We start from the raw sequence: 144,179 nt of genomic DNA, 5'->3' as shown, positions 1-144,179 counted from the left end.
GAAATGGGTCTGAAAGCAATAATGGATCCCGGAAAGCGATACATTTTTGCAAAGCAGACAAAATTCTGAATTCAGCAAGGGGTCATTTGTGTAGATCCATCAAGGTTTCTTTATAGAAACTAACAGTTAAATATAGGAAAAAATTAAAATTAGTTGAAAAAAACAGCCTTTTGTGTCAACGTTTTTACCTGTAACTTCTTCTAATTATGACAGCTCTTTGAAAGCAATATACCGTTACATCCGCTGGACCTTTCTGGTTGTGGGGATATATAGGACTTGTAGGTTCACCAAGAACCCGATGAACCCAGAGTCAAAAACTGAGCAGCAATTTGCAATGTTTTTTAATTATGTTCTGGGTATATAGCAATTATTGTGGGAAAATGTATATATGGAAAAATCGGTATGAAAGACACCTATGTATTTCTGAAATGGGAACAAATTATAGAGTTTAGAAACAGTACATATTTGCACATTTTCGAAATTGGGAATACTCATACTAGCATGAGAATTATCGGTCATTTTTCAAAATGACTTCTTTTTTACACAAAGTCTTTCATTTGGAAGGCAAAAATGCATCAACAATCAATAGGTAATAACAGTTACTTTACAAATCTGAATTACCCCAAGTCTCCCAATAAAAATGGTACCTCACTTGTGTGGGTAGGCATAGTGACCACAACAGGAAATGGCTCAAAACCCAACGTGAACACACCACATTTTCACCTTGGGAAACCTAGCAAACCTATACATTTTCGAACACTAGACACCCAGGGGAATTCAGGATGGGGTGACTTGACTGCCTCCCACCAGGGTCTGTTACCCAGAATCCCTTGCAAACCTAAAAAAGTGTCCAAAAAAACACATTTTCCCCACATTTCTGTGGTGGAAAGTTCTGGAATCTGCGTGGATCCACACATTTCCGCCTACGTCGCGTTCCCCAAAGTCTTACGAGAAAAATGGTACCTCACTTGTGCGGGTCGGCCTTGTGCCCGCGACAGGAAATGGCACAAAAGTGAGGCACCATTTTTACCAGGAGACCTGGGGGAACGCTGGGTAGTGGGAAATTTGTGTGAGCCCAGTGTGGTAAATATTTCATTACCGGTACTATTTTTTATGCGGTAAAGTCTAGTAAGAATAACTCAGTAAATATAAGAGGCAGAATCCGTGGTATTAGAGGTTCTAAAAGGCTTTATTCCTATACAAAGGAATACAATTCGAATTGCAGGCTTCTATTCCATCACCACGAAAGTTCAGGAAGAAAGGGCATACATTATTGACAGATAATCAGTTTTATAGAGAATGCATTACAGTGAAACAGATGCAAGAGGCGTAACAGCTGAAAATACAGATAAAATGTGCATACGTAACTAATAGAGGCGGACATATGGGCGTAACTTTGTAAACGTCATTATACATGATGTCACAAGTGGGTGGATCCATAAAAGAATCCTGCAATGTCAGCAGAAATATTTGGCAGAGATGCGCGCGCAGCCGCATGACGTGTGATTGACGTGCAACTAGAGGGTGAAGGGGACTTGACATTTAGCTCTACATGTGGAGACAGAAGTCTGGGGGGTCATGTCAACCTAATCCCAAATCATATCTAATATCCTATGTTTAAAGAACTGTGTTATCCAAAAGGAAAGGTCTCTAGGATAGAATCTATTCTATACTGACTGTTAGTGCGTGTACAAGCGTCTAAGTGTCTACATGAGATGCGAGGGGGTAGGAATATTCCATGGTAACGGGGGCTATGAATTACTTGCATGTGGACAGCGAGGCCTGGCCCTTTGCACGGTAGCTGGAGGAATGTTTACCTAAACTACTAGACAGGAATGTATCGGATGAGGAGCGGAGCAGATAATCTTGAAGGTGAAATACAGTTTTTGGCAGGCAACAGGCTGGATCAGGCACCGTTAGCCGCGCAGGGAGTAGGACAAAGTTCATGGATACAGATGCAGGCTCAGACTGGAGCTTTCAGAGGCAGAAGGCAGGAAAAGGCTTGCTGACAGAATTCTGGGCCTACTCGCCTGAATCTGTGAAATGTGGAAAGTGAACCACATAAAGTCGGTGGCCTTTCATACTTAGGAATGGAATATCTGACCCATTCATGGCGGATCTGAAAGAGGACATGTTGACGGTGGACGCACATATATTTGCGTCTTCAAAACTGGAACTGGAGGGAACATACATGTACTTATAGCATGCGCATGGAGCCGTTGGGGTCTACGATAGGGGACATAACTGATCACAAAATTCATATTTCCTCACCAGTGATGCCACAACTTTCCCACACAAAAATGTGTGAAAAAAGTGATGTTTCCAGCTAAAATTGAGGTTTGCAGGGGATTCTGAGTAAGGAAACGTTGGGAGATCCACGCAAGCCATACCTCCCTGGAAGCCCCCGGGTATCTAGTTTTCAGAAATGTATGGGTTTGGTAGGTTTCCCTAGATGGCTGCCGAGCACCGGGCCAAAAACCCAGGTGACCCTCCCTGCAAAACCAGGTTGTTTCGCTATAGGCAATTTTGATGTCGCCTCACTACGTTTTGGGCCCTTGCCTGTCGCGGGTACTTGGGCCTCCCACACAAGTGAGGCCCCATTTTTACTGGGAGACTTGGGGGAACGCTGGGTAGTGGTAAATTTGTGTGAGCCCAGTGATGTCACAAATTTCCCACACGAAAACATGTGAAAAAAGTGATTTTTTCAGCTAAAATTGAGGTTTGCAGGGGATTCTGGGTAAGGAAACATTGGGGGATCCACGCAGGCCATACACCCCTAGGGTTTGGTAGGTTTCCCTAGGTGCCGGCAGAGCTGGGTATCAAAAACTACAGCTAGGCACTTTGCCAGCGTAATCGTTGGCTTCTAATGGGCTTTTTGCCCCCCGGGGGGGCAGATTGGGAGCTACTGCCCCATCTTTCCCCCGGGGGGCAGAAAGGCTGTAATTGTTGCGGGTGGGGGTGGAGGCATTGGCATGCCCGTTTTGGGCAGCCCCCACCCTAATTAAAATTTGCCCAAAAAAATCCCTGGTGTCTAGTGGGCTTTTAGCCCCCCCGGGGGGGGAAGATTGCGGGCTAATGCCCCCATCTGCCCCCCAGGGGGGGCTGACAGTCTACTAGACGCCAGGAAGTTTTTTGGGCAAATTTTAATTATGGCGTGGGCTTCCCAAAACGGGCAAGCCAATGACCCCACCCCATTTAAAATTTGCCCAAAAAATCCCTGGCGTCTACTGGGCTTTTTGCCCCCCGGGGGACAGATTGGGGGCTAATGCCCCCAGGCCGGTCAGGAAGGCTGTAATTTTTGCAGGGGAGGGGGTGGGGGCATGGGCATGCCTGTTTTGGGCAGCCCCCACCCTAATTCAAATTTGCCCCCAAAACATCCCTGGCGACTAGTGGGATTTTTGCCCCCCGGGGGCGCAGATTGGGGGCTAATGCCCCCATCTGCCCCACCCAGGGGGGACAGAAAGCCTACTAGATGCCAGGGATTGTTTGGAGCAAATTTTAATTAGGGTGGCGGTTGCCAAAAACGGGCATGCCAATGCCCCTACCCCAATAAAAATTTTCCCCAATAAATCCCTGGCGTCTAGTCGGCTTTTTGCCCCCCTGGGGGGGGGCAGATGGGGGCTATTGCCCCATCTGCCCCCTGGGGGGGCAGGAAGGCTGTACTTTTTGTGGGGAGGGCGTGGGGGCATGGGCATGGCCTTTTTGGGCTGCCCCACTCTAATTCAAATTTTCCCCAAAAAGAACCCTGGCGTCTAGAGTGCTTTTTGCCCCCCCCCCGGTGGGGCAGATGGGGGCTAATGCCCCCATCTGCACCCCAGGTGGGCTGAAAGTCCACTAGACGCCAGGGAGTTTTTTGGGCAAATTTTAATTAGGGTGGGGGCTGCCCAAAATGGGCATGCCAATGCCCCCTCCCTAATTAAAATTTTCCCCAAAAACTCCCTGGCGTCTAGTGGGCTTTTTGCCCCCCCGGGGGGGCAGATGGGGGCTACTGCCCCATCTTCCCCCTGGGGGGGCAGGAAGGCTGTACTTTTTGCAGGGGAGGGGGTGGGGGCATGGGCATGCCCGTTTTGGGCTGCCCCACTCTAATTCAAATTTGCCCCAAAAAGAACCCTGGCGTCTTGAGGGCTTTTTGCCCCCCCCCGGTGGGGCAGATGGGGGCTAATGCCCCCATCTGCCCCCCAGGTGGGCTGAAAGTCCACTAGACGCCAGGGAGTTTTTTGGGCAAATTTTAATTAGGGTGGGGGCTGCCCAAAACGGGCATGCCAATGCCCCCCATGGGCATGCCTGTTTTGGGCAGCCCCCACCCTAATTCAAATTTGCCTAAAAAAATCCCTGGCGACTAGTGGGCTATTTGCCCCCCCGGGGATGCAGATTGGGGGCTAATGCCCCCATCTGCCCCCCCTGGGGGGCAAAAAGCCCAGTAGACGCCGGGGATATTTTTGGGCAAATTTAATTAGGTTGGGGGCAGCCCAAAATGGGCATGCCAATGCCTTCACCCTAATTAAAATTAGCCCCAAAAAATCCCTGGCGTCTACTGTGCTTTTTGCCCCCCGGGGGGCGGATTGGGGGCTAATGCCCCCATCTGCCCCAGGGGGGCAAAAAGGCTGTAATTTTTGTGGGGCAGGGGTGGGAGCCTTGGCATGCCCATTTTGGGCAGCCCTCACCCTAATTCCAATTTGCCCCAAAAAATCCCTGGCATCTAGTGGGCTTTTTGAACGCCGGGGGGGCATATTGGGGGCTACTGCCCCCATCTGCCCCCCGGGGGGGGGCAAAAAGGCTGTCATTTTTGCAGGTGGTGGAGGCATGGGCATGCCCATATTGGGCAGCCCCCACCACTAATTATAAAACAAATTTAAATCATCTGGCAGAAAGTCTATATTGGCCCAAATTTATATGGGGGGAGCAAAGACCCTTGCCCAAGGGGCCGCTCCCCCCTCTCTGGTGTCTCGTGGGTGGATCCCTCCTTTCCAATGATACCTCTCCCGTCTTTCTATGTGCTCAGGGGGCAGAGCTAGCCCCCTGAGCAGGTAGAAAGTGAAACTGAAATGAACCTAAAGGTTCATTTTAGTTTCGGTTTCTGTGAAATGACGACAGCACAAGGTGCACGTTGATCGTTCTTTCACAGAAACCAGGGAGGGGGCCTCGGAGCTGGTGAAGCTCTTCTCCAGCTCCTGAGGCTCTAGGGGAGTAAAGGAAATCCCTCTGCTGTCTGCAGCAGAGGGATTTCGTGCCCCTGTCCTCATGACGGAATGGTTCCGTCATGAGCACAGGAGCACCAATGCTCATGACGGAACCATTCCGTCATGAGCATCGAAGGGGTTATACTACCTGTTTATTTACCTGAATAAACCTTCTTGAAGCTCATCATACAAGCGTGGACTACATTACTACAAGTTTGTACGGCAGTAGTGTGGCATATTGGTGGTAAACATATATAATTATATATATGTGTGTGTGTATACATAAACACACACACACAAATATAGATAGATAGACGGATAGACGGATAGACGGATAGACAGATAGACAGATAGACAGATAGATAGATAGATAGATAGATAGATAGATAGATAGATAGATAGATAGATAGATAGATAGATAGATAGATAGATAGATAGATAGATAGATAGATAGATAGATAGATAGATAGATAGATAGATAGATAGATAGATAGATAGATAGATAGATAGATAGATAGATAGATAGATGTTTTAATTACCTTAAATATACTTACAGAGTGTGGTAAAAGCATGCGTGGTAAAGGTTAGTCAGTCAAATACTTTTATTCGATCAATAAAAGATCATAAAAAGAGACAAAAACACACATAAAATCACAGTACGAGAAATACAGAGCAAAAGTACATCAATTACAAATCTGGTATTTAAGAAACATAATCAAAATTTAAAAATTTAAAAATACGAAGAGAACCTATTACATCGATTCAGTTCTTAAGTTAAAATGAATAAATAGAATTTGAGGATACAGTTTCTGTCTAAAAGACTAGCAGGGATGAAATAGTCCATAATTATGGGCCGCCGCCCATCACAGCCACAACCGTTGTGTTGATAGTGTGCCGCTCTCTGGCACGCTTCTTACTAATGCGCACAGCAGCGACTAAAAAGTTTGCTACGTAAAAGGCAATGGTGATATTAGGCAGGAGTTGCAGGGACAAGAGCGCTGGCCGAACCTGAACATGGCCAGCCTCTTTAAGTAAGGGTAACAGGTATTTTCTCCTGATATGTACAAAATGCTCACAAAACATGATGAAATGTAATGTGTCTTGGCTAGAAAAATTATCGCAGTCACATGGGGGCGCATTATCCGGGGTTGCCCACGTGGGATAAAAACCTAGCACATACGGTATCAAGTTTAAACGAAATTTAATCAAGAGAGACCTGTGAAGTGGGCTTGTGACAAAAGCCAGGTAGGGTTCAAGGCCCGGAACAGTAATTAGCCCATAGTTCCTTCTCACTACCGGCTTATTTAATTCAGTGTCCTCCCTCTCGACCGTTAATCTTGTCATTAATGCGGTCTTAATCCCCTTAATGTCCTGCTTGTTGATGCCTTCAGGGGAATTGAAGAGCACTGAACGTCCCACTGAACTCAACATCTTTTTGACGTATACTAGCCATGGAATTGTATGGGCTCTTTCCAAGGCTAGACAATCCTTTAGTATTAAATGTGTTAAAGGAATATCTTGATTAAGCCAGGTTTTAAGCCAACATATGACAGGTGCCATTTTAATTAGGTCGACAACATACCCCAAGCCCAATTCTGAATGCATTGTAAAAGTAGGTGTGGACTGAGGAACGGACAACAAGGATCTTAAAAACTTGTTTTCCACCCTCTGGATGGTGTCATTTCTGGAATAGCCCCATATGGCGGAGCCATAGGTGGCCAATGCCAGGGTTTTAGCTTTATAGACTTTCAAGATGGCCTCCAGGGGGCGACTACCCAGCCGTTTGGCAAAGCCAAGTATAGCTGCCACAGATCTTGCCATTGCGTTGCCTTTTAGGTTGTGTTGAGGACCCCACGTTCCCTTCTCGTCAAAAATGACCCCTAAATAGGTGAAAATTGGGACCCTTTTGACCTCGTGGCTTAGACAAAAGAAGGATTTAGATTTCTTTTTCCTACTTGACTGGCCCGTGATCATGACCTGTGATTTTTGGGTATTAACTTTCAGGTCTAACGATGTCATAAAGTCTCCGAAAGAGGCCAATAGTCTGTCAAGGGCCACTCCTGTACGCGCCAAAAGAACGGCGTCGTCCGCGTAAAGGAGAACTGGGATCTTGGTGTCTCCTACCCGTGGTACATCCACCGCAGCATTTGCCAGGGCGGGGTCCAGGGCATTGATGTAAAGCGTGAAAAGGAGGGGTGCCAAAATGCATCCCTGCCTTACACCTCGCTCTGACTTGAAGCGGCTGGTACACCTTCCCCCCTGGGTGACTCTCACCGAGGCTGATAAATCACGATGGAGATCCGCCAAAAAACCAACCAGAGGGGGATCAACTCCATTGTCCAAAAGAATACTCCACAGTTTCGACCTATTGACTAGGTCGAAGGCTGAGGAGAGGTCCATAAAGGCCATGTACAACGACCCCTCCTTTGCGATAGTGTATTTGCAAATAAGTAAGTGGAGATTCAAGCATTGATCCTGCGTGCTCCTGTTAGCCCTAAAACCATATTGGGCGTCACATAATATACTGTTACCTGCCAACCATGTGTTCAGTCTGCCCAAGATGACTCTGCCTAAAATTTTGACAGCAGAGTCAATTAGGGAGATCGGCCTATAACATGCCGGATCATCCCTCTGGCCTTTTTTAAAAATTGGTATAATAATGGATGTCGCCCAGGACTCAGGGATATACTTGTGTCTTGCAACATTAAAAACATTAGTTAATAATTTGGCCCATAGTTTAGGTGCGGACCTATATAGGTCAGCCGGGACGCCGTCAGGGCCTGGTGCCTTACTCTTCGATGTCTCTTGGATGGCTTTTTCCACCTCCTCCACCCTGAAGGCCGAGACAGGACCAACCCGATTTAAGGCTGACAGCTCCTCTGAATTCCCATGCGAGGCAGAACTATAAATTTTTCCGAAGTGGGCTAACCACTGTTCATCAGGTATGCTACATTCTAAGGTCTGATTCCCACTATCGGAAAAAAAGGGGTGATTTATCAGTCCCCAGAATTTGGAACTATCCCGCAAGGTGTCCGGTAACAGCAAATTGTTCCAGGCTTCTTCCTGGATCTCATTTTTACGTGCTTTGATGGCTAATTTATACTGTTTCCGCAAAGAAGTAATTAGAGGTCTGTTTCTTGGTTTGCCTTTTATTGCCTTCAAAAGAGCAGAATGGGCCTTAATACAATTGGTGTTGAACCATTTTTTCCCTATGGCACATCCTGACTTGGGTTTGGTCAGGAGGGCCGCATTTATGTGTTGACAAATGATGGCAAAAGCCTCAACAATGCTAGAGTTGGAGTTGGCATAGTCTAGGCATATGTCCATCTCCGGTTCAACTTTAGCCAGGACATCTTGACAAAAAGAGATCGGGGACACCTGAGCCCATTTTACCCTCCTGCCCTGGTCTTTTACTATCAGGGCTCTAGGTCCCAGGCTACTAGGCTCTTTAAATGCCAATGACCCATCCGAAGCGGCCTCTACTATCACTGGATTGTGGTCACTGAATGCGGAGTCCTCCACCCTGTAGTTTAAAATCAAAACAAGAAGCAAAGAGGAAACAAAAATGTAATCGATGACTGACCCTGAATCCGGGCCTTTAAAGGTAAACGGTCTCTGCCCCACCGTGCAGTAACAAGGTTCAGAGAGATCTGAGGTAGCCAATAGGCTCTCCAAAGCCTCACCTGATTTAGTATGTTCGAAATGTGTGGGTGAAGCGTAGGGAGAACCCTCCTCATCATCCAAAATGCAACCTAGACTGCAAGGATGGATATTAAAATCGCCCATTAAAATTACCTCGAAACTATTGTGTAGAGCTCTATATTTATCCAGAACCTCCCCCACAGATTCTAGATGGTAATTTGGACTGACACTGTCTTTAGAATTATAGAAATTTATCAAGAGTAGAGAAGGAGAGTTTGCCACCACTAATTCTACTACTAAACAATGTTGGGAGCCAGAATCAACCTGTTTGGCGGATCCTTTCAGGTTCAAAGAAACGAGCAAGGCAAGGCCCCCCTTAGCCCTCCCCGCCAAGCTAGGTGTTGCTGGGATATAGAAATGAACAAACCCGTCCAAAAAAAGATTGTTTGATGTGTCCCAAGTTTCCTGTAGGGCGATAATATCGTGGGACACAACATAACCAATCCATAAATCATCCTGGCTTTTAAGTCTGGTGCCGGCAACATTCCAACTTAAAATTTTACAGGTGTTTTTTCTGTCGGATAAATCGTGCGACACACAGACATCTACACCCTTTCCCTCAGATCTAGTTGGTGGGTTATCAACAGAGGGTGACAGATTAAGGAAAGGCCCCTCCAGGCCCGGTCAGGCTGATGCTTCCAGGTGGTATGTGTTATCGATACTCTGAGTGGGAAGCATTACAAAGTTTGGGTTGGATCCGGTCCTATCCTGGGATTGGACAAGGCTTTCGGGGGTGTTAAAGTAAGGATTATAGAAGTGCCTTAAATCATGGACCCTTATTTCTGACCTGTCCCAACTAAGTGGATGGTCACAGATGATGCGCACCACTCGGGTATCCCTAAAATTAATGATAATACAATCCCCTTGGACATTTTTTGGTCTGGGACCAACCCAACTAACTCTTCTGGCAAAGAGAATTTTCCCGTCCACAAAGTTCGGGATAGGTCTCTTTTGATTAAGCCAGAAGATGACTTTATTTTTAAGTTGTTGATAAGATTCCTCTGTGTCGCTCTTCAATTCCGGAACGCCGGATAAGACAGCAACATAGGGAATAGATTCAGGAGGTAAATGAATGCAGACATTCGAGGATTTAGAGGGTTTAGTTATCCTGTCTCCATAGACTATGTTTGAACCTTTGTGTGAAGACCTGCTATCCAATTTGGTTCCGGGTAAGTCCTTTGAGCGATCCCTATCCTGAGAACTACCCTGGGTGCTAGTGTTGTCTGCTATCGAGGTTCTGGGTGGAACTGTCCCAGAGTCGACTATAGGGGGTATGACAGTATTGGGGGAAGAAAGTGGCAGGGCAGGAAGGGTATGGGTCACCTTAATGGGATTAACACAGTCCTTGGTGGCTAATTTAATAACATTTTTTAATGAGCAAAAATTATCTAAAATAGTTTGCTCAAGACGATCTACTTTGTCAGAAACCACCTTTACCCTATCCAAAAGTGGTGATAGCAGGGAACGGACTATTTGTTCGATCTGGGGGATCAGGTCATTATGTTGGGGCTGGTCCTGCTGTCTATTGTCAGTTTCATCACCAATAGTGATATCGACAGACTGAACCAAACCAGACTTCGCTGGTGGGCCAGTCGTGATATTAGTGTGCTTTGCCAATCTCCCGCCCTGTGATAGCCCTACTCTCTTCCTCTTACATGCTGCACTGTTACTACCCTTTTTTTGGGCTCTTGTCTGTGGATGACTAGAAGCAGATTGGGAGTGAATCAGAGCACTAGTGACTGTAAGGGGAGCCTCTCTCGGGGGATCATTTGTGTCATTTGTATCATTCTGATCGGCTATTGTGATGGAGCTAACTGCTAGGTCCCGCTGTTGCCCAATAACTTCCGCACCCTGCAGTACAGGGTTCTTAGGGGATTTTGCTAGGGCAAGTAAGCCTAAAGAGGAACGTCTAGCTTGACTTAGCTCGGCAGATAACCGGCGCTCGGTAATAGCTAGTTCCTGTTCTAGAACCGAGACCGCTCTCGTGATGAAATGATTCATAGTGCCAGACACAGACCCGCCCCCTCCCAAACGCTTCCCCTTGCCTGCCATCAGGCACTGTATACACCCCTATGACAGGATACAGTCCCAGGGCAGTGTTGGTGATATGGTGTGATGATAGTCCAAGTGTTACGTCTCAATACAGCTTTTCACGTTATCAGCCTAAGGGATCGGCAACCTCAAATCATACGTATGCAATACAAACTACTACTCATATCACAAATGACGAAATACAGTGCAAATCTACCTTCCTGGTGGTGAGCGCTTAGAAGTGTCAGAGGGATGGCCCAGTCCAGTCAGGTCCAGGCAGTGACGGGCAAGGACGGGCCCGCCCTTGGCCCGGGCTTCGCCCGGGCGCTGCCCGCGCGCGTCCCGCGCTGCGTGAGGTCCCTGTTGGTTTTAAAGACCTCCGGCGCCCCTAGATGATGCAAATGGATGGCGCCTCACTGGGAACTCTGGGGGATGTAGTCCCTTCAGTGCCCGGTGCCGTTTCCCGCACGGCTGGAGCGAGAGACCCTGTTGCTGGAATCCGTTCCCCTCACGGTAGTGTCATCTGGTGAGGTAAGGTAGTGGTAGCGAAAGAAATTACAATTGCAGCGTTCATGCGTCCCGCGCTGCGTGAGGTCCCTGTTGGTTTTAAAGACCTCCGGCGCCCCTAGATGATGCAAATGGATGGCGCCTCACTGGGAACTCTGGGGGATGTAGTCCCTTCAGTGCCCGGTGCCGTTTCCCGCACGGCTGGAGCGAGAGACCCTGTTGCTGGAATCCGTTCCCCTCACGGTAGTGTCATCTGGTGAGGTAAGGTAGTGGTAGCGAAAGAAATTACAATTGCAGCGTTCATGCGTCCCGCGCTGCGTGAGGTCCCTGTTGGTTTTAAAGACCTCCGGCGCCCCTAGATGATGCAAATGGATGGCGCCTCACTGGGAACTCTGGGGGATGTAGTCCCTTCAGTGCCCGGTGCCGTTTCCCGCACGGCTGGAGCGAGAGACCCTGTTGCTGGAATCCGTTCCCCTCACGGTAGTGTCATCTGGTGAGGTAAGGTAGTGGTAGCGAAAGAAATTACAATTGCAGCGTTCATGCGTCCCGCGCTGCGTGAGGTCCCTGTTGGTTTTAAAGACCTCCGGCGCCCCTAGATGATGCAAATGGATGGCGCCTCACTGGGAACTCTGGGGGATGTAGTCCCTTCAGTGCCCGGTGCCGTTTCCCGCACGGCTGGAGCGAGAGACCCTGTTGCTGGAATCCGTTCCCCTCACGGTAGTGTCATCTGGTGAGGTAAGGTAGTGGTAGCGAAAGAAATTACAATTGCAGCGTTCATGCGTCCCGCGCTGCGTGAGGTCCCTGTTGGTTTTAAAGACCTCCGGCGCCCCTAGATGATGCAAATGGATGGCGCCTCACTGGGAACTCTGGGGGATGTAGTCCCTTCAGTGCCCGGTGCCGTTTCCCGCACGGCTGGAGCGAGAGACCCTGTTGCTGGAATCCGTTCCCCTCACGGTAGTGTCATCTGGTGAGGTAAGGTAGTGGTAGCGAAAGAAATTACAATTGCAGCGTTCATGCGTCCCGCGCTGCGTGAGGTCCCTGTTGGTTTTAAAGACCTCCGGCGCCCCTAGATGATGCAAATGGATGGCGCCTCACTGGGAACTCTGGGGGATGTAGTCCCTTCAGTGCCCGGTGCCGTTTCCCGCACGGCTGGAGCGAGAGACCCTGTTGCTGGAATCCGTTCCCCTCACGGTAGTGTCATCTGGTGAGGTAAGGTAGTGGTAGCGAAAGAAATTACAATTGCAGCGTTCATGCGGTTGATGAATGGTAAAGGCACGCATGATAAAAGGCTGCGTGGAAACGGCATGTGTTGTAATTTCATGCATACAGTGCTGTTGTGAGCTGTCTTATATATATGATTGTGGAGGTGTAACATGCTGGTGTTTTTCTCGAAATAGTCGTCCCAACCCTTGGTGTTTGTCTTCGACTCACAGTTTCCTGATCGTTTCTATTTTTAGGTCGCGGCTAGTGAAGGCTGCGCTTGCGCAGTCTCGCTCGCGAGATTTAATGACTTGGAGTAGTGGGGCTTTAACCCGCTCCTCTTCTCTCCTCTTCTCCATTGGCTGGCCTCTGAAATGCTGGTCAGCCATTGGAGAAGAGGTTTGTCTCTCCAAACAAGCAGGGTCCTTTTGCGATTGGGGGGGCGTGTTTTTTCAAATCTTTCGCTTTTTTAAAACACGCCCATAAGACAGCGAGTCTACGGCATGTCTTGCTCACGCTGCCTACACGCGCCAGTCGGCTCTCTGATTGGTTGGCAACTACCAAATAAGCACTGTGATTGGTGGACCTTGTCAACCAATCAGAGAGCCTACTGGCGCGTGCAGGCAGCGTGAGCAAGACACGCTGTAGACTTGCATGGTGCAAATGGGCCATATCCAGGGATGCGGCAGTGCAATAATGGTGCAGACTATCTTGCAGCAGTATCAGTGGGTCAGCAGTGTGTGGTTTTATTGTAGGTATGCCTGCCAGCTGCTCTCCCGCCGCTGCCACGTATATCCCCAATTGCACTCTCGCACTTGCCTGGTGAGCGAAATCTCCTGACCACGCTTCGATAATTTCTGCCTGCACAGCCTTGGCGTCAAACTACAGTGGCGCTCTAATCTGACTCTCGGTGGGTATAGGTGACGCCAAGGGAGGAGGACCAGCACTCAACCCGCAGTCCCGCTATGTATGGCCCCGTTTGCGCCGCCCGCCTCACCTTTCACACAGTTCGCACTGTGGTAGAGTGCAGACGCTGGTCCCGGGGGCCCGACTCTGCTCTCAAGCGTGCCGCTCACCTTCCGCTGTCCACGGGGCGCAGCATTCCATTCCCTCTCACACTGCTTTCGCTTCTCACGGGCCTCTGTCAGTAACGACTGCAGCTGTCTGGGACCTAGGTTTGCCGATTACTTGCCCCGCCTGCTTTCACTTTAGCCAGCGGCTGCGCTGCACCCTCCTGTGTTCAGGCCTCTCCAGCGCCGTACAGCGTTCAACTCCTTTTCGGTCTTACCCATGCAGTGTTTTTTACTAAACTTAGGTCGATCGTTAGGTATGTCGGACCGATTTCGTTTTCCGGGGTTTCGAGCTTTCTCGGCCATCTTCAGGCTTGGCTAGCTCCGCCCCCCCGATCCCCAGCTTATGGGTAATAAGGTGGTAGGATGACTGAGTCGCTGCCTACTACCTTTCTATGGTCACAAGCATACTTCTGTGACTTCGCAGATTCCCTCCAACAATTCTTACCGCCAGTCCAACAAACTCTGAAAGAGGGGGAGGACATGCAATGTCTCTAAGGATGCAACCAGGTATATAACAAACCAAATGTGTTACGGGCAGAGGACCCCTCATGTGCCATCTGTAGCTCGTCCAGCGAGCCCTCCTATTGTACTGCATTTGGCATCCTACGCAACCTGCATGCCTCCTCCCGACGCAATGCCACTGCCTCTGCCTTACCCCATGTAAGTGTTGGCGCCTGCCAGTGATCCAAGATAGGCAGCACGGCTGCCCTCTAGTTCATGGCAATTAACCTGTGCAGCACTAACATCACTAAGTCCAAGAAGTGATTTGTAGTGCTCCCCGCTTTCCTACCCCTAAACAGCCCCAAAAAATTGCTTGCCATGGTGTTAAGGTCAGCTCTTCCCATTCAGCCAGCTAATGTTTTGTGCTACATCACGCCACTAGTCCATAACTACAGGACAGAGCCAGTACATAGGTGCCATATCAGCATCCAGGGCGTGACACCGCGGGCAGCTGGAAGGAGAGCCGAAAATTCTGTGGATTCTGGATGCGTTGTAATAAACCCAGTGTAATATATTGAGCTGGACATACTGAAATTTAGCATTGCGAGAAACTTTCCACTGGTGAAGAAGCACCCTGTCCCACTCCTTCTGTGTCAGATCCCAGCCTATATCTCTCTCCCGGGTCCTGCAAAGTGTCACCAAGTGGTCTAGTGGTGTGTGTGGCAGTGCTGGCGTGAGCTAATCAAGCAGCGGCCATCACCTATTGTCTCTTACAGACTAGTTATTACTAATATTGACATCTTATTTCCAAAAGCTGCCTTTGGAAAAAATAATAATGTGGACTAGCTTATCCTAGTGACGCCAGCACAAGCACATGGGACGTTACACTCACAAGCCGGCTGAGGGAGCGCAGATGGCTGTGTGTGTGTGTGTGTGTGGGTGGCTTTGTGTGTGTGTGGGTGGCTCTGTGTGCGTGTGGGAGGCTCTGTGTGTGTGGCTCTGTGTGGGTGGCTTTTTTGTAGGTGGCTCTATGCGTGGTGGCTTTGTCTGTGTGTGGGTAACTGTGTGTGTGTGTAGGTGGCTATGTGAGTGGCTCTGTGTGTGTGGGTGGCTTTGTGTGTGTGGCTCTGTGTGTGGGTGCAAATGCAATATGTCTCGCATTTGAGAGTGATTAAGCTATTGACATTGTAAATAACAATGCCGTTTCTTTAAATGTTTTAAAAACAAAAATAATGTCACGAGCAATGCCAATAGTTCTAACTTTAACAATGCCGAGACCATTGCATTGTAAATGCTTGTTATGTCTGTCTCTGATTCCTTGGTTTTCTTTTTTCTCTGTTACGTTGTCTAGGTATTCTTGTCCCAGAGCCTGTGTTCTCTCTTCTCTGTTGTCTGTATCCTCAATGTCAGTGTTCTTCCCGTCTTTGTTTGTGGCCAGCTCTCCTCATGTATGAGCATGCCTGCCCCATTGCCTGCCAAGACCTGTTCATGGTGTTTATATGACCTTGTGCCTCCTTTCTCTCTCACACGCTGTGTTACATTTTAACTTGTCTGTTTCCTTTTCTCATGTATCTCCCCCATCACATGGCCTTCTTGTCCTTGTCTCCCTGAGCCTTCGTTCTTCTACTCCACTTCTTATGTGAGCCCTCCGTCCCCAGGTTTGTATCCTGTAGTGGCTGTGTCCGCTGCCTTCGATGTTTGTCCCCGCCTGATCCTGTTCATAAATCATCTCGATCGCCCAGCCTCTGCTCAGTGACTTTGCGCCCTGGTCTTTGAGTTCCCATGTTTGCATCCCTCCCTCCTCACAGATTCCGTCTTGTTGTGAAGCCGGCTCCGCCTGTCAGGAATTGTCTGGTGTGTGTTCATTATTGGAGCAATCGTGTTCATGTTCTGGCTCCGCATGTGTCTGCTCTTATCTCTGTTAGGCACCGGCTAGTGTAGGCGGTCAGTAATTGGTCATGCTCCGATGCACCCTATGTTAAGATGTGGGTTTGATTCTGTTTGATGGGTGAAGGATCATGGGAACTGTGTGTGGGGGTTTCTGTCAGTTCGCTCTAGTGAAAGTAAGATGGAGGGGAGTTTTCACTTTAGTTAACGGTTTGGAGAAAGGGTGAAGGAGGGTGCAGGTTTGCGGCTGGCTGGGTGTGCTATTGGTGAACGACGTTGGATAGGATTGGCTGTTTCTGGAGATAAAAAATGTCTAGACATCTGATAGGAAATAAAGTGGGACTATCCTGGGGATGTCTAAGAGGTGGCGCTGGGTTTAATTTTTGCATTCATTAAGGAGGGCATTTTGGTACCTAATACTAAAGAAATTCTATGACTTTCCGGGTATGCCCTTTGTATGAGCCAGAGGGCCTTGAATCTTACTTGTTTATCAGTGAGCAATTAATAATTGACATGGTTGGTAATACGTTGGGCATGTGCTAAGTAGCACTCATTTTACTCACTGCATTTTTCACACTTAAGTCACCAGACAGTTTACGGTCTTCAACCTTTGTGGATGTGCGGGGAATTGTAATATGAAGTGCGGAGTATAAGGGGGAGAAGAGCCCACTTGTCACTACATTGCTGTGAAATGACACGTTGAAGGCCACTGCCACTCATAGGGTTACCACCGGCTTTGAGTATTTGAGGTAGGCGCTCATACAACATGGCCAGGGCGATGGGATAGGTGATCCTGTTAAATTGATACATATGGATTTCTGGGGCAGATTTACAAGGCACTGACGCATCTGCATAGATGCGTCAGTTTCCTTGCGCCAGGGCTAAATGTCCTTGCGCCACCATGGATGCGTTGTATTTACAATACAGTGCTCCATGGCGCAAGGATTAACAGATGCATCAGAAATACTGACACACCTGTTGGCACAAAAGTGACGCATTGCTGGAGTTGCTCATGAAAGTGAGGCAACTCTAGCAATGTGCCACAACAGATAGGTGAATCCCATACAAAAAGCCCTGCGTCATTCCTTACGCCTGGTCTGAGCAGGCGTAGGGATTTTGACGTAGTGAAGGCGTAGAGTGACACAGTGAAATGTAAATTTCACTGCGTCAGTTCTACATGGCTTTTTGCGTGGGACCGCCAAGCCTGCATACATTATACCTGGCGCAGGTATAATGTGATGCAGGGCTTCACAACGGGACACATCTCCCTAGATGGGTCACGTTGTAAATTGGCTGCATTGTTTGCACCGCCATTGCGTCAAAAAAAGTGAAGCAATGGGCTTGTAAATCTGCCCCTTTGTTTCATGTTGATTCAGTTTGAGGGGATTTCTTACTAATTATTGCTTTGCCTTATGTATGCATTCACATAAATTATGTGAGTCCTTACAGTGACGTCAGTTTTGGACATTATTTTTGTATCACCAGTGTAGTTATAGCAGGCTAAGATGAATGAATGGGTGAGTGGAATAGATAGGCACCCTGGGAGTGACACTGGATTTGGCCTTTTGAGACTTCATTGGTGGGCTGGTGTGTGTCTGAGCACTGGGGTGTCTGATGTATATTTGGGACCTGTCAGATAGGGGATTCGGCCTTTTGGGATCCCACTGGTGGGCTGGAGTGTGTTTGAGTACTGGAGTTTCTGATGTATATTTTGTGACTTGTCAGATAGGAAGGAGACTGGCCAGAAAAGGGCAACACTGTGGATTCCTGGGTTCTCAAATTGGGCTATTAGGGCAGTGTGATTTCCAGTGTCAAATGTTGCAGACAGTTTTGTAAGAAACAAGATACAAATAAAATGATACCAGGAGATTTTCCGGTAATAAGACTGATGCTGTAACCTTCATGATTTGAAGGTCATTCCAGCGGCATCGAGCGGTAATTGAAATTCTATATACAGGGTGAGTTTTAAAAAGGCATCTGTGAAGCAGGACTCTCTTCCAAGGACCCTTGCCTTTACTGGAAGCCAAGCATACAGTGAAGGTATATAATAACCATATACATTTGCAGGTTGTAAAGTCGGCCAGGGTGCTGACACCTTGACAGTTGAAATGGATATTGTTCTTTTCTGATTAAGACTTTGTGAATAACTATAAACCTGGTCCTCGCAATGGAAAGGAGGAGGCTTTATCTAGACAGAATCAACAAGAAAATGAGGCTAACAATGTTATTATCCATTGGTCTTGCCAATGGAAATCCATAATAATAATTCAATAGTTTTCGTTTTAGATCTTTATTTCTCATTTTTGATATGATATAAAATACGGTTTGCTTACTCAATGCTCAAATTACAAAAATATAAAGTTGTTGTTTAATATGATTCAATAGCTTTAATTAATGTAGAAGCCTTTCATATCAAAGTACATAGTGTTGCGTGTCGATTTAGATACCGTATATAGGTTTCCCGATTTATGTCCTTATATAGGCACAATACACATTGCCCATATTTAGGCATAGAAATCCTACCCTTATTTAGGCATTATCCATGCTAACCAAATACAAGCATGGCCATCTACGTCACAACGAGTTCTTGGAAAACCAGACTCTTAAGTCTTTATGTCTTCCCCTTGCTTGGATATTGATTTCTCCAATAACTTATTTATTATGCATGAACATCTATTTTTTAGGGGTTCATTCATGACGTTCTTCTGCCCGACTTTTACGTCAATAATGTCATTCCTAAACACCTTCAAGGTATAAATATACCTTCACTTACCATGGCAAACAACGGTTCGGCTGCCTACTTGCACGACGCGGCTCGCCACTGCAAGTTCGGAAGGAAGTCAAGTCCCCGCCTGACCAGACGCTGTCATCTTCCTCGCAGAGAATCCAACTCCAGTGTTTCTGACTCCCCTTGCGGGTGTTCGAGATCGAGACTCGGAAAGAGATTCCAACCTCACTCATTCTAAGGTATGGAGAGGACTAGACCCTAGAGGGACTTTTGGCAATTCTTGGCAACTATAGCTAAATTAGACTATAGACAAACAGCACCTACTTCTTACCTCGTACTACACTTAGGTTAGATACACTGGGGTAAAACTAGCTAGAAGCATAAGATTAGTATTAACATTTTAGCCTGTGCTATTTATGTATGTATTTTTATGAATATCTGTCATAGCTATAAACCATGCTATAGCAGTGTTATTTTATCTTATTGCTAACGCTGCACGTATTATACTTCGCATTCTGTCTTACGATTGTAGCAGTTCATATCTCTTGCACGAGAAATAAGACTGTTCAATAAACCCTCTTTATTGAAACGCCCGTCTATCTATTTCTGTGTAACTCTGTAGAAACGAAGCATGCACGATTGACTGAGTGAAACTGTTATCTATTGTTTCCACGATTCTGAGATTGTTCCGCTTCTAAGGGAAACAAAGTTGTCATGTTTATGCGGTTGTCAGAAATTAATCCCTTCTTGTTTATTCGAGAAGTTTCTAGTGACCTCTGAGTTAGCTGGCACACACAAGTAATTAAGTTTAATGTAATCGATAGAGACTTACTGACCTCAGTCCTATGTCAAAACTATAGTGTATATTATTCCAATGCGCAGGGCCTATCAGGGATATAGGAACTACACTACAGTAGAGTCACAGAAGCGAGAAGGATGGGTTGTCATACTTGGGAAAAGGTTTGTATCTACCTTCAGTACAACAAGCTATGAGCAGGCTCTATGCCTCCAAGACTGCTGGGCATCCTGGAATGACACGAACAATAGCAGCAGGTAGAAGGTACTTTTGGAGATCAGTGTATGCATATCTGAAGTAATATATACAGATGTGCTGTTTGTACCCAAATTAATATGTCATAAACCAAACCCATAGGTCCATTAAGAACGATACCTGTTCCTTGCAGACCATGGCCACAGAGTCCATGGACTTTACTGTAAAGTTGCTCAAGAGTCAGAAATATATTCTCATTCTTCTAATTGTGGATAATTTGGCTAAGATGGGAGATTTTACTGCATTACATGGGTTGCTTTCTTTGTGACAGTTAGCACAATGTTTTGCATACAATATCATTTAATTACATGGTGTCCCATACGTTTTGGTCCTCAGTTTAACTGACAAAAGGGGAGTGGATGAAAGAAGAGACAAGGACAGGCTTCAAAATATTACAGGGTCGTCCTCAGTATATTAAGAGCTGTGGTCCTTTCTCTCTTGGACTTGGTAGAGTCCAGGAGACTCTAATTGTTCTCTTTGGTTTTGATATTACACTCCCTGGAACTGAGAAAGTAATAGAATGTAATGCTACACGTAATTCTCTATTCTTTTTCAGCCTATTACTTAATATACTTTTTCAATGTATATTTATTCCCACCTGATGCTGCCCTGTTGCCTGCTATCTTTCTTATCACTCTATGTTGTTTTTCTTTAAGGAAATGTAGTCTAGAAAAAAGAACAAGGGTGTGCATGCTTTACCAGAAATCTTTACAGCCTCCCTTATTGCCTAGAAAATTATCAACCTTAATGTGTGTAAATAGAGCCCTGAAGTCTCTGTGCCTGATTCCCAAACTCTGAGTGTAAGTTAATACTCATTGAAAAAACAGTAGAAAGTCCAGCACTACACATGACCAACAAGTCCTGCAACACCCTCCCATAGAAAATAATGGAGGTAGGGACTTAAAATAAAACCTCTTACAAAATAATGCTAGACTAAATTACTTTATTTTAGGTAGTTATAAATAAATATTTTTAAAACCTATTTGAATTTATAAATAATATAACAAAACACTTCATGAATAAATAATTAAATTAGGGGCGCAAGTCCAAGATGATGGTGGAGTAGCATCTTCCTCTCTCCACTCCGTGCAGAGCAGAAGGAAATTTGCCCCACTTCTTCCCCCAGGTTCTGAAGACTCCCCCCCCCTTATCACAGACACCCAGTGGGACTGTGGAGCAGAGGTGGGACTCACAATAATGACACATTTACGGCCTGCGACATCGAAGCCACACTCCTGCTGCGGAGACAAGAGCGGCATCCAGCGACTGGCATACCAGATAGGCCTGGTCAAAGATCGTGGCTGGAGATAGAGGGGTGCAGTGATGAAGGCTGGCTTTCCAGTGCTGGGGACCTGTTGAAGCTCGGTGTGAGACCCACGGGGGCGCTGCGTTGCCATGCTGGACCCAGGCTGATGCCGGTGAAGTCCAGGCTAAAGAGGAACAGGGCATGGGGACCTGCACTTCCCAGCAGTATGGGGACTGCCCATGGGACAGAGGTGACATCCATCAGCCTTTGGTCCCCACAGGGGTGTCAGAGAATGAAGGGGACCAATCTTCCCTGAGTTTGGGCCAACCTGGGCAGATGCCTCACCAATTACATAGGGAGTTGTTGCACTGTGGTTGAGGCGCAGTGGGTCCTGGATCTGCCAGATACACTGAAGTGCTCTCTGCCTGATGGCCCAGCCCGATGTTTGGGGACTACAGAGCAACGGAAAAGAGGACTATGGGTCATGGTACAGACTAGGCTGTCTGCGCCACGCCCTCCCAGGACAAAATGCACAAGGAGAGGCAGGCTGTCTTAAGTAAGTAACATTGCAACGGAGGTGGAATGACAGATGCTATCCCTCACCACTTGTTGCACTGGCACCGTAACATTCCTGACAAGTCGCAGTCACAACCAAAGGTGCCTGGAGATGGGCAAGGGGCAGGCAATGGTAAAAAGACTGAAGAGAGTAGCGGGCGGAAGCGTGGGGTGCATTGGGGTAAGTGTCCAAGAATGGACTTGGACATAAACTTCTTGAGCTCATCAATTGGGCCATATTGAGGGACTGGAGACTCCATGGAGGGAGGAGTGAATGTAGTTTATTGCTGTTGTAAAGTTGTTCGGGGAGGGAACGTTGATCCACGAACATCATCATGAAGCGTACATGCAATATCGCATCTACAATTGTATACATGCACATATTGCACCTTAGGTCAGTCAGAAGACAACACAATACCTCTCCAACTTTGCAATGGTGAAGATCTTAGGTTTTAATGAGAAAAGGCTAAATGCTATGACCAGGTCCCTGACCTTGCTCTCTTTTCTGCGAGACACAGACTGAAACATCTGTTTCCTGCAGGAAACCCACCTTACCATATGAGATTGCCCGAGACTTCAATCTCGCTGGTTCTCCAGGCAATTTTTTCCTTGGGGCCCAAAAAATCAGCGGATATGCTATCCTAGTGGCTAACAAATTCAAGGGTAAACTTCCAGACAGATCAATCAACATAACAGGAATGCTTCTAGCGGTACGCATCCTGATTAGACCCACAAACTTGTCGCTAGGCACCATATATACTCCAAACAAGAATCAGGAGGCATTCCTTAAATCTGTCCTTACACAAGTCCTGGCATCCCTAGATAGGGACGTATTCAAAATAGTTGTGGACACAGACCTTGAAAGATTTTATGCATAGAGTTGGGGAAACTGTGGTACTTTCAAAGGGGATCCTCAAATGGAGGGAATAGCCGGTAACCATCCAGGCCGTCAAACACACCCAGAATCAAGCGCAACGGATCATGAGGGATTGTCTACCCAAGGGTCAATATGAGTTCCAGCTCCACTCCTGCCCAGAATGCCGCCAGGACAGGACGCTGCCAAACCATGTGGTAGAAGTCTGCAGGGGTGTGGTTGCATCACGTGCAGGTCAGGGAGGGTCGCAATTGGGAGCTATAAAGACGCGCGGGGATGAGGTATGCTGTATGTAAATAGTAGAGCTGGACTAACCTCAACTTGAAGGAGGTTGTCAGTGTTTTGGGGGCCATGAGGGCCTCCCTCCAGTCTGCATCCTCTAGAGGACCCAGCCACCCCTCCCAGAGGGCGCGCTGCGAGTTTAAGGATGCGGGCCGTTATTGACTAAGGAGCGATAGATCTGGGACACCCCCCCTCTACCCAAGTTCCCCATCATCACCTGGGCCTCTAGAGGACTAAATTCAGGGAGAGAGGTGTAAGACGGAATGTGTAAGTAGTTATAAAATTGAAAGGAGTGGAGGGAGAAACGCTTCTGCAAATCTGCAAAGGTTCTGATGTGGTCCCCAACCCAAACATCTCAAAGGAGCGAGATCCCTATATTGTCCTACCGATGAAAGTCCCGAAGGGACGAGGTCTCCCGCAGCCACACACCACACCACAAGGGCGTCTGTCTGGTGAGTCTCCGGTCCCATTTCGTGTGTCGCAACGCCGTGCGCCAAGCCAGGAGAGTCGCCCTGGTGACGGGGGGGAGGCCGTGCAGTATGGGGGCCCCATACAAGTAGGCCTGTAGTTGTGGAAAGTCCATTGATTGACCAGCCGCCCGCGAACCAATCATGAACCACGATGAGTCTCGTGGCCAAATAATAAAGGTGGGGGTTTGTGACTCCCATGCCTCCATCATAGGGAGGTATGCGGCAGTGTGCCAAGGACATTCGCGGTCTCCCGCCTCCCCACAGAAACCGGGTGAGGATACCATCAATCTCGCAAAACCAGCTCCCCGGAAGGTGGAAGACATTTTGTATAATGTACAAAAAGCGGGGAAGAACCATCATTTTAAAGAGGGCCCTCCTGCCAAGGGGGTTAAGAGGGAGGGACTGCCACCTCCTAAGGACCACCTTAGTCTTGGTGACCAGGGGCGTAATATTCAGTGCCCACTCGAGTTCTGGAGGCAGGGCGATCCAGACTCCAAGGTATTTGAAGGACATCCTGCGCAGGGGAATATTCGTCTGCCAGTCAAAGCATGAACGGGACAGATGAAGCAGCATCAGACTGGACTTCGCCGGATTGAGCCGCAGGCCCGAAACCCTTTCAAAGGCAGAGAGGGCATCCAGGAATCGCGGGCCGGAACACTCGGGGTCTGCCAGAAACAGGAGGACGTCATCAACGTAAAGGGCGAGCTTGTCGACCTGAAAGGGGTCCCCTAGCCCACCCGCGGATACCAGAGTCCTGGCGTATAAGAGAGGCCAATGGCTCTATTGCTAGCGCGAATAAGAGTGGCTCGAGTGGGCAGCCCTGGCGCGAGCCCCTCTGGATGGGGAATTTCTCCGAAAGCACCCCGTTAATTAGAACCCTCGCTGTAGGGCTAGAATAAAGTACACGGATGAGGCGCCGGAACGGCATGCCAAACCCCATCACCTCCAACACATCCTCCAAGTAACCCCAGTCCACCGTGTCGAACACTTTCTTGAAATCAATGAGAAGCAAGGCCAGGTATGGGGTGAGATGGTGGCGATGTGCGAGGGCGAGGTGGAGGCGGCGTATACAATGTCGAATGCCCCGGGCGGGCATGAAACCATTCTGGTCCGGGTGGACTAAGACGTGTAGGTGGGGGCGGATACGCTGAGCTAAGACAGTGGCAATGATTTTCACCTCGGTATTGATGAGGGAAATGGGGCGGTAGTCTGCACAGGCAAGGGAGGGGGGCTGTGTCTTTGGGAGGACCACAATGGTAGCCACGTCCGCTTCAGGGGGAAAGGACCCCATGTCCACCATGTGCTGGAACAGTGCCACTAGGTGCGGGACCAACAGATCCCGATAGGTAGCATAATACTCCTGGGGATAGCCATCCGGCCCAGGTGTCCTGCCCAAATACAGGAGCGAAATGGCCCTGTGTATTTCTTCCGGGGAGAGGGGGAGATCCAGGGTCTCGGAGACTTCCTGGGAAAGGCGGGCGGCTGGGTCCCGGTCTCTAACAACATTGCAGCCAAGGAGGCCACAGGAGGCCTGGCCGCGTATAGGTTGGCGTAGTAACCCGCAAAGGCTTGGGCGATGGCCCTTGAGGTGTATTGGTGACAGCCCGCTGCATCCCGAACCTCCGGGATGACGCAGTCAGCTTTGGGGTATGAGACTAGGCTGTGGATGAGTTTGCCATTTTTATCACCCCAGCCATACACGCGCGCCACTGAGGAACGCCATAGCATTTTAGCGGAGTCCAAGGAGATTTGACAAATTTCCTCACAGAGCAGCACTGTCATTATCGGCCTGGGCCGCCTCCAACTGTGCAGCGTGGGCCTCCAGCTGCGCATGACGGGCGTCCTGGGCCGCGCGTTTTTGTGAACCAAGCCCCTAGCCGCTCCTCATATAGTAGCCTTGCCCGCTTCCCACAACGTACCCGGCGAGGAGACCGATCCCGTGTTGATCAAAAAGTATTGCCTCAGTTCCTGCTCCAGGTAGTCAATGAACTCCTTGTCCTGCAGAAACCAAGCGTTCATAAGCCAGGTCGTATGAACTCCATCCGATGAGTCCCGAGATGGAGAGAGATGGGGGGAGTGATCCAAGATGCCCCTGGGTAAAATAGTGGCCCCGGGCACCAACTGACAGTCGGAGGCCGGCACCAGGAACTGATCGATAAGGGAGTAAGTGTGATGGGCCGCCGCGGTGTGAGTGTACTGGTCCCGACGGGGATTCCACACCCTCCAAGCATCGCAGAGACCCAAGGCGGAGGACCAATCAGAAAGATGCTTAGCAGAGTTTAGACAGGACGCAGTGGAAGCGCCTGATGTGTCACACGGCGGGTGCAGAACGTCATTGAAGTCGCCCCCGATGACCGTCAGACCCGGGGGAAAGGTGGAAAAAACGCTTGTGAGATGCCGAAGGGTAGAGGGCAGTGTGGCCGGGGGAACATTAACACTCCCCCTAGATTAATAAGGTGCCTTTCGATCCTGCCAGTCAGGGCCACGTAGTGGCCTTGTGTGTCTGTTTCGGCCCGTGTCAAGAAAAAGGCGAGACCCTTACGAATCAGTATGGTCACCCCTCGGGAGCCCCGGGAGAAGCCAGAATGCCAGATCCTTTCGAACCCATAGCGGGCGAGGAAGGTGCAGCAAGTACCCAGAAGATGCGTCTCTTGTAGGAAAAGAATGTCAGGTGCGTGGCGTTGGGCGCTGCGAAGAACAGCAGTTTACTTATTGCGATCTAGTAGACCATTGACGTTCCAAGACAGGATATGAAGGGGTCTACTCAGGTTAGTCAGTATTGGGGCGGGTAATGTGTGTAGGGGACAGTACGGGGGGTACCTGGGTCCCAGGGGAGATACCGACCCGTTATCGGGGCCCGGGGGTGTACCCCATGAAGTGTGTCAAGGCTCATGTCTTCAGTGGTGTCGTGTGTGCTCTGGAAGCTGCCAAGAGGAACAATAACCAGCGGCCTGTAGGCGGCCAAAGACAATAAACACTCGGGAGACAACAGTCTCCCCCCTTCCCATTACCCCCAACTCCCCCCACCCTACACTTCTGGAAATGAAGCATCTGTAACCCTGAAAAGGAAACAACAACGAAAACACCAACACAAAGGAATCTGAGTGCTAAACTAAAACGGTTAGCGAACCATGAACTTGGGAGGGATGAACCCATCCCCCCCCCCCCCCCCCCCCCCCGGATAGGCGGATGTGAAAGTCGTCATCAGATGTAAAAGGAACAAAGAGCCAACAAAAGAAGGTTGAGAAGTCTAGATAATAAGGTCGAAAGTCATCGAAACACGGTCTCTGGACCCCTCTGCGCTCGCAGAATAGCTAGCGGCCTCCATTGGAAGAGCATTGGGAAGAGCAATGTACGTTTCTCGTGTTTGAAGGCCCGGAAATCAAACCCCATCATCGTCCCCAGTGGCATGAAGCGCGGGGCTCCTGGACAGGTCGGAATCGGACAGGGTAGGACGCACTGTCTCCGAGGGGTCCGGGATGCGGCTGTGTAAATAGAGTTTAAATTCAAAATTAATGTGGTAGTACAGTAGCTTTTATTATTTTATTCTACGTGTAAAGTTTATATATTAAATGAATTAACATTAATATTTAACATAAAAATATTGTAATATTTATTTCTGAGTCAGGGTCAGGCATCCAGACAGTCCTCTGTGTATTTGGAGTTCTGGATAATAACTCATCATGGCCTTATTAATGCTGATCTGGTCTTGGACCATCCGTCCTAGGTCATTCCACATCTGCATAATGGAGGAAATCCCAAGATTTGGTTTGATTGTCCCCACCAGGAGGCATCTTGATGTTATGCCTTCCACATGTATAATGGCTCAGGAACCTTTATAGTCAAGGCACCTTCGTCTCACTACCACTGTGGTATATTTCTCATAGAGGGACATTATTTTCTGCTTTTTAAGGAGGTCCTGTACTGCTTTTTTTCCAGTTCACACAGTGATACATCCTTGTTACTATCTGTCTCAATTCAGTGACCCCTAACCACCTTCTAATGCTTCCCACTCCACTATAGGATCGAGTGCCATCCCTGATTTCCGAGTTATATCAACTTTTAAAAAGAATTATAGTTAACAATGCGGAGATCTCTAGCCTAACTGTGGAGCCTCCCTATGATAAAGAATAGTTTTTTTTTATTTAAATAAATTTGAAAAATATTATTATGTTAAATATTAATGTAAATTCATTTTATACCCTTTACATTTAGATCATAGTAAAAATATGCTACAACACAATTAGATACATTTTGAAAAACTTTAATAAACAAAATTAATTAAATTAGGATTATTTTTCTGAAGTTTTAATAGAAACAAAATTCGTACACGAAGAAAAATAATAATTTTTAATTACATGTATTGCTTCATTATTTTTACATTCAAACTAGGTTCTTAGAATAATCTATAATTCAATAATGCATATGTACTATATTTTCAACATTAAATTATATTTATTTATATTTTTAATTATTTTAAATAATTTAATTTAATTTAACATTGTTTTCTTTGAGGTTTTATTTTAAGTCACTACCTCCATTATTTTCAATGGGAGAGTGTTGCAGTACCAGTGATTGGCCATGTGTAGTGCTGAACTTACTACTTTGGGGCCCGATTCACAGAACTAACTTAAGACAAAATCCTAAACTTACTACCATATTGGTATTCACAGAAGGCACTTACTCATTTTGGTATTCACAGAAGTTAGGAGTCCTAACTTTAAGACTCCTAAATGCCTTCTGTGAATACCGAAAGTCTTAAAATTAGGATTTTTCTCAGTTTAGGAGTAGTAAAGTTAGGACTCCTAACTTTAGGACTCCTAAATGCCTTCTGTGAATACCTAAAGTCTTAAAACTAGGATTTTTCTCAATTTAGTAGTAGTAAAGTTAGGACTCCTAACTTTAGGACTCCTAAATGCCTTCTGTGAATACTGAAAGTCTTAAAATTAGGATTTTTCTCAGTTTATGAGTAGTAAAGTTAGGACTCCTAACTTTAGGACTCCTAAACTGAGAAAAATCCTAATTTTAAGACTTTTGGTATTCACAGAATGCATTTAGGAGTCCTAACTTTAGGACTCCTAACTTCTGTGAATACCGAAATGAGTAAGTGCCTTCTGTGAATACCAAAATGAGTAAGTGCCTTCTGTGAATACCAAAATGGTAGTAAGTTTAGGATTTTGTCTTAAGTTAGTTCTGTGAATCGGGCCCACTGTTTTTTAGTACTAACTTACACGCAGAGTTTGTGAATACCAAAAAACAATAAACATACTTAAAAGCGTAAGTTTACTTATAAGTGTGAGTTACCTTTGTGAATCACGCTTTCTGATTCACCTTCCTGTACAAAACGTAATAACTTAATTAACTCTACGAGCGATGTTCAAGTCTCTGCTTCTATGGAAGTGTTCAATTTTAACAATTACAAAATTACTTCTGGCTTCTCAATTCCATGAAAAGAGTGTAAATAACTGCTCCTTTCGAAACCTGCAGTCATAGTTCTTCAAATAATGTTTCTCCTAAAATGTCTTTTAAATGTTTACTTTTCAAGCTCATCCAGTGAAACAGAAATCCTATTTCTTTTTTGCGTTTTGCATGTTGCAACAGTTATCCCGTCATAAATGCTTTTTTTCACAGTCACAAAATATTAAATCCATAAAGTTCCATAGAAATTCCTAGTTGACTTTCAAGACTCGAAAAGCATTCCGGAAAACCACTGAAACTCTTCAGTCAAGTTAAACAAACCCGTACCTCCCAGGCTGACTTAACAACAAACCGTATCAGACTGAAATTAACTTTTCATTGCTTTTGTTTCTACAGACCTGAAGCTCCAATCTGCAAACGCGCAGGTATGTAATTATTTAAACAAAGAAGAGAAAACAAATGGAGCTGAAGCAAAGTGCCTACGCGCACTAATCCTCTTGATTCCAAGCGAGAACCCCGCCGCAGCACATACCTTATGTAAACAAGTCACGACTAGTCGAGCATGACGATAACATCTCGCTGCTTGAGAAGCTGGACAAGGAAAAATACTCGGCCATCTTGTGCGTCTAGTGTGAGTCTGTCTGTTGCTTTGTCCAGACACTCACTGCACAGCCACACAACCCTTGGCTAAATGGCAAGTTACCTGCACACTGTGAGATACCCCTGTCTCTGCCTGTCGCTCTCAACATCTCAGCAGAGGGTTTGATGCTCAAAGTGCAAAGCATATGTGAGAGTGAACAGCCCTGCCTAGCTGCCCTGTCTATTGCCTTGGATGCAGAAATCACTTAGGGGCACATGCATCAACGAAAATACCGAATCTGGCCACTTGCGACCGGTATTTTTTCATTTGGGATGCATCAATCCACATGCAAAATCGCAATTTAAGTAATCACTAAATTTGTGATTACTTAACTTGCGTAAGCATTTGGGGAATCGCAAATTGCGATTCCCTAAATGCAATGTATGATGCAATGTGAAATTGTGAATTCGCAATTAGGGATCGCAAATTACCAACAATTTGAACTTGATGGTAATTTGCAAAAACTTTGAAAAATGTTTCATGTTACACGCACACATGCCCTTGGGGCATGTATATGCGCAACATGTGGTAACATGGCAATTTCAGGGGTGCAACAGGGTGTCCTTTTGGCACCCTTGCACCCTTGAAATTGCATGCGCATTTTGCGAGTACCAATTTGCTACTCGCATATTGCGCATGCAATGCCCATTCATTCCTATAGGTCCCTAATTGCGATTCGCAATTTGCGAGTTGCAATTAAGGAATATGTAGGAATCGCAATTTTTTATGCAATTCCTACATGCATAGGCATTTGTGAGTCCTAAATAGCAATTTCTTAAAATTCGCTATTTAGGATTCGCAAATCCTGACTTTGATGCATGTGGCCCTTAGTCCATATTGACCCTTGCTGCGGGCCTATTGTAGAGGGCCTTGATCTACTTAACCAAGTTGCTCCCCCGTGCCCATTCATTGAAGTACTTTGAAGAAAAAAGTCCAACTCAGCGTGTTGAATGCCTCTTCCTGCTGGACAACTAAGACCATTGTGCTATGTCTCATATCGATTGGGGTAAGACACAAAGAGAGAGACCCCTCAACACCAAGGGCACAGAGTCGCGTAGGCAAGCTACTACATTTTGCCCCCTGTAAACCATGTGCGAGCTGTGCAGAAAAAAATATATATATCAAACAGCCAAATATACATTATTTATTGCAACATGTACTCGTGAATTATGGTGACAAATAATGAGACAAACATGAGCAAATTATTTTATTGTACTTCTCTTAATGAATTGATCTTGATTATTGTTTCTCATTATATCACACCATAAATCATGAGTACGTTTAAATCAATAATTTATATTTGTATGTTTATTATACATATGCATTTTTTACACATTTCGCCCATGCTTTACAAGGGTATGTTTTTCTACCCCAGGGTGAGTTTTTAGTTGTTCATAATATCGATCGGTGCCTCATCTATTATCCTGATGAGTCATCTGATGTTGTTTGAGGTGTTTCCAGTGGGTGTGAAACTACTTTGATTGTGATGTATAAGTGTCCTCATGCGTGGGGCTAGTCTCAATGTCAAAATCTTACTTAGAATCTTATAGTCTAACTGTAACATCGAAGAGGTCTATATAATGCTCGATCAGACAGGTCTGTGCACTGTTTAGGAATGGGGATAATCAATGTCTAACCAGCAGAGTCCGGGAGTTTACTCCTCTACCAGACTTTGGCATATTGTCTGGAGAGTTGCGCGTTCATTATGGCACATGTGAGAAAGAACTCAAAGGGAAGGGCATCTGTGCCCGGTGTCTTTCCATTGGCCAATAGTGTTAGAGCCTCCTTAATGTCCCCTTTTATTATTGGGCTACTTAGCTGCTCCATCATGGTCTCCGGTACCTTCTGAAGGGTCGGGCATCCAGACAGCCCTCTGTGTATTTGGAGTTCTGGATGGCCTTATTAATGCCGATCTGGTCTTGGACCATCCGTCCTAGGTCATTCCACATCTGCATAAGGGGGAAATCACACGATTTGGCTTGATTGTCCCCACCAGGAGGCATCCTGATGTTATGCCTTCCACAACCATAACAGCTAAGGAACCTTTATAGTCAAGGCACCTCCGTTTCTCTACCACTGTGGTAGATTTCTCATAGAGGACCAGTAATTCCTGCTTTTTTCAGGGGGTCCTGGTAGTACTGCTTCTTTTTCTAGTTCACTCAGGGACACATCCATCTGTCGCACATGAACTATGGTCTCAATTCAGTAGCCCCTGACCACCATCAAATGCTTCCTACTCCGCTCTAGGATTGAGTGCCATCCCTGATTCTCTACAAAGTAATTCCGAATCCCTTCACCTAGAAAGTCTTCTAGCACAGTGCTTTACAGCTGCCAACTTGGTATAGGTGTGCAAGGTTTGCCCCATCTTAATTTTATAGTAAGGCCCTTTGGTCCAACAGGGTTCTCCCCAAATATACCACAGGGGTAACAGACACAGATATGGGGGTAGACTCTACATATCTATCTAGCTGGACATTCAGATTGTGTACTGGTGAATAGATGAAGAATTCTACTTTCTACTGTTCTGCAGTTGTCTCCGCTTGTCCGCCATGTCAAAATCATCTACCCATTTTTCGAAGCCCTACGCTACTTTAATGGTTGTTTATTTATCAATGAGGGTAGTAAACTATTAAGATCCTGTTCTGCTTGGGTTTTCGGATCGGGTGGAACCCGCTCTACAGAGCCCTTCTGACCCAAAACAGAACGTTACCCCCTCCCTAGGGTCTTTTTACACCCAAATAACCACATATATACGAACCACCTAAGGACAGGGAATTCCTATTATATATATATATATATATCAAGACCTCACAGCCTCACAATCTCAGCAACCACAGTCTCGCGGCCTTAGGCAGACCCAGAATCTCCTACCCATTCGGCAGCGACACACACACACGATCTCGCGACCTCAGTCAGGTCCAGAATCTCCTACCCATTCGGCAGCGACACACACGATCTTGCGACCTCAGTCAGGTCCAGAATCTCCTACCCATTCGGCAGCGACACACAAAGTCTCGCGACCTGGGTCAGGTCCAGAATCTCCTACCCATCCGGTAGCAACACACAAAGTCTCGCGACCTGGGTCAGGTCCAGAATCTCCTACCCATTCGGTAGCAACACACAAAGTCTCGCGACCTGGGTCAGGTCCAGAATCTCCTACCCATTCGGCAGCGACACACTCACGATCTCGCGGCCTCAGTCAGACCCAGAATCTCCTACCCATCCGGTAGCAACACACAAAGTCTCGCGACCTGGGTCAGGTCCAGAATCTCCTACCCATTCGGCAGCGACACACTCACGATCTCGCGGCCTCAGTCAGACCCAGAATCTCCTACCTACACGGCAGCCTTAGCACGAGCTCATCCTATTAGTACACGACAGGGGAATTGGGACTATATATCAGATCACACAAAGACTATTAGTTGAGCACAACCTGTTCTCTAGTTCGAGGGGCTTGTTTTCCCCCTCATCCAGTTACCACTTACCTGACCAGGATTAACCTCTGTTCATTTTAAGGCAACTCTGACTAAAGAATAGGCTATCCTCCTATACAAAAGTACACAACACATGCTAACGTACAATAAGCTAAATACTTTATTTAAATGCCACATGCACATTTGCAGAATACATTATATATATAGACAACCTGCAAGGAAGGTGAAAGGTTAAGTTGTATACTCTAAAGAAAAAGGGGTCGACTTCACCTTTATGGTACGTAGCCCGTGCTCAATGGTCATCTAGGTTCCCTTCTCGTCTATGCCTCGGCTTAGCCTGGAAGTCACCCCTCTGCAGTTGTGGGTCTGCTCCCTTCTCCCTCTCCGAGTCACTGGAACCTCGTCCTTATCGGCTACTCTCTCCTCTTTGGATTCAAGTTCATCATCAGTCTTCCCTGGAATAAGTAATAGCTCTTCTGCTAACGGCCAGATGCCGCCTATGGTCTAGAAGCAAGTGCCCTTATCTCACTCAGACTTTCACTAATATAGAAGTGCATTCCCTCATGGAAATTTCCAGCTCGAAACCTGCCGCCCACCAAATTCCTGTACCTCCCCGTACCAAGGACACTTTCCCAGCCGGCCGGCCTGATGTAGTGTCTTCGGCATGAAGAAAAATACAATCCTTCGATAAGGGCCGGCCTGAACCGGTTCTCTCCAAGCGAATAACACCTCATAACTAAAACATCCCCCTCCCTCTGGAAAGGTCCCGGGCTGCCGGAGCAGAAAGAAAGATGGAGTCTCTCCCGTTTGAGGCCTACCAGGCCTGAATTCAACACAGCTCCATGAAACAACCTCACTATAGGGCAAATTATCCTCAAGGCTAACGAATCTATTCCCTAGGCTATGTATATAGGCCCTGAGCTAAGGGTAGGAGCACGGGATGGTGTCACAAGTGTCTAATAGATAGGCCCTACTCACTACTCCAGTCCTTAGACTCGGATGGAAAGAGACTGAAGTCATATGGATTGCTCTGCAACACCGGAAGGCCGGGAAAATCGAGCAGTACATTCCACCCTTGACTTCAGTCTATTATATATATATACTAAGTGGAACTAACATCTGTGGAAGAATAATATGAAACAAAACTAACTGATCTATGTCTAGTACCAGATGTGCAGAATTGAAGCAGTGAAGGGATACACTGAATAAAACAACAGATAGAAATTAAAACAACAAGAGCAATCAAAATGCCACCTAACGTGTGGCGTAGCATATTCATGTCTGGCAACCAGTTAAAGAGCCAGTCAAACCAGCTCTGATCAATGTGTTTCCTAACTTCATTAGTTAGGTCATGCAATTTATCTATGTGTGCACGAATGGATTGTGTATGATCAGATAAGTTAAAACAGCAAAGGCCTTCGAAGTCCGAGCATCCATGTCCATGTTTAAGCAGAAGATAATCAATGGCTGCTCTATTTTGCAAGATGGCTCTACGTTCACCCTGGGCGTCTAATAGTAAGTCAGATAAGACTGTGGAAGTATGATTAATAGATTTGACCATCCAGCAAGCCATTTTCCCAATGGATTTAGCATTATAAACCGCCAAAGCAGGGACACCAATAATTGAAACAGCTAGACTAAGGTATTCAGACTTGGAATATAAATGCAAAGATGAGTCACAATCCTCCTGTAACGTAGTTGTATCTCGGAGCACACGAGAGTTGGCATTTGGATGTGATGAGAACATAAGTAAACTGAGTCTAGTAATGGCACACGGGCCTCCGGAAATGTTCGCAGGGACATAGGGCCAGGAAGTATTACCACATGAGAAAAGCCATCCGGCAGGTAGCAATATTGCACGATAGTGACTGGGAGTAACTACCAAACTATTGCAAGTCATATTGTTCTGGACTGAAACACATGTGGTCGGTGTCCTCTGGAAACACAGAGTTCGTTCATGAGATGTGAGAACAGTGGCGCCTCTTAACTTGAGACGTAGACATTCAGAAATTGCATTAGGATTACATGTGAGGAAAAAGCATAGATCACCTTGTGTAATGTTATACGTAGTTATTTGGGATTGGATGGGAAGTTGCTCATTCGGCAGTTCAGTACATAAAGGACAATATGCATGGGTAGCAAAATCACCCAGAATAATATTCGGACGAGCCTTTGAAACATTAAAGATGCTTATTAACGTCTCCAGCGAGGCGGGGACAGCAACTAGGCACGTCGCTAAGATATCGTGCACAGATCTCATCGGTGTCAAACAGAAGTGAGGGGCATCAGTTACTCTTTTCGCCAGCAGTGTCCAAAAGTTCGATGACGAGTCCCACGCATTGAAGGAACGCAACACTCTGGTTCCCAATTCATCCCGGGTTAATGGGATCCCTTCTCTCTCTCCGAAGTAGACCGAACGGTGTCCAGTACCGACACATCCTGCAGCAACAATCCAAAGAATGATCTGAAACAGAACCAAACACAGGCATTAATCATTCTCGTAAATAACATTTATTAGCTGGGACAGCTTCCCAGCTATCTTTCCCTGGCCTCATAACCAAAATGGTATTATCCTGACCGGTGGCAATAACCTCTGCTTGTTCAGGGGGATTCTTAGGCGATTGCACCCAAATCTTGGCTCCAGGGTTATCCGTAGAGCCAAAGCCTTTCTGGCCTCGTACAGTTAGCAAGGTTGGGGCAGTGCCTTTCATTATTTCACCACTGAAAACAGGCATAATGAGTAATTGAGCCACTCGGTCGGTACGGTGTATCAGCAAGTCATTCTCACTGCTATTTAGCAGAAGTACCTTAATCTCTCCCTGATAGTCGCTGTCAATTACCCCTCCAAGTACCTGGATGCCTTTTACAGCCAGCCCCGATCTAGGGGCGATCAATCCAAAATTCCCCGGTGGTATATGAATACCAACACCGGTAGCAATGATGACCCGATTTTTGCTTTTTAGAACGGTGTCATCCATGGCATGCAAATCTAAGCCTGCCGACCCTGGGGTCGCTCTGCATGGAGCCAGAGCTCCGGAAGTAATTTCCCAGTACATCACAGTTTCATTAATTACATTAGGCATAGTCTCAACCTTTGGGGGGAACAAACGCATAAGTGGAGATTCAGCATTTAAAAAAGGACGATTATTCAGGATTAATAGTGCTTGGGGTAAAAAGTCTCGCCAATTTTTATACTTGTCATCTGTTAATTTACGTAGCTGATCCTTTAACAGGCCATTCAATCTCTCCACCAGGCCCGAGGCCTGCGGGTAGTAAGGTATATGAAAGATCCATTCGATATTATTTTCTACACAGAATTCCTGTACCAATCTTCCACGAAAATGGGATGCATTATCAGATTGAATTTGGAATGGCACACCATAATACATCATAATCAATTCTAATGTTTTAATGGTATTCAATTGGGTGGCTTGCTTACATGGAAAAGCTACTAGCAAACCACTATATGTATCGACAATTGTGCAAACATATTGGCAGTTTCTGCTCATGGGAAGGGGTCCGATGTAATCAATCTGCCAGATTTGAGCGGGCAATTTCCCGCGATGTAAATGACCTCTAACAATTTGGGGTACTTTACGCTGTCTGATATGCTGACAGACGGGACAATGTAAAATAACATTTTTGATTAGGTCCAGGGGAATATAAATTCCTCTATCAGCAGCCCACCTGCTAGTGGCCTTCTCTCCAAAGTGTCCTGCCTTCTGGTGTGCCCATTTCGCCAATCCCGCAATATCAGGATCTTGTCTGTCCACCACTGCCTCGGCAATTTTAGATTGCTCATCTGCAATGTTATGAAAAAATTTGTCAAGAGAATCTATTGGGGTGTGAGCATCCACGTGGAAGATGGTAACAGTACTCTGTGGGAGCATTTCCCAAATCTCTTGCCATAACTCTTTTCCCCATAACTCTTTGGAGTGTAACCTCCAATTATGGGAATGCCAGGTCGGTAACCAAACGGCCAGTCCATTGGCAGTGGACCAGGAGTCGGTGAAAATATGGCATACACCAGGTAACTCCTGTTTCAAAACTTGATAAACGGCATAGAGCTCTGCGAACTGACTACTCTTCCCTTCACCAGTTGTGCTCAACAGTTTCTGTGTGATCGGATTATAAGACACCGCCTTCCAGTGCCGTGTAGTTCCAATAAATTTTGCTGACCCATCTGTGAACCACACATGGTTCCTGTCCTCGACGGACAAATCATCAAAAGGTTTACCCCACTTGACAGGAGACTCCTGTTCTAAAGGTACAGAACACTCACTCTCAGTCTCAGTCGATGGTGCTTGCGCCACTTGCTCATGTAAAGACGCAACTCCTTTCGGACCCACACGTGCCCTGTCTTGTATGTACCATTTCCATTTAATCACACTCGCCTCCTGAGCATGCCCAATTCGATGAGTTTTTGGTGAACTCAAAACCCACTGCATAATAGGAATTTCAGGACGCAAGAATATGTCATGTCCCAATGTTAATTGCTCGGTATCCACCAAAGCCCAATAACAAGCAAGTAGCTGTTTCTCAAAGGGTGTATAACGCTCACCAGCATCAGGTAGCTTTTTGGTCCAAAACCCTAATGGTACTTTGCACCTGCCTTGTTTCTGCCACAGACTCCAGTTTGCATAAGGGCCTTGCACAGACACATTCAAATCCACATCACCATCACGTACAGGCCAGAGATCCATAGCATGTTGAATTGCCTCTTTCGCCAGACTAAATGCATCTTGCTGTTGCTTACCCCATTCAAATGCATTCTTTTTACGTGTAACACGGTACAAAGGGGCCAATATTTGACTCAAATGAGGAATATGCTGGCGCCAAAAACCAAATAAACCAATGAAGCTCTGGGCTTCCTTTCTATTCCTCGGAACTGAAAAATCAAGAATCTTCTGTTTAACTTGAGGGATCACCTCGCGGTGTCCCTCATGCCAATTAATACCTAAAAATTTTACAGCTTGAGACGGACCTTGTAATTTGTCCGGATTGATCTCCCAACCTTTCCCACGCAGACACTCAATGACTCTATCTAATTGTGTCTGAACATCCTCTTGTGTTTCGCCTTGGATCAAAACATCATCAATATAATGACATATCTGAATTTTGGGATGAACTGGTACCTCAGTCAAGTGTTCTGCCACCAGCCGGTGACAGATCGTAGGGCTATGCACATAGCCCTGAGGAAGACTTCTGAACGTCATCTGACGCCCGTTCCACGTAAAACTGAACTGTTCCTGACACTCAGGGGCAATTGGAATAGAAAAGAAAGCATTAGCAATATCGATGGACGCATACCATGTACCTGGATGTGTTTGGATTCTTTCAATCAGGGTGATAACATCCGGTACTGCAGCAGTCAAAGAGGGCGTGTGTTTGTTCAATTCTCGATAATCAACAGTCATGCGCCAAGAATTATCACTTTTACGCACCGGCCAAACAGGATTATTCCAAGCAGAAGTAACTGGAGTTATAACGCCTGCATCAACCAACTCCTGAATGGTGGTACTAATCTCTTCATGACCACCCGGAATACGATACTGCTTCTGACAAACCACTTTGGTCGCCTGGGGAACTTGTATGGGGGGCATCCTTAAACGACCAACCCGTATAGGTCTGGACGAGATATAATGCGTCGTTCCAAATTGGTAACACCCATCATCAAGATGCAATGTCATTCCCTTCAAAATATCAATTCCAATTATGAATTCTAGAAGTGGCACCACTAATACAGAATATTCCTTTCTAGGGATTCTACCTATTCTCATTTCAAGCAAAGTTTGAACTGCAGGGGTTTCCTTTCCTCCTAATCCGGTAATAGTGAAAGGCTGCCCTGTAAATTTCTTTGATTTTCCATGAATAAGAGTGGCCTCCGCTCCTGTATCAACTAATGCTCGGGCCCTTTGGATATTACGATGTCTCCAAAAAATATCAATATCTACATAGGGTCTATTATCTCTGTGAGCCCATCTGTGTACCGGAGCTTGACCTATTTCCTAGTCATTCTTACTGCATTCTGTGTACCAGGACAAATCAGGATAAAGACTCTCACGTTTCTTAGGTATCGGTACCTCCTGTTCATATCCATCTCTATTACGAAATGGATTCCTGTCCTCTACATTGCACTGCGAATTTCGATCGGCCAAACTGTATCGATCCTCCCTCCTTCTCAATTCAGGGGATAGATCCCTATCATCTCTACGTCTGCTGTAAGCATGATCATTTCTCCCCCTTTCCTTTTCCCCCTCTCTCTCCCTGTCCCGCTCTCGACGAGGGGACAGATCATGTACAGGACGCCGATCATCACGACGATCAAAGCGCCCACGGCGATCATCATCACCGCTACCATCAGAACAACCACGATCACACTCAGTCGTCCGAACACGCCGGGCACCCTCCTTCCGGTCCAAGCCCCGTTTGCGAAACATTTCCCACAAACGAGCAGTAGTCTCACCATCAATGTCCTCCCGACGCACACCATCAGCCAAAAGACCAGTAAAGATATCACGTCTAGTAAATTTATATTCACCAGGAGTACGAGTGTCAGACCGGGACTGACGTTCAGGTTTAAACCACTCACCCAACTCACCGAGTTGGCGTACCGACTCCAACACCGTAGATAGTACATTACCAGTCTGGTTAATCAACAAAGTCATCATGACCTGTTTGTAGGCAACAGGAGAAGAGCGAATGATACGATTCCGCACTGAAGAAGTCAACAACCCATCAAGCAACCTGTCAGCAGTGCCCAGAAAAATAGCCGTTTTCATTACTTCCTCCTTAAGACGTTGCGCAGCATCACGCAAGGTATACCACGGCTTGTCATTGACAGGCCAGTCAGATTCAGTAGGATACTTCAAATTGCAACCTTCAGTCGCCAATTGGAGCAAAGAAATTTGACCACCACCATTATAGTTACGAAAATGATCTTGCACAGTAGAATCCAAACTCAAAGAACAAAACTTCAAACAATCGCCAGTATCCAACATAATACCAGCAGCGCCTAGTTCATAAAGGCGCACCATCCACGTGAGCAAAGCCTCACCAGTCCGCTGCCGAAAGCGTTGCAAAATATCACTAATTTCTTGCTGGGTAAAATCTTCCAAACAGTCCAAAGAAACACCCTGCGGAGCATTGGGAGACTGCTGCAACTTCCGACGAAAAACCGGGTGCGCAGAAACAACGGGACGAGCATCACAAGGAGCCCGAGCAGTACGAGTAGAGGGACAGTCAGTGTGAAAAGTATCAATCCCGCCCGAAGAACGAGCGCAATCACGGGGTGCACCATCAGAGGTGCGAGAAGTAGACTTACTGTCAGGATGGGAACGAGAAAGCTCATGCATAGCACATTCCTCACCCGAGGAACAAGACGTAGTCGAGTCCCAGATATTACCATCCCATTCATCAGGATTCCAATCCAGTCCAGCTTTCGCCACGACCAGACGCACTTTACGCGACGAAACACGACCACGCCTGTTCTTGTACTTATAACGAGCAATCCGCACAGCCGCCCTTTCGGCAACCGTTTGGTAAGTGTCAAGTTTGTCGGAAAGCAACTTATTTTGACACCGCAATAAAGTGTTAGAATTCTGAATCTCAACAAGGTGTGATTCCGCATCCTTAAAAGAGACCTGCAATTTCAGCAACCTCTCATGCAGAATCCGATACGCAGACAGAATAACCCAACCTCTGCGCCCCAAAGCGGGAACCTCCTCACCCTTCAAGACAGGTGCCGTCTGCAAACAAGTAATCACGTCAGCCGGTTCCGCCGACTCCAAAGAAGAATTCCAATTTTCACTCAGACCAGTAGAATCAGCCCACTCTCGGGCCAAGGCACCATAAGGCGTTGAATCCCATCCGGGAATATCAACGGACAATTTAAGAGTAGATTTCGATTTCCTAGAAAACATCGCGAAAAAGAAAGAAAAAGAAACGCAGAGAAAAGAAAGGAAGAGAGAAAGAAAGAGAAAGAAAAAGTATACACGCAAATATACAAAAAAGAAAATCACGCACACGCCGAAAGCAAACACAAGACAACCACAACGCACACAGGTTACGTAAACAGTTCGTGACGCCAAATGTTCTGCTTGGGTTTTCGGATCGGGTGGAACCCGCTCTACAGAGCCCTTCTGACCCAAAACAGAACGTTACCCCCTCCCTAGGGTCTTTTTACACCCAAATAACCACATATATACGTACCACCTAAGGACAGGGAATTCCTATTATATATATATATATATATCAAGACCTCACAGCCTCACAATCTCAGCAACCACAGTCTCGCGGCCTTAGGCAGACCCAGAATCTCCTACCCATTCGGCAGCGACACACACACACGATCTCGCGACCTCAGTCAGGTCCAGAATCTCCTACCCATTCGGCAGCGACACACACGATCTCGCGACCTCAGTCAGGTCCAGAATCTCCTACCCATTCGGCAGCGACACACAAAGTCTCGCGACCTGGGTCAGGTCCAGAATCTCCTACCCATCCGGTAGCAACACACAAAGTCTCGCGACCTGGGTCAGGTCCAGAATCTCCTACCCATTCGGTAGCAACACACAAAGTCTCGCGACCTGGGTCAGGTCCAGAATCTCCTACCCATTCGGCAGCGACACACTCACGATCTCGCGGCCTCAGTCAGACCCAGAATCTCCTACCCATCCGGTAGCAACACACAAAGTCTCGCGACCTGGGTCAGGTCCAGAATCTCCTACCCATTCGGCAGCGACACACTCACGATCTCGCGGCCTCAGTCAGACCCAGAATCTCCTACCTACACGGCAGCCTTAGCACGAGCTCATCCTATTAGTACACGACAGGGGAATTGGGACTATATATCAGATCACACAAAGACTATTAGTTGAGCACAACCTGTTCTCTAGTTCGAGGGGCTTGTTTTCCCCCTCATCCAGTTACCACTTACCTGACCAGGATTAACCTCTGTTCATTTTAAGGCAACTCTGACTAAAGAATAGGCTATCCTCCTATACAAAAGTACACAACACATGCTAACGTACAATAAGCTAAATACTTTATTTAAATGCCACATGCACATTTGCAGAATACATTATATATATAGACAACCTGCAAGGAAGGTGAAAGGTTAAGTTGTATACTCTAAAGAAAAAGGGGTCGACTTCACCTTTATGGTACGTAGCCCGTGCTCAATGGTCATCTAGGTTCCCTTCTCGTCTATGCCTCGGCTTAGCCTGGAAGTCACCCCTCTGCAGTTGTGGGTCTGCTCCCTTCTCCCTCTCCGAGTCACTGGAACCTCGTCCTTATCGGCTACTCTCTCCTCTTTGGATTCAAGTTCATCATCAGTCTTCCCTGGAATAAGTAATAGCTCTTCTGCTAACGGCCAGATGCCGCCTATGGTCTAGAAGCAAGTGCCCTTATCTCACTCAGACTTTCACTAATATAGAAGTGCATTCCCTCATGGAAATTTCCAGCTCGAAACCTGCCGCCCACCAAATTCCTGTACCTCCCCGTACCAAGGACACTTTCCCAGCCGGCCGGCCTGATGTAGTGTCTTCGGCATGAAGAAAAATACAATCCTTCGATAAGGGCCGGCCTGAACCGGTTCTCTCCAAGCGAATAACACCTCATAACTAAAACATCCCCCTCCCTCTGGAAAGGTCCCGGGCTGCCGGAGCAGAAAGAAAGATGGAGTCTCTCCCGTTTGAGGCCTACCAGGCCTGAATTCAACACAGCTCCATGAAACAACCTCACTATAGGGCAAATTATCCTCAAGGCTAACGAATCTATTCCCTAGGCTATGTATATAGGCCCTGAGCTAAGGGTAGGAGCACGGGATGGTGTCACAAGTGTCTAATAGATAGGCCCTACTCACTACTCCAGTCCTTAGACTCGGATGGAAAGAGACTGAAGTCATATGGATTGCTCTGCAACACCGGAAGGCCGGGAAAATCGAGCAGTACAGATCCACATCTAAGACCCAGTTAGTGTCTCCTCCTAGTATGATGGAAATTTGGGGCCAGCTCACTAATCTAGGTGAAAGAGTGTCAAACACATGCCACCGATCAGAATTCGGAACATAGAGGGTCCCAAGTGCTATATCTAAACCATTCGGCTTACCCTAGACACAAACATATCACCCTTCCTTCTCTGTTTGTACCCTTGTGGCTATAAAAATATCTGATCCAAATCAAATTTCCCTTGGCGTGTAACATAAACTTGTTCTCTCCATCAACATTTTGAATGTTACTTCAGTTTTAGTTAAATATGCATCCCTTCGTTTCGGAAGGCTTTGAATCTTGTATCTCTTAGCAACCTATACCTCTAACATTTCATGGAAGGAATATGTTGTCATTAAGCAGGGACATTCTAACTCCAGACTAATGAGGCTATCGCCGTTCTCAAGCCTGCCACCCCCCTGCCTTACAGTGGCCTCTTTCTTGGTCATGCAAACAGTCCCATTGTTAGCTCACCCCACAATGTCATTCAAGGCCATATCTAAATACAGCATTACTTAGTATTTTGTCCAGCCAATTAAAGTTTCAGCCATTCTGTTTAGCTCAAAGGAGAGGGCAGATCAGTCCTCATGTCTCAAGCAGTTGCAGTGTTACAGTGGGCATTTCAGTCTCTTCACTTCTTGAAGCTCTATCTCTTGAGATGGAAGTGACTGATGACTTCGTACCATTCCCAAACTATCCTCACCAGTGGTTCTCCATCAGCCTCGACATGATGTTTCATGGGGTATTGAGAAGTCCATATTCCGGCCTTCACATGCTTCACGTCCTGCGTTGTTGCTTTGGACGCTGTTATTCTTCTCCATCTTTAGAGGATAGTGAAGTGAAGACTTACAATTTGGATAGAAATAGCAAAATGTATGGAAGCCCTGCTTCACGCAAGGCTTTTTTAACGTCTGTGAAGGAGGCCCTTTTATATTGAACAGCAGCACTGTAGTCCAGAAAGAGTAAGCCCGTTTGATTTTTGAGACTGAACGGGCCTGCCAATGTGGCTTTCTGAAGGATCGTGATCCTGTCTCCAAAATGAAAGAGTCTGACCACCACCACCGCGGAGAAACACCCGGCAGTAGTCTTCTGGATGCACTCTGTGACCGATATTCTGAGTGAAGGATCTCTAGCCCAATGTGGGCTACCTCTTCAATATATATTTTTCCAGAAATGACAGCACATCCGTCCAGTAGCCCCACCAATCTGATGCTGCCTCTGCTTCAGCTCTATATTTACGGACCTGCAGTCTCTCCATGTATTCATCAATCTGTTTCATCACTGTCTCTGATGTGTGCGTAGTTCCCCAATGGCGTCCTCTGCAGGCTTGACCCTTTCAGTTGAATTGTGCAGATCTTCCCATAGTAGACCCATGCCCGCGGCCACCGTGTCGATCTTAGCCTCTAGCACCTCTCTGGTGAGCTCAATGGGGGACTGTATTTTGTCTGGTTTACCTAGTGGGGTGCTCGCCAGCCAGTTCATTTCAACACCTTGACTCTGGGCTGTCGACAGGATGTCTGGTGCCTCTGTGCCACGAGAGCCTGTCCTAATTTTGGTGGCTCTCTGGTCTCCTTTGTACACCCCATCTTCTCCTTAGTTGAGCCATAGGAGTCTCACCACTCTGTTTCACTCTTTAAGCAGGGTAGCCATAGTTGGCTGTTTACGGGCTTCAAGTATGCTATTGTAGCGTCTTGCTCAGCCCAAGTGCATGCAGATTAATTACACCAGACAGGAGCTGCTGTCAGGCATTACTTTATTCCTCAGCATACAATCAAACACTGTGCATTTCATCGTATGTTCCATTAAGCACCCCTAACACCTACCCGAATATTACTTACTTCCTGTACAGAGTCTGCCCAGAACCACAAGTGTCCTAGAGTGCATAATATCAATATGCTACAGCGTCCCCTTTGTTAAATAAAAAGGTGTCAGACATCAGTAAAAATCACGGGGCTTATTTACAAGCCCCTTGCGCCACACGTTCGTCACTTTTCCCCATGTTAAAAATGATGCAAAAGTGGCGCAAGGGGTTTGTAAATAAGCAGAATTACCGGAGGGAGCGAGTGATGCAGTGACTACTGTGTTTAGGAGGAGAGGACTTCCCTGCCGAGTGTGATGTTGTTACGACCCAGTGCTGGCTGTGGAGAGGAGCGGTCATCTCTCCCTGCAGACGCTGCATGGGCAGACGAGGAATCAGGAGCCGCTCAACCCGAAGTCGGCCTGGGTGAGCGGAATAGGCCACTAAGAGGCGAGTGAGACACGAGAAGAAATCAGCCCAGGGCGCCTTTTCTCTTTTGAAAATTGACAGTACCCGCCCTGCTGAAAGACCGAGAATGAGCAACAGCGAGGGTCTGAAGCCACTCCCTTCGCTACGCTGCGGGTGCACTGTCGCAAGGCCTGCGGCCAATGCAACACGTCAAACCTGTGCCGTGAGTGAGCGGGGGGTGGGAGGTCAAAGAGACTTGCCCCACAATTAATGGAGAATATTGCGTCCGCCCATGGCCCACAGTGAAAGCCTCCATTGTGACACTGCTCCTTTTACATCTTTACATGTACTGGGTTCCTAGAGACGGTAGTCTCTCCTTCTTTGCTACTGCCTGACCCAAGAGAGACTAACTGAACTGCAGCATATACTGTTTTGCACGTTGACTGGTGAGACCCTTGGTGTGTAAAAGATTGGGATTGGGGGGAGCGGCGCTTGCTTCTTGAGAAAATCAACAGGCCGCATGGAGTCACCCACTGGCAGGTGGTGGCGAGTATCTCCGTGGCCCCTGAGTTTTCCCATTCGCCCCTCTTTTTGTCCACCACGCCTATCTCAGCACCATGATGGGCAGAAAAGGAATACGAGGCTCCCACCAGACAAAATTAGATAAATAGGTGCTTCCGAAGGGCCCTGACACATTAGACAGGTCTCAAGAACAGCCCCAACTCACAGGGCCATCAACAAATGAAGAAACACCCTTAACACTTCACGATCTAATGGCAACGATTCAGGGAGTGCGTACTGCTCTTGAACTTCTAATTGACTCAAGCATGACTGAGGTGTCTATGCTGAGAATACCTCAGTGACATGAACACAAGAGTCAAGGAGGAAGAGGTCTCAACAGTTGCTTTACACCGAGACACTGAAGCCCTCAAGGCCCAAGTTAGTGAGTTGCAAGCTACAAGTAAAAAGAAAATTGAGGCCCGTCTGGAGGATTATGAAGGTAGATCTTGACGCAATAATGTCAGTTTATTAGGGGTCTCAAAATGGGCAGAGGGCTAGCAGTAGACCTATTTGTTGAAGACTTTATCCTTAGGGAACTACAACCTTGTGACCTCTCTAAATATTTTTCAGTGGAGCGACCCCACCGTGTTCCAGGCAGACACCCCAAACCGGGGTCCCCCCCTCGTACCATTATTGCTCATGTATTGAATTTCTGAGACCGAAATGTTATACTCCAGGAGGCTCACAGTGCTCCCCCAGCAATCTATGAGAACGCGATAATTACTTTCTTCCCCAATTTCAAGAGCCTTGAGGGACAAACCAGTCAAAAACTCAATGATTTTTCCAGCAAAATTGCGAGTAGAGTCTGAGGGACAGACTAGGTTCTTCTCAACTCCTGAGGAAACATGGGAATGGGTTGAGGGGTGACGAACGGTGGAAGGCAACAGCTCCATACCCGGCAGAGGTTGGTGTGGACAGCATCCCAAGAGTACAGCTGGACAGACAGAGAAGGAATCAAATAGTGATGGGAAAGAATCGCCACACCAACAAGTTCCTTGACCGACTATACCTCTCCTCTGGATGACAGTTTTTGCTCTTGAATGCTGTGAACTCAGTTGAAGTCCTCAAGACCCTGTTCATTGTTATTTACCTATATATATCCTTTGGAACTACGTTATCTATTCAGCAATGTAATACTCGCATACTGAGGGATGCTACTGCAAAGCAGGGCTTGTATGAATCACTGTCCCCTAGCTTACACTTGCCATGTACAGTGGGCCACTGGTAACATCATGCTCCTCAGATGGGGAGCAGTGGGTGAAATCTTGGGCGGACCATGCTTTCCTTAATGTTAATGTTTTTTTAGGTGGGTTGGGACGACAGGCACTCTGCAGAGTTGGGGGGGATGGGCAGTTCTGGGACCATCCCCCCAGGGCGGCAGGGGGTCAGAATCATTTTGGGGCTGGGAGGAGGTGGGTGGGTGGTTAGTTCAGATTGTTCTATTCTTTTCCTTCATTTGTCTATTTGGCACCAGTTTTTCGCTTTCACCACATTAATTGACCATGGGGCAGTATATGAGTGTAATTCGCTCTTATTTGAGTCACCTTGTGAGGCTATCATAGTAAACATTGAATAGGATTGGATGTTTCGGCCACACTTCAGCACGGAAACAGCGCTTCTGGAAGTAGTGGAATATGTTCGAGGCACATTTGACAAGGGGACAAGACCATCCTATTATGCTGGATTTATCCGCAGCCTTTGATACTGTTCCTCATCAAAGGATGCTTGAACCTCTTCAGGCAATGGGGATTAGGAACACTGCTCTGAACTGGCTTTCCTCTTTTTTGGACAACAGAAGCCAAGAAGTTTGGCTGCCTTCTTTCTCATGCAAAGCTCGCACACTGACGGTGGGTGTTCCTCAGGGCTCATCGCTGAGCTCTTCTTTGTCTAATGTCTGTCTTGCTCCCCTAGCGGCACTGTGTCGGAGGAATGGTCGGAAATGAAAGCTAGGAGGCCGTATAGGTTGAGCAATAGTGATAAAGGTTTTATTGTTACCCTCAGTATAGGATGGCGGTTAGTATGAAACGGTTAATACACCGTGGGAGTCTTAAGTTCAATGTACAGTCCGTCAATAATATAGGAAAGTTGATTTGCTGTTTGAGAGCAAAGATCGTCCGCCTTTGGCGTCTTGGATTCTTCCTCGCTGGTGGTGGTTCCCCAGGATACTCAAAAGGGAAGACAAGAAACAAAGTGGCGGTAAGTTCCAAGGTCTCGAGCACTCTTATCTCTATGGTACCCTTCACCAAACCTGGTGCATACAGTGCTTTACAGCCGAAAATGACGGTATGATACGTGAGGGAGGGGGCGTGCAGGGTTTTGAAGGGGGTCGTAAGAAAGAAGAGGTAAAGAAGACCAGCTTTCTTTAATCAGACATGGGAGGGTAGGAGTAGGGTTGGTTCTATTTACCGCTATCAGGGTAAGTAAGTTTACGACCTTAGTCGCTCCACGGCACAAAGGAAACTCAAGGCCCAATAAACAAAAGTGAAAAGAAAACCCATAGACGAGAAACACGCAAAAGTACGTACAGATCACAAAGCAAAGTCAAAACTTGACTGTTCTGCAGCTAGCAAACGTCCGCCCTGGCCCAAACGTCAGTTCCCTTCCTCCCACCTGGGTTTCCCTGTTTCCTTCTACTCACCGCCAATGCCGTAACTCTCCTGAGTGACGGCGGCAAACTCATGTCTCCCGGGGGTATCCACCAGTCCTCGCTCCACGTCTCTGGCTCCTCTTCGGCGGCGGCGTGGTCTGTCCTTGGGCTTCCCGTTTCCTGTTCTCCTGGGTCTCTCGGCATCCAGGGTTCTTCCCGCTTTTCCTCCTTCGCGTCTTCGGATGCACCGTCTCCGTCCTCGACTGCTTCCGCTTTCACCCCGTTCTCTCGCGAGAGGTTCCTTTTCCACGCCTCTCCCAGCTCTGATTGGTCTTCCCCGTAGATGATCTCCGTGTTGTCCTGTAGAGGAGAGGGTTTGAGGAAATCATTAACCCTGTGGATGCCAGACCCTTTTTCCTCCATAGGCAAGGGTCGAGCACCAGGGTATGCAATACTCTGTTCCCATCCGGGCTTTTCCTAACACACTAGCAGAGTCAATGGGTGCAAAAGTAATTTCATATGCAGATGACACCCAACTCCTCTTCTCCAATGGGAAGGGAGAGGAGCTAGATAAGGAGACCATCACAAACTGCCTCTCCAAGGTGTTTCAGTGGTTGGCCTTGCACCAACTAAAATGCAACCCGGATAAGAACGAGATCATGTTCTTTGGTGCATCTTCCCCTAACCTTTGGAGATCTTGCTGGCAGAAGGAGGCCCCGCAGCCGGGCCCTCAACAGAGTTCTGTAAGGAATATAGGCATAATAGTGCCCTCGCCTTTCAACCTCAGATTCAAGCTGGGAAGCTCCTGCTTTGGGATACTTCAGATGCTGACAAATTTCTTCCACTTCTGTCAGAGTCTGCTAGGAAAACGGTAATCCAAGCACTAATAACCTTGAGATTGGGCTGTGGTAATCCCCTTTATCTTGATTTCCCAGAGTAACTTCTGCACAGACTTCAGGTGGTACAAAATTCAGCAGCTCATCCCCCTAGATCTCACATGACTGCTCATTTGGAGGCTCCTCACTGGCTCCTAATGAGAAAGAGGATACAATTTAAGGCCATGGTTTTAATGCATAAAGCCCCGTATGGTTCAGGAGCCAGCTATCTGAGAGAGAGGATCCATGACTACATTTCTGCCTGCACCTTGCGTTTCTCATCGGAACACCTGCCTTAAGTCTATTAAATCTGCCGGCTTAGAACAGGCGGCAGATCATTCTCTTATTTAGGGCCGTTCAACTGGAACAAGCTCCTGAGGGAATTGCGCCCAAAACGGGACCTTCCTGTTTTTAAACAGAAACTGAAAACCTGGCTTTTCACACAATCTGTATAAGTTTCATAAGTTGATGCCATCCGTCTCGAGCGCCGGGACACTCCTTGGAGTAGCTGTGCACTGTATACATTTTCATAACTTAATATAACATGTTGAGTACAGATGACACTTACAGTGACTACTTTAGAGATGATAGATGCTTGTCCTGGAATGTAAATGGGATAGAATCAAGCGTGGAGTTGTACTTCAATATATCAAAAGACACTCCCCGATGTACTTTTTCTACAAGAAACGCATTTCATGGGTAATGCTTGTAGGGCGATGAACCATTGGGGATACAAGATGGTGGTTCATGCTGGGTTCATTTCTGGCACCAGGGGTACAGGAATACTCCTTAAGAAGCAATTTTCCCTTACTATTAACCAAACTTAGTTTGATCAATAAGGTAGATATGCAGCCCTTTCCAGGACATGAGAAGACAAAACGATCAATCTTTTGTCAATGTACGTCCGACCAAGAATGCATAGCGTTACCTTTGCAGACCTGGGTAAACTTCTACTTGAATTGCCTATGGGAGAACTTCTCATGGTGGGAGATTTCAATATGACTCTTTGTGATAATAAAGATCACCACCATATAACTAGAGTGGTGTTCATTGTCTGGAGAGCTGCACTCCAACATGTACAATGCAAAGACCAGACTTACACACCAAAAACCTCTTTGGAATGGCACCTGGCTGGGGAGGTGGCAATGTTTGTGGTTTTCGACCTTGGGATCTTATTGATATTACACCCCTTTGCATAGCTTTCTCTAGCCCGGCTGTGTCAAGCAACATCTGCATGTCCTCATTGTGGAATTAATGCTGCAGACTTTTATCATATAGTGTGTCTTCTCCAGTGGTTTATCAGTAGTGGACTAAGGTGATCCAGGATTTGTCGGATGTCCTTGGGTGGGAAGTCTCTCTCTCTCAGCCTTACTGATTCGCCTTGGGGTGTTTGAGGGCTCTGAAGGCACGAGGGCTAAAAGAGCGTTCCTGGGCACGGCCCTTCTAGTCACGAAACGAGATATTGCTACACGATGGTTGTCCCCTACTCCCCCAACTCTATTGAGATGGAGATGGGGTGTGGGTTGGTGTGCACAACAGGAACGCATAGTCTTTGAGGCCAGGGGTTGCCCCCAGAAACATGGGCTGGTTTGGGGAAAATGGTTGGGCCAATTTATTTGAGCCTGTTAGTGCTATGTATTCCTGGTCATTACTTTTGCTTTATGTGATGTTCTGCTTGAGTGCTACTGCCTTGTTCGGTCATGACACTGTATCCTGTACTGTGTGGTATGTGTGCCATGTGTTCATATCTGCCACTTTTGATGGCTTTAACTTAAATAAAACCTGTTTAGCAAAAGAAAAGATTTCCACACCCACAGACAAGAGATACCTTCCCGCTCCCATTTGGTGGACTTCCTCAGATTCAAGCTGGCAAGCTCCTGCTTTGGGATACTTCAGATGCTGAAAAATTTCTTCCACTTCTGTCAGAGTCTGCTAGGAAAACGGCAATCCAAGCACTAATAACCTTGAGATTGGACTGTGGTAATCCCCTTTATCTTGATTTCCCAGAGCAACTTCTGCACAGACTTCAGGTGGTACAAAATTCAGCAGCTCAGCCCCCTAGATCTCACATGACTGCTCATTTGGAGGCTCCTCGCTGGCTCCTAATGAGAAAGAGGATACAATTTAAGGCCATGGTTTTAATGCATAAAGCCCCGTATGGTTCAGGAGCCAGCTATCTGAGAGAGAGGATCCATGACTACATTCCTGCCTGCACCTTGCGTTTCTCATCGGAACACCTCCCTTAAGTCTATTAAATCTGCCGGCTTAGAACAGGCGGCAGATCATTCTCTTATTTAGGGCCGTTCAACTGGAACAAGCTCCTGAGGGAATTGCGCCCAAAACGGGACCTTCCTGTTTTAAAAAAGAAACTGAAAACCTGGCTTTTCACACAATCTGTATAAGTTTCATAAGTTGATGCCATCCGTCTCGAGCGCAGGGACACTCCTTGGAGTCGCTGTGCACTGTATACATTTTCATAACATAATATAACATGTTGAGTACAGATGACACTTACAGTGACTACTTCAGAGATGATAGATGCTTGTCCTGGAATGTAAATGGGATAGAATCAAGCGTGGAGTTGTACTTCAATATATCAAAAGACACTCCCCGATGTACTTTTTCTACAAGAAACGCATTTCATGGGTAATGCTTGTAGGGCGATGAACCATTGGGGATACAAGATGGTGGTTCATGCTGGGTTCACTTCTGGCACCCGGGGTACAGGAATACTCCTTAAGAAGCAATTTTCCCTTACTATTAACCAAACTTAGTTTGATCAATAAGGTAGATATGCAGCCCTTTCCAGGACATGGGAAGACAAAACGATCAATCTTTTGTCAATGTACGTCCGACCAAGAATGCATAGCGTTACCTTTGCAGACCTGGGTAAACTTCTACTTGAATTGCCTATGGGAGAACTTCTCATGGGGGGAGATTTCAATATGACTCTTGTGATAATAAAGATCACCACCATATAACTAGAGTGGTGTTCATTGTCTGGAGAGCTGCACTCTAACATGTACAATGCAAAGACCAGACTTACACACCAAAAACCTCTTTGGAACGGCACCTGGCTGGGGAGGTGGCAATGTTTGTGGTTTTTGACCTTGGGATCTTATTGATATTACACCCCTTTGCATAGCTTTCTCTAGCCCGGCTGTGTCAAGCAACCTCTGCATGTCCTCATTGTGGAATTAATGCTGCAGACTTTTATCATATGGTGTGTCTTCTCCAGTGGTTTATCAGTAGTGGACTAAGGTGACCCAGGATTTGTCGGATGTCCTTTGGTGGGAAGTCTCTCTCTCTCAGCCTTACTGATTCGCCTTGGGGTGTTTGAGGGCTCTGAAGGCACGAGGGCTAAAAGAGCGTTCCTTGGCACGGCCCTTCTAGTCACGAAACGAGATATTGCTACACGATGGTTGTCCCCTACTACCCCAACTCTATCGAGATGGAGATGGGGTGTGGGTTGGTGTGCACAACAGGAACGCATAGTCTTTGAGGCCAGGGGTTGCCCCCAGAAACATGGGCTGGTTTGGGGAAAATGGTTGGGCCAATTTATTTGAGCCTGTTAGTGCTATGTATTCCTGGTCATTACTTTTGCTTTATGTGATGTTCTGCTTGAGTGCTACTGCCTTGTTCGCTCATGACACTGTATCCTGTACTGTGTGGTATGTGTGCCATGTGTTCATATCTGCCATTTTTGATGGCTTTAACTTAAATAAAACCTGTTTAGCAAAAAAAAAGATTGCCACACCCACAGACAAGAGATGCCTTCCTGCTCCCATTTGGTGGACTTCCTCTTTACCCTTGGGTTAGCTGATGTTTGGAGGACACATAACCCCATGGCACAAATGTATACCTTCCTTTCAGGTGCCCATGGTAGCCTTTCTTGAATTGACTTTCTCTTTCCATTGGCCAGCAGCGTGCCTTCACTTTCTAAATGTACGCTACATGGTGAAAGGGATATTGTGTGCGGGTCGTATTCGTACTTGTAACGTTTTCTCCAGAGACCCGCCAGCGCCGTCCGAGGCTCGGGTTTGGCTGGTCCAGCTCGCAGTGGGCAGTGGTGGTCATGGACGCAAAATCTTTAATTTTCTAATCGCCGTGAGGGGAACGGCTGTTTACCTCTATTTGCCCACCTGCATTTGCATCTTCATCTGCCTGCCGTGAGGGGAACGGCATTGAAACTGCCGCAATTCCGCTAGCCCGGACTCCAAATCCCAGGGGCACAGCGCTTCCAGCGCGACGGACGCCATCAGAGGGCGCAGGAAGCCCTCATAAGCTGCGAGCGCCTCCCACAGCGCGGGACGCGAAATCTTTAATTTCCTAATCGCCGTGAGGGGAACGGCTGTTTACCTCCATTTGCCCACCTGCATTTGCATCTTCATCTGCCTGCCGTGAGGGGAACGGCATTGAAACTGCCGCAATTCCGCTAGCCCGGACTCCAAATCCCAGGGGGCACAGTGCTTCCAGCGCGACGGACGGCATCAGAGGGCGCAGGAAGCCCTCATAAGCTGCGAGCGCCTCCCGCATCGCGGGACGCGAAATCTTTAATTTCCTAATCGCTGTGAGGGGAACGACTGTTTACCTCCATTCGCCCACCTGCATTTGCATCTTCATCTGCCTGCCGTGAGGGCAACGGATTTGAAACTGCCGCAATTCCGCTAGCCCGGACTCCAAATCCCAGGGGGCACAGCGCTTCCAGCGCGACGGACGCCATCAGAGGGCGCAGGAAGCCCTCATAAGCTGCGAGCGCCTCCCGCAGTGCGGGACGCGAAATCTTTAATTTCCTAATCGCCGTGAGGGGAACGGCTGTTTACCTCCATTTGCCCACCTGCATTTGCATCTTCATATGCCTGCCGTGAGGGGAACGGCATTGAAACTGCCGCAATTCCGCTAGCCCGGACTCCAAATCCCAGGGGGCACAGCGCTTCCAGCGCGATGGACGCCATCAGAGGGCGCAGGAAGCCCTCATAAGATGCGAGCGCCTCCCGCAGCGCGGGACGCGCGCGGGCTCGTCCGGGCAAAGCCCGGGCCAAGGACGGGCCCGTCCTTGCCCGTCACTGACAGGAACAGGCAGAGCTGGGCCACCCCCTCAACATTGACACTCAGCTTGTGCTTATAAGGTACTGTTGTGCTCTGTAGCTCCTAGGGCAAATGTAATAGTGTACTGCCTGTGTCGTATTAATACTGGGTCTTCCCTCCTGCCGATATAGCAGGTTATTGTGTAGCTCGCTTTGTTTCCCTGTCTCTCTGTATTTTTGCTATCGCCTGGAGGCGGCTAAAATTTCGTTGCTGGACCTTGGTGTGCTTTCTTTGAGATGACAGGGAAAGGGAAGCGCACAGGAGGGGGAGGGACAGTATCTGGTACCTTGGACCAGTTCATAACCAGAGCCGTTTCGGTTTTGGAGCACGTAATTGCTATTACTGAGCAGCGCCTTTCTACCGAGCCTATGTATGCTAGACGCTCATCTATTGGGTCACTAGCATTAGCAAAATCCCCTATTAGGTTAGTAGGGCAGGGTACTAGTGATTTGGCTCAGCAGGGGGACGTTGTGGGTAGCCCTATTGCTATACAGGACAGTGGTAAGATCATGGAGGCCCCCGGTGAAGTTGTCTCTATAATTGACGGTTCTCCAAAGCCTGATGTAGCCTACCCCCAGACAAGGGCCAGTAAAAAAGCTACAAGATCTTCCAACTTGAAGAGGAAAAGAGATGGTGTTGCTCAAGGGGGAAGGCAGTCGAAAATTCCCAATGTTTCGAAAAATGTATCCAGCATGTTGGGTGATATACCGGCTGATGATCGTTTGTTTCTGGGCGAGGCAAATAAATGCCCCTCTGACCAGTCTCAAATAGGAGAAATTATCCCCCAGATAGAGCAAATGGTGCGATCATTAATACTCCCCCTTTTAGAAAGGGTAAAACTGGTTAATGAAAGGGTCGAACGCCTTGAACAAACGATCCTTGATAATTTCTGCTCATTAAAAAATGTGATCAAATTAGCCACTAAAGACAGAGCAAAGCCTAACCCCATGCCCTCTGGTGCACCCACCATTCCTATATCTATCCCTTCTGTTGATCCTGTTGTGGTAACCAAGGTTATTCCAGGAACTGTCCCTCACAAGGCTCCGATCAATGATAATTAAAACAACCTAGGGGCAGGTCAGAAAAGCAATGATTCTGGGGACAACATTAACATTAACAACGTAAGTAAGGGTGTGAGTGAAGGCGAAAACCGAGAGACTAGTGATAAATCTATTAAATCTCCTATGGTTCACATCCATCTCCCACCGGACTCCATTCCTTATGTGCCGTACTGACTGGTGTCCCCGAACTAAAAGGTGGTAAACCCGAATCTTACCAAGAACTAAAAAACAAAGTAACATTCTGGTTAAATAAGAACAGACCCATCCCCAATTATATGAATGGGAAGATCCTCTTTGTCAGAAGGGTTAGCTGGGTGGGACCTAAATTAAAAGACGTCCCGGGTGACTCCATCATTGTTAATTTTGAAGACAGGCGCATAGTGCGCTTCATCTGTGACCATCCATCCTTTGGGGATTGGTCGGGGATTGGGGTGCACGACCTAAGGTATTTCTATAACCCAGCCCCTAATCCAGCTGGAAGTACTAGACAGGATTGGGTAAGAAGTGGAACAAAACCTGGGTTCATTATTCCCCCCTTTGAATACTACAATGGTATGTGTAATTTAGTAGATCTGGCCTGACCGGTGACAGAGGGGTTGATCCTAACAGTGTCTAGTAATGGAAATACCACTGGAGATGCGCCCATGGGTGGAGTAGATGTAGTCCATTCTGTATCTCCCAGGACGCCTAACTTAAAAGGGGCACAAAACTCAAGTCCGGACAGGGAGTACCTGAGGGAATATGAAACAAGTCCTGATATTTCCCACCAGGCTAAAAGGCTCGAATCGGGGGCGGGTTCAATGATCTCTTGGAATGTTGCTGGTCTGAAGGCAAAAATGGATTCTCCTGAATGGGTCGAATTCATTGGTAGTTTTGATGTATGCCTTTTTCAAGAGACTTGGTCCTGCGAGCCCCAGTTTATGCAGGGATATCTGAATTGCTATGTTCCATTAATTAAGGGACCTAAAGGGTGCCCTATGGGTGGCCTGATAATTTGGGTTCGTCAAGATTGATTTTTGACGGTTATCGAAGTACCAACTGGGTCCCCTGATATCCAACTAGTTAGGGTATCATTGGGCCCCCTGGGTGATTTGGACATTTATAACCTGTATATGAGAGGGACCAAGGGGTCTGGATCACGGGTCCTGGTCAGTTTGGATTCCCTTATAGACCAGCACTCGAGTGAGAGGGGAGTGCTTGTCGCTGGGGACTTGAATGTTACTTTTGAACCTCTCCTGGATCCAGACCTTGGGTGGGGTGTTGATCCTGAGGAAGACCAATTTTGGGGAATACCTGGGCTTGACCTCGAACCAATTAAAAGGTGGACTGAGGCCGTAGTCCAGGTCAATGCTCTTTGTTACGAGCAAGGACTGAGGGCGTTGAATGGTAGGACGCCGGGTGATAAATCAGGGGCCAATACATTTGACAATGGTCGTCATTTAAGTAGGATTGATTATGTCCTTTGTAGTTTGAAGCTATGGCGATCTATAAAGGACATGGTGGTCGAATTAAGAGTTGAGAGCGACCACAATCCTATTTGCGTAACTCACTGGTGGTGGAAGAGTAGCCAATCAGCAGTAGAGGTGATGGAACCTGAGCCACCTGAAGTTGTCCCCTCAAATGACATGCGCAGACTTAAGTGGCACGAGGTCAAGATCAACGACAAGGCCATTGCTGATATTGATAATAAATTAGCTAGAGCTACATTGGATCTAGAGGGTGCCTTGGTCATCAAGACAGGTAGTGCTCTAGCTACTGGATTCCATGAAACATTGTTTGAGGGAATAAGTTTATACTTTATGAAACCAGTAAGAAAATCCAACAAGGCCCCACCCAAGCGGCTACGATGGTATGATGGTGATTGTAGGAGAGCCAGGGCTGATCTGGCTGCAGCCCTTTTTAGTGGACATAATGATCGTGTCGGAAAGGCCAGACAAATATATAAAAAATCTGTAAGACAGGCCAAAAAGAATTGGGACGAGCTCCACTGGCTTGATTTGAAGGGAGCGTGCAATGCTAGGGACACCCAACTATTTTGGAATATTATTAAGTGGGATAGAGGAGGGCTGCCTGATAGACCCTCAAACCATGTCTCTCAAGAGGAATGGTTAAAATATTTCAAACCACAATATGCTTGTAATCTTAAATTTAATTTCATTTGGGCTACAACCTATGTTTTTTACTCCCAAGGCCCTTTTAGCAGGAAAGATGCTCTAATGGCCCTGGGATCTGTTGCAAGTGGGCGCGCTCCGGGACTAGATGGGGTTCCACCTGACGTCTTTCTCCACAATAAAGTTTGTTGGAGCAATACATTACTTTATTGGCAAATGCTGTGGCTGAAGGTGCGCCAGTCCCTAAATCATGGGGGGGGGGGGGAGCAGTTATAATCCCCGTGTTCAAGAAGGGAGACAAGGCACTCCCAGGTAACTATATAGGCCAATTAGCCTGATAGACTCCATCCAGAAGGTTATAGGGAGGATGGTTTTGAACCAGATATTAGAGTGGATTGAAGACAAGATCCTGTCCCCCTTTCAAGCGGGTTTCCGTAAGCTAACCAGTACAGTGGACCAGGTTTTTCGTTTTGTCCAGCTCCACTGGAAGGTAGTTACTTTGGGAAAAGGCAGCCTCTATGCCGCTTTCGTGGATTTGAGAGCTGCCTTCGATCTTGTGCCTCGCCTACGGTTGTGGGCAGTGCTAGAAAAACTAGGTCTCCCCATAGAAATTTTGACCCTGGTAATGAGGTTACACGGGTTTAATTTTGCCAGGATTCAGTGGGGTGGGCCTGGTGATGTCACTCCTGAGTTTCCGGTAGAGCGTGGTGTGCGCCAAGGTTGCACCATGGCACCCACGCTCTTTTCACTGTACATTAACAAGATAGTTGACCATATGCTCTGTGCTAGCACTGACGCCCCAAGGTTGGCTGGAGTCACCATCCCAATACTGATGTTTGCGGATGATATGCTTATTGTATCCAAAACCCCGAGCGGCTTGCAAAGAGCTTTGCTCGTGTTTGACGATTTTTGTCTTGGCCATGGTCTGGAGGTAAATGTGGCTAAAACGAAATTTATGGTTTCTAATCCACACTCAAGTTATAGAGGGAAAAGGCTATTTATGAATGGACAACCATTAGAGATGGTTAACAACTTTATGTACCTAGGCATGCACGTAGCAAATGATAATAAATGGAGTAAGCACATAGAGATGGCCGCCCTGAAATTTAGACAACTATCGGGAGCCCTAAGCAGGGAGCACAAAAAATCTTTTACGAAACCAATAAATCCTGTGCTCCAAGTTTATGAGGCTAAGGCCTTAAGCTCTGTGCTTTACGGGGCAGAGCTATGGGGGTTTGACCAGCTGGCTTCTTTAACCAGAGTTGAAAATAAATTTTTTCGAAGTATAACTGGCCTTCCCCAGAGTACTCCTTTGGTACCTTTAAGATATGAACTAGGTAGGAAGGCCATTTCGGATATAGCAAAACTTCGGCCGGTTTTATACTGGCGGAGACTTTGGACCACTCCTGAGCTTTCCCACTATGCTAAAGGTCTCATGGACATCATTAAATTAGATGTGTTCCATAAGATCGGATGGCTGAAGAACCTCCATGAGACCCTGAATGATATGGGTATGGAGGGGTTATGGAGTGACCCGGTGGCTGCTCTGTTCCCCTCAAAGAGATCCCTTAAAATGTCATACTGGGAAAGAGTTGAATATCAGGTATGGAGTAGAGCAAACCCTTCGGGGATGTCTGGCCGTTATCTGGAGGCAAAAATTACATCTGCTCTAGAACCGTATTGGGACCTGGTTGCCAAACCTGGAGACAGGAAACTTTATTTTCAGTTTAGAGCTGGTTCTTTACCACTCAGGTCTCTGACAGGAAGGTGGTCCAGTGCATGTGAGGAAATATGTCCTGCCTGTGGGTTGCAAGTAGAAACAATTGCCCACTTCCTGTTTGTCTGCCCTGCATTTGCTACTCCAAGACAAGTTTTTTTTGTCCCCAATGTGCAAGACTTTAGGTACTAGGAGTAGTGTTGTGGCATTAAGAATTTTGCGTACAAGTACCTTACCAATCATTTCTATAGCATTAGCCAAATTTTTGGGATGAGCGTGGATTTTACGGAATAAAGCCATTAAGTAAACCCTTGAAGTCCTCTAACAAAAAACTGGGGCTCGGGTTTCTCCTCTTGCATTATGATATGTTTTTTTAAATAACACAGTAATTTATACATTGCAGTAGACTCTTTTGTCATTTTTAACTGTGTATTTCTACTTACCAGTCTTCTGACTTGTTTAATGCTTTTTTAAACTTTTCTAAGTATTTATTGATGGTTTGTCTTATCACTTTTTTGGGCACAAGATGTTAAGTTCCGTTTTATGTTTGTGTCTTTTATGATCTTTTTAAAATCGAATAAAGACTGATGATGATGATGAAAGGGATTTCTGATCACTTCCCAGTATGCGCGCTTTATAAATCAGACAAGTTCCGACCTTGGCGTACTATTACACTGAGTCTCTGGTATCTCAAAATCCTGAGCGTGAGAGAGGGATTGGTAAATGCCATGGAGCAATACTTCACAGACAATGAGACATCGGTGAATTCTCCCCAAATACTCTGGGAGGCCTACAAAACCACCATTAAAGGACAGACCCTATGATAATAAAAACAGATTTAAAAAAAGATTTAAACCATCAAGGATAGGCCCTCTCCCTGAATATCGGCTACAAAATGGAAAAAAGGCCACAGTAGAGAAGCTTGAACATGACCTTTCAGACCCTGTAGCTAAACTGATAGTGAACGAGACTGGGGACGCTAGACGCATTTTGCACCTCAAAAAATGGGAGTATAGAGATTTAGTGACAGAGGCAGCTAAGGACAGACATCGTGCAGACCACATTGTATGTAGGAAATAGGTGACAAAACAGGGAAACTACTAGCTTGGTTAAACAGACATGAGAGAGCGAATCGCTTGGTAGCTGACATTTGTACAACAGATGTGGAACACCGAGGGATCCTCAAGATATTGAAACTTCTTTATTCTGGTTGTAAATGGTCGGCTTCTGAGGTGTTCCCCTGCAAGATGGAACTGGGCAGAAATACCCTCGCATGCCCCTTATTTTATTTTTGCACTAATCCTTGAACTATTGGCTGCCAGGGTGTGTATTGATCTGTGGCCTGCACTGGACAGCAGAATGGGAAGCTAGGATATCTATCTATGCAGATGATATCCTATTATATATTGCCACTCAACAATCCTCCATCGGCAGAATATTAGACATTTTCACCAATTTTAGTAAATACTCTGGCTACACCATTAATTGGTCTGTAATTAATCAATGGGTTCACCAACCTCCAAGAAAATCCAGAGTATCGTATGGACCAACACATCTTACACCTGGGAGAGTATTTACGTGCACTATACACTCACCCACAATATCAACCCCTTGCGGGACCAACTGCACTTACACTTCAGATTTTGCATACAATACTCAGGACATTGGATTGGGGAGGCAGGATTACCCAGGCCCCACCACTGTGGGATTATGAACAGCTAGGCATGCTGAGTAAAAGGCCAGGCTTTGATAAATGGGACCTTATCAGTATCTCTAAAGTAGGAGATCTCTGGTCCAAGGGAAGGGTAATTCCAGTTACTGTATTACAAACAGAATGTGAACTGGCGAAGGGCAGAGACCTTTCGATACCTGCGAGTGCGCCATTCCCTGATGGCAATGATCCCCCGAGTAGAGTTCCTTCAAGAGGCATCGCCATTAGAGGTGAGATTACTAGACGATCATATGAGCAGAGCGTCAATTTTCCTGACTCATAAAAAGTTAATTAACAACTATTCTGATACGCTCCTCCCCTCGTTCCACCACTGGCAAGCAGATCTAGATGACCAGGCTGACGAAAACTGGCCTAAGGCTTTAGCCTCCCCAAAGAAGTGGTGATCAGAGCACGGTTTCGATTAGTGCAGCTTAAAATACTCCACAGGTCCTATCTATCTTGTAATGCCATGGTCAAGATGGGTAGAGTAACTGAGTCAACTTGTCGAAGGAAGTGTGGACAGGAGGGGCCCTTTTTCTATGTCATTTGGGAGTGCCCAGTAATCCAGAACTTCTGGGGTTCTGTTGTGACTTGTATCAATAGTGTATATGGAGGCGATTTTATGCCTTCGGCCAAGTGGTGTCTCTTGACATTTGGGATGCCACAGGCTTGAATTGTATGGCGCAGACCTAAGTGACCCTTGTATGGTGATCGCTAAATGAAATATAGCTTGTCTTTGGGGGCCAGAATCAGCACTATGTCTGAGAGAGTGGAAAAGAGACATGGAATGGTGTATGGTGGCAGAAAAAGTTGTGTATGAAAGCAGGGGCTGCCCTAATAAGTGGGGGAAGATCTGGGGCAGATGGAACATCTATAAGGGTAGCCTGTGTGACGGCCCCATTTATACTGTCCTCGAGGGCTGGAAATATTGATAATGCTACATCTGAACTACACCAAACTTCAACTGAGATATACCACAGTCTGGGATACTGTTTGGGATGTGATAGCTCTGTATACAATTGTAATCCTCATGCGTAATTCTTGTGGTGCTCATGTCTGCTTTTGTTTCACTAAGTGCCATATAAAAAGATGTTACAAAAAACAAGTGAATTTTCATCTATGACTACAATGAGATAGTGTCCATTTTCTAAAGGCGCAAAAAGTCAACTGCAACCCTCTCCCAAGCATGGGCAGGAAGGTCAGACATTGTCACTGGGTGCTGCACGCTTTGGGGGACAAACAATTGCAAATGTGGCAATTCAACATCAACAAGGGGCGGGTACGTTTCCTCCAGGAGTGTGTGGTAATGAGTTATTTGATTATGGTCATGTCCTTATCTGCATTGCTGGCATCAATGATTTGTTCCTCAGACAGGGCCGCTGATGTTCTGGATCTCACAATAACATTGGCCACACTCTCCGCACTTGCAGTTTACTGTATACATATCACCTTTTATAAACAGGATTAAGGGATGACTAAAACGAATCACTCCGGAGGGCACAGCCAGACTAATGGGGCTTCAAAAAAGATCCAGGGAACCAATTGTTTTTTATCACCTCTGGTCGAATCGCCCCTACAACGAAACTCACAACGGCCATTTCAGAATCTCCAATCTCACATTATTATGTGAAGGCCCTATCAACCTCGCCTGACTCACTACATTAGTACTCATACCCCGAGCTCTGAAACTGTTACCTCACTGAAATGGTCGATGAGGGTGCTCCAGCAGACAGAGCCTCAGTAACGTGCCACATAAGACAAATAAGCAATGCCACCGCAGCCCTCGATGCTAGTCACTCACAGATCCACCTGCACAGTGAAACGCTAAGGCATCCACTAATCGTTCATTGAAATCCTAATGAACTGGTACCTGTAGTCCTATTGACTTTGAAGAGTTTTAAATTTGCAATGTGGCATTTTAAGTACGTGATATAATATTAAGTTTCATCTGGTTTAAGGAACAAAATGTACCGTGTGTAATATTGTTGTTTTATTGCACTGGTTTTAAGTAACTATGCAATTAACTAATAAACTATATAAACTATATTTACAATAAAATAGAGATATGCTTCAGCTGTCCTTGAGGTCAAACTGTGACAGGATAGCGGCACTCGTGAAAAGTAATCTGCTGGGTTCTGATCCGTCCCCGGTTTGTGCATGATTTCATTGACGTACTCTTGCAGCCTTAACCCCACCTCTCTATGCGAGGGAGCATCTTGGTCTTTGGGTTTGCATAAAAAGTAAACAATGCCTGGTGATCCGTGATGACAGTGAATCGTTTTCCATAGAGGAATAGATGAAAATGTTTGCAAACTCACACAAAGCCAGACTCTCTTTGTCCGGCTGAGAGTAAGCGCGTTCTGTATCAGACAGGCTTCAACTGGCATAGGTCACAATGTGCCTAGGAGCATTTAGATGCCCATTGTGTTAAGCAAGAATTGCCTCTAGCCCTACTGGGCTCACTACAACCGGTATCTCAAAATGTAGCTTGAGGTCGGAGTAAGTCATTTCAGTTGCATTCTCAATCTCATGCTTAATGTCTTTGAAACTCTGGTCGTATTCTGGAGACCACTGAAACAGTACATTTTGCTTTGTCAAGTCTCTTAGCAAAATTGCGAATGTATCTTGAGCAATAACTGGACATGCCTAAAATGGATCGTAGCATGGTATTATCTTGGAGGGCCAAGTGACTGAGAGTGCTGGCACCTTATCTGGGTCTGGAGTGATTCCCCATCACAAATGCCCCAAAAACTTGAGCTTGGTTTTAGGAAACTCTGGGGTATATTCACAAGAACGTGTGCTAAACATCACCAAAAAATGTTAACGCAACTTTAAACATCGCAGCCTATCGCGGGAAAATAACCCTGTGTCAACGTGGAATTCACAACAAGGTGGTACCATGCGATAGTCTGCTGAAACCGCAGACAGTGTCCGCGATACAGCCACCTCGATGGAGATAAAAACACAAACCACAACACCAAAAAACCTGCGAAGGGCCAAAACGCGATGAGGAAATCAGCGATAAGCAGCGCCAGGCCTGCAACACACACCTGGCCTGTGGGAAAAATCACCATAAAAGTAAAAAAAAAAACAAACACAAACTGACCAACACCCAAGCACCATGGAGGCAGCCGGAGCAGGCACAGAGGACGAGCGCAACCCCGCAAGCACCCCGGACGACCAGCCCGGGACCTCGGGGATAGGGAACGGCAAGGACAAGAAGAAGAGGAAGACGAAGTTCAGTCCGCAGGCGAACAGGATCATAGTCACGGAGGTGATGGAACACCATCAACAACTGTTTGTCACCTCCAAAGTGTAATTGGGCACCAAAACTGGAATATGGCAGGACATCGTGGACAAGGTGAATGCTGTCAGAGAACACAAGAGGACAATGGACGAGGTCAAGAGGCGATGGAATGACATCAAGCGGAAGACCAAGGAGAAACTCGCAGCCACCCAGAAGGCAGCAATGCAGGCTGGAGGTGGGGGCCCAGCGCCGCAGCTCGAGCTGGATGACATGGAGGAGCTGGTGCCGACAGTCATCAGTGTGGATACTGTGGCCGGAGTCCGGGGACCGGACACTGCTCGACAGGACACAACCACAACAGGGTGAGTGACCACCAGGTACTAGGGGGATGGGTGGAGATGGCCACGATGGCACACATGCAAAATCAAGCAGAGCACAGTGCACACCCTCTATGACTCTGGGTCATCGCCCAGATCCATAGACTGTCATAATGTACAATGTCATGCTGTCTGAATGTCAACATGTCCCATGCGGCTACATACATGTGGACAAATTGCAATACACCATCTCCCCTTCACATTGCAGGGCTAGGGTAAACACCCCCTGCAGAGCAGTCCAAGCCACTCTTCACTGATGACGAGGAGGACAACCCCAGCATGACACCCAAGCCCTCCTAGACATCATTGACATCATCCGCGACTCACCTCCAGGATCCGGGGTGACCAGCTTCATCGAGGAGACCCCACCCACCACCCAAACCACCCAGCAGGAGGCACCCACGGCCCTGCCAGTCTCCCAAGACACCCAGGAACAACACATGGCCTTCCAACGCCGTGTGCTGGAGGCCCAGAGGGAGACGGCTGAGCAGGTGCGGGTGGAGTTCGACCTCATGGCTACCAAACTGGACGCCATCAATGGGTGTCTAGACCCGCTCCATGGCCTCCAACATGCCCTGACTGACATCGCTGGAGTCCTGACGCTGAGAGAAGAACACCTGTCCGCTCAGAGTGGCTCCAGCGATAGCAGCCGTGAGCTGGCACACATGCGGAGGCTCATGAAGGACATGGAAGGGATGGCAGCCACCACTGTACATCAGCAAAATGTAGCTGGGATCTACCAGCTACATGCCCTGCAGATCATCTAAATGCCCTGCAGATCATCATCATGGCATTGCTGCCACAAGGCGTGGCGCAGATGAATGCTGCTGACCTCACACCATCCACATCTCCGCCCCCTGGTGTGTCAGTGCCCCACAGTGCGGCAGGCATATCCACTCCGGCCCCTGATGTGTCACTGTCACACAGTGCGACCGACAACCTTCCTCCGGCCCCTGATGTGTCAGTGGCACACAGTGCCCCAGCCGGTACTGCAACACCCACAGGTGGGGCAGAGCACACATCCGGGGACGAGGACGTGGATGGGTTTGTGATCAGGAGGAACTAGCTTTCATTTCCGCCACCTGGCCTGTTCCTGCTTGGTGCCGCACATGGCCCCATGACCTTCCACTGACCCCCGATACACTCTGATACACTCACCTTGAACAGCGACATGGACTGCCATACCCGGTTTGATGACCAATGACACGGCGACCAGACTGCGGACTGTACCCTTCCTCTTCCGCAGTACTTGTCATTCCCGGATGGACTCTGGCTGGCCCTCCAAGGGCCCATATTGTGTAGTGGGCTCGGCCTTGCCCTGTACCGCTCCAGCTGCAGGACTGTACTGGATGTGCAATAAGCATCCAGTGACGCTCTGCTGTGCTATGTCTTTCATCATTCATGTATGAATGTGGGTGAATGTAGAGACATTGATGTCCCTTGCGACAATGATGCTCATCGTGTGGGAAGCCAGTCATAGGGTGCTACATTGCATATTGTGTACCGGGTCACATTAACACTACAACAGGGACGCACGCATCAGTCACTTCCATGTCCGGACATGGACGTTACCACGCCCAGATCCCACGAGTCATTGTTGCAAGCCCTGCGCTGGTCCAGCGTATGGCAGGCCAGACCACTCATCTTACGCTCTGAGGGGGGCCCACATTGCTACCTGTCGCAGGCATACTCGCTGGTGGTGTGCAGGTCAATGGTCTAGTTCTCAGCATGTCACAGCCACTCCCTGAGGGCAGGTTTGCACGCACACCACACCCATCCGGCACAGGCGTCACAGGTCATGTGACTCCGCCAACATAAGGGGCCGACGACGTCACATTCCCCTCTGCCGGTTGTGACTGGATGACGGACGCTCCACGGTTCTCAATCACAAAGGGCCCATGAGATGTTGCGCACAGGGTTAGTGCCACACGAGGCCTTGAGGCCGTCACGGCTCACTGGGGTTGCAACAGGGTTAGTGGCACCTGGAGCATTGCGGCCGGCACAGGCACCCCGCCACGGGACGGTGAATTTGGGTGCACTGAGTTAGGGGCACCTTGAGCTGCTGAGTGGGTGTGCAGCCTGCGATGATGCCCCATCCCAGCGGTCCGGACAGCTCAGGTTGTGTGTGCCCTGCTGGACCGCAGTGCAAGCCAGAGCCAGCGGGCAGCGCGGGCCTACCACCATGTGGCATCACTTCTGGGATCACAGAGTTGGTGGCACCTATTGGGTTGAGTGGGTGGGCAGCCTGTGATGAGGCCGGGTGCACTAGTATGTCCTCTACCATGGAGTAATCAAGACCCAGCACCAAACGTGGGACCTGATGGCCTGCGGAGCAGGGCAGCATGGTGTGGAGTGTGCAATGTCCATGGGCCCCGGGCTTGTGGGTTGCAGCGGCACATGGTGGGACCTCCTGTCTGCATGCCGTTGGCGGAAGGTGACCAGTGCGGCCTGGGTGTGCATGGGCGGGCATGCTCCGATGGGCGGCGGGAGGGACTGGGGTGCCTCTGTCTGGGTGTGCATGGGCGGGCAGGCAATGTTGTCTTGTGCAATTGTTTGTACTGTGCCAATCATGTATCTGGACTCTGTTTCAGATGACGGGTCTGTCTCAGATGTGTGACTTAATGAACTGCACTACATGCCGGCAAGTGGTTGGTGACACCCCGGTGGCAGCAGGTGAGCAGTGTGGCCTGGGTGCCCAGGGGCAGTGCTCTCTCTCTCTCTCTCTCTCCCCCTCTCTTCTTCTTTCTTGCTCTCTCTCTCTCTCTCCCCTCTCTACTTCGCTCTCTCTCTCTCCCCCTCTCTTCTTCTCTCTCTCTCTCTCCCCCTCTCTTCTTCTCTCTCTCTCCCCCTCTCTTCTTCTCTCTCTCTCTCTCTCTCTCCCTCTCTCTACTTCTCTCTTCTTCTTCTCTCTCTCTCTCTCTCCCTCTCTTCTTCTATCTCCCTCTCTTCCTCTCTCTCCCCTATGCACTCTCTTTGTCCTTTGATGTGCGAAGGACACACTTTCTCATCATGATTTTTGTCTTGCAGGCTGTGACCTACGGATTGACCCAAGGGGAGCAGCAATGTGTCTTCATTTCATTTCAGTGTTCATTTTAATGAAGTTTGATTTGTTGCTTCGGAAATGAATGTGTGATGCTCATTTTTGTGACGACACATGCATGTCACAAGTTGTGATTCTGCGACATCATGCGGATAATTTTGTATGTGATTGGGTGTAGCTGATGTGGCATGTCTTTGGTCGGGGGGTGTGCCGGGGAGGGGCGTCCTGGGGGTGGTTGCGGTGGGTGTTGTTTCCCTTTTGGCCCTCCAGGCTGCATGTTCAGTTGCCCGGGTGCATTTGTTGTTCTTCAGGTGTGGCTCTGGACTGGTCTCCCTTTTGTGGTCCAGGCTGTGGTCCGACTTAGCACTAGGTCGGAGCAGGTGTTATGTTCCTGGTGCTAACGCGCCTTATCGCCTGTTTCGTGTTCTTATCGCAGTTCTGGCTGTTCGTTGTGAATGTTGTGGAGGGGTGTTGTCGCGGCTTTTGGCACGGGAACGCCCACTCTGCATCTCATTAGCGATAGTTGCGGGGGTCATCCGCGGCGATGTTTTTTGCGGCTGCTATCACGGGTAAACTGGTGCTGTGGGCTGTTAACACCAGCTTGTGATTGGGGCGATAAGTTTATCACAACTTTGGCTGCGATAAAGTGCCGTTGACTCGGCGATAGATCCTTGTGAATAAGGCCCTCTCACTTTGCGGTGTTCAGAGTGGGACCTGCATCAGTGAGTAACTGGCACACTTGGTTAAGGGTTTTGGCATGTTCTTCTTGTGTCCTCCCGAAAACCAGTATGTCATCAATGTAATTGAAAAGCATGAGTAACAGGTTGAATTAATCACCGAATAACATCCTGGCATATCTCCTCAGCCAAAGATACTCCAAAACGGAGTCTTTAATATCTGAACAAACCAACACGAGTCAAAAAGGTAGTAATGTACCTGCTTTTCTCCTCCAGCTTGAGTTTATGGTATCCTTTGTTCAAGTCAAGACTGGAAAACACTTTGGACCAGTTAAATTGCATGATCATGTCCGCGATATATGGACCAGGGTGTTTCTCCCTCTCAATGGCTTTATTTGCCTGCTGCATATCAACACAAATGCGCACTGCTCCACTGCTGTCCTTTTCTGGTACTACTACTATGGGCAAAACACATGGTGTGGAGCCTGTGGAGCGTTCAGTGATGTTTTGTTTTAATAGTGTTGATGGTGAGTAAGTTCCCTGTTTTTTGTACCTTGCTGACGTTGTCATTATCTTTTGTTCCATCTCAATAATCGTTCTGTATTTGGTGCATGGGGCAGCATCTCTTTCGACCACCTCGTCTGCGGTTTTACCGGGTGTTTTCAATATGCAGCTGTGCATGGACTGGAGCAGGGCTTTGTCAGTTTGAGCAGTTTTCCTTATCATCGCAAACTCGCAGGGGGAGCAGTCTTGACTTCTCTGGCACATTACCCATCCTCCTCACCAGTTGTAGTGTCTTCCCCAGCCAAGGAGCATGCAGATGAATTACGCCACACTGGAGCTGTTACCAGGCATTACTTTATTCCTCAGCCTACACTCACACACTGTGCATTGCATTATACTTTCTGTTAACCACACCCTACCACCTCCCTGCATATTATGTACTTTCTGTACAGAGTCCACCCAGAACCACAAGGGTCCTAGGGCACATAATATCAATATACTACAGCTGTTAGAGTCTAATTAATGCAGGGCAACTCACATAAGTCTACAGGACTCCCAGGATACAGGAGCAGGGAGCTGGCACTATCCCAGAACATTAGTGGCTTCCCTACATGAGGCAAAGGGTTCCTCTCCTCACTCCCTCGAGGAAGCAACATTTTTAATGTGGGGCCAGCTCAGGAATAACCCATATCTGCGCTCCTCTTGGCATCCAGGCATAGAGACTGTTTCTTTATGACAGCCAACAAGGTATATTGGCGCACATGGCACCCCAACATCTATGTCACCTGTTGTTGCTGGGCCTTGGTTGTTAATACTTAGATGGGGCCACCATGAGGACCTTTTCACTCCAGCTGTCCCCCCTCCTCCAGACAACTCATGGTCTGGTTTAACCTTCGCTGGTGTCAGACATTTCCAGTCTTTTCAGGCATATGCACCATATTTCAATTCAGGCCCAAAGGTCATGATAACTCCGCAGGCCAGGTAAGGCTGATGCAGGTCTTTGCGCCCATCCCTTGTTCAGGTTTCTGAATGGCACCAACACGTTCTTCTCACTCACAGTGTCCAATAATGAACTGTAGAGGGTTGGGCCTGCCGTTGGATCCTCACTCAGGACCTCATTTCATCAGTCCCCTTATGGAGCTGCTGAGATCGGCATGATCGCCATCTTGGATTAGAGAGAGTATGGAGCAATCCAGCTCCTCCCATGATCCGCAGCAGCCATCGGTCCCTGTTAGCACCATGCCCCCTCAGCCTCTCTCTCCATCTGCAGTCCTACTTGGACTGGGGGGTTAATGGGTCTCTGAGGCAACAAATGAGTGGGAAATTTTGGCTGGCTGGATGGGAGACTGTTTATATCCATCCAGCCTGCCTTGAGTCAAATGTTAGCTCGATCTCCTTAGGATCCTCCTGTTATCTTTAGCTGCTTGCAGTGACCAGACAATATCAACAGTGTCCAAGGTGTGTCACATGCACAGACAATGTAGTGCCTTTCGCTCCCTTGCTTTTAGTTAACCCCTCAGCTGTGCCTGCTTCTTACGCCTAGCCAATCCTCCACAAGTCTTCAATCTTTGCATGGAGCATATTGATCTATACTTATTGATCTTCACAATATGTATACTCCAGGATTTCGCCTAATTCAGATGGGTGCGGATCCATCAGGGCCTGAAGGAGTTCCTTTACCTCCTCTATAGTTTATTTTCTCCTTATGATTTTAGCAGTAAGATCTGCTTCAGGGGACCTTTTATGGCTTTGTCTTTATTCCCCCATAGCTGCAACATCACCCAATGCAGCTTGTGCTAGTACAGTAATCCTTCTCGTTTCTAATGCACAAGGGTTATTCTCTATGTAGCCACTAGCAGCTAGATCCCATTCTTTGGAGTTCCTGGGACACCAAGTACTCCTTTTATAATAAAAATGTTGTGCTAGTGAATTTAAAGTTTCTGCCTCTGGTTGAATTGCTTTTGGGGCTCCTACGCCAGCTGGCAACTCCTGCTGGTCGCATTTTGGGTCCCCCGCAAGGGTATTTCTATAGTCCCACTACCCACACAAAGGCTGGGTACAGGCCTGATAGTAGACAAGGCATCAGTGGTAATACATCTGTTACAATTTCCAAAAACACTTTTTTCAACCATTGTCTTTCCTGTATAGTTGAGATGAACAGTATTCTAGACTGGTATGCGATGCTCCTGATCCCGTTCCAACTGAGGGATATCATCAGGGAGTCTCTGTTACAGTTCCAACTACGGGTGCCAGTTTAGCTTTCTCAAAAGTCAATTCCAGCCACACCTCAATCCTGGTTGCCCCTAACAGTTTGGAATCTGCTGCCTCTGGACCCTCTTCAACAAAAGGAAACTCACAGGATGTACTAGTCTTCACGGCAACAGCCCCACCGTCTCCAGCTCCCATTAAGCAGTTGCACACTTTCTCCTCAGACCTGCCTGTACCTGTGGCACAATCGCCCCTATCCTCTTTGTATAGCTCTTCTTCTAAAGCCTTGAACATACTTTCTTGGAATGTTGCTGGCCTCAACTCAAAGTTGGCAGACCCTGACTGGGGGACATGTATTGACTCTTATGACATTTGTATTCTGCAAGAAACCTGGTGTGTTGAGCCAGTATACAGGGCCAGGTTTACTACCTTTTTTTGTCTAGCTACTTCTGGTGGTAGGAGTCAGCCAGCAGGTAGTTAAATTATGTGGATCAAAAATCATTAGCCCTCATTATTATGAGGTTTGATATCAACTCATGAGATGTGCTGGGGATGAGTCCTGCTGGGGGTGGGTCCTTGTGTTATGTCTTCAATGTTTACAATAGGCGGGGGGCAATATGTCATCAATCACTCTGCACACCTTAGAAAATGCTTTAGATGCCCTCGCACAGCTTGATAACGTAATCACTTCCAGCAATTTTAATGTCACCTTCAAACCCTTTGGCTTGTCGCTTTTTAATCTAACAGAAGAAGAAGACGCAGCTTGGGGTGTCCCAGCTTAGAGCTGGCCCCTGTAAAGAGATGCTCCTTGGTTGCTTACCATCTGTTGAGTTTATCCCTTCACTTTGGCCTCAGGGCCTGTAATAGAAAATCTACATCGGATCATAGGGGTGCCCACAGTTTTTAAGCACACGTTGCAAAAAAGTCGCATTGATTATATTTTTCTGTCATTGCTGCTGTGGGCCTCTCTCACAGACATGGCGGTCATAGAGCTCTTTGATAGTGATCACAATGTCCTCCATTTGATGCTTAGTTGGCCTGGGTCTGGAAACCATCAGGGCCGCAGCACCAAATCTAGGGTTGAATCACTTCTCACCATTAATAAGCGGCCCTCAAATGGTAGGTGGTTTTCAGTGACCCTGATAAGTTGGCCCACATCTACGTCCTGGTGGCTGATATTATGGAGGTAATGAGTGGCAGTGGATCAAGAACTGCTGGCTTTGTGTCTATCACCAAGCACCATGAAAAGTTGTTTCGATCACTTGAAGGCTCGCTATGCAAGGCTGGTCGCAGGGCTTCTAGGGTATACATGCGTTGCGTATGGTTTAACAGTCACTGCAGGAGACATACCCTTGTCCAAAGTCTGAAAGCTGGAAACAGGCAAGTCATTCCTTTTTTTTTTAATTTAATTTTTTTATTTATTTAATCCATAGCACATAACAGACAAAGTTGATTACCTCATCATTTGAGCAACAATAACACAAATTATACAAAGCATAGCAACGTAGAAAATAACGCAAGAAAAGAGAAAAAAAGAGCACTATGTCAAACATCAGTTCAAAAGGCGACACTGAATATAAACATGACAATAAAGAAAATATACCAAAGACATTGAAAAAAATGATACAATTAATTCATATGTTCAATCATTGGGCCCCATATCTGAGTGCCCAATTTTTTCCGTTTCATTGATTTGAGGCAATTCCAAATGAAAGATATTATAAAATTTGACCCTCCACATCTCGAAGGAAGGGGCATCCTGCTGCAGCCAAGTTGGCGCTACATATAACCGTGCCACCGATGCTGCTATAAATATAATATATCTAAACGGATATGCCGGCTGGCTGGGCTGCAGGGAATCGCCCACCCCTGTTAACATCACATCCTTGGTTATATGTATTTCTACTCCTGTAATTCCGATCAAAAATAAATCAATGTATTGTCGTAATTGTATAAGAGAGATACAATCATAAAAAACATGCACGATGTCAGCCCTCTCCACATAACATCTAAAACATTATAAGGATGCACTCTCCCAGGTTAAACTTGATTGGGAACGTGAGCTGTGGGAGGACCTGGTTGCAGCCGCTAGCACAGGGGATACCAAGTCATTCTGGGAGATAGTGGCTCACGGTAACCGCAACACTTTCACCCCTGTTGATGACAACCTCCAACCCCAGACCTGGTTGGACCATTTCTCAAACATCTATGCAGCCAAGTCCATCTGTGGGAATAGAGAAATCGAGATTGCTACTCCCTGTCCTTGTGGCAGAAGTACCCCTCTGACATTTGAGTATAAGGATGTTGTGAAGGCAATTATGGGTCTTCCCGTACACATAGCCCCTGGTCCCGATTCGGTCCACGGGGACTTATGCAGGGCCGAACCTCTGATTTAGGCCTCATATTTCCAACTGCTTTTCTGCTCCTAGTTGGAAGGTAGCCCTATCCCAGGGTTTTGGCACACCGTCAAAATATTATCTATTTACAAAAAAGGCAGTAAAGATGATCCAGGGAACTACAGGCCCATCAGTCTTATTGACTCCTCTCAGAAATCCTTCTCCCATCTCATTCTGGGGCAGCTATCGGACTGGGTCAAGTACAACTTCATTCTTTTTGAGTTCCAGATAGGCTTTAGATACAGGGTCAGCATGATGGACCAAATTCTCCGCTTTTGCTGCCTCTACTGGAAAACCGTTATGCTCGACAAAGACCACTTATATGTGGTTTTTATCGATCTAAGATTTGCAATTGATTCCATCCCCAAAGGTAAGCTGTGGGAGGTTCTGAAGGGGATGGGAATCCCCCACAACCTTTTGTCTGTTCTAATGAGGTGACACACTCATAATACGGTTAGATATGGCAATAATAGCAAGCTCACTGACCTTTTTAACATTGAATCTGGTATCCACAAGGGTTGTGTGGTGGCCCCCACATTGGTCAAGCTTTACATTAATGACCTAGCTCAAGATCTTGACTTCCCAGGCAATGACACACCTAAGTTGGGCCCCCACAAAATCACTATGCTGCATTTTGCAGTTGACACACTACTAATATCTAAAACTCCTCGTGGTCTGCAGGCAATTGTAAATCGTTTATTTTTTTTCCCACACAAGAGCTTGAGCTCAACATCAGTAAAACCAAGTACATGGTGGTTAACCCATATGAATTAGCCAGGGCCAAGAACTTGGGGCAGGGTGTTTCCCTTTAACAAGTGCAGGAGTAAGTGTACTTGGGGTGTGTTTAACTCATAAAATGCGCTGGTCCACACACATAAGGAAAAGCGCTCTGAAACTTCAACAAGAAGCTGGTGTTGAGTGTAAGCTGAGCAAGAAGGCCCATGCATGTTCTCTTGCCCCAGTGGTAGACATTTAGAAAGATGTAGAATCTCAATGTGAAAAGCTCCGCCATGTATGGTGCACAACTCTGGGGACACAATGGGTCTGACGAACTCTGTAAAATAGAAAACAGGTTTGTGTGGGAGTGTCCTTAAACCTCCACAGAGTACCCCTCATCTTCCCCAGCTCCTAGACATCGGTGTTTTACCCTATTAATCATGCTATCATGGCCAGACCCATCATGTGCTGGCATAGACTTTGGTCTACAGAGAAACTGGAATGTTACAGAGCTTTGATGAAGGCACTCTTAAATTACCTGAGGTTTGAGAAGATCACCTGGCTTGCTTATATCAAGTCCATGCTTTATGAACTAGGTATGACCTCTCTGCGGGATTCACCAGGCACATCTAAGCCTGTTTTTCTACTCCTTGATTAAAAAATCATATAAAGGAGCATTTGTGGATGAGGGACCTGAAAAGCATCAAAGCAGGGAGTATGACTGATTAGTTTTAGGATATAAAGATAACATTTGCTTATGAATCGTTTTTCGACACTCTCTGGCTCCACCCCATTACAACTCTATTTAAAATGGAGGTTAGGGATTCCCCGCTGAAACGTTTTGTGTGAAGTGGGGAAAGAAGTACTAAAGCTCAAGTATGTGCCCCTCCTGTAACCTTGCAGAAGAAACCCTTCCACCACTTTGCTTTTTTTTGCCCTGCTCATGCCAAACCACTTAAGCAATGCCTAAAACCTTTGTGAAAAGTCTTGGGGCTTCTGGCAGTATGTGCCTGCACTTTGTATCCTGCGTTCCGATACCAGTGAGGTGATTGTGCTTTCAATAATCAAGTTTCTGCACGCTGCCTGGCACTCAGTAATGAAATATTGATTCTTGTCTGTCTATTACCAGTGCATTTTAAATTGTGCTTCAGATCTAGGTTCATATTCTTTTTTATTTGTATTTAACCGAATGCCGTGTTGGTTTGTATTCGCAAATGTACTTTTGTGGCATTGACACCTTGTATGTACCGACTGCTATTTACTGCTTTTAATCTTATTAATGTTTTATCCTGTTGTTATTCTCATACTGTGCAATTTTATGTATTCTGTTTTATGGATTTTTTATATCCGAAATAAACAATTGTGAAGATGAGGAATAACATTTTTAGATACCATATTCAGCAGAGCGGGGTCAGTCATAAAGAGCCTGCAACTAGGTCTTACCAGTGCTGGTGGATCAATAGTCTCCTCCGGTTCCGGTCGCTCGCACCCCATGGTGTCTAGTCAATCTGTCATGCATTCTTCTCAGCTGCAAGATGGAGTACTCATTTCTGCTCTTACCTGAGGCCACTCACAGACTTCCTTCTCCTGCAGCTGGCTGTTGCTGTCACTTTGAGCTGTGGAGCTGCTTCAGCACAATGCCCGACTCAGCAGGATTGGCACAGGCAATATATTAGGCTCAGGCCCGTCAGCAGTTATTGTCATTGCTGGGCCTCTGAGGTGCCACACTGCTAGCTGCGTTGGCTACCCTCACCGTTTTCTCCCTTACAACGCAAGCACGTACCCAGAAAGCGTGTGGCCCTCAGCTATGACTAAACATTAAAGCTGTGCTCGTAGATACATTCTTTACCAAATACTGGTTGTACTATTAAATATCGACCCCCAGAAAATTATGGTAGAAGAATATCAACAACAGAATATCGAAAGGTAAGTGCATATAGGAAATTATAGATTTACTATTCCTATCTGTACATCCACATACCTTGAAGATATATATATATCGTGTAGGTACATATATGTGGAGTAAGGAATAGAGTGTATACTTACTTAACTAATGATATTTTAGATTCGGTATTCTGTCCTCAGTATTCTGGGACATCGATATTTGAGTTTCGATATTTGAGTTTCGATATTCAGGGTGAAAACCATATGATTCTGTGAAAAGGCATACATGGATTTTTTCAAGTTACATATTAAAGTAGTGAAGTTTTGTACAAACGGCATTGTTAGAGGGCAACGTTTTTAGGCCCTTACCTGCAGAACTCCAAAGAGTGGATTGAGCCTGTCTGTCTCCTAGAAGATTCTGAATTGAGGAGCAGCTTCCAACTCCCTGGCCAGTAAATATTGCCTGTGGTCGAAGGGACCTTTTATAGGCTGCTATTGGATACTACATGTGTGCACTGATTGGAGGTAGCATCTGGTGTTTCTATTGGATTAGGTTTAGTGTTCTCATTGGTTGGGTATTTGAGGATTCTGATTGGTTCCTGGGTCAGTGATTCTATTGATGTAGGGCTTAGGGCTAGTGATCTGTTTGGTGGATGGGTTTAGGGTTTTGGTTCCTGGGGCTGGTCTTTCAATTGGACGTAGGGTTTAGGGTTTCCTGTATGATTGGCTGCTGGGAATAGGGTTGGGAGTAGGGCTGGGGTAAGGTTTTCTATTGGCCGTAGGGTTTAGGTTTTTGTGCCTGATTGGATAGTGGGACTAGGGCTGTGATTGGCTGTAAGAGGCTTGTCTCCTATTGGTCTTAGGGCTAGTAGTGTGATTGATTAGGAATGGGGCTAGGGTTCCCATTGGCCAAAGGGGTCACCTGAAAGGAACATTTCATTAGCTTAGCATCTAACTTATTTGCTCTTAGCCTCTTAAATACTGCCCTGATGTGTTGGGCAGTGTTAACGAAGTAAATCTAATATTTCTTGCATTTTCTCCACATATCTAAATCCGGTGGATTTACCAAAGCCTGGGGTTTTTTAGGCTAAAGGGCTAAGTGTTAACATTTAATAATGCTTTGAGATAAAGTAATAAAATAATGCTGTTCCTTAAAACAAAACGTTTTTATTTTAGAAAATTTACTACAACGTTTCAAACATCTATTCTTTATTTGGTGTGCATATGATGCACTTGGAGGTACCACTTACCCCACTTCACCAAATCTTTTTTCTTTTTTCTAAATGTATTTATTAATATTGTGGTATACAGAAATAACAACTGTACACGTTCATACAATGACTACCTTTAACGTTGTCAATAGCAGATATAGCAGTCATCAACTACAATTGTCCCCACAACCAAAAGTAGAAGGAAACAGAGGGGAAAGCATAGCAGTGTAATCAGTGTCTGAAACATATTAATGATTCTCTTAAAGGGAGTCTATCGACCAAGGGCCCCACATTTCCAGATGCTTTTCAGTGCAGCCCTTTCATTTATATATTTCTTTCTTTGCAGCACAAGTCCATTTCTCTGTGCCACATGGATATCGAGGGAGGCTCCAAGGACCTCCAGTTCTTGGCAATGTCTTACTTTGCTATTAAATAGCCAATTTCAGCAAGCGTCCTTTGGTACCTAGTATTGGCCCATCCCTCTGTGATTACTAAAAGCGCGACCTTGGGTTTCAGTTAAGCCTAGGTTTGAAATAGCTGTGTAAAGAGGTCGCTATGACAGTGCAGGACCATATAACGTGGAAGAGATCCTGCTGGGTCTCCTCATCATGTGCAGCATTATGTTTTTAACCCATCCCATTCTCCACAGCCTAACAGGTTATAGTACACTCTGTAGCAATAATGGAACTGTATAAGTCTGAGATTAAAAGGAATGACTAAGACCCACAAGGCCTTGTACCCGAACAAGCTTTTTATATCCTTTGAGGATGCTCAGCAGGAGTTTGGTGTGGGACCTGGCCACTTATTACACTATGCAGGCCTGGCAAAGTTTGCTAGAGAGACTTGGAGGACCTTCCTGGAGCTGGCATGCTGGGAGTGATACTGACATGTGAGACAGGAAGGCACTTAGGGCTCTATTGCGAGTCTGGAGGCAGTGGCAGATCCAGCTGCTGCCGCACTGGCAGTCAGACAGCTCGTTTACGAATCGGACTGTTGGACCGCCTTGGTACCGCTGGCTCCGCCAGGGAACCGCCGTTCCCTGGCATAGGAGCGGCGGTCAGAGGCCGCAATATGCTTGGCGGGACCGCCACGGTCCTGCCGAGCATATTGCAAGTTTCCTCTCTGTCAGGCTTTTCATGGCAGTTCCACTGCCATGAAAAACCTGGTGGATGGGAAACAAAGGGGGCCCCACAGGACCCCCTGTGCCTCAAACATATGTGGATGCACACAGGGGGGCATAACATGTGCCCCCCATGTGCATGCACATAGTTTCCTGCACAGCATGGATTTTCAAGTCCATGCCGTGCAGGAACCTTGTGATGTGTTCCTTTTGCGATACCTTTTTAAAAGGCAATGCCGCCTTTGAAAGGGCATCGCAGGGAGAACCGCCAGGCCGCCCACCCACCAGCCAATCAAAAGTAGTAATCTGGCGGGCGGGGGCGACTTTCAGCAGAGCTGTGGAGAGGCGGTGTACTGCTCTGCTGAAAGGTTGTAACGGGGCCCTTAGTGTCACTCATATAAATCCATGTGGGCAGATGTAATACATAGGACACTACGGGCACTGAGAGCCTGGGACAAGGGCCTGGGGGACTCACTGACAGATGAGGACTAGACCAGGGTGTGCACCTTGACCCTCAAGGTTCCCAGAAATGCACGGTTTAAGCAGGTTCATTTCAATTTCGCACATATGACCCTCATGAGGCTGAGCCAAGTATATCCTGACCGCACCTCATCCTGTTCTCGATGCAACATGGAAGAAGTAGATTTTTACATTTGGCCTGGGGTTCTGATGGTGCAAGACTTTTGGACTCAGGTTGTTAATAGACTCATGCATACTACGACACTACCAGGAACCCAAAGACTGCAGTTTCTTCTGCTGGGCAATATAGCGAGACCCAAGGGGAGAAAAATGTCCTACAAATTCCTGCAATTGTTGATGGTTTTGTCTAGAAGGAAGGTAGCTATTACTTGGATGTGACAGAGGGTGCCCTTGCTGACTCGTTGGGTGAGGGATGTCACTGAGTGGTCACTAGCAGAGGAAATGTATATGAAGACCAATAGGACCTATGAGAAGTTACAGGAAGACAGGAAGACACAGAAGTGTGGGAGAGGCTGTGTGTTTGTTTCATAGCTCCTGAGAGTGTATTAGGTGACGATGAGAGGCACACAGATGTTTGACAATGTATAGGATTTAGTTGTCAGTTGCAAGTCATTATCCATTTGTGAAATGACTAACCCTGTTATTCTAATGTCAAGTAATGCAATACTACAACTGTTGATGTTTCTTCCCTGTGTTCGGAATGCCCTGTGTGATGTGTTCTGATATATCTGTTTGACAACCATGTAAACCTCTAGTCGCTGACTACTTTGTACACCTAAGTTTGAGTGTGTTACTCAATAAACAAAGGGCCTTATTTACAAGTAATAAACACAGCACGGTGCTGCAAGCCATTTGGCTGCACCACGCTGTGTTAATTTAGAAGCAAAGCGATGCATCATATCTCCAACAATATGACGGATCCCTTTGCTCTCCCCAGCGCTGGGGCACAATTAGCTGCCATGCGCTGATGCAGGAACCCTTGCACCATGGTGCAAGGGTGCCTGCGTCACTGGGATGATTATTTTTGTGCAGGAAACAATACCTTCCTGCACAAAAACAATCATAAGAGGTGATTTCATCTTCTTATGTGCGCTGCAGATTGCAGCACACATAGGAAGAGGAAAAAGCAAGGACAAATTAAAACATTTCTCTTTGTTGCGCGCCCTACGCCTCACCTGGGGAGGTGTAGCATTCAGACGCATTCCCAGGTTTATGATGTCTTGTAAATCTGGTAATAAGTCAGGTTCCATGGGTGTTGCGTGGTAACACTCACAGCAACACCCATGGAATGACCCGTTCATGCAAAGTGCTGCGTGGAAAGGGGCTGTATTTAGAAGGATGGGAATAGCCACACAGGGTGGCTTTTCGTGTCCTTGTAAATATGGGGCAGCAAAATGCGCTGCCGGTGCGTCACAGGAAGTGACGCATAGGTGGCAGTAGGGGCTTGTAAATCAGCCCCAGAGAGTTTAAATAAAAAACCTGCGAGGCCGTGCGCCAGTCATCATTTTCAAGCTGACCTGTATTCATCTTCCAGCTCTTACAGAGTTTTGCTAATGGGTCAAAGGCGTTAAGTAACAGGTACAGATCCCCTGACGACCCAGCAGGCCATTCGTCAGTTTCCCCTCTAGTGGGTTGAAAATCACTTCCCCAAATCTTATTTTACAGACGTTTGAAAGTGACACTATTTCTTGACAACCCTTTAATGCACTGAGCACTTACTGAACTAGGTCTACCCAAGGAGACTATTGTGTGATTTTCGCTGGTAGTCTTTTGATTTTGTTTACTTAATCCAGATAGTTCGGCATTACCAAAGCCTCTCGATTTAGGCCTACTGTTCTCAACTGTCTGATCTTCTGTTTTGTTATTTCAGGAGGAAATGCACATCCATTGTAACACTGGGGTTCTGTAAGTTTCCTCTATCTTTTGTAATAATTATTTCTCTAATACCCAGGTTTGTCCTGTTATGTTGATCCTTTTATTGGACTGTACTGTTAGGTCTAGCTCACCTACTAGACAACAATTGGGGAACATACTTTATCAGTGGGTGTATTTGTTGTAAACATTTTTCCAGTAGCTTCATATATAGTATACAATATTTTTTATATTTGTCTGAAGCAGACTCACATTCTCACCCAGCTTTTTCTTTTTATTTCCTCAGTTTTTAAACTATATTTACTTATTACTTGTGTAATAGTTTCTCTTCGTGTTTCAATTCCAGAATTAAGTTCCCATGTGGTGTAGGATCCCACAAGGGTATACAGAAAGTCCTTCAATTATTAGCGTAGCAGTGGCGTGGACCCTATAAGGTGATATTAATGACCAACACTGCCGTGAAAAGGGCTGGAATGCCACGGCGGATCCACACTGCACACGCAAAAAGAATGAGAGTAGCAGTGGTAGAAACAACCACTGAATCTGTCACAAATCCACAAAGGCACAAAAAAAGTTAGGTTCGAAACCAAGCTCAAGTTCACAGCATCGATCCAGACATGGGGGTGAGGACTTTAAAACTGGTGAAGAAAGATTGAAATCATAAAGTTTCAAGTGAGTGAAAGCTCTGGTGAAGAACCTGAAAAGTCTAAAGTCCAGTTTAAAAGCAGGGATCAGAGATGTTACCATGTGAGAAGCAAAAGTATGAGTAGCAGCAAGACGTTTTAGTATCTGATACAAACAATGAGAAATTGCTATTAAATATTTGCGTTACTCGAAGCCTTAGAGAAAGAAAGCAGTTTGCAGTAACGAATGCAAGCAAGACTTATCAAAGCTCGTGTATAGGTTTAAACTCTATTTCAATCTCAAGCTCTTCAGAGAGTAGAGACACTTTGACAAAGATTGTTGGTGAACAAAGTAAAGCTGGAGAGAATATTCCACAGAAAATAACTTGTAAGGGAAAGCACTGTGAACCAGAAAGGATTTAGAGACCATTAGATTCTGAAACCAGTGAAAGCGATTCACCTGGTGCCAAGATCAACAAGGAGGAGAGTTCCAAATAGAAAATGTGCTTCACCTGAATGGCTATATCTAGCTACAGTGTCTGAAGAAGAAGAAAAAGAATCAGAGATATAAAAATGCAATCCAGTGAATCAATGTCAGTACAAATTTGAGAGCGAATTTGAGTGAAACAGAGACAAATAATGAACCACCTCAAAATAATAAAGAGACTGTTGAGACAAACAAAGATCAAGACTTGGTGTTCGAACAAGATTAAAGTCTTAACACTCAACATTTGAAATTAACTTTTGATAAAAGTGATGTAGAATATCATTTAGAATTATTGTTTTTATTATTATTTTAAGGAAATAAGAAGAAATCATTATTGTTTTAAAGAAGATTTTTGTTGCCTCATCAGCATTCTTGGTGAGGATGGTCACCTCCCAGTCCACTTGATTGATTAAACGAATATTATTAGCATAGAACAGTGCCTGGGTTTTCACCAGTGCAAAACCTCAAGGTTTGGTTGAGACTATATTCCAACATGAGAACAAATTGCAGGTAAAGACGTTAAACAAACACCGCGCCAAAAATGCATCCTTGCCTCTCTCCTGTTGATGTTTTCTTCCGAAGTTGGTTGGTTATAGTGGGCTAAAGTAACAAGGCTTTCAGATTTCAGATTCATCTTGAAATAGTTATTTTCTTATGTAATGTTTTCGATCCTCCTGGCTGGCTCGCAAATTGCAAAGGTTTCCGTGTGCATTAAGCATAATAATTGCACAAATTATGCTTGGATAAGCACCTGCCTGAAAATTGTTCATGAGATAAGCCTTTGTGTACAAAAGTCAAACAAAATACTTGTGCGGTGTATTTTCCATACAATATCTGAAGTCATGCGGTGATGCTTGTCAAAGCAAGAGGCCACGGCGCACATCCATTTGAATAGTTCCCACAAGCCGTTTTCTTCTCAAACCAGTCTCCCACAGGCAAAAGCTAAGCACAAGTGGAAGCGAAAACCAAAACGTATGCAAAATTCCCCCATCCCCTAAAAACAAATAATCAGAATTTAGATGAAAGTATGCTTGCACTTCAAAAAGGTGTAGGAAAGGCTTAAATAATACTTCAGTGGACCAAGCCGTGACACAATTTAAAGCAAGTTTCTTTGAGTGGCCGGTATAGCCTGATCCAATACAAAACAAATACTGGGGGCTCCATTAGCAACTATCACCCAAATAAAATTAATCTGAAGAGACAGCATCTTCCCAATGTGAGCGACGATGTGCAGCGGCCAGAGCGCTGACTTCGGAGCGCGGTGCTCACGGTTTGCTTGCCGGCGGCAGCTCAGCTCAGCATCATGTGACTCTGGGCAATAGCTCACTTAATCTCCTCGACGGCCCCCCAGCGCTTGGATACCCTCAGGGGTGATAAGTTTGTGCTTTACTAATGTGGACTTTATTCACGCAGGTGGTATGGTTGCATTTTTGACAGGTAATTGAGCAGAGAGGTGACAGTTGCACTTTATCTGGAAGAGACGTCCGGTGAGGGCAGTCTGCTGTACATCCTTTCTGTCATCTTCAAAAAGTCATTTTGTCTCTCTCATTGCAGATCACCACACGAGCACATCTAGAATTTAAGATGGTAACCTTCTGTCTCTGGGATCGTACGGAGTCCTCAAAGTTGATAGGGCCAGATGTACGACCCTTCCATTTTGCGACTTGCAATTTGTGACTTGCAAAATGGAATTTACTACAATGTCGCAAACGAACAGCTTCATTAATATTCATGAGGCAGGTGGCAATTTGTGACCCCTTGGGAATGGCCAGCACTGCGTTTTTAAAAAAAAATACAGCCCATGTTCCTTAGAGGAAAACAGGATGCATTTAAAAAATCAAAATGAAATGTTTCTGTTTAATTTTTTAAGAGCAGGCAGTAGTCCGTGGGATCACTGCCTGCTCTCAAAAAATATTTTCACTACTAGTCACAAAGGAGAAGGGGTTCCCTGGTGACCTCTTCCTGTTTGCCAGTGGCTTACCACCTTTTTGAAAAGGGTGGGAAACTGCAAGTGTTTTGCGTCCGCAATTCGTACATTGAAGTGCGACTCGCTATTACGAAGGGACGCCCCTTCCAAATAGTGAGTCGCAAACCCTATTTTGTAATTCGGTAATAGGTTACCAACTCGCAAAATAGGGTTTGTACATAGGACAGACCTGTTTCCCGTTTACGACCGCAAAAAACGGTCATACATCTGGCCCTTAGTGTTAATAACAATGACAACCTAAATGACTGTCTATGTCTCTCTTGCAATTTGAATATTATAATTTCTTTTAGCACTGATGGAACTTTGAGAGTATGGCAACCAATCAGAACGCTCCTTTTTACGAGCAGTAACTGTTATAGACCTGCTGAGAGGACATCATATGGCTGATAACTCACTGCTCCGAGCCAGGTGTGCAATCTTCCGGTGGTTTTCTTCTCTCCATCACTCCTCTCCACCTCTGCAAGTTTACGCTTGGTTGATCATCGAATTTACTGTAAATGAATCGCAGCCTCTGTGCTGTTAAAATGGCTCCTCTTTGCAGCTGCATGGCAGCCCCCGCTCTCTCTGACCAGAAAGGCCCCTTGCTGTCACTCTGTGCCGGCCTTTCCCCGTTATATCTCTACGTTCTAACAATTACTGGAAAGTAGAAAACTAAGGAAATACACCAAGATGTTTGTTTATGCTGCTCTGTGGCACTGAAACTGACACATTTGTTTGTCACCTTCTATTGTTCTGTGGCATTCTGGCTTGTATTCTCCCTTAGGGACGCAGGAGGCGGGGCTTAGTGACGGAAATGGCGGGGCTAGCACTGTTTGGCAATAGAACTGCTTCGGATTAAAGAGACGCTTCAGTCCGAATCATAAGAGAGATGGGTCCTGACTCTTGGCAACTGCTCTGATGCGGCACAGTGGAGCCGCTTTTCCTCTCGCCCATGGCCCATTTGATTCATTAGGGGTATGCTACATTACCCAACATGACTGAAATATCGTGAATTCATTTCAAGGTATCTCGTGTGGATATTGAATACAAGAGCATAAGTAAAATTCAGAAGTCAAGCATCAGCAAGGAGTCTGGTTTGAGTAGACAATGTCTCCTGAAAGGCAGTTTCTGCTGGAACCAGTCTCCCGTGGGAAACGTTCTGCTCGAGCCAGTCCCCCTGCAAAACAGACAGCAAAAGCTTGCAACGCCTTCTGGCATATTATTACCTGCGGGGCAATGATGCCTTTAAATTACCCCTTCCCCACCCCCCTTGGTTATTGCCCTGCGGCGTGGGTCCCTAATTGCAGGGGAGGGCAATTAACAGCTGTTCTTGTCACAATTAAGGGTTTTAAGGATTACATATATGTAAGAGAGACATCTTGTACACTGGATATGATACGCAGTTGTGCAGTTGATTTTATGGGTATAACTACCAATATAGGACTCTTATATGTGTTTTTGTGATATGCTGTAATAATAGTGGAAAGAGTAGTGCATGCTGAGGGTAAAGCTTAGTTGATCTATAACTGTTTGGTATATCAAATTGTATATTTTTAATGACATAATATAAATACAGGTTTAAAAAAGAAAATGACCTTTACCTTTTTACTATTGCTTACCATGCAGAACCTAATGCCACACAATGTGGTGGAGGCAAAGTTGCGGTGGGGTGACATAGTAGAGTCATTAAAGTGTGAAAGACCACTTCCGCTTTTGGGCTCCAAACAAAAGGGGCTCTTTGTTTAGAAGACAAGTATTTGGACCTACAGTTCTAGAGTAATCCGAAATGAAACACCTATAAGAATTAGCAAAGTCAATTAAGCTCTGAATTTCTTGAATATACGAATTGTGGCCAATCTAAAAACGTTCTTGTCCATAGTGTTCCATTCAGGTGGTTCAGAAAGGGGTCAGCTCAAAACATATGGAACTAAAGATGGGCTACAGTGAATAATGGTGGTATTATTCACCAAGGGGTTCTCAGTGAGATCAAATAGACAACGAGTAAGGATGTTTTTACCAAGGGATTTCCAATGAGATCAAATAGACTGCAAGAGTAAAGCAGTTGTTGTATTTTGATGTCATAGACAACCCCAAGGTGAAAAACATCCCCAATATTGACTTTTACCCATCTTCAATTTTAGGTTTTGTATGGCCCCCAAAGTCATCTGCCCCTACTTTCAAAAGCTACACAGGGTTAGGTAAGTAATCGGAGAGACAAACCGAACCTGGCTTTACCTGCCTCAGCCCCCAGGCCTGTGATATACCTGGTGTCTTGCCAACCACCCCCACCACCCACTGGCCACCCCTCCCCTACACAAAGGAAAATAATACCTTGGCCTCTTACCTCCCACCCCATTACCCTCCATGCCTTTCTGCACAATCCTGGCAACAATGCGGCCTTCTGCGCTCTCACACTAAACATTTAATCAAAACTCTTTCATGCTACCAACCACGCTGTGAGACCCGTTTATTGAAAAAATATCAATTATTTTATTAAAATTAACGCAAATAGTCTTATCAACAATATAAAATCTCATTAAACTATTTCAAAATTCATTGCATTAAGTACCATCAAAAAAGTTCACAATATAATCAATCAGCATTGCATGTAAAAAAGCCACTTCTAGTGAGGGGTGGGGGTGGCGGGATAGTTGGGTTTTTTTATGTTACAGTTGTAGTCACAAAGAGCGTCCATACAAACTCAATTCTACCAGGCTCCAGCACTAAAAGGCAAGCATTGTCCATACACGTGGAGAGAGGAGGTGGGACAAGTCTCACCAACACGGTTAGTATATTTCGGTCTTCCACATTTGCGATGACCTACGCAAGATTCCTACCTGCGTTACAGTGCCCCTTTGATTTACACTATTACCCGCCATGACAGATACAAGGAGTACGAGGCTGTCAGCAATGACGTGGAATGTAAATGGTTTAGGGAATAAGATTAAAAGAGGGGTGGTCTTACAGTACCTTAAGAGGTATTCACCCGATCTGATATTATTACAGGAAACATACCTGGTGGGAAACAGTTGCAAGACTCTCAACAGATGGGGATACACACTCTTGGCCCATGCGGGGTTCACCTCACGCTCCAGGGGAACGGGGATCCTCGCACTCAAAAATCTTGCAATTACGCCCACCCGTGTCTGGACTGACCCACAGGGTAGATTTGCGGTTTTAGAGGAGCTGTGGGAGGGCAAATCGCTAAATATTATATTGGCATATCTCCCACCCTCACTGGGAAGGTCAGCACTGCAGGACCTGGGCAAAATTCTCATCGATCTTCCCCTGGGTACTCTGTTGCTGGGAGGGGACTTTAATATGATAATGGATGACAGACTCGACCAACACCCTCAGACACAGAATCCCCGGCGAACCACGTATATGGCCGATTTCACCCAAGCAATGGGTCTCACGGACATCTGGCGCACTCTAAATCCTACAACTGCCTATTTCCCACACTACTCTAATGCGCACAAAAGCATGTCCCGTATTGACTATCTCCTCACCTCCCTTGCAGACATAGGCCATTTTCAGCACCCCCAGGGACTTCCGAGGGGTATCTCGGACCATTCCCCTCTCACAGTAGACATTACCTTTCATAGGCACAGCACCCGAGGCCCTACCGTTATTAACCCTTGGCTCCTTAAGATCCCAGACATCAGAGAGGACCTAGCGGAACACACAGACCACTATTTTAATGAAAACCTCGGATCAGTTGACTCAGCAAACACTATCTGGGAAGCATATAAGGCTGTGATCAAGGGATACGCATTAGCATTGAAGTGCGGATACCTTCTAAACCAAAACACACAACTGACACAACTAGAGAGTGATTTGCTCCAACTGGAAACAAAACATAACACATCTCCCTTAGGCATTACAGCCCGCACCCTTAGGAACAAACAACTAGAATACAATGCCCTTGCACGTGAGAAAACTCAGGCACAACTCCTCCACACCCGACACAGAGTATATGAACTTGGCGAGAGAGCTAGCTTGGCTCGAATGCCGAGATCAGGCGGCTAGATGGGTCCCTGAACTCCTACTGGACGACGGGAGATAGATCACAGATCGGTTGCCTCCTCTGCAGACTCACGTCAACTCCTCAGAAAAATGAATCTTCCCACGCTATCGGACAGTGACAGGGAGGCCCTAGATGCCGACATAACCGCAGAGGAAATCTGTAAAGCCATATTTGCTATTAAGTCGGGGAAGGCAATGGGACCCAACGGGGTCCCAATTGAGTTTCTAAAGGGAATGGCCCTTAAAGTGGCCCCACACCTTAAAAATATGTACGAGGAGCATCTGGAACAGGGTATACTCCCCTCACATCAAAGATTGACGTCCATCGTTGTCATACGTAAACTCGACAAACCGGCGACCCACTGTAGCTCCTATCGACCAATATCTTTAATTAGCTCAGAGGCCAAGGTGTTGGCCAAACTCCTTGCGTCCCGCTTGATCACCGTCTTCCCCTCACTGGTTCACGAGGACCAATCCGGGTTTATGCCAGGCCGCAATACCGCCCTCAATATCCGTCGAGTTCACAACGTCCTTGGCAGGCAACCGTACTTGCTAGAAGACGCGGTCATCTTGTAGCTTGATGCCGCCATGGTCTTTGATTCAATAGAATGGCCCTACCTATTTGAGGTTTTAGCGAGGTTCAGTTTTGGACCCCGCTTTCAAAAATGGGTATCACTGCTGTACACAGAGTTACTGGGGCAGGTCAGGGTAAATAATCAAACCTCACGTACATTCGCCCTGCGGAGGGGGACTAGACAGGGATGTCCCCTGTCCGCCCTACTATTCGCGCTAACACTTGAGCCACTAGCATATTGGGTACGACGTGCTGCCACGCTACGAGGCATGCGATGGAGTGAGGAGGTGGAAGATAAAATCTCGCTATATGCCGACGATATCCTGATCTATTTATCATTCCCCCCATTCATCACTAAACAGTCTACTCCACATCATTACTAATTTTGGTAAATACTCGGGGTACACTATCAACTGGTCTAAGTCAATACTTTACGTCTTACACGGCCAACCGCCTGTCCTGCCCCAGGGATATACGGTTGACATTGCCTCCGGGGGTTTTAAATATTTAGGGATATATATTACAACTGACCCCAAAGTATTTTACTATCGAAACCTCCTGGGCCCCCTCCGAAGGCTACAAGATGATGTTACACATTGGCAGTCACTGCCCTTGTCGCTCCTGGGTTGGGCTGCCCTGTTTAAAATGCTTGCACTCCCTCGATTTTTATATGTGCTCCAGAACTGTCCATTCTCCATTGCCAATACCTACTTTACTGCCATCGAAGGTGAGATCCGTACTTTTTTTTTTTTTTTTTTAAATATTTTTATTGGTTTTAACATATTTTTATTCCCCCACCCCGACAGGTAAACATTCTGTACATTTACATCATACATTTTTATGTTTATCATATTTACATAACTATTATAGGAGATCTTGCAGGATATGTTCCATGCTTCATAGAGAAAAAAAGAAAAAAAAGAAAAAAAAAAGGGAAGAAAGGGAGAGAAAACAGCTAGGAAAAATAACATAAGCATATTGCAGCATTGGAAATAAATCAAATTTGTAAATCTCGCCAAAGTGTAAGAGGAGTCCAGATATTCATGCCCCTTTCCCGTCGCCTTCTGCTTTTCCGCTTATAAATAGCTATCTCAATATTATGCACCGCTAAAAGCCTAGCTAACTACTGTTGAAAAGTGGGTGGTAGCGGGTCTAGCCAGGCCGATGCTAGGCATAGCCGCCAAACGGCCATGGCAACAAATATAAGATCATAGCCGTCCTCAAGTTTATCTGTATCAACCACCCCAAGTACCATTGCCTCTGGAGGCAGAACAACCTTTCTATGAAGAACAGAAGTTAAAAACCTCTCTATGGGAGGGAGGAGCCAAGATGGCGACCGGAGCAGACGCTTGAGCGCCCGGCTCCGCCGGCCCTTGGCCTCGGACTATCATCCTGATTCCTATCCGCGCCGATTTTCGAGGTGCAACGTGCGCGACGACGCGCTGACCGCGCCGCCGCTTTCCCGGAGTCTGAGCCCGCCCGGATGCCGGAGCTCTTGGTGCCTTTGTTCTCCGCGCTGGACCCCTGCTCCATTGTGGCCTTGGCCGGCCCCCTGGAAGCTCCGCAGTCACTGGACCCCCGGCGCAAATCTGAGCCCCGCGGCCTTGATCCCGCCTCACACCACGGACTGTCGCCAGACGAGCCGGGGGAGAGACGCCCGGACACCTCCTTCACCTTTCACCTGACGGGCTGGAGCTATAGGGTAAGCCCCGGTGTGGCGGGTCTCCTGCCCCGCTCTGTAGCCCGCGCTGTGGAAGGCTGCAGACCCCCTTCTTCTATTGCCTAGTCGGCTGCAAAGAGAGTCCGAGGGAGGGGAAGCGACTGTTGGCTTTCACCTGTTGCGGCGCAGACCTGCGGGGAGTTGCCTCCTTGTTACGATCCCCCCCCTGGCCACTGTACCGTTCAGCGGTAAAACATGGCGTTGATTGCCTGCTCGCTGCTGGGGGGTGATGCTCCGGTCTCGCCCGCTGTCCGCTTCGCCCTCCCTCTACCAGACTCCAGCTCCACAGTGCCGTCCCGGATTGCTGCCGATGTGGGGGCGCAGCTTCCGCTGACATGCGGCTCCGTTCTGGCTGCCCTGCGGGACTTTCGTCTGCAATTGTGTGTTGGCTTGCAAACGCTGAGTGAGCGGTTCGACTCCATACTGTCGGCTGCGGGTCGTGAGCGCCCCGTTTGTTCTCAACAAGACGTGGGTCTGCCAGTGCCTCTGTCCTCTTGCGGGGACGCAACGACTGGGTATAACCGTGCTACACTGGTGTCTGCATCTGGCTTTCCCGGCGCCCAGGATCAATCGATCTCCAGCTCAATTGTGGACACTTTGTTTCCCCGTTCATTGCTGCCTGCTTTGTTGTTGCCTGCCTCACCGCGCCCGCAAGAATCTCCAGCTGAGCGACACTTGACGTCCTCGAGGAACCGTTCACGGTGGCCTACGGCTTCTTTTATGTGGAACTCCTGTACTTTACAGGCCAGGTCTGGATTTTATATGGTGCACAAGGGGACCTCAATAGATGAGCGGCGGCCATTTTGTGACTCTACTTCTCCATCTTCTTCCCAGCGGCCATATTGTCTTTGTCTGCACGGGCTGCGGGGCCTTTATGTGGGGGCTAGTCTAATCTTACGCCCGCGATCGGGCCAGGGCAAGATTGATTTCAATCACCATGGTTTCACGGATGGGCTGGACTGGGACTGGAACTGTCTGCATATGTTGTGCGCACTCGTCGCGATTTGTCTGTCTTCATTATATTGTTGTGACACGTTATCTTCACACGACCGCCTTTGGGTGTAGTGGGTTCTCAGTGTGTGGAGACGTAGTTGGCCGGTGGTTTCGGGCGCTCCGAGGTTACGTGGGCTCCTCCCCGCTTTCTTCTTTGTTTTCTTATTTTCTTTCCTTTATTCCTACTTTCTCTCTTGTCTATATTTCGGGTTCATTGGGCGACAGGCACTATGCTGGGGGGGGGGGCAGGCCGTAGCCTCCGCATTGGTGTAGGGTGGGGGGGTAATTTACTGTTTCTTTTTAGTTCTATGGGCCTTTTTCTTCTATGTCTCTGCGCTCTCCTTGTTTCCGATTCGGGGTCCGGGTGTGGGGTGGATTGAGTGGGGGCGGCTTTGGAGGGGTGCGTATTTACTCATGTGACTATCCTGTTATATAACTGCATCGCCTCACTGTCTGAGATTTTCTATGGCCGTTTTTAATGATGCTGCTGCTCTCCCGTGTGATGAAGCCATCTTGCGGACTCGAATCTCCTTGGTTCTATCCTCTACTGACTTTTTCATCGATAAAATTATTTTGAAAACCTTAAAATTAACCTCCACTTCTCCTTCCCCTGGTGTCAAGGTTCTCTCCAGTGTATAACTCCTGAATCGTTGCTAATCTTGACCATTGATGCACAGGGGATGTAATGTTTGTCTCAGTGCTTAACCGTTTTGTGGCCGGCCTGATGGTTGTAGGCCCGTATTTGTTCTTTTAATATGCACAAATAAAGGTTTAAAAAAAAAAAAAAAAAAAAAAAAACCTCTCTATGTTTTGTATCAGAGGTATTAACACTGGACAGGAGGCAAAGATATGGATAGAGTCTGCTTTAAATAGATTACATCTCGGGCAGCAAGTCCCATTACCAGTTCCCCATTTTGCAATCTTGTTCGGTGTATAATAGAGACAAAAGCAGGTTTTATAAAATTGTGTCTGAGGTTTGGTGGAAATGAGAAGCGTTTGCGCTAGCTTATAGGAGCCTAGAAGTCCTTCTTTAGAAATATTGAATTTATTTTGCCAATTCATTGCCATTTTATCTAAATCATCCGGAAGCTTATCCAATACTGACTCATACACTCCACCGATCAACTGTTTTTTGGAATGTATAATTATCTCTACAACCGTAGATTTTTCCCAGATGTTTCTTAGTCTAAAATTATGAGTTAGGAAGGCCCTAATCTGAAGAAATTTAAAAAAATCCCGCCAATCTAGGCCAAATTCTCCTTTCAAGACTTCAAAAGATTTAATCCCCTGATTAGTATAAAAATCTCCTAGTTGTGTTATTCCCAAGTTGTACCATTTTTTAACACAGTTATCTTTGAAGATAGTTGGTGGAAGCATTGGGTTATTTAATACTGGGGTGTAGTATGAAAATCGTCCTATTCCTAGCACTTTTTTTTACAGCCTTCCATACCTTAAAGCAGCTATAGAGAGTCTTAAATTTAACCTTTTTATGGTAGCTATCATGTGTGTGTATCCAAAAATAGCCATAGCAGGAGTCCCCCACCAATAGCTGAAAGATTGAGGCGGTGTGTTCCTCTGTGTTATTGCATCCTTGTAATAATTCCTTGCTGTATAGTAGTACACATGACCAGTAATATCTCCGTAGGTTAGGGAGCGCTAACCCACCTCTGACCTTAGGAAGAGTAAGATATTTATATGCTCGCCGGGGTTGTGCGTATGACCATATAAATCTAGAAAAGATACGTCCCATTACTGTAAACCACTGATTTGATATTTCTAGGCAGATTGCCCTGAATACATACAAGATCTTTGGAAAGTACACCATTTTAATTGCATTAGTTCTTCCAATAATGGAAAGGTGGAGATTATTTAATCGTCGTAAATCTTTTTGTATCGTGTTAAGTAGTGGCTTAAGATTTAAATCCACCACTTCCTCTAGTTTAGAAGAGATTGTCACCCCCAGGTATGTCGCTCCCTGCACAACCCTAGGATCGTCCATCAGAATTTTTTGATTCATGACAATTTGTGTCTTTCCTTGATTTAACGCATAGCCAGAGACCAGTCCAAATTTCCTGGCCTCGGTCTCAATGGTCAGCATTGCTACCTTAGGGTCTGCAGTAACTATAGCAATATCGTCCGCATATGCTAGTGTTTTTGTTACATATCCCTGTGATAAAATAGGGATTATATGATTGTTTTTCTCCAAGTAGCGGATGAAAAAATCTATATATATAGCAAAAAGCAATGGCGAACAAGGGCATCCCTGGCGAGTTCCTCTGGAAACAACGATTTCCTTAGTTAGACTTCCATTAACAGATACGACGGCCCTAGGATTATTATACATTTTTTGTATCGCTTGAGTAAACTTGGTTCGGAATCCCATCGTCGCCATTGCTTTCCAGAGAAACGGCCAGGAGACCCTATCAAAGGCCTTCTCTGCATCCAAGAGTATCAGGGCCATAGGGTCTCCGGTAATTTCTGTTCCGTCAAAGAGTGTAATAACCCTCTGAATGTGATTTATCGTTGACCTTCCAGGAACAAAACCATGTTGGCTTTTAACGATAAGTTTGTGTATTATAGGTGCAATTCGATTTGCCAAAATTTTAGAGTATATTTTAGAATCAGCGTTTATAAGGGTTATTGGGCGATATGATCCTAATTGTTCTGGGGGTTTCCCTTTTTTAGCGAAAATAACAATTCTTGCCTTGGACCAAGAGCCGGGAGGTTCCCCCCCAGAAAAGATATGTGTAATTAGATTACTAAATATATGTTTTATTTCGTCTAAAAATATACTATAAAATTCTGATGGGATGCAGTCCAGCCCTGTTGCCTTTCCTTTAGGGAGGCTCTTAACAGCAGTCAAGACCTCTTCCATGTTCGGAGTTTCCTCTAGAGCCAACTGCACATTTACCTCGAGCTTTACGGCTTCACAATTCTCTAGGTATCTTTCTATTTCTATGGTGTCTCCATGGCTGCTGTCCATGTATAGTTCTTTATAGAACCTCCAAAATGCTTGCTTGATCAGCTCTGGTTCCTTTAACAGTCCTTCCACTGGATCTACAATCTCCCTTATTAAATTAGCATTGGCCTGTTGTCGTAATCGCATTGCCAATTGATGTCCCACTAGCTCATTAACTTCATAAACTAATTATTTTTGTGCCGTGGCTTTCCGGATTGCTTTAGCTGTAAAAATATTAGCAATAGCTGCCTTGGCAACTGCTACTTGGGCTAGGGTATTAGAGATATCCCTGGTTATGTCTATATTGCTAGTAGCACTAATGAGTCCTATTTCTGCTGATATAAGTTCATCCTGTAGCCTCCTTAATTCCTCTTTCTCTCTTTTATTTGCTCGGAGTGAATATGACATAGTCTCGCCCCGGACCCCTGCTTTCAACGTATCCCACACAACCTCTATTGATGAACTATTAATGTTTTCTGTTAGGAATTTTGGTATCCAATCTTTCATGTGGGTAAGATACTGAGGGTCATATAATAATGCTTTTTCAAATGACCACAGGTTAGGCTCTGATTTAGCTAAGCTAGTAGTCAATGTGCAAAAAAGGGGGTTGTGATCAGATAATACCCGGGGCAGTTTGACAGTTTGGGAGGTCCTAATTAATGAGCTTGAGAGTAAAATGTAGTCGATTCTGGTATGTGTACGATGTGGATTTGAATAAAAGGTATATCCAGGGTCACCAGTGTTAAAATTAGAAGTCTGCCAGCTATCCACAAGTCCATGTACAAAGACATAGATCTTTAAGAGAGCGAAATACTTTAGGTTTTCGACCTTTATAGACCCAGTCATCATTTAAGGACCAGTTAATTGGAAGGTTTATATTGAAGTCCCCACAGACCAAGGCCGGAAGAGGCCAGTGTGTTAATTCATTGGAGACCTCATCAAAGACCACGGGGTCATCTATATTGCTCCCATAAATAGCACAGATTGTTATTTTTTGCCCTGTTTGATGACTGCAATCGGTGATAGCCCAACGGCCAAACTTATCAGTTTTAGAGTTATTAAATACCAATCCACTCCCTTTAGCCAGAATAGCCACACCCCGATTTTTGACCCCTTGTGAAGTAGCGCACACCAGTTTATAACCTAGTGTATTTAACAACTGGCTCTGGGACCCTTCAATATGCGTTTCCTGCATGCATACGACATTAGCTCCCCAGTTTTGTAGCCCAATAGCAACCATTTGCCTTTTCTTGAAATCGTTTAAACCACCAATGTTCAGAGATAATACCTTTATCCCAGCCATGCTGATAAAGCAAGAGTGCCATATTTTATATCCCAGGTGTTCTGATTTCCTGTGATCCCTATTACCATTTCCCTATTCCTTTTTAACATAAATTTACTACCCTTTATGTCTGACCTGTCCGGTTTTCCCCCCTCCCCTTTACCCTCCGCCCACCCACCACCACCTTTGAAGGTTACCTGGACCAATCTGGTCCAGGGGTGTGACATCTGCGCAAGCAGGTCCTGTGAACTAGGCTACTTTGATATAAATAAAATGCTTATTTTTATGGGTGATCCAAATCCTAAGACATTTAGATTCCCCAAGCCAGTCAGGCTAAATTCCACAAGTTCCCCAAGGTATATCTTCTACAAAATAGGAATTATAATAATGAATTAATCTTATATATCTTCTTTTTTACTACGAGATATATATTTGATTTAGGTTATTTCCCTGAGTGTCGGGAGGCTGTCTCTGAGATTTCCCGAAGATAATTCTCCGCCTGTATTTCACTATTAAAATTTCTTGTAACACCTTTAAATATAATTTTCAAGCGTGCTGGATTTTGAAGGAATATTTTTGCTCCAGCTTTTTCAAATGGTTCAAATAGCTGGCGCATTTTCCACCTTCGCTCCACAGTGGCATGAGCGAAGTCTGGCCTGACAAAAAATTTAAACCCCTTATGCTCTCTTTGGGTGGTAGGTCTTGCAAGATCGTAAATTTTTTCACGAAGGAGAAAGTTCCCAAAGTAGACCAGCATTGCCCTCGGAAATTTATTTGGTTTGTTAGAGTTTTTTGGTAGCATTAAGGGGAAGCGATGGGCCCGCTGGACTTCCCTCTCCATGTCCCAGGCATCCAGTTCTGGAAATGATGTTTTGAGTATGGCAATCATTGCCGCTCTGGCATCGTTTCCCTCAAAATTCTCCGGAATTCCGAGAAACCTTAAATTGTTTCTTCTGGATCTGTTTTCATGATCCTCCACTTTGGCCATGAGATCTCTTATTATTCCGTCTTGTTCTGTTTCCTTTATTTGGAGCGTCGCCACGTCAGTTTCAAGATTCTCCGTACGAGTTTCTACCATGACCATTCTTTCTGAGATCTCAGAGCAAATACTGCCCACTTTCTTCACGGTGCCTTGTAGCTTTTCATTTGCCATGCAATTCTTTTGACTCTCTTTTTTCACATCCTCATGGAAGTTTTTTATTGAACAGAGCACCTGACTCAGCGAGGGTTCGGGGATTTTAGTTTGATGTATTTCTTGATTTTCCTGTACATCTGAATTTTGACATGGTATTTCTTCTGCTAATTTAATCCTTGGACTTCTTCGAGGAGGATTAGGTCTATCATTAGCGTAGTCCGTATTATTACCAGGATCTGTAATTTCCTCGTTCAGCACGTCTCGTTCTCTTTTGTGTTTTGGCCTTTCCCCCCCCCCCCCACACTTTTTTTTTTCCTTATGTTGATTTCGCTAAGCACTCTTGAGTCATTAGGGCCAGAGATCTCCAGCGATACGGTTCCCCTTCGCGTACTTGGGCTTGATTCTCGTGAGTTGCTTAGTTGACTAGAGTCACTAGAGATAGACATCCCTGTTTCGTATAGTTCTGAATCGGAGTCTTCATTCAAGAGAGAATGTACTTCTTCCCCCACTGGAGGATCTTGTGAATTGAGAGAATTGGGAAAGGGTATTAGCTCCTTCCTATCCTGGTTCAGAAATTGTTTTTTTTGTTCCCATTGCTCCATTTGCTCTCTCCGTTTTTCTGCGTCTATCTCTATAGATGTCGTTGTCTCTTCATGGTTTATATTTGGGTCAGCATTCATCATTATAACACTCTGGCAATCCTTATGCAAAGGGCTAAATATATTAGAGATTCTTGGTTGCGGTGGTTCTATTAGGCAGGTGTTCTTTGCAGCTGCTTTTAAGTTTTTTATAGTCTGTAGTCTCTGCACTTTTTTAGCCATTAGTTCCAGTTTGGTATCTTCCTCTGTTGTCAACCCTTTCTCTTTAATGTTACCAGCTTCTTTCTCTTTCTCTTTCTCTTTCTCTCTCTCCTTTCATCTGGTCTTTTCTCTTTCTTTCTCCAATTTGTTTTCCATATTTTTATCTTTAATTTTACTTTTTTCCTGAGCCTCGTTTTTAACCAGGTCGTTAACCGAGTCTTTTTCCAGGTCTTTCTCTTTTGCTTTAATTCCTCTGGTTTCCGGGCCTTTGTGTCTGTTGATTGTATGTTGAGCAAGTGTCCGCTCAAATTCTGCGCTCTCCAGGTTAGATGCGTTCGAGGTCTCCCCCCGTACGAGTTCAGCTGCTTCGTCCCCTTCTTCCTTGTTAAGGGCGGCATTACTTGCTATCCCTGTATGTGCTTTCTGGCTTATTTGTTCTTTCTCCAGGGTGGACCCTTGCCCTCTGTCGCCTCTGTTCCGGCTCTCTCCGATATTTTTTTCCATATTTTTTTCAATATCTGAAGATTTATAGGGTTTATAGGCTTTAGAGGGCTTAGGGGGCGTCAGAATCCGTTTCCGAAAAATCTGACAAATTCCTGGTGTCGGTGCACCCCACCAATCCCGTCCCTGTAGTTTTTTCTTATCCAAGATGCCAGATAAAATTACGGGCAGAAACACCAATATCGAGGCAGTATTGATCACTGCTCCAGTCCTGGGATAAACCAATGAGGCAGGTAAGGCAGATGTAAATGTAGTATATATAATAGATGGGGAATCTTGAATGCTAGCACCAGCTCCCGTCTCAACTGAAGAGAGAAAGACACACAGCCTCCTCGTTCTTAATCTATGTCTGAAGCTGCTGCTCCCAGGCAGCATTTGTGTTTACTTTCCCGGCTTTTCCCCTTTATATTTTTTTATTGAGAGCCCCCAGCTCTGAGTGTCTCCTTGACAACGAGTCACGTAGGGCGCGTTGATGCGCAGTGTACGTAGGATTGAAGGATTAAAAAGTCAGTCTTCACTTGTCCGCAGATGACATCCAAGAGCCGAGGGAGGCAGACGATGGAAGCAAACGAGGGAGAAGAGCCGGCGCGAGAGAGGCAGAGACGGTAAGAATACAACAGGCACGTTACAGCAGCCAACAAATCTGGCGATTACTTTTCTAAGTATGGAGGCGTAGATTCTACACTAAAGGCACCGGCCAGAGGACTGGGCAGAGAAAGTTATTGCCGGGTAATCGATCAATCCATATTTTTACAGGGCTCAGAGTAGCAGAGTAGCAGAGTAGCAGAAGATGGACAGTCGCTATGCCATTATATCCAGCTAGCAACACCAACGACAGCAAGGTAGTCAGAAATAGTCAAATAACAAATAGCACGGGTTATATGAGCGAATATTCTGATTACAACTTCTGATTACAACTTACGGCTGGGTTTAAGATCCAAGTCGTGCCGGGATTTTGTGTTATTCTATTGTCCAGCCGTCTGTTGTCTGTTGTCCTGACGTCCACGTCCACGTCGATGCCGCATAGCATGCATAGCATAGTTCAGTATAGCCTTCCCAGGACTCTGTAGTTCTTAATGCTATACTCGATAGGCAGTGCCGGAGTACCAAAATAGCGCAGAAAGGTGCAAAGTATAAATGGCAGTAGAACGTCAGATGTAGAGGATACGGAGGCTGAGGCGGAACTTGATCACTCGGTCACTCGGTCACATTATCGGGAGCATTCTTAGAGAAGCAGCTCATCTCAGCTCAGCTCACAGGACACCGCCACTGCTGCGACTGCTCACGCTGACGGCATCTGGCCTTCCGTACTTTGTTGTGGGATGGGGGAGCACCCCGTATTGCCCTTCGAAAACTGACAGAAGGGTGGTATGATGGGGGAATTGCCCTCCCGGAATTAAGCCTATACTATTGGGCTGAGCAACTGGTGGCCACGAACCACTGGACTCCCCATCTAACCCGGAGTTTCAGTTAGAACACTATCAAACTGGACGGGAGGGATACCTTGGAGCACTCTACAGTAAAACCCGAAAAGGATGATACCTGGGACCTATTGCAAACAGTAAACATCTGGCACCAGGCCACCAAACGCCTGGGATGGGCGGACAAACCTACAAAAGCCACTCCGCTTTGGTCCTCTCAAAGATTGGGTCTGCTCTGCCATCACAAAGGGTTCGCTAAATGGGACACTATTGGTATCACTAACATTGGGGATTTAGTATACAAAGGCAAACTTCTCACCTTTAAAGAACGCCAAGCCAAACACACACTTGCACCGGGCGAAAGTTTTAGATATTTACAAATTAGACATGCCCTTCTCACCAATATTACGGAAGTATCCTCCTTACCTGACTCTTCACCTTTGGAAGATCGCCTACTCCTAGAACCACTCCAGACGAAAGCGGTTTCCTACACTTAGCGAAAGCTCTGTAACAACATGCCCGACTCCTTCCAGACCCTCTGGGAACAGTGGCAAATAGATGTGGGCCCGCTGGATCAAGACGACTGGCAGACTGCATTAATGTCCCCCAAGGATACAGCGATAAATCATCTCTTTCGTCTTATCCAATTAAAAATCCTACACAGGGCCTATCTTTTGGGGGTGCTTCTGGTTAGGATAGGAAGTCGGGCGGATCCACTCTGCCTTAGGCAATGTGGACAAGATGGCACCTTTTATCACATATTGTGGGAATGCCCCGAAGTCCGCCCTATATGGGAAAACTTGACCCGGAAAATGAAGGATACCCTGGGTAAACAGCTACAACTGTCGCCAAAGTTAGGAATATTGAATATATGGGACCCCACTGATTTAACAGACATCAAGCAACAATGGGTGGCATTGGGGTATTTATTAGTGTAGAGGGCCATAGCTATGCTTTGGGGATCTGATAAACGACCTTCGACGATTGGGTGAGTAGCGGAGATAGATCGCTGCATGATAGCAGAGAAGGAGGTTTCTAAAATGCGGGGCTGCCCAAAGAAGTGGGACAAAAAATGGGGGGGGGTGGAACACCTTTAGAGGGGAGATCTGTACGTCACATATGCAAGATATGGCAATGCACAAATGGACTGAACTCTAATCTTCTATGTGTCTGGATTATGTATCATTTGATTATCAATGTACTGTGGTTTATCATGTTTAATGCGTAACATGATGTCGCCAGGATGGCTCTGTACTTTCAATTTAATAAAATTGTTGTATAAATTATTATTTTCCTACACCAATGTGTTTAACTACATTTCATTAATGAGAAACATATCAATCGTTATTGTTTCATACATGTGGGAAGAAAAAAAAATATCCAATAGATGCAACACATATAAACCCCTTCCAGAGACTTAAAAAACAATATTGCACACGTTTGCTGGTTCAGCAGCCCAGTGATAACATTTGCGTAATGCGAGAGTCTGTGCCAAAGTGGGTATATTCAGAGAAGAATGCATACTTTCGTAACTCTTGTACCTGTTTTTTTTTCAGCAGATTCCAAATTAGAATCTCAATGTATAACTGCTGAGAAGTTCCAAATCCTGGAAGCAGCAACAGTTAAATCTGACCTTAGCTGAAGGATCCCACTGACTACTACAGCCTCTAGTGAGCTTGAAGGATCCCACTGACTACTACAGCCTCTAGTGAGATTGAAGGATCCCACTGACTACTACAGCCTCTAGTGAGCTTGAAGTATTCTACTGACTACTACAGCCTCTGGTGAGCTTGAAGGACCCCACTGCCTACGACAGCCTCTAGTGAGCTTGAAGTATTCTACTGACTACTACAGCCTCTAGTGAGCTTGAAGGATCCCCATGACTACGACAGCCTCTGGTGAGCTTGGGCTGAAATTGCTGTTTCCAAATTGCCTAGTGCTGGCCAATTGGAACCAACTGCTTTCTATGAGATGCGTTCCTGTGAGAGTCTGGGAAATCCTATGTCGTGAAAATCTTCACCTCAAAAGACTTGTGACTATTTCTTTCTAAAATACGTTAGAATCCACATATACATGGCTTTGAAACACCAACATCTCACATTAAACTTGCAGCCTATGCTGATGATATCTTGCTTTTTATCTCACGACCAAATGATTTGATTCCTGCTTTTTTAGCAGAGGTACACTCCTTTTCCTCCATCTCTGGTTCCAAATTAAATAGTGGTAAGTGGGAAATTTTGACCCTGACCAAATACACTTTAAAAGCGGACTTTACTCCTTCTAACTTCACGTGGAGCCCCAACCATAGTAAATATTTAGGGTTACACTTTACTCCTTAATTCCTGATACAGTAGCTTTATGCATGAATAAATGTATTCAAAAGATTTCAGAGTTAACTACTAAATGGCATCCTCTTTACTTTTCTTGGTGGGGTCGCCTAGGCACTTTTAAATTGATGCTCTCCCCCATAGTGTTATACACCATCTCCAACATCCCAGTCCCTATTTCTGCTTAACCATTTAAAAAAGTTAATTCCATCCTCTCCTCCTTTTTGTGGAGTATTAAGAGGTCTTGTACATCTATCTCAAAATTAACCTAACCTAAAACAGGAGGAGTTAATTTTCCCAATTTTTCTGCTTATCAAAAAGCGTTCCTTTTACGCCAAGCTTCATATTGGCTGCTTGACTCCACAGAAGATTGTCCTTTATGGACCTCAGTTGAACGCTTATTTCTATCCCCTTTCTCCTTTCAAGAGTATCTTTCTTTCTCTCGTAAACCACAATCCCTCTCCACTCCTATAATTAAACTTACTTCTAAACTCCTTGAATCATATTCTCCTTTAATTCATGGGACTCTTGATTCCTTACTCAACTCAACCATTTGGCACAATAAAACTTTGTTAATACGTAATAAACCCTTCTACTGGAAAACATGGAGGCAAAAGGGTTTAATTTGGGTTCATCAATTATTTTCACAATCAGAATTTATACCCTTTCCCACACTTAGGGCCTCATGTAGGTAAATAAATTTTACCGGTTCTTAAATACCGAGCCGTACCGAATCGGTAAATTAGAATCGGTAAGTTATATGTAGGTAAAAATTCGGTAACAGTTACCGATTCGGTAACATTCGGTAAATACGAATCGGAATTCACCGATTCGGTAAATACCGAGGTGATAATTACCGATTCGGAAAATACCGAGGTGGTATCTACCGAATCGGAAAATACCGAGGTGGTATCTACCGATTCGGAAAATACCGAATCGGTACGTACGGATTCGGTAAATAACATCACATGACTTGACGAAACAGCTAATCCTGTGCAACGACAGCCCACCCAACCAGGAACTGCCCACACCCAGGCAGGTGTACACAATTAGCCGAAGTGGCCACACCCAGGCAGGTGTACATAATTAGCCGACCCTGGAGAGGCCTGGAGTGCAGAGGAGAGGCAGGGAGCAGTTGCATGTGCGAGCGGGAAACGAACAGCATGTCCAGCCAGAGAACACAGAAAGACGGAGGGGAAAGGAGGAGGAAGCTCAAATTCAGCCCCAAGGAACTCCAGGTGCTGGTGGAGGAGGTGGTGAAGCAGCACCAGAAGCTGTTTGGGAGGCAATCCCTGCAAGTGCCTGAGGCCGAAAAGCGCAACATATGGCTGGCCATCCAGGCGCAGGTCAATGCTGTGGGAGTGACCCACAGGGACATTGAGGTCCTCAAAAAGCGCTGGTATGACCTGAGGATTGTGACCAAGAGGAAGATGGGCGACATCCAGAAGGAGGCCAGCCAGACCGGAGGTGGAACCAACAGGGCACCTGCCCTCACCGAACTGGAGGAGCTGGTGGCGGCCACACTCGAGCAAGAGAGCGTCGTGGGTCTTGGGGACGCCGACAGCTCTGCCAGAGCCGCAACACACCAAGGTAAGACGAAAGCACAGCAATGTAGCCTCCCCTACCCCTATCCCACATCCCCCATTGTGAAACGAGAATCACACTGCAGTCCACATGTGTCAGTGCAGACAGGCAATGCATTCCGGGAGATGTAGTCAGGGCAACACTAACCATGACGTAAATGTCACAGGGCAACAAGGCATGTCACGCACTCGAGGCACAAGGAGACAGAGGACAGATTGGAATGTGAAATGATTTATTGTGACGCTTGCAATGCAGCCCTTCGGGGACACTGAGCCAATGTTGTTTTTCTGTCCACAGATGTGACATCATGCAGTACAGGGCATGCTGCAGGGGAGACGGCACACCGGCCACAAAAATCACCTCTAGCCAGCACGAGTTCAGACCAGGGAGCAGGCCCACTTGCAGCCGCACCACCTACGCAGCCAGCCTCGCCGCACACAGAGCCAGCATCACCTCACCGAGAGCCAGCATCACCACCACCAGAGCCAGCATCGCCACTCATGTTCGATTCACCGGCCACATCTCCGCTTGCAGGTGTGAGAATGAGGAGGCGTCCAGCAGCCAGGCTACGAGCCTTAGACACCTCGTCAGACGACAGCATGGGCCCAGAAGACCGCACCGGGCCCCAGGAAGGGAGCCATCCCACTGTGCCCCACACCTCACAGGCAGCACAGACGGGAGCAAGAGGGCGCCGCAGGTCGCGTGTCCAGAGTCCACCAGCACCCACTGACGGCCATGGTGTCTTCTTGGGGCCCGAGGGCCAAATGTTGAAGCAACAGCGCCTGCAATCAAAGGCAGTTATGTCAGTCCAGAGGCACATGCGGGTGATGAAGACAAGCTTAGTCAACATGGACACAAACATTGGCGGCATGGCTGCGGGCATTCGGGACATGTCCCAGTCAATCCAGCAGTTGTGCAGCAAATTAGATGCTGACATCGAAGCACGGCGCCGGGAACGCCAGCGAAGGGACACTACCAGCAGGGCACTCAACCGTCTGGCAACTGCGACTTCCCTACTTTGCCGGCGCTCTGTGACGATGCAGGAGGGCCTAACACAGTGCTGCAGCGACCTGTCTCGGGGGATGGTGCAGGTGACAAGTGCACTAGGGGTGCTATTGAGTAGTCAGGCGTCGACAACTGCTGCAGGGGATGCTGCGGAGAGCATCGACACCAGCAGCAGCATCACACCCCCCGTCCCCGAAGCACGCAGGAGCAGCAGGCGGCTTGGGGTTGGCTCTAGTGAGGATGCACAGGCCGTGCAATCCACCACTGCAGCGCGTATGCGCAAACATTGATGTGGCCCTGCTTATCCACTTGCCATTGGGTGACGTAACCCTGGACATACTCATTGTATAGATGGCATATTGCCAGATTGGCCTGTTCATGTGTTCATGGCGTGGTGCCACATTAAACTACGTCATGACTTCTCACAACTCGCTGTGTCCCCTCACTTACTCAGAAATAGTTGCATGTGATCTCTGCCCGTCTCTCTCTCCCATCGACTGCAGTTGGCACTCTAGCTGCGCTGCCCTCTGGCTGGCCTGACTCATCCTCGTTGTCCTCAAAATATGTTAGTTCCACATCTGTACCTTTTTTCGTGGCAAGGTTGTGCAGCATTGCACAAGTGGCAATTATCTTGCAGCAGGTGATGGGTTTGTACTGGCGTGCGCCTCCGCTCTTGTGGAGGCAGCGGAACCTGCTCTTCAGTAGTCCAAACGTGCGCTCCACCACATTGCGTGTAGATTTGTGGGCCACGTTGTATCGTCTCTCACTCTGGGTTGCTGGGTGTAGGTAGGGAGTGAGGATGAATGACCGGCATGCATATGCACTGTCGCCTGGATGAGTAAAAGGGAACCATCAGTTACATGCCTCTATACACTCTGATTTGCAGGTTTCAAGGGGCGTCACTGTTACTTACCCAGCAGGTATCCCTCTCCGAATTCGCCGGCACTCAGTCGTGTGTAGATCCCACTATTCTGGAAGATGTAAGAGTCGTGGGTGCTCCCAGGAAACTTTGCAACAATATCTGTGATGATGTTCCCTGCATCACAGATCACCTGCACATTGATGGAGTGGGTGGACTTCCTGTTCCTGTAGATGTGCTCTGTATCAGCTGGTGGACAGATTGGGATGTGTGTACCATCAATACAGCCGATGACATGGGGGAACTGTGCCATGTGATAAAAGTCTGTTTTTGTTTTCTGCAGTGCAGCCTGTGTGTTTGGGAAGCTTATGTAGTGGTGCATTCTCTGCATCATGGCATCCAGGAACTTCCTGAAGAAACGGGACAGGCAACTCTGGGATACACCACCCACCGCAGCTGTCACCACCTGATAACTGCCGGATGCCAGTAGATGTAGGCTGCAGAGCACCTGCACATGTGGTGGTATGGCGTGCGCCCTTCTTGTTGGCTGGTCCAGGAGTGGGTGCAGGTCCCTTATCAGGTCCATGATGGTTTCGGGGTGTAGCCTGTACCTCTCATGTATCTCTGCATCAGTCAGCTGGAATAGTGTGATGCGCTGTCTGTAGATTTGTTCCTCCCGTCGCCACACCCTCAGTCCTGCTGCCTGTAGACGTAGGCGCCTTGCAATGACGTACATGGCGGCCATGTTGTCCACGCTGTTGCATTTTGGGATTGCTTATGTGCATTGTTGATGGTTACCACCTGCTTTCCATCCGTGTTAATTACCGACTCTTATTTACCGATTTTCCTGGATTTCTTAATTACCGACTGCTCCTACATGTCATTTTAAATTTTTACCACTTCATATTTACCACTTCATATTTACCGATTCGTTAATTATGTATTCGGTAAATATGAATCGGTATTTTAGAATTCGGTAACTATGAATCGGTATTTACCGCCTCATATTTACCGAAAAGTGGTTTTTGGACTCCTACATCTCACTTGTCTGAATACCGGTCGGTAACGGCATATTTACCGAAAATCGGCCGTTACCGACCGGTATTTCGCTACCTACATGAGGCCCTAAGTCAATTATTTGGCTTACATGCTTCTTTTAACTCTAAATATAACCTCCTCAAAAAGGCTGTGTTAGATACATACGCTCAATTCACCACTACCCCTGTTCATACTCCCGCTCCATCTGAACACCTCTACATCCTGTTGCGTACCTTGCCCAAAGCGTCTACTATTTATAATTATTTACAATGTACTGACACTATTAGACAGAAATCTAAAATAGAGACTGCATGGGAACAGGATTTTAAAATGTCTTGGCCATTGTCTCTCTGGAGCAACATTTGGACTAAGATACGAAAATCTTCAAGAGCAGCTAATACAACGCAAACATTCTTTTTTGTATATAATAGACTTTTACTATCCACGATTACCTTAAGTGAAAGGTTTTCCAATGTACCAGATACTTGTTGGGCAGGCTCATCCCCAAACGCTGATTTGTTTCATATGTTATTTTCTTGCTCATTTGTGCACAGTTTTTGGAAATGTGTATGGTCTCAAATTAATTCAGTTTTTGGTACTAACTTTTCCTTTTATTTCACTCATGTATTCTTGGGAAGTTTTTCACCCATTTGGAGCAACTCTACTTCCAACGTCAAAATTATTGATTTGTTATTAGCGGTTGCTTTTCAGCAAATTACTAAGAACTCGAAAGATTTCACTAAAATCTCTTATAAGGCTTGGTGGTCTGCTATTTGCCATAATCATAGATTAGATACTTCCTTTGTCTACCCTATACATATGGCTACGAAACGTTTAAAACTATGGTCACCTGTTACATTGTACACTGATGCAAGTGCTAAAAAAAAATCCCTGTTGCTACCCTCTCAACAAGAAGTGCTTAAACCACCATGAATCCCCAATAGTTTCTCGGTTATCTACTTCAATATTAACTATATTCGCTTTTTACCACTTTGTTTTCACTCTTTCCATTCATCATTCCAATTCATGTATTTCTGTTGGAGTAAATTTGTAATGTAATGAATTGTGATTAATATTATACACTGTATATTGACACCTTTATTCTTTCAATAAAACTCTTTTTGAACTTAAAAAAGACTTGTGACTATGGAGATGGCTTCCTGGCATTTCCGCTGCCATGTTTATGCTGTTGAGAGGGGTTGCAACAACCACTAGTTCGGCTACAATACAAAAGGTGGCTATGTAGTCACTTATTGGACAGAATTACGGGCTACTTGTAATCTCGATGGGCCCAGTGTCCTGAATTACACTGCCCATCAGGACAACCCGCAGGTGTGGCCAGTTTTCTCTGAGGACTTTGGCAATGCAGAGCAGCTAAAAACTGTGGAAGGAAATGTGTCTGAGAATGAGGAATATCCACAGGAATCCAATGTGGTAAATTAGCCTACGGTACTGGTAACTCCAGAGGAAGTAGCACCCAGAAATTGCCTTTGGAAATGAGGAACTAGGTTACGGCAGGCTGCTGCACAAGACGGCCTGCTAGGAGCAGTGCTCCCTGACCGGCAGCAACATTTGATTAAAATTATCCTAAACCCTGAAAAAGAACTCTCGAGATAAGTGGTACCTGACATCGATGACCGCTGCATGAGGCAATGCAGCGATCTGGAGCTTGTGAAGACATTGGGGTTTATTATATCTACACAGGGTATAAATATGCACCCTTAAAAATTTGAAGCTGTGATTTGGCTAACTCCTAAAAGTGTAAACCAGAGGATTTTCTACTTTCTATAGGCAATTCATTCCAAATATTTCCCAATACTCAATTACTAAAGAAAGAAGTAGAAATTTAATTGACACCAGAGGCACAAAAAGCTTTTAGAAAGTTGGAGGCCTATTTTACTTCTGCTCCTATTATACAACATCCTGGAACAGCATATCTATTTGTTGTTTAAGGTGACATATCTGATTGTGCAGACGGAACCCTTTGAATGCACAAATATGGTTAGACTGAAATTGCTTTTAGTTAAAATTCACATTTATGTTATATAAATGAATATATAGGGGATGTAGTTCAAAATATCATTCATCTCTTTTTTTGTTCTTTTTCTTTAGGAAAAGAAATCTTTTCCTGAAGTCGTCTACTGTCTTTTCTTCCCCTTCCCCACTTTTGATTCATACTGTTAGATCGAGTAGAATGAAAGGAGTGAATTCAAAGGGAGGATGTATAAATGTTCTCCCAGTCGAGGTACTCCTGCAATTTATCAGGTCAGTGACAGTTACTGGTTATTGCCTTTAAAAGTGCATACTTATTTGGTGATAGCCTTTTCCATTTAGGGCCTAATTATGATGTTAGGTGGATAGCCACTGACAGGCTGTCAGTGGCGGTCTGTCCAACATCTGAGGCTGCAGTCCGACCGCCGGATTAGGATGCCAGCGGTTGGAGCACGCCACCTCCAACAGTCTCAAGGAGCCCGTGTGGGAGGCGGTCGGACAACAATCCCTACAATGGGGGTGGCGGTGCCTCCGTAGGGATTAGGATGCCCCTTTTTCCTCTGCATTTACATGGTAGTCCGACCGTCATTTACAGGCAGATGGACATGGACTTTGGAGGCCCCAAGCAGGGCCCCCGCAGGCCTTCACTTTGAGGTCAGGGGGCACATGTGGTGCCCCCCCAAACATCCATGCACCATGTGCCAGGCACCACGTGGTGCATGGATGTTTGTAAATATCCCTTTTTCTATTGCAGATTGTAATGCAGCCCTTTCTCGCCACAATCGAAGCAGGCATGTTTACGACCATGTGCACGGGGGCATATCCAATTTGGGCTATCTGGACCGCCGACTCCTTGACGGACAGGTTCGTCCCGGAAACAATGGCGATCGGAAGCTTGTCCGACTGCCATCATGTTGAGGCATTAAGTATTACGTTTGTTAACCTACGATTTAAAGCAAAAGGGAAGAATTTGCCAACATTATATAAGGGGTTATATGCAGCAGATATGATTCATTCGGTGTTTTATTTATTTCACATTTTTCTGTAACGTGCTTTAGCAAGTAGTGTCAGCATACTATACATTAAAACAGAACTGTGGAAACAGAATGTCTCAAGATACATTAAACAACTTATATCACATCAAACATCTTAGGTTACATTAAACAAAGAGGCTATAGGTTTCTTTTGGTTTCTATAGGCTTCTTTTCAGTCATACTAGAAAAATGCTCTAAGCTCTGAAGATGGACAGCACATGTTGCAAAGTATTGGCAATGCTCATATGATTATGTAATAATCATTCATAGGAAAATGAGAAGGCAGTGAAAGCCGATGGAAATGACCTAGTGAGGGACAGTAGCAACATAGTTTAATTGAGCCATGGAAGGCAGGTAATACTAAAGTGAGGGTGGATACATAAAGAGGACGTGGAGCAGTGTAATAAAAATAAAATGATAATAACAGAAGTTATTTCTGGTATTATCATTATTTTTTTGGGGCCAGGTTCGGCGGGGCTAGGCTCTCTGATGACCGGGAGGAGGAGTGGTTGCTGCACACTCCAAAGCCCTCATGACTGCTTGGACGGCCCCCTTGGGCCACCCTAAGCAGTCATGCGCACTTTGCATGTTCCTCACCAGGCTGCATTACACAGCCTGGTGAAAAACATGAAAACCCTTCCAGGTCCCATCTGAGCGCCCAGCTACGGCGCTCAGACCAATCACAATGCTGTATTGCAGCATTGTGATTGGTCAGGGGAGGGTGCCTGGGAGCTTGCTAGTTCTGCAGGGACGACACGACAGAGGAGAGGGGGCTGCGGAATCGGCAGCGAGAATGTAAGTAAAACATGTTTTGCTTTTGTAATGTCGCCCCTCGCATAACCCTCCCCTCTTCCCGCCCCTCCACTTTCGTTTACTGCCAGACGCTACTGCTGGTAGTATAGTTCAGTAGAAGAGGAAAAAGGGAAGAGAGGAGATGGTAGAAAAAGGAGAAGAGGAGTAGAATGAAAACACGATAGGGCGTAGAAAGCAGATGAGAGGAGGTGTAAAGGTACAGGTGCAAAGAAGAAGAGTGACTAAAGGGGAGAGACAGGGTAAGAAGGTACAGGGTAAAGAATGGAATGCGGTGAAGAAAGCAGAATTGGGAGAATAAGTGATGGGCCCACAAGAAAAAAAAGAAGCTAGTGAAGAAAAAGAGTCACAATGAGGAGGTAGCAGATCTACAGATAGGGCAGAATGAGAGAGAAGGTGGAGCAGATGAATGGGAGCTTCAAGATCCTGTTTGGCTCCCAATTCAAGTATTATTTGAAAATAAATGTTTTCAGTTATTTACAAAATGGCACTAGGTCATCTGGACATCCCATTTTGGCTAGGAGTAAGTTCCAGAGAGATGTTTACCAAAATCTTCACATTTTCTGCTTATGTTCCCCCGATGCATTCCATATATTTCTTTGACTACACATTTCTTACTTACAAATGCACGTTGTTGTTAGTATTGTTTGCACTCTATATCATATAACATTTATAGTCTGATAGCTCAGCAATAATTCATATGCATATTCACAGATTCATAATGTCTTATAGATTTGAGTGAAGGTGCAACAGGAAGATGTTAATTCTTGCATTTGACATCATAATGGCTGCCACATTTTATGGTTTTTATGTTATCAATGCGCTTATGTGTGATATTTCATTACCTTATATGTGACTAATTGGATTACACTTTTTTATGAGTAGAACCCTGTAGTTATGTCTATATAATTAGAAACATTTCAGAACTTAGCCCATTTCTTGTAAAATGAGGCTGTAAAAGTGGATCTGAATGCTTAATCAATCCCTACTATTTTTTAGGTATTATGATTATGATACATTTTCCGTATTCACATGTGTATGTATTATCTTCTAATATGTATTTTTATAATTCAATAAAACCCAATTACATAGACATAATGGATTTTAGCCATCTGTGTACTTTGGCACAGAACATGTTATATATTAAGCTAGGTACTCAGTCCGAAGGTGTCAGTCACATAAAGCATGGCCATTACTCACCCTTTGTAGTGCACGTCGTTGGAACCCAGGCTGTTGAAGCTGCCTGTGGCACGAAGACCAAAGGATATGCTCTTCCTAGATAGATGCCCCATCGTCATTTGGGAAACCTTCGGTCAGTACTAGCATTATATCCAAAAACACAATGCATTAGTGGAACAGACAGCAGGGGCGGCCTAGTGTCCATGCACTGCTCAGAGTGTGCTGTTAGCAGCATCTCCAGAGTACTAGTAGCTGTAGAGACAAATGACAAAGCTGACATCGATCAAGTTCAGTGCCTGGAGATCAAGCAGGCGGAGTGCATCTGGCAAATCCTAGAGGGTGTAACTGATCCAACCCAGAGGGTGCAGAGCTCTAAAAGGATTGTGCAGGACAGCCTCTGCTGGACCAGTCCTGCCTTCTGGCCATCTTAAGCTCTGTGCAGCCGCTGGGGCATTAAGTCAAAGCTTTTGATTTGGATGGCAGCTTGGCTCTTTGAAATTACAGCTCAAGGCGGGTCCCTCTCAACACCAGCGGTCATCTGCAGATTGCACTCATCATAAAAATGAGGGCTGCAGATCCCGCTGTGTGCAGGTCACACTCCTGTGCATGTCATGTGATTTAATATTAACCAACTAGGGTCGAAGGTTCTACAACAGTACAGCCTATTGAGGGTTGTGCACCAACGCTTCAACCTTATTGGCTGTCACAATCCTCAGTCCCACCTTTCCCTGTCAGTAGCATACACTACCCTCCAGCTCATGAAAATGAGCAGTTCTGCAGCAAGGCACACAAAGACTCAATTTAAGGATGTGTGATATTTTTGAGCACTTGCTTTAATGCAGTAAATTCATTTAAAATGCACAAGTCTAACCCCAGATTTGTGACACTTGGCGGCACTGCATCAGTCGGTGTTAGGCTTGTCCTTTTAAAAAATAATGAGAAAAGTGTATTGAAGCTGGGTACAGACAAGTAGAAGACGGAGAGGAAATCTTCAACTTCCCAGGAGACCAGATTGAGCTGTAAACACACTTCATGAAAGCTACAGGTTGACATCTCAGAACCAACCCAGCCTTATCGGCTTGCTGGGACCCCATAGGTACCGAGCAGAGATAGACAACGACCTTCTTCACACAGAATACTTCTCTTCAACTGAGGTGTGTGGACAAGAGTCCACCTTAGAAACTCAGACAGGCCCTTTTGGTGCTGGAATATCTTAGCTAGAGCCAAGCAGGGAGGAGATGGAGGATACCGATAGATTCCATGTTTTTATGCAAGAGAATTCTGAAATTTGAACCAATGTTACAATGTTGCAATTCTTTTTAATATAGTGTTTATTAATCATTTTCATAGTCACTATTTTGTTCATTTGTATAGTTACAAATATACATAGTTAATGCACTAGGATACGACGTTGATTTCAATAAAAACATGACATATATATCCATATTGTGCATTCTTGAGTGTGTTTATTCACAGTGAAAGAGATTTGGAACCTACTAACCACAAATAATCCTATGAATTTTCACAGGATTCACTATAATGCGTCATCCTCATGTAATTGTTGTTTGTGGGCTACAGTCCACCAAGATTCCTAGCTCCAGTTGGTAAATTGGCATTGAGCCTGTGTTTTTGCCAGTGGCTTTAGAAAACCTAAATTCAGGACCATATTTTGTATGAAATTTCAAAACAAGCATCAATGTGGCTGCTTCCAAGAAGGTATAGCCTGCTGCATGAGATTTTGGGTTTTTGCATGCAAGTCGCAGAATGATTTTGATAATTAGTTGTCAAGTTCCTCTAGAGATTTGTAGGGTAGCACGTAGATAATCTGGCTGGGTGCAGTGAATGCATGTTATACAGACAAGTTTGAATTTAATTCTAGCCTATAATGGAAACCAGTACAGGTATTTTCAAAATGGATAACATAATCACATTTTCTGCTTCAAGACATAAATTGGGCTGGAAAATGTATGATGGCAGCAAGAAGGGAGAATATGGCTAAGGGTCTCCCACAAGTGTGGCATTTTCATAACTGATTTGCAGAATATCTAGGGCTTTTCAAACTAGTTGGAAGTTGGTGAAGGGGACAAAGGGTTTGAGTTTTGTAAAGGAAAGTAGTGTCGCTCTACTGATTTTATAGCTTGGTCAGTCTATGAGGACATTGATAGAAAGTGATCTATACAAAATGCAAGGAACTTGACATTATGTTTGAGATGGAATTTGAAGCCTCTGATTTTAGTTCATTGTTAAAGTCCTTGTTTAAATCCCAGTTCTTTTTTTCTCCACAGAAAAGTACATTCTGTTTTTTCTAGGCTGAGTCTGAGAAAATGTGATGCCATGAAGTTATGAAGTCTCTCTAGATATGTCTTCATGGTTTGGATGTATTTGATGACATTGGTTTCCAGGTGGATATGAGTCCCATCAGCGTATTGATGTTTCATTACACTCATTGCCTCCATTTAGTTCTTGAGTGGCTCCAGGTGGAGGCCGAATAACACTAGTGTGAGTATAGAGGCCTGAGGGACACCAAAAGTGATTTGTTGCATTGGAGGTGGTTGAATGTATACTTACCAACTGTTTTTTGGGTAATGACAAAGGAGGTGAACCATCTGAAGTTCTTACCAGTCAGGCACATGTGAGTTTCAAACAATTTCAGCAGTATCTGATGTTCAATGGAGTCAAAGGCCAGGAAGTATGCACATCCTATTTCTGAGGTATCATGAATGTTGTTAAGGATTTTTAAGGTAACGATTTCTGTGCTATACGTTTAAGGAATCCTGACTGCTAGAGGTCTAAAATATTATTTTAGTGATGTGTGAGAGAAATTGAATTACAACACATTTTCTCCAGCCCTGGGAGGCTGGTAACTGGTTGAGAAATCTTTTAGACCAGCCTCTGTTTTTTACAATAGTGGAGTGATTTAACCAGACTATAACAGTAGTCAAAAATATTGTGTCAAAATATTTTGTGTAGACAAGAATGTAGAGGGACAAAATATAGAAAGTAAGAATATTGCCTTCAAGTAATTTCATATAGTGTTTTAATGATAGTAGTATACAATATCATTTAAAAATAGTTAAATAGAAACAATTGTTTCATAATTAGTTTGAAAAATATTAGTGATTTTGTATCAAAAGTTATAAGTGTATTTGAGCTAAAACTGTTAAATATAATTTGTAAGTGTTATATGAAATTTATATTTTTTACGTAATTAGAAATGATGTAAATACAACGTGTTAATTAATAGTGAGTGTTGGGTTTTTAGGGAATTACGGTGGGGAGTTTATTAAAATGTAAAATATTATGTTTAGTTTATAATTGATATTTATATATTTATAATTAATTGATAATTAAATAACTTAATTGATTATTTACGTTCATTATTTGTTGATTCCAACTAGCTGTTACTTGATCAGTTTATTTATTGATTAAATTGTTTTAGCTAATTTTATATTTATTTATATTATTTTATTTTTTGAAAACTAATTTAAGATTCATATATTTTTATCATGTTTTTGGATTCATTTTAATTGTTTGGCAGTGTATTTTTGTGGTAGTAGGGAAAGAATGTTTTAATTTAAAAAATGTAAAATATTTTTAAAATATCACTTTTTCATTTGTAATATAAAATTTGTATTTTTTAAGATGTTATTTTATTTGTTTTATATTTAATAATCCTATAAATATGTTATGCATTTTTTGGTCTATATTTAAATGTTGACAACATTAGGAGTGGAAATAGTAAATCTTACCCCTCTAAAATCCAATGCCTTCACTACTGTTGCTCAGCTTGGAATGGAAATAGTAGATCTGACCTCTCCAAATTCCAAAATTGTCTCTCCTGTTGCTTAGACTAGAGTGGGACTAATGTATCTGAACCCTTTTAAAGTCCAACACTTTCTCTACTTTTGCTCATGTTGGAGAGAAAATAGTACATCAAAGTACTGCTAAGATCAAGACTTTTCTTACTTTTGCTTACATTGTAGAGGGAACTGTAAATCTAATTCTTCCAAACGCCAATACTTTCCTTTCTTTTGCTAATGCTGGAGTGGAAATAGTAACTTTTACCCCTTCAAAGTCCAAAACTTTCCCTACTGCTGCTGCTTAGATTGGACTGGAAATAGTAAATAAGACCCCACCAAAGTCCAACACTTTCCATAGTGTTGCTGAGCTTGCAGAGGGAGTAATGAATTTTACCATCTGGTCTTCCGGAAACGGTAAACCACCTTCACAACGAAACTTTCATTCCACATACCTTCACTCTGCATAATATGGGGGTGTAGGGGGTATAGATTTTGAGGTTCAGGGTTATTTTAAGGGTTGAGGGTGGGTTTGGGTTATGGGGTGCATAGGGTTTTTTTAGAGTATGGTATTTTTAGAGTGTAGGGTTGGTTTTGGGGTGCTTGGTTATTTTTAGGGTTTAGGGGTATTTAGGTTTTGGGGTGCCGGAGGTATTTTTAGGGTTCAGGGTGTGTGGAAGGTTTTGGGGTGCAGGGGGTATTAGGGTTCAGTGTGGGTTTTGGGTTTTAGGGTGATAGGGTATTTTAGGGTTAAGGGGGTTTTTAGCTTTTGGGGTACAGGGGCATTTTTAGGGTTTAGGGTGGGTTTGGGTTTAGGGGTGCAGGAGATGTTTTTAGGGTTCAGGGATCGTATAGATTTTGGGGTACAGGTGTTTTTTATAGGGTTTAGGGTGGGTTTGGGTTTGGGGTGCAGGAGATATTTTCAGACTTCAGGGTGAGTTTAGGTTTTGAGGAGCAGGGTGTATTTATAGGGTTCAGGATGGGTTTGGGTTTTGGGGTGAAGTGTGTATTTTTAGGGTTTAGGGTGGGTTTGGGTTTTGGGGTACAGGGGCATTTTCAGGAGTAAGGGTGGTTTAGGTTTTTGGGTGCAGGGGTATTTTAAGGGACCAGGGTGGGATTAGTTTTTAGGATGTAAAGGATAAATAAAAAAAAATAAAAAAATTAAACAAATTATATGTATATATATATATATATATATATATATGTATATGTTCCCACAGCGATTCAAATAACATGCGCTCTCAGTAATCAGAAAACTCCAAATCCAATGATGTCAACAGGGATGTTTAATTCTCACAACGCGTTTCAGCTCGTTGCAAAGCCTTGATCACGTAAGATAGGTGCATTACACAAAAGGATTGATAAAGTTTTACAAAGGTGAACAATGAAGAGGGACAACATCGTAAGTCTCCCGTACCATTAGACCAACTGAGGCGGACATCTTGGAATGGTAACATGTAAAGGAATTAATAACAGAACAAGAAGTAAATAAACGGTAAATGCACCCTGAATGTATCTGTGTGTAGTACACTGACAAAGCGTATAATCATAAAATGGGAATATAGTTTTTTCGTACTGTAGGTGATTATCAAAGTTAACATGTCAAATTATTACAACAATCACAACAGCGGGTTTATGCCTCAGTGTCGGATAGGCCGCCCGAGGACTTGTCTGACCTCCTCCGTGATATCGAGTTGCCCTGTCTCTCCGACATAGATAGTGAAGATCTAGATGGTGACATAACGGTTGACGAGGTGGCGGGGGCTATCCGCGCGTTAAACTCGGGTAAGGCCTCGGGACCGAACGGTTTGCCGGTCGATTTGTACAAGCTGTTTCCGGATAGGGTCGCCCCTCACCTGCGCGCCATGTTTATGGAGGCGCGGGGGAGTGGGACTCTCCCGTTGGACCAGCGACTGGCGACGATCGTGGTTATACACAAAGAGGGCAAACCCCGAGATAAGTGCGCCGCATATAGGCCTATCTCACTTCTTAACGCAGAGCCGAAAATTCTGGCTAAAATCCTGGCGACCCGATTGATTAGGGTACTCGGTGACTTGGTCCACCCGGATCAATCCGGCTTCATCCCGCACCGAAACACAGCGTTAAATCTTCGGCGCCTTCATGGTGTAATCGCCAGGGCGGACACACTGCGTGAACCAGCTATTGTGGCGTCTCTTGACGCCACGATGGCATTCGACACGGTGGAATGGGCATATTTGTGGGCCGTGCTGACCAAGCTCGGCTTTGGCCACGGTTTTGTGAGTTGGGTGAGGTTGCTGTATGAGGGGCCACTTGCGAGTGTGGTGGTGAATGGTCGGGCGTCGACTCCGTTTCAGCTCGGGAGGGGTACCCGGCAGGGTTGTCCCCTGTCGCCTTTGTTGTTCGCCCTCGCCCTCGAGCCGCTGGCTGCGTGGATACGTTGGCACCCGGATATACGGGGCCTTAGATGGTCGCCTGAACACGAGGACCGTATCTCGCTCTATGCCGATGATATCCTGCTGTATCTTGCCTCACCCAAGAAATCACTTATAGTGGTCTGTGACGTACTCACATCTTTTGGTAGGAACTCGGGTCTTGTTATCAACTGGAGTAAATCATATTTGTATGTTCTTAGTGGCGAGGTTCCCCCGATCCCTAGAACATGTTCGATACAGGTCGCTCAGCAGGGCTTCGTGTATTTGGGGATCTTTATCTCCATGGACTCTGCTGTGCGATATGAGAAGAACCTGCTCCCCCCCCTGGCACGCCTGAGGCGGGATGTTGAAGGCTGGCGGAGGCTGCCGCTCTCCCTCGTTGGGCGTGCGGCCCTGTTCAAAATGATGTCGCTTCCCCGCTTCCTCTACGCACTGCAGAATACTTTGGACTGGGTTCCGGCCAAATACTTTCGGGAGGTCGAAGGCCTCCAACGAACGTTGATTTGGGATGGGCGGCCGCGAATAGCTATTGCAAAGTTGACGCTTCCATGGTACGACGGGGGCATTGCGCTCCCAGACATCCGACGGTACTATTGGGCCACCCAGCTGAGTGCGATTAATCATGGGTTTTATGGCCCTGCCCTCAGCCCTGGGTATGCCATGGACAGGTGGTTGCTTCGTGGTGGTAACTATTACAGGGCGTTGTATTCGCGGTCCTTGGACTCGTCCCTCACGGGGCCCACTGCTGTGGCGGTGCGAGTGTGGAAGATGGCAACTGACTCGCTGGGCTGGAAGGATAGGCTCACCCTCGCTACCCCGCTATTTGAATCTGAGAGACTGGGTAGGCTTTGGCACACAAAAGGCTTTGACAAATGGGACTTGATCGGCATCTCCAGGGTCGGAGATGTCCTGATTAAGGGGAGGGTGAAGTCCTTTGAAGAGTTGCAGAAGGAGTATGAGCTGGGGCCATCTGAGTTTTTCCGCTATATTCAGGTGCGTCACGCCCTCCGATCAGTCCTCATAGAGGGTGAGAAGGTGCCTGAGTCCTCTCCTTTGGAGGACCGGGTCCTTGATGGCCATATGCCCGAGAGCACGATCTCGCTCATCTATAAGAAACTGATCAACGTCCGGGCGGATATGCTTCTGGGGTTGAGGGACCAGTGGGCTAGGGATGGCCTCGAGTTGGATGACGAGGATTGGCAGTCTGCTGTTTCCTCTCCTAAGGAGGTTGCGATCCCGTCGCGTCTGAGGCTGGTGCAGCTTAAAATACTGCATCGAGTGTATGTGACGGGGCCAAGGCTGGTTCACATGGGATTCTCGGAGGACGGCCTATGCAGGAGGGGTTGTGGTATGGTGGGTACTTTCCTGCATATCATTTGGGAATGTGGTGTCATCACGGAATTTTGGAGGAGAGTCCATGCGGTGATGGGGGAGGTGACGGGCATTGCTATGCAGCCGGAAGCGCGGTGTTGTCTACTGAATGTCTGGGGGCCCACTGATCATAATGCGGCGCAGACCCAATGGGTGACTCTGGGCAACATGGTCGCTAAGAGAGATATCGCGCGATTGTGGGGCTCTGCGGGGCCCCCCACATTGACCGCGTGGAAAGAAAATATGGACTGGAGTATGTTAAGGGAAAAGACGGTCTATTGCGCTAGAGGCCGCCCCCGGAAGTGGCACGCCATATGGGGGCGGTGGAATCAATACAGGGGGGGAATATGTCTTGCCCCGGATCTGGATCCTCCCGAGGAACAGCTTTCCTCCTAACCTTCTTTCCAGCCCAGTATGGTTTATGGACTTTTTGGCCTCTACAGTCCCTCTTCTTCCTCTTTACTTTGTACTGTAACTGTTAGATGAGTGGGGTCCGGCCTCCCCTGGGGGGCTCATCATGGGCTTTCAGTGTTCTTGCCTTGCTGGGGTTTGTTGTGCGTTTTTGTGTTTAATTAAAATTGAACCTTTGCACTTCTCCTTTCATGGTACTGGGGACGCATCTCTGTTTCTATATATCGATGCTGCCGAACCTCCGGGTTGTCGGCTGAATAGCTGTGTCCTGACTTTTGAAGATAAATGTTTTTAAAAAAATAAAAAAAACAAAAAAAAAAAACAATCACAACAGCGACAATCATAATGTTATTGTCCAACTTTCCGCTACAATGTATTATAAATCTGTTTCACTGTGTTAACGGCTCCCCAAGTGGTCATTTGAAACTACTTCTCTTACAAATGTACTAAAAGTGGTAAAAAAGTATGCTGGAATACAGAACATCTAAACCACGTCACAAAACACATAGGCGCCGAACACGATCCTGTAAAAACCGAGTACGAACCGTCGGACGGAGCATATTCTCCGTCCGACGCGTACCCGGTTGTCAAAATCTACCAACATGGAATTATGATTCGCACGGAAACACCATTTCCGTACGAATCGTACAAAACCCCGACCGACGAAAATAAACATACAAATGCGATCCGGGAAAGCGCCGACCTGACGTCGGGACGCTCGCAGCCTGCCATTCACGAACCAGGAATTACGATTCGCACCGACGTCATCCCGCACGGTGAATATTTTCCGGCAGCCAAAAACTGCCGGGAAATCAGGACGACGCGAACAAGGAGTACCAGTACGCGACGGACAGACAGGACGACGCGAACAAGGAGTACCCGTACGCGACGGACAGACATGGACCCGAACCTACGTGTCATCCCGGCCCTCATAGCAGTCCACCTCCTCTACAGGTTACGACGCAGATGCCGCAGAAGGTCAGAACAACAAAGGGAGGGGGGGAAGGGGGGGCAGGACCAGGGGCAGGCCACAAACCCCCCACCATAGTCACACAGCACACATGCCCTGGACATACCTGACCACCAGGCCCTGGTCACTACGAGGGGGTGGGGGCGTGTCCAGCTAAGCCAGCGACCGCCACAACGGAAGTTCTTGACGACGCGAACCGGCAACACAACCAGACAGGTACGTCCCGTACCCACGCCTTAAGAGCGTGGGTACGAGTCGTACCACGCCCACACCTACGTCACCCCAACAATGGCGGGACGGCTCGTACCCACGTGGCAAAGGCCTGGGTACGGCCCGCACAAGCATCACATAGCGTGGGGACGGATATGTACGGACCGTACCCCCACCCCGTATGCATGGAGCATACCCCCAACCCCAACAGTGCGAGTACGACACATACCCCCACCCGCGTATGCAAGGAGCGTACCCCCCATGCCAACAGTGTAAGTACGACACGTACCCCCACCCGCGTATGCAAGGAGCGTACCCCCCACCCCAACCGTGTAAGTACGACCCGTACCTCCACCCGCGTATGCATGGAGCGTACCCCCCATGCCAACAGTGTAAGTACGACACGTACCTCCACCCGCGTATGCATGGAGCATACCCCCATGCCAACAGTGTAAGTACGACACGTACCCCCACCCGCGTATGCAAGGAGCGTACCCCCCACCCCAACAGTGTAAGTACGACCCGTACCCCCACCCGCGTATGCATGGAGCGTACCCCCATGCCAACAGTGTAAGTACGACACGTACCTCCACCCGCGTATGCATGGAGCGTACCCCCCATGCCAACAGTGTAAGTACGACACGTAACTCCACCCGAGTATGCAAGGAGCGTACCCCCCACCCCAACAGTGTAAGTACGACCCGTACCCCCACCCGCGTACGTATGGAGCGTACCCCCACCCCAACAGTGCAAGTACGACCCGTACCCTCACCCGCGGACGTATGGAGCGAACCCCCACCCCAACAGTGTAAGTACGACCCATACCCCCACCTCGTATGCATGGAGCGTACCCCAACCCCAACAGTGCATGTACGTACCGTACCACCACCCCAACAGTGTAAGTACGACCCATACCCCACCCGCGTACGTATGGAGCGTACTCCCACCCCAACAGTGTAAGTACGACCCGTACCCCACCCGCGTATGTATGGAGCCTACTCCCACCCCAACAGTGTAAGTACGAACCGTACCCCCATGGAGCGAACCCACACACGTGTATGTACTAAGCGTACATATTGTTAAATAGGAGGGGTGTGTGCCTATCACTCCCAGCAGTGCCCAGAGGCAGGAGGGGTGTGTGCATATCACTCCCAGCAGTGCCCAGAGACAGGAGGGGTGTGTGCAGAGTCCTCCCAGCAGTGCCCAGAGACAGGAGGGGTGGGTGCCTATCACTCCCAGCAGTGCCCAGAGACAGGAGGGGTGTGTGCAGAGTCCTCCCAGCAGTGCCCGGAGGCAGGAGGGGTGGGTGCCTATCACTCCCAGCAATGCCCAGAGACAGGAGGGGTGTGTGCAGAGTCCTCCCAGCAGTGCCCAGAGACAGGAGGGGTGGGTGCCTATCACTCCCAGCAGTGCCCAGAGACAGGAGGGGTGGGTGCCTATCACTCCCAGCAGTGCCCAGAGACAGGAGGGGTGTGTGCAGAGTCCTCCCAGCAGTGCCCAGAGACAGGAGGGGTGTGTGCAGAGTCCTCCCAGCAGTGCCCAGAGACAGGATGGGTGGGTGCCTATCACTCCCAGCAGTGCCCAGAGACAGGAGGGGTGTGTGCCTATCACTCCCAGCAGTGCCCAGAGACAGGAGGGGTGTGTGCAGAGTCCTCCCAGCAGTGCCCAGAGGCAGGAGGGGTGGGTGCCTAACACTCACAGCAGTGCCCAGAGACAGGAGGGGTGTGTGCAGAGTCCTCCCAGCAGTGCCCAGAGGCAGGAGGGGTGGGTGCCTATCACTCCCAGCAGTGCCCAGAGACAGGAGGGGTGTGTGCAGAGTCCTCCCAGCAGTGCCCAGAGACAGGAGGGGTGGGTGCCTATCACTCCCAGCAGTGCCCAGAGACAGGAGGGGTGTGTGCAGAGTCCTCCCAGCAGTGCCCAGAGACAGGAGGGGTGTGTGCAGAGTCCTCCCAGCTGTGCCCAGAGGCAGGAGGGGTGGGTGCCTAACACTCACAGCAGTGCCCAGAGACAGGAGGGGTGTGTGCAGAGTCCTCCCAGCAGTGCCCAGAGACAGGAGGGGTGGGTGCCTATCACTCCCAGCAGTGCCCAGAGACAGGAGGGGTGTGTGCAGAGTCCTCCCAGCAGTGCCCAGAGACAGGAGGGGTGGGTGCCTATCACTCCCAGCAGTGCCCAGAGACAGGAGGGGTGTGTGCAGAGTCCTCCCAGCAGTGCCCAGAGACAGGAGGGGTGTGTGCAGAGTCCTCCCAGCAGTGCCCAGAGGCAGGAGGGGTGGGTGCCTAACACTCCCAGCAGTGCCCAGAGACAGGAGGGGTGTGTGCAGAGTCCTCCCAGCAGTGCCCAGAGACAGGAGGGGTGGGTGCCTATCACTCCCAGCAGTGCCCAGAGACAGGAGGGGTGTGTGCAGAGTCCTCCCAGCAGTGCCCAGACACAGGAGGGGTGTGTGCCTAACACTCACAGCAGTGCCCATGAAACGCAAAGGGTGGAGTAGCCACAGATACCATGCACACAAATGTCAGTCAGGTGCACAAAGACCCTGCAGTACATGTACCACATGTGTGCGAGGCTGGGAGTATACGCATGCATAGCGCAGAAAATAAAACATGTACACATGAAGTCATGTCAATAGTCCACACACACAAGTACTATGACTACCAAGGATGCCACGAATGATGCAGGTGGAGACATCGCTCAGCATGCATGTGCAAAGTTGAAGGAGTCCGTCACACACCCAGCTGATGTAGACACAGCTCAGCACCACATATTGGGAACACCCTGCAGGGAAGATGTCAGGGTACACAGAGGAAGGAATACACCGTGGTACAATTCCACCATGCAGCAAATGCGTACATGGACAGAGAAACCTAGCTAACACCGTGTGATGGCACACAGATACCAGGGTCCCCCCTATGACCAGCACACTACTACATTTCCCACACACCCAACACATGATCACCACCCAAATTCATGTAGCAGCCCCACCAACAGCAATATCAGTAAAGCAGTAGTGTTCAAAGGAAACAAAAATGGCTTTAATTAGCATTATCTTAAATTGTTTGTTCGTAGAAAGTTCAATAGTAACAAAGCCCATAGGGCAGTCCAGAAGTCACAGCTGGATGGGGGACACAGTGGGATGCGTGTCCACTAGCTTGCCTGCACAGTTACAAGCCGTTGTCTTCCACAGGGGTGAGGGCATCATGTGGGGGGGAAGGAACAGTCACCGCAGGGACAGGAGGGCGAAGGGTAGGCGACGTGGGTGCAGGGATGGAGGACTCCACCACAGGGGGTGGGGCAGGGCAGGGCCAAAGGTGGATTCTAGGAGCGCGCTGCACACCTTGGCAAGGTCCTCCAGGGACTCCCCTGCACCCGAAGGAACCACAGGCCCCAAGGAGGGTGGGGGGTCAGAGGGATGGGTCGCAACGCCACTGGGGGAGGGTGTGGACAGGGGCGGGGACTCAAGCACCCTGACTGTGGACTTCCTTGACCGCTTGCGGGGTGGTGTCAATGTGGGGCTCAGGGACAGAGCGGCCATGAACGAGTCTTTCGGGGAGATGTGGCCAGGAGAGCTGAGGGGAGGGGATTTGGAGGGAGTGGATTGGGTGGAATGCGGACTCCCACTCTGGCTGCGTGTCACACGTTTGCCCCCCGACCCAGTGGGTGTGCCTACTACACCCTGTGTGTGCGTGTCAGGAGGTGTGCGGCGGACCTTCCCTGCTGGTGTGGTGCCTGTGTCTGTTGTGGTGGGTGCATGCTGACGTCTGGGTGTATGTGGGACAGGTATGGGAGTGGGAAGTGTGGAAGGGGCAGGGGTAGGGGGTGGGACGTAGCGCTGCAGGAGACTCACTGCTGCAGTCAGTGTCGAGTCTATCGACCTCAGCAAGTTGCGTTGGTCAGCCTGCGATGAATGAATGCCCTCCAAGTATGCCTCCATGTTGTTGAGGACCTGGCTGTGGGCATGGAGGACATTAAGGATCGCAGTCTGACCAACCTGCAACTGCCGCTGGATGTCCACAGACTCGGCATTGGCGGCAGCAGTGGAGACAGGGGCAGGGGGTGCGGTGCCTGGCAGGAAGGAGACATGCGGTGACGGGGCACGCTGGGAAGGGACACGAGCACGTGGGAGGCGGCTGATGCCAATGGAGGGGGCGGTGCGAGATGTAGGGCTGCTGTCAGATGGTGGTGCAGCCACTGCCCACTCGGAGAGATCATCCTCGGACCCGTCAGCTTCATACTCTGACGTGCCAGTCAACAGGTCCCCGGGTTCACTCTCCTCCGCCTCAGGCCCACTCGATGTGCCAGCCCCGATGTCACCGCTGGCACTGGTGCTCGGTCCCTCTGCGCCGTCTGTGTCCATGTCTCCCTCCGTGTCCCCCGACGATGCTGTGGGCAGGGTGAAGAGACAGAAATTAATCATACACCTGTATACATATGTCACATGAGTCCAATCTACTTAGGTTACAGTGCATAGCCTGAAACAAAAGAAGAGTTACAACTACTAAACAAGGTACATATGTAGGCCCTGCAAGACACAGTTGTTTGACCCAGCATGCCACCGAAAAACTATGGAGAGCATGACACAATAGCAAATGAGATGACATGGAATTTTGCCTGAGGAGCAAGGCCCTGGGGACAATCCAGCACTGCATCTGCACCACACAGCGTGGCAGGAAATAGGGATGAGCAGGGACCATAGCCAGGAACTAGAGGCACATGCAGCATAGGTAATACTGATAACATGCCCACCCTGACTGGCACACTGCACCTTGAGTGTATGTCCAGGCAAACATCACATACTGGCCAGTCCTAGCAAGGAGATTTCAGGTCTTGACATGTCGGCCATGCCCGCACCACCCACCCCCTACATGAGACAATTCTATGGAGACACAGGAAGCACGTACATCTCTTAGTCTGGGAGAAATACACATGGGATGCAAAATTTCTATATTGCACACAAAATACCCAAGGTGCGCCTGTCCAAATAATCATGTACAAATGGGCATCATGAGATGATTGTAACAAGACACACAGGCAATGGCCACCGTGAGTATGTACTGGGAAAATCAGGTCAGGCTGGACACTGGACACTTGTACTACATTTCACGTCAATATACATGGTGCCAGTGGACAATGGCACAGAGCACAACCTATGCTGTAGACACAGAGATTGTCGACATTTTCGGATTACACACATGAGACCTAGGTAAATATGCCCCTGGGGACAGTAGTGGCCACACAACTCCATGCTCCTGAATGGGAATGACTGCAACACACGCTAACATCCCTGCACTATGCGTACCGCACACTCATGCACATCATGTCACAGGCCACCACATAGGACATGCGTGCTGGAAGGCCTCGCACTTTAGAGATTAACTCCCATGTCTGGACTCAGCATTAGTGCCAACTGACATGGAACCCACAAGTCGAGAACGGGACAGGGCACAGGCAAGGTCCCAATACCTGTTACACACCACCCCCACACATGATGCTGCAGGCATAGTACACTTTGAGAAGGTGCCAGGCTACATAACCTTGTGACGGAGTGACTACACACAGACCAGGGAACACATTGCAAGGAGGGGAAGGGAGGCAGGAGAGCACTGCAACACTGTGGGTAACAGGATCTGCACAGCACCATAAAACCCTGGCAGTGTACCCATGGAACAGTGCACGTACAAATGCTGGTGAAACACAACAAACACACATGTACCTACCCCCTTCCTGCTGCTGCATCTCCTGTAGGCGCCTGTCCAAGTCTGGAAAGACCACCGCCAGCACACGCTTGTGGATGTGGGAGAGACGGCGGCGCCCGCGGTTCTTATGGCTCTCAGGTGAGTCCCCCAGCAGGACCCGTGCGATCCTCCGCGTCCAGCACCGGATATCCTTCCAGCGTTTCCTCACCTGGGACAGGCGCCGCCTCCGACCATACGCACTCCTCACGGCGCTGACGGCGGTCAGCCATATCTGCTCCTTGGCAGAGGCGTCTACCTGTGAGGATGAACAAGTGACACTACATCAATACACCTGGCACATGTCACAGAGACACATCTTAGAACACATTTGCTGTTTACAACAAGGCATAGTATGCATCCAACGCATTGCACCTTTGGCATAGGGACATGATCCTCTGGGGAAGGCCAAAAGCAGTACGTGCTATTGAAAGGACACAGGTGGAATGAGGGCAACTACACAATCAATGATCCAGGCTCACACTGTGCATCACACCCACCCCTCCTGTCTCTGGCCTCTGCTGGGAGGACTCTGCACACACCCCTCCTGTCTCTGGGCACTGCTGGGAGTGATAGGCACCCACCCCTCCTGTCTCTGGGCACTGCTGGGAGTGATAGGCACCCACCCCTCCTGTCTCTGGGCACTGCTGGGAGGACTCTGCACACACCCCTCCTGTCTCTGGGCACTGCTGGGAGTGATAGGCACCCACCCCACCTGTCTCTGGGCACTCCTGGGAGTGATAGGCACCCACCCCTCCTGTCTCTGGGCACTGCTGGGAGACATCAGGCATTCCCCCCCCTGGCACCCCCCCTACAGTACATAGCATGTGTGTCACACCTGGACACAATGTCAGAAGTCACAGTCACAAAAAAGGGACACAGTCTGTGCCAGTGGACACTGCACTCACCTGATAACCTGGTCGCCCATACAGCATGGGGTACTGTGGGAGGATCACATCCACCAAAGCCATGTTCTCCTCCAGGGTGAATGGCTGTGACCTCTCCACAGCCCTTGACATGGTTCCAGGGAATCAGTAGCAGCAGCTGGGTCGTGGAATACAGAGATGTGCAGGCAAGTGCTCCCTCATGGGACCTGGCTGCCTTATATCTGCCTTGCTGGCCCATTTCATTCACAGGAGTGCAGAGTGATTGGTCACTCACATTTGCATCCTATGTTTCCTCCAATCCCTTCAAACCTAGCAGTCAGTGGGTTCTTATTCTGTTTTTTTCGTCAGCATGATGTCAACCCCACAAACACATTGCAACAAAGTAGATTCATTACAACTGACTTCTGCTGTGCACCTTCCAGAACAAATTAAAACTTAAAACTTGGTCTCCATGACAACCAGCATGCATGTAGGCCTTAATACTTGTCCCCCATGTGTCCCCTATGTAATTTGGAGCTTCACACACAGGTACGGTGCGTTCCGGGGCCCTAGGGCACCCCAAATGCATAGCAACGGCCCGTACACACGCCTGTACGCTCCCTATCACTATGGGTGTCCAAGCGTATGCGTACTCGTAGTGGTACGGCCCGTACACACGCCTGTACGCTCCCTATCACTATGGGTGTCCAAGCGTATGCGTACTCGTAGTAGTACGGAACGTACACACGCCTGTACGCTCCCTATCACTATGGGTGTCCAAGCGTATGCGTACTCTTAGTGGTACGGCCCGTACACACGCCTGTACGCTCCCTATCACTATGGGTGTCCAAGCGTATGCGTACTCGTAGTGGTACGGACCGTACACACGCCTGTACGCTCACCATCACGATGGGTACACATACGGCAGCACTCCCATAGTGATACGGGAAGGTACACAGGCCCTCTTAGCAGAAGTACGGTGTTTTTCACACATCACAGTGGTGACAGGCAGCACACAGGAAGGGATAGGGCTGACATACTTGTCCATGGATGGACATCAAGGCATTGTCTGGGCAGTACTACATGTGTGGGGCACAGGTGTGAAAGGGTGTGATGTGGCACAATACTCCTGAGTGGAGAAGGCACCAGATGTATGATGAGATGTGTACATATGTAATGTGTGACGGTGCAATGTGTGCCAGGCATGCCCTTGACTCCTTTGACGTGTGTGCATGTCGTACTGCACACTTGGCATGAGCGTCACTGGCATGGCATGGACACCAACTCACGGAAGTGTCCCCTGAGGCCCGGTACAGAGGTTACCACACCTGACATGTCACTACCCACGGTGCACGATGTGACTATGTCATGTATGTGTGGGGGGTTCACATTAGGTAGATGTTTGAGCTCCCTCAAAAGCTGCAGCCGTTGCAGCAACCAACATGTGTCTGTGTGTAGATGGCCATGGCACACTGTTACACACACCAGGCCACATGTGGTATCGGATGTGAGGTGCGTATGCATGCATGGGACACGGAGTAGCGTAACAAGGACATGTCTGCATCCTCTCTATGAATGTGTGGTGAGTCATCACATGTGCACCTTCATGGCAAGGTGTGTGGCCTGTCCTAGTGTAATGTCATGTGACCTGTGGCTCTAGTGTTCCGCTACCAGTCTCTGCAATCGACATCCTACTTCTGCTGATGTGTGGGTGTATGTCACTCCTGTCTTGCGTCTGGCTGTTCACTTGCACTGGGAGACAGCTAATCCCATGCCATGGCATGTGGAGGTTCTCAATCTGCGTGTGTCGCTGGGTCTTGGTAGGAGTGTCACCTGCCAGCCATACGTGTCCAGGGCATGTGGCTCATACCTCACTCCGTATGTCGCATATGTGTATAGACAGATTAACATGTGCTCAGGACAAATTATTTGTTGTTGTGGTGCACTCACTCCTCCTTGTCATTTCCAAATTCCTGCAGGGCGCCGCCTCTTCCCCGAGCAATTCCGGACTTGGCTGCCATGCGGGAGAATGATTGTATCCGGTGCTACCGCTTCCCCCAACGGTTGATTCTGGATTTGACGGCGAGACTGGCACCACACCTGCAACCGCTGCACAGGTATCCTACGGCACTGACACCCAAGCTGAAGGTAATGGCAGCCCTACATTTTCTAGCCACGGGTACCTTTCAAAATACCATAGCTCATGTTGGTGGCATGTCCCAGAGCATGTTCTGCCGTGTGCTGCATGATTTCTTAGAGGCCATGTTGATTCACCTGGATGAGTTTATCCATTTCCCAACCCCTGAAATGTTGACTGGGGTCAAGCGTGGATTCTATGCCCTGGGAGGGATGCCCCAAGTCATTGGGTCCATAGATGGGACACATGTTGCTTTGGTACCACCACACGCACAGGAGGTAGCGTACCGCAATCGCAAGCACTACCACTCCATCAATGCCCTTGTGGTGTGTCTGTCCAACATGGTGATTTCACATGTCTGTGCTCGTTTCCCAGGATCTAACCAAGAAACAAGGAAACCCTACTCACAAAGAGCCAGGGCAAACGTTTATAAGAGGAAACAATGGCTCAATTGGATTGATACTCAATAATATGATTTACAACAAAAATTACAATAAATAAAAGGGTTAAATGTGGAGTCAGAAAGAGAAGTTAACCTCACACGTCAGACTTAAGGTAGAAAAACATTTTTTATATATTCCACAGTAAACGAGCACTTTGAAAATTACAAAAACAATTTCCCAATATACAAATTCACAATGCACAAATGAATGACAATCTTACTAACAAAAACAAAGCAAAATCTTAGTACACATTTGTGAAAAAGTGTCCCAATGAAACCAGTGAATAGACATAAAAAAAGAAATATCAGAAAACTATACCACATACAACGGTTTCAATTTATCGTTATAAAGGCGATCAAAAAGAAAGAATTAGAATGATCTATGACACTCATTCATTTCAAGTGTCAAAAAATATTTTGATTCGCCTATCTCGTCAACGGCGTTTCGACCCTGTCTGAAGTAAAGGGTCTCTTCAGGACAAACTAATGTGGGAACACCTAGAAATAAAATAAAAAACTGTCAGAGTACAGTGCTCTCTGCTATTGAGAAAACATTTTTAATTTTAAGGTAAAGATGTTTTAAGCTATCTACCTGGTCAGCAAGCGTTTCAGATATTATGAATATATAGTGTCACCGTGCTAAAAGTGAAAGAAATAACACACAGGGCGCCCAGGCTGGGTGCTGTAGAAGAAAGACATTGTTGTTACTGGATATAGAGTGAGGGAATGTGTGTTTCCCAGGATCAGCACACGATGCCTACATCATGAGGCGTAGCAGGATGCCTGAAATGATGACGCAGCTGCGCAACGAACGAGCATGTGTTGTTGGTGGGTACAGTCTGTCTGTCCTGTATTTTCATAGACTTCCAGCACGACCGCTTCTCCTGTTCTAACGATGTCCATGTGCTTCCCATGTACGGGACGCTGGCTATCCCAACATGCCATGGCTGATCACACCTCTCCGCAACCCCCTCACGCCGGCCCAGCTCCGCTACAACACCGCCCATGGCCGGACAAGGCGAGTGATAGAGAGGACGTTTGGCCTGCTGAAGAGCCGATTCCGGTGCCTACACAAGACCGGCGGCGCCCTCCCATATGCCCCGGCGAAGGTCTGCAAAATCTTCATGGTCTGCTGCATGCTGCACAACATGGCAGTTGAGAAAGCTGTGCCACTCATCCTGGATCAAGATGACGAGGACCATCCACCCGTGGAGGACGAAGGGCTTGCAATGGGGCTAGTGATGTGGAGGATGTGGAGCCGCAAGAGGACATCCGGACTCGGCTCATTCGTGACTTCTTTGCTTAGTGGTGAGTACCGGTGTCTGAGTGTGCATGCATTGGTCCCAGTGTGGCATGTGTTGTGATGTGTGTCTCCACCTGCATGTATGGCACGTGAGTCAGAGGTGTGTGTGGGTGTGTCACTGGAGTGATGGTGCCAGTGATGGTTGTATTTCCCCAGTCATAATTATGACCTAGCATGTTGTCATCCATACATGTGTCGAGTAAATACACATGCAAGTGGCGGTGCTTTTTGTGGCTGACTTCTTGTGTGTCTCTCTTCCCCAGGTACTTGTGCATGCCGTCTGCTGCTTGCATTGTTGTGGCACTGCTATTCCTCATGGACACGTCATCGTGTGCTGACTCAGCGTTACAGGCACGGACACGTTTGGAAGTCTCCTTAGGGTAAGGGATGCATCAGGGGTGTATTGGGTGTGGCAGTTGTTCACGATGTATGCACACTGCCCCTGTCGATGTTTGGTTCCTCTGCAGCCATGTAGCATCACCATGGAACACATGACATGCATCTGGGTACACCTGAATAGATGGTCAGACTTGTTGACAGTCATCAGTGATGGGATAGTGGATTGTGATGATGGCATCAATGTGTGTAACACTGCCCTCGGACACATACGGTTTGCATTGGCTTGACATGCTGTGGGACTTCCACATCAGCGGATCAATGGTGTATGGCAGGCTCTCCGTGAGCAGCTGTGGGTGTTTAGCTGTTAGCCGACGCTTGTGTGCCAGTTCCATGGCTATCACGCATTTGTGCTGCAGAAGGGGGGTGCCAGTGTTGGACCCACATGTTACTCCACATGAAGTGTTCATGTGTACTTCAAGTTGCCTCTGCAATCCCGAAAACATGACTAATAAAGGTGTCCCTATGCCTCCAAGGTGCCTCTTCTCAGTCAATGCTGGTGTGTTGCCACGGTGCATCCAGCATGTCTGGCATGGTTTTCCCTGATAGTGGCTATGTGTCTATGTGTCGAGTAGCAAGATGCAAGCTGTGTGTGTGGGATGAGACTGTGTATTGTGCATGATGTCCATGACTGTGTGGGTATTGTGACATGTGTCATCCCCATGCATCCAACGTTGGCCAGGCCCCCATTATGTGCATCCACCGGACTCAAGCTTGCAGGACATGGTTCTGCCACCTGTCTACACATACCTGGGTGCCCCCCAGGACACTGGACATGATCCCTGACCTCTGCGCATGACTGTTGCTGTACTCAATATGTCTGTCAGCACGGTTGTGCGGCCACCCCCTCAGCTGGTTGGGCCCATCACGGGTGTGTATGGTGCTCCATGTCTGTCTTGCCTAATACACTGTGACCCGTGTGTCCTGTGCCAGACTCAGGCCCCAGGGTGTGGATGGTTAAAGTCAAAAGAGAACTCAGGCATGGTTAGACTTTACAAGACACATGTAAGGTAATAATGCAACCAGCAGGCATCTCCTCTTCATGGTGTGACTTTTTATTTTAGGGGGGGGGGGGTATGACATGAGGGGCTTTCCGGGTGTTTGGAATCCAAAGTTCAGTAAGGGAGTTGGTGTCCTTGCCATTTGAAATCCTCAGAGTCCATGCCACAGTCTTTGTCAACATTGGTCAGACAGTGACCAGCAAGGCCATGTGGCAGAGAATGTCTTTTGATGCTGTGCTGCTGTTGCTCCAGTGGGCCAGGTGCCAGGCCAGGTGTCCTGGGAGATGGTGCTGTAGCGCCGACCCTCACGGTCTTTTCCGTGGACGACCCGCCCTCCTGCGGGGACCCTCAGAAGCAGGCCGTGACGACGTCTGGGATGCTCCATCGGATGTTTCCTCCTCCTCCCGATCCCTCCCTGTGGGTGGTGATGTTCTACGCCTTCTGGCACAGGGAGGGTTGGCCATGTTGTCGGCCATCCGACGGAGTGTATCGTGAATTCCCGTGTACGCCGTCACGAGCTCAGCCTGTCCGTCCTCCATCCTCCGTTGGTGTTGCAGTAGACAGGCATGTAGCTCCGCATGTTGCTGGGCCTGCTGGGTCTTGATCCCCTCGAGGACGGACACAACCTGGGCCAGGCCCGTGGTGTCCTGCCGGTATGTGTCCAGGATGTTTCGGACATGGGAATATACCGGATCCCCAGCCAACTGGTCAGGCTGGCGCCTCCGCCGTCCTCCACTCCCACCACCCCTGCCCACTTGCACCTGGCCTGCCCTTGTGGGCACATCGGGTCTCCGGGACCCCTGAGGGGTGGCATTGGCATTGTCGCCTGCCTCCTCCTGGGTGCCCGGGACACCGTGTCCCTCCTGGCCAGCCTGGCTGCTTTGTGGTGGTGGGGCAGGGATCCTGGGTGTCTCCTGGGATGTGGCAGGAGTGGGGGTGGTGGTTGGCCCCGTTGTACCTGACGCAGGTGCTGCAGGTGGTTGGACACCAGAGGGGTCAGGTTGGTCGGGGTCGTCCACAGAGTGGTGAGAATCGTCGCTGCCGGTGGGATCGGCCTCCCGCAGAGCCGGGTCCTGTGAGTCTTTCCCCCCAGTGTTGGGGGGTGAACCACGAGGTTGACCTGTGTGTGAGAGAGACAATGTTAATTTTGGTCCATGCAACATCTATGTTTCATCAGTTTCAAAGTTGGAACATTTCCTCTGGGAATTTGGATCTGTCTTGCATTCCACTCACAGTGCACTTGTGCATGGGTGTGTCCCTTGGGCACAGCTTTGGCGCCTTTAAGTATGTGTGGCACAGTCTTACTTGCTGCGTCAAGTGTGACTGCAGTCAGCAGTGGAGTGGGCAGGTGTGGCGAGCCGTGCATTGGCGCCTTCCGTGTTGCACTGTACGTGGGCACATGAAGTAGTTACACACACTTCAATGATGCAGGTAGCTGTCGTGCTCGTGCACAGGTTGTGACATGGCCCTGTGTTTTGCCATGGAGGAGAGGGGGGTGCTGGCACTGGCCACCCTTGTCTACATGCACGCAGTCCACCTGCTGACGAGCAGACATTCCCACACACCACATGGCTGATTTGCTCTCCCAGTGTCTCCCTCCCTCTCTGTCCCCCTCTCCCTCCCTCCGTGTGTCAGCCTCCTCCCTCTGTCCGTCTCCCTGTGTCTCCCTCCCTCTCTGTCCCCCTCTCCCTCCCTCCGTGTGTCAGCCTCCTCCCTCTGTCCGTGTCCCTGTGTCTCACTCCCTCTCTGTCCCCCTCTCCCTCCCTCCGTGTGTCAGCCTCCTCCCTCTGTCCGTCTCCCTGTGTCTCCCTCCCTCTCTGTCCCCCTCTCCCTCCCTCTCTGTCCCCCTCTCCCTCCCTCTGTGTGTCACCCTCTGTCACCTCAGCCCAGCTTCCTGGGCACAGACTGTTAGCAGATCTTTGAATGGCCCTTGGCTTGTTGATGTGAGTTTGTTTCTGATCTCCAGGCACCCATTGGGTGTAGTGTGTGTCTCTGCGCTGCTGCTGTGGTGGTGTGTGCTGCCACTCTTTCACAATGTTGGCTGTTATTTAGCTGCTGTCATGTGCAAAACAGTGCCTTCACCCCCATGTGTTAATGCAAGGCGTCCGCCATTTGCTGGCGAGTCTTTCCTGTGTGGGGACACACTGTTTGTCTGGCTGTGACCTAGGCCATATGGGCAGAGGGCATTGTTGTCTGCTTCTGAGTTGCACTATGTGAACTTTGGGGCCCACCCTCCCGCCATCCGGGTTGCCGTGTCATGTGTTGGTGTCTTCTGTGGCCTGTGACTTGACATTGTCTAGCTGGGTTCATGGGGCATGGTGGCGCCAGTGGCATGTGCGTGTTCATGGAGTGTGGTTGAGTCATGCGATAGCTTGGGGTGGTTGCGTGCCTGTTTGTGAGTTTGGTTGTGGATGACGTTCCCCCCATGTGAGGTGCGTTGTTTGGGTACTCACCCGGGTCTCGGAGTCCTCCTAATCCTGCGACTGCCTCCACCGGCAGTATGGCCATCACCCTCTCTTCCCAGGGATGGTAGTGTACGGGTCTGCGGGACGGCCCTCCTCCAGTGACGTTGGCCTGGTTGTGTTCATCCGTCATCTTGGCTCGGACCCTCCTCCGCAGATCGTACCACCTGGCTTGGCATTCCTGCTTGTTCCTTCTGGTGTCCGCAACAGCATTCACAGCATCGACGATGGTCTGCCACATGGCTGTTTTTTCTGAAATGCTGGTCTGTCTGACCAATGTTCCAAAGAGCTGTGGCTCGACTCTGAGGATTTCATCGACAAGGACCTCCAACTCTCGGTTACTGAACTTTGGATTCTTGTTAGTGGGCATGGTGAGGGGTGTGGGTGTGGATGGTGGGGGGGGGTGTGGATGGTTGTGGGTGTGGTTGTGCAGGTGTGTGTGTGAATGTGATGAGGGGGTGTTTGTGAAGGTGGTTGTGTGAAGGTGTGCAAGTGTAAGGTGTGGTGAAGCTTCTAGTTTGGTGCTGTAGGTTGTCTGTGGGGTCTGGCAGCAGTGAGTCTGTTGCAAAGGCTCATGGTTTGTGTGTGTGGGCCCTTTTTATTGGTCCATTGGTGGGTGTGGCTGTGTTTGAAGTTTGGGTGGGTGTGTTATAAGGAGTGGTGGTGTTTTGGGCCTCTGTTTGTTTTTGGCAGTTGCAGGTCAGTGAATGTGTTGTTTTGGTAGTTGTTGGACATGTTTTGTGGCTTTGTGCCATTCGAATGGTGTATTCTTGTGTCGTTTTGGTTTGTCCTGGTTGTGTACGTGCGTTTTTTTGCGTGTATACGGTGTGTACATGGCCCATTTTGTTGTACAGTGCTGTCCTTGTGTGTGGCTTGGTACGAGTCGTACATTCGGTTGTGATGTTGGGGCCTGGGGTGCGCTCCGTACTTAGGATGTTGTGGTGGGGGTACGCTCCATGCATACGCGGGTGGGGGTACGACTCTGACGTACACGGGTGTAGGTACACGGGGGTACGACATGTACAGGGGTGTACATACACGGGTGGGGCTTCGACACGTACAGGGGTGTACATACACGAGGGGGTACGACACGTACAGGGGTGTACATACACGGTGGTACGACACGTACAGGGGTGTACATACACGGTGGTACGACACGTACAGGGGTGTGCATACACGGTGGTATGACACGTACAGGGGTGTACATACACGGTGGTACGACACGTACACGGGTGGGGGTAGGACTCGAACGTACAGGGGTGTACATACACGGTGGTACGACATGTACAGGGGTGTACATACACGGGTGGGGCTTCGACATGTACAGGGGTGTACATACACGAGGGGGTACGACACGTACAGGGGTGTACATACACAGTGGTACGACACGTACAGAGGTGTACATACACGGTGGTACGACACGTACAGGGGTGTACATACACGGTGGTACGACACGTACAGGAGTGTACATACACGGTGGTACGACACGTACACGGGTGGGGGTAGGACTCGAACGTACAGGGGTGTACATACACGGTGGTACGACATGTACCAGGGTGTACATACACGGGTGGGGCTTCGACACGTACAGGGGTGTACATACACGAGGGGGTACGACACGTACAGGGGTGTACATACACGGTGGTACGACACGTACACGGGTGGGGGTAGGACTCGAACGTACTGGGGTGTACATACACAGTGGTACGACACGTACACGGGTGGGGGTATGACTCGAACGTACAGGGGTGTACATACACGGTGGTACGACACGTACACGGGTGGGGGTAGGACTCGAACGTACTGGGGTGTACATACACGGTGGTACGACACGTACAGGGGTGGGGGTACGACTCGAACGTACAGGGGTGTACATACACGGTGGTACGACACGTACACGGGTGGGGGTAGGACTCGAACGTACTGGGGTGTACATACACGGTGGTACGACACGTACACGGGTGGGGGTACGACTCGAACTTACAGGGGTGTACATACACGGTGATACGACACGTACACGGGTGGGGGTAGGACTCAAACGTACAGGGGTGAACATACAGGGTGGTACGACACGTACACGGGTGGGGGTAGGACTCGAACGTACAGGGGTGTACATACACGGTGGTACGACACGTACACGGGTGGGGGTAGGACTCGAACGTACAGGGGTGTACATACACGGTGGTACGACATCTACAGGGGTGTACATACACGGGTGGGGCTTCGACACGTACAGGGGTGTACATACACGAGGGGGTACGACACGTACAGGGGTGTACATACACGGTGGTACGACAAGTACACGGGTGGGGGTAGGACTCGAACCTACTGGGGTGTACATACACGGTGGTACGACACGTACAGGGGTGGGGGTACGACTCGAATGTACAGGGGTGTACATACACGGTGGTACGACACGTACACGGGTGGTGGTAGGACTCGAACGTACTGGGGTGTACATACACTGTGGTACGACACGTACAGGGGTGGGGGTACGACTCGAACGTACAGGGGTGTACATACACGGTGGTACGGCACGTACACGGGTGGGGGTAGGACTCGAACGTACTGGGGTGTACATACACGGTGGTACGACACGTACACGGGTGGGGGTACGACTCGAACGTACAGGGGTGTACATACACGGTGGTACGACACGTACACGGGTGGGGGTAGGACTCGAACGTACAGGGGTGTACATACACGGTGGTACGACACGTACACGGGTGGGGGTAGGACTCAAACGTACAGGGGTGTACATACACGGTGGTACGACACGTACACGGGTGGGGGTAGGACTCGAACGTACTGGGGTGTACATACACGGTGGTACGACACGTACAGGGGTGGGGGTACGACTCAAACGTACAGGGGTGTACATACAGGGTGGTACGACACGTACACGGGTGGGGGTAGGACTCGAACGTACAGGGGTGTACATACACGGTTGTACGACATCTACAGGGGTGTACATACACGGGTGGGGCTTCGACACGTACAGGGGTGTACATACACGAGGGGGTACGACACGTACAGGGGTGTACATACACGGTGGTACGACACGTACACGGGTGGGGGTAGGACTCGAACGTACTGGGGTGTACATACACGGTGGTACAACACGTACAGGGGTGGGGGTACGACTCGAATGTACAGGGGTGTACATACACGGTGGTACGACACGTACACGGGTGGTGGTAGGACTCGAACGTTCTGGGGTGTACATACACGGTGGTACGACACGTACAGGGGTGGGGGTACGACTCGAACGTACAGGGGTGTACATACACGGTGGTACGACACGTACACGGGTGGGGGTAGGACTCGAACGTACTGGGGTGTACATACACGGTGGTACGACACGTACACGGGTGGGGGTACGACTCGAACGTACAGGGGTGTACATACACGGTGGTACGACACGTACACGGGTGGGGGTAGGACTCGAACGTACAGGGGTGTACATACACGGTGGTACGACACGTACACGGGTGGGGGTAGGACTCAAACGTACTGGGGTGTACATACACGGTGGTACGACACGTACAGGGGTGGGGTTACGACTCGAACATACAGGGGTGTACATACACGGTGGTACGACACGTACAGGGGTGGGGGTACAACTCGAACGTACAGGCGTGTACATACACGGTGGTACGACACGTACACGGGTGGGGGTAGGACTCGAACGTACTGGGGTGTACATACACGGTGGTACGACACGTACACGGGTGGGGGTACGACTCGAACGTACAGGGGTGTACATACACGGTGGTACGACACGTACACGGGTGGTGGTAGGACTCAAACGTACTGGGGTGTACATACACGGTGGTACGACACGTACAGGGGTGGGGGTACGACTCGAACGTACAGGGGTGTACATACACGGTGGTACGACACGTACACGGGTGGGGGTAGGACTCGAACGTACTGGGGTGTACATACACGGTGGTACGACACGTACACGGGTGGGGGTACGACTTGAACGTACAGGGGTGTACATACACGGTGGTACGACACGTACACGGGTGGGGGTAGGACTCGAACGTACAGGGGTGTACATACACGGTGGTACGACACGTACATGGGTGGGGGTAGGACTCAAACGTACTGGGGTGTACATACACGGTAGTACGACACGTACAGGGGTGGGGGTACGACTCGAACGTACAGGGGTGTACATACACGGTGGTACGACACGTACAGGGGTGGGGGTACGACTCGAACGTACAGGGGTGTACATACACGGTGGTACGACACGTACACGGGTGGGGGTAGGACTCGAACGTACTGGGGTGTACATACACGGTGGTACGACACGTACACGGGTGGGGGTACGACTCGAACGTACAGGGGTGTACATAAACGGTGGTACGACACGTACACGGGTGGGGGTAGGACTCGAACGTACAGGGGTGTACATACACGGTGGTACGACACGTACACGGGTGGGGGTAGGACTCGAATGTACTGGGGTGTACATACACGGTGGTACGACACGTACACGGGTGGGGGTAGGACTCGGACATACTGGGGTGTGCATACACGGTGGTACGACACGTACAGGGGTGGGGGTAGGACTCGAACGTACAGGGGTGTACATACACGGGTGGGGGTTCGACACGTACACGGGTGTACATACAGGGGGGGGTGTACATTCACGGGGAGTACGACTCGAACGTATGGGTGCTGGGGGGAGTGTTGGGCGCGTATGCGGACACATGTCTCCATGGTTGCAATGGGAGTTCGGTGCGGACGGTGTTTTTACCATACGGTTGTGAGATCGGACGCACGGGTTGGATCGTGATTCCTCGGTCGGACTTCACTTTTCACATTTGTATGGTAAATCGTCCAAGGACGTGTCGGACACATTTTCCGACCCGAGGACGTGTGGGGAATAATTCCGAAGGCGGTTCATATGGACTTTTGACCATGCGATTCGTGATTGCCAGTTTGTACGGCACTTGTACGATTCGTACGGTAAAAAGACCGGATACGAGTCGTACGGGGGAATTTTTTACCGGATCGTAATTGGCACCATAATGGCAAGTGTCACTTTCCGCTTCAATATATGATAAATCTGTTTCACTGTGTTAACGAATCACCAAGTGGTCATACGTAACTATTTCTCTTACCAATGTGCTAAAAGCGGTAAAGAAGTATGCTGAAATACAGAACAGCTACACAACGTCACAAAACACATAATGGCAAGTGCCCACTAGCAAATTCTCAGTACCCATCCCAAGATAGTATTTCTCGCAAGAGACAAGTCCACATGTGCTAATGTGATCCTTTCATCGTCACCTACTGTACTAGAATATCATCCATGTTAAGTGAAAAAGCGGGGGAAAGGGTAGGTTGCCCGTGAAAGTGCTCGCTGGTGTCTGTGCCCCTTCCTTTCCTCCTGTAAATAAAAGAAACAAAAACCAAACTCAGTATCAAGCATATTGAGTTATCAAATATTTTAAAATAATGCAACAATTCTTGATCCATGTGCACCTGATATATGGAAGGAAGAAGAGGAGAGGAAAACAGCAGACATAATATATATGTGTGGTAGAAGCAACTGTGTATCATTACACAAAACATTAACAATAAAACTATCGAAAAAACTATCGAAAAAAACTATCGAAAAAAACTCTCGAACTACTATCAAGGAAGGGTGTTGTATTAAATACCCAAATTGCAGCTCAATCCCTTAGATGTACTGCCATCTCCTCATCTTGATTTAATCCCCCAGGGTGTTTCGTCTGAAAATCCACGATGTATTTGGACTCCCTTTGCCTCAGTTTTAAAACTCGGTCACCACCCCTGGGGTTGTTGAGAATCTGTTCAAGGATGAAGAATCTCAAAAGTCCAGGGTTGGAAAAATGTCTCTCACTGCGCGCTCCCCGCGATTTTTTGAAGAAAAAAAAATGTTTTTTCACCCTTCGGGGTCCTTTAGGGACCCCCTGACAAAGGCTAGGGGGTCAGGAACTCTCTACCCTGGCCCCTTTTCACGATCGCCACCTCTCTTTTTCACTCTCGCACCCACAACAAACAAAATGGCGGCCGACACTTCCTGATTTCGACCGATTCGAACGTTGACTGACATGTAACCACCAATCAGAATTACGCTCGCGCACGTTAGGGTGCGCGCACGGTGCGAGCACGGTGCGCGCACGGTGCGCGGCTATAGATATGTATGTGCTTTTAACTGCAATTTTCTCAGGAAATACTGAACAGATTGACTCCATACATGCAAAAGGCACTTCCCTGACCTGAGGACTACCTCTCTGCCAAACTTCAAGTAATTCTGTTCAGCCGTTCGGGCTGTACCTTCGACTAAAGGTCCTATGGGAAAATGCATGGGGAAAACGCGTTTTGGGACCCCCCTTTTTTCTCGGCCCCCGCTTGATGAATCACCCCGAGACTTTCAGGGTAGGAACTGAACGGAGCGCCCCATTAGTTTTGAAAATTTCGCGAGGATTCGTCAACCGGCGCCAAAGTTATTCAAAATAGAATTTTCAGATTTCCTATGGAAACACGGTCCTAACTATAACTATCTACTGGCGACCGCCAGTAGATAATATATATATTTATAGGGAAAGTGCTTTTGAAAAGTATATGACTTCACCACACATGTATTTGCTTTGTAATGGCATGCGTGATAAAGTCATATGCGGGGTAAAAGTTTGCGCAATGAAGGGTTTGCGGAGTAATTGCACCCGCGTTGTAAAAAATGCGGAGTGATGGTATGCGGGATTTTAGTTTGCGGGATCTCGTCATATATTCTCCGGAAACATATAAAAACCTTCCTGTTTCCATAAACTGATATGTAATTCATGAACTGTGGCCTCTAATGCTGGGATGCCTTTGGTAACCATGCGCTTTACAAATGTTTTACAATTACAATTACAATTACCTCTCCAAAGTCTAATTATTTTATTTAATGTTATTTTTTGAGTTTTTAAATATATATTTTGTGTTTTTATTAAAAATAATTAGTTTAATGTACACTCATGTGTTACTACGTGGTGTTTGAGATCATAATTCATTTTCATGGATATTTATTAGTTTAAATATTTTTTTTTAAAATATTGTTTAATATATTTTACAATTATTTTAAAATATATGTTTTTATTTTATGTTCTAGGTTATACATTTTTCATCAAATGATATAATCTTTATATTATAAGTATATTTTGTAAAATATAATATTATTTTTAAGGTTAATATATGTTTTAAAGTTGATATATAATAGTTACAAATCAGCCAGACGTGGGTCCCGTGCTCTCCATGTCACAGGTACACTATCAGGGGCCTATCAGTGGTGCATCCAGTGCAGTGGCACCAGGGTTCAGGAGCGAGGGGGGCATCTTGCCTGTGATAACTGCATTTATTTTACTTGTTGGCTCCTCAGATCAGTGTTCTTCCTCTTATCTGCCCTGCACCAACCTCTCTGTTTCCACTCGCTGGAGAGAAGGAAACTGGAGGGACAGGTAGAAAAACAAGCATTTGCAATGCAATAGGTGTCGCAATTGCGAGAATTTAGGCTATTGGCATTGTAAATGACAATGCCTTTTATTTATTTGTTTAAAAAACAACAGATAAATACAAGGCATTGCATTGTCATTTACAATACCAATATGTCAAAGTTTAGAAAATACGAGACCTATTGCATTGCAAATGCTTTTTCTAGTTTGTGTGTACTGTGCACAAATATTTGTCATTTGCATGCTTGCTCACTAGCGAGCACTGCATGTACTACCCCCGGATATTTTTGTATTGACACACACAACACTGTATGCACGGCGCACACGTCATCCCCAGTGAGCCATGTACTCACTGACTGCACACAAATAGTTTTACATTGACACATTCACCTTTCCCAATGAGTACTATATGTACCGAGTCCGGATAGGTTTACATTAACTCACACAGCCCTGTATGCACTGCACTCAGATATGTTTACCTTGCTATACACATCTTTCCTAGAGAGCTCCGTATGTCCTGTGTCTAGACAGTTTTACATTCACACGTCTTCTCTAGAGAACGCTGTATGATCTGTGACAAGAAAATTTTACGTTGACACACACAGCTTTCCTAGTGAATGCTCTGCGCACCGTGAGCAGAATGTTTTACATTCACACAAAAGGCACTGTGTGTGTTGTGTTACAAGAATGGTGTTACAAGAATGGTTTTATGCCGTTGCACCGCCGACCCGACGAGGAGCAGCCCAGATGATGAAGCATGACACCTGCAAGGGTGTGTGAGGGCATTACTATCCGGAATATGGATTTCCCAAAAAGACCCCAATTCTCGGGCTAGTGGGACTCCTTGTCTTCTCTGATTCTGAATCTCTAGCCTTCTCACATGAGAGGAACGGCATAAAACCATTCTTGTAACAGTTCATTTGGGCCGCCTTCTTTATGCTGGACCTCCCACTTCTTCCGAGTGGAAAAAGGCCTGTTTGTCCCTCTCTTTTTGGTTGCAACTGTGTGTGTTGTGTCAGATAGTTTTAATTTCACACACAAGGCACTGTATTCACACACAAGGCACTGTACGCACACACAAGGCACTGTGTGTTGTGCCCAGATACTTTTACTTTCACACACAGGACACTGTATTCACACACAAGGCACTGTATTCACACACAAGGCACTGTGTGTTGCGCCCAGATAGTTTTGCATTGACACACAAGGCACTGCGTGTTCTGTCCCATATAGATTTACATTGGCATACACATCTTTCCTAGTGAGTGCAATGTGTACTGTGCCCAGATAGTACCACGTTGACAAGAAGCTGTCACCTATTGAGTGTTGTATGTATTGCAACAAAATTGTTTTTCATTGGCATACACATAGGTAAACTCTGTATGATCTCTGCCCAGATAGTTTCTCATTTACATGCACTTGTCCTCAGTTGTGAAGTGTGTACTTTTCCCAGAACATTTCTCATTGCCATGCACATGTCTCCTAGCAGATGTAAAATTAACTGTGCCTAGATAGCTTCACAATGACATGCACACGTTTCTTCTGATTCTACTGTGCCCAAATAGTTTTTCATTGTCATGCACGTCCCCTACAATGTGTTTCTTGTTAACATGTATGTTGCCTTGTGTGTGCAGTAAGTCCTGTGCCCAGATTGTTTCACATCGGTGTGCACTTGTCTTCTGGTATGTGAAGGACTGCACAAATAGCTTCACATTGGCACACACGTCTCCACTGTCTAAGTGAGCTCTGTGTTTTTCTAGGATTTCACATTGGCATATCCACGTCTCCTAGTGTTTTGTATGTTCCGTGCTCAAAGAGTTCCACTTTGGCATGTATAGCGTGTAGTATGTGTAGTGACCTACTGGTCGTATGTACTGCGCCAGCTAGTTTCTCTTGCACGTCTCCTTCAATGTCCTCTCGATGGGGCCATGTCTGTTAGCGTTGCATGCCCAACACCATGCCACTTGAATTAACCCTGTGACACTGAGCAAATGTTTTGCACAACACGTGATTTCTTTTGTGTGAAGAGTGTAACCCCCTCCTTCGGCTACGTTTCTAGTTGACGAACCTTAAAAGGAGAAGAGCAAGTGAGATTTGAAAAACTTTTTCTGACCAAGACGAGTCGTAGCTGAAGCCTTGCACCAGGGTGGGGGTGAAGTGTACCTCTCACTCCTTCAAGATTGTTTTATTTCTTGTGTGGTAGAGCAGACGATCATCAGGTCAGCTACGTTGTATCAGTCGCAAGTACACAACATGCAGTTCACGCTGGAAAGCTTTTCTAATGAAAGCCATGGTGCCACCGCCGATGGGGGAGGAAGGGAAAGGACCGGGGCAATAGCCAACCTTATGCCCCGCATAAAAAAGCATTAGCAATGCAATAGGTCTTGCATTTACGTGAAACCTATTGCATTGCAAATGGTAGGCATCACAGACAAAGGGAGGGAGGGCGGGCGAGAAGGCACGGACAACGAGAGGGAGGGAGGAGAAGGCACAGATAATGGGAGGGTGGAGGGAGGGGAGAA

The sequence above is a fragment of the Triturus cristatus genome, chromosome 3_2, assembly GCF_964204655.1.
Source record: "Triturus cristatus chromosome 3_2, aTriCri1.1, whole genome shotgun sequence".
In the NCBI taxonomy this organism is placed as follows: domain Eukaryota; kingdom Metazoa; phylum Chordata; class Amphibia; order Caudata; family Salamandridae; genus Triturus; species Triturus cristatus.
Note: the sequence above shows the minus strand (reverse complement) of the source record.